Raw genomic sequence first — 139,139 nt, forward strand, 5'->3', positions numbered from 1 at the left:
AACAGCATACGCAGGAGTATGCCTACGTACACATGCTTTGGCCCACATACGCAGGCCGCTACCCAAGTACATGGTGTTAGGATTAGTTCCCTTAAATCCTATTGTATGATGTTATGTATGATATTATGTATGGCATCATGTATGACATGATGTATGACTTAATATTGTGATTGATAAATTTGTTTTATTATAATCTAAAATAATGGTAACATGCATATGGGACATTATCTTTTAGTCCATGAGATGCATAGTATGTGATTTATGTGAAAAGTCACAAAAGATATAAATCACAAGTTTTTTGTAAACTCAAAATTGTAGTTCATAGTCGATGATGACATTGGACATTTCATCTGCAAATACTATAACGTATCAACTAAGATGATTTGTCTTGATCATGGAAATGAAGATTTTTAGTTAATATGTTTTAAAAGTTAAGACATATTGAACTGGACCGCTGTGAGATTTATTATTCTCCTAACGACTTTCAATTAAATAATAAATCTCACAACTTCTATTTACATGAAACTCTTAATCCTGAGAGGATAATGGACCTGATCATGAAATGTAGGTTGCTTTGATATATCAGGAGTGAGATCTAAGGTAACGGTCAAAACCTCAGTATGTTGGGTAGCCACATTTAATGTTGATGGAACATATATTCTCAAGATGGAATTCATAGTCTGTTAACAGAGATATAAAATATTCCATTGAGATAAGTTTAATGGGTTCAGTTATTCAGAGAATTAGGCCTAACCACTTTGGTAAGAAGCTACTAAAGTATATATTTATGAAATTGGATTTCATAAATGTATGTTGAATAACTTTAAAGGATTAAACCGGGTACTCAAGGATAAGATGTAGTAATTTACAAAGTGGCAGTCTACATTCATGACTTTGTATTACTACGAATATTTTATGAAGGGTTGCATGCATAATAAATTCTTGGGGTATAATTTATAAATAAGGCCTAGAGTGCAACTATTTTTATATAGTGGTATTAAATATAGTTAATGGTAACTTTGGACTTGTCAAAAGTTGACAGAGAAACTCAAGGCCCATTGGAGCTAATGTCTTATTGGTCCCTTTTGGTCCCACTCCAAGCCACATACTAAAGCCCAATTGGAAAGGCCCAAAAGGCTAGCCCAATTAGATAATCAGTTATAAGGAGAGAAATATACAGAATTTTAAGATATGAAAAAGAGAGACATCATTGTGAAATGATGTGTATGTGAGTGTTAGACACTCTCTCATTCTCCCTTGAACAAAAACTGATTGAGAGACCACACATCTTGGGCGTAAAGTGGAATTGGAGTGAAGATTAAAAGTATTTCCAAGTGCTTCTGATCTTTGTTTTGAAATTCACCACACCAAGGTACGCTTTCATGTTCTGGAATTCTGAAACTTACATAGTGCATGTTATCGATTATGAATGAAGTAGATCCATTAAATTTTTCCGCTGCGTACATTCATATTTCCATCAAATGGTATCAGAGCGGTCTTCAATTTCCAATTTGCATAACATTTTTTGTGAGTTTTGGAATCAAGAATGATAGTTTCATGATTTTAGAAAGTTGTTTGATTGATTTTGTACATGGTGATTGAAATTATGTTTTGATGAAAACTGAAATTGATGTTATGATGTTGTTTAAGTTTGATATTAAGTATGTTAATTTGAACTTTAAGGCTTTAATATCAATGGAAATCAATTTAGATATCAATCTATGTCTATTATGTTCACATGATGGTTGTTTGTTCATGAAAAACCGTTGAAAACGCTTCAGAAAAAATTTTGGAAAAAATTCGAAGTTCACGAGTTTCGATCAATCAAAAATTGCTTTCGATTGATCGAGTGAATTGGTGGCCATTCTAATTGATTCGATTGATACCCGATTGCTAGTTAATCGATCGAATTAATTTTTTGACCGATCGAGAAGCGATCGAGTACCGATCGAGCAAGGCAGACAGTCAGGTTCGAATTCTTTAATTTTTTTGACCAATCGAGGGGCTCATTTGATTGATCAAAAGAAGGAAATTTTGAATTTTTTCTAAGTGTTTTCAAGTTTTAAAAGTGCACGGCTATGTGTGATTAGATTACACATGATTTCCAAATAAAAACCTTTATTTTGAAGCATCTAGTGGGAGATAGATACAAGGGTTGGATCTTACGGCCTCTATTGTCGGTTTATAGTAATGTGATTAAGCACCTCGCCTTGGCGTATATGCCTTGCTCCCTTCGGAGGGTGTTTAATTCATGGTACTACAGATTAAACTTCTTAATGATGGATAATATGTGTTTTTACATTAAGAACGACCACGCTACCGTGGAGTTACTTAATGACTCACATAGAATTCAGTCAATGGTGTACACTAGACTAAGTTTAATGTTAACCTCCTTTCGGGACTATGTCATTATTACTTAGAGGCTGAAGGAAAAATGGCATATTATTAGTGTCTGATAAGAGTTATCATGATAGCACTAATAATGAGAATAGTTCTCAATCAATCATAGTGTTTATAATTTACTTGCTTCCAAGGAATTTTAAACATGTGGCAAGGCCGTTCAGCAAGGCAAGAAACCATGTGGCAAATTTATAATACCAAAATGGCTGAAGGTAGTTTAGTGAGAGAGCATTGTCTTACAATAATCTCTAATCTGAATACATTGGAAGTTTTAGGTGCTGACATTGATGGAAAATTCCAAGTGGATATGATACTCCAGTCACTACCGGAATCATTCAAGGAATTCAAACTCAATTATAATATGAACAAAAAGATTTATTCTTTGTCTAAATTAATGAATGAATTGGTAGCGGCGGAAGGCATCCTTGGTACTTCTAGTGTTGAAGCCAATGTGGGTGAAGCTTCTACTTCTCAACCTAAGTCGAAAGGTAAGGGTAAGAAAAAGAAGAAGAAGAAGGACTTCACTAAGCAAGAGGGTAAGCAAATTGCCTTAAGGGTTGCTGACAAAGGAAAGAAGACCAAAGGAAAGTGTTTCTATTGTGGTGAGAAAGGACATTGGAAGAGGAATTGTCCAAAGTTCAAAGCTGCCAAGAATAAGGGTATGAAAAGTTTCTTTCTTCTTGAAATATGTTTGGTACAAAATCCCACGGATTCCTGGTGTGTGGATTCAGGTTGTACTAATCATATCTGCAATTCTTTGCAGGGATTTCAGGAGACCAGAAAGCTGAATGAAGGGGAATTGTTTCTTACTTTGGCTGATGGGAGCACGATTCCGGTTGTAGCTGTTGGTATTGTTAATTCATACTTTGAGTCTAGGGTTTTAATATTGGAAGACTGTCTATTTGTACCTAATGTTCATAGGAATTTAATTTCTGCAACTTATTTAGGTAAACATGGATATTGTGTTATCCTAAAGGACAATGTTGTAATAAAGAAGGATAAAATGTTTATCTGTTCTAGCAATATTGTGGATGGTCTTTATATTTTAACTCCTGACAAGCATGAATTATACAATTTTGAATTAGATAGTAGCTCTCATGTGAAATCATTAAAGAGAAAGTTTCCTTCTACTAGTGATGCATATCTATGGCACTTGCGTTTGGGTTATATTAATTCAAATAGGATTCAAAGACTAATCAAAGATGGACTTTTACAGCCCATGGACTTTGATGGATTTCCAGTTTGCGAATCTTGTTTGGAAGGTAAGATGACCAAACGACCTTTTAATGTAAAAGGTAGAAGAGCCCAAGAGTTGCTTGAATTAATTCATACAGATGTATGTGGTCCTATGTCAACCCAAACAAAAGGAGGTTATGAGTACTTCATCATTTTTACGGATGATTACTCAAAATATTGTTATGTGTACCTAATGAGACGGAAGTCCAAAACCTTTGGAAAGTTCAAAGAGTTTAGGGCTGAAGTTGAAAATCAATTGGGTAAATGCATAAAGGCCATTCGATCTTATCTAGGTGGCGAATACCTTCTTGGGGATTTCAAGGATTACCTAATTTAATATGAGATTGTCTCCCAATTGATTCCACCTAGAACTCCCTAACAAAATGGTGTAGCGGAGAGAAGGAATAGGACTCTTTTGGAAATGGTTAGGTTCATGATGAGTTATTCAACTTTACCAATTTCCTTTTGGGGATATGCACTAAAAGCTGCTATGCACATTTTGAATTTAGTTCCATCAAAATCTGTTCCCAACACACCTAAGGAATTGTGGAGTGGGCGCAAGCCTAGTATGAAATATCTTCACATTTGGGGATGTCCGGCACATGTGTTGAAAGGGAAGTCTGATAATTTGGAAGCTAAAACGGAAGTATGCATGTTTTTAGGGTATTTAAAGGAAACCAAGAGTTATTTATTCTATAATCATAAGGATAACAAAGTGTTTGTTAGCACCCATGCCAAATTTTTGGAAGATGATTATATGAATAATTTTAATCCTAGAAGTAAAGTTGTCTTAGCTTAAATGAATGAACCTGTAATTGAACTACCAATGGATGAAATTAGGGATGATGTGGCTGTATTAGATACACCACAAGATACTACCCATGAAATGTCTAGTACTCAGGTGTCTCGTCGTAGTGGGAGAATTGTTCGGCCTCTTATAAGATTTATAGGTTTGGGAGAAACTTATGAAGTTATCTCAGAAAAGGCTGAATCAGATCCTTACACTTATGATGAAACAATAAATGATATAGATGCACATCATTGGGTCCAAGCTATGAAATCTGAATTGGATTCTATGTATTCCAATCATGTATGAGATCTTGTAAAGGCGCCCAACGGCATTAAACCTATTGGTTGCAAATGGGTTTACAAGAGAAAGAAAGGGATAGATGGAAAGGTTGAAACCTTTAAAGCAAGACTAGTGGCGAAAGGGTATACACAAAAAGAAGGTATTGATTATGATGAAACTTTTTCGCCAGTAGCTAGGCTTAAGTCTATCAAAATTCTCTTATCCATTACTGCTCATTATGATTATGAGATTTTTCAAATGGATGTTAAGACTACATTTCTTAATGGCAATCTTGAAGAAGAAATATACATGTTGCAACTGGAAGGTTTCATAGCAAAGAACCAAGAGCATATGATATGCAAGTTGAAAAGGTTCATTTATGAACTTAAACAAGTATCTAGGTCATGGAACATCAAATTTGATCAAGCAATCAAGTCATTTGATTTTGAACAAAATCTTGATGAACCATGTGTGTACAAAAGACATCGAGACAAAGTAGTAATGTTTCTAGTGCTTTATATTGATGATATTCTACTCATTGGGAATGATGTAAGGGTAATGTCATCGGTTAAAGTTTGCCTATCAAGCCAATTTGATATGAAGGACTTGGGTGAAGCTAACTTTATTCTAGGGATCAAGCTTTGGCAAGATCGCAAGAACAAGATGTTAGGCTTATCACAAGCTGGATATATAGATAAGGTTCTAGAACGGTTTAGCATGTGAAACTTCAAGAAAGGATTGCTTCCTTTAAGACATAGAGTTCCTCTATCTGATGACCAAAAGCCTAAGACTTAAGAGGAAGAAAATATGATGAGACAAGTTCCTTATGCTTCTGCAGTAAGAAGTCTCATGTATGCCATGCTTTATACTAGACCAAATATCTGTTATTCAGTTGGCATGGTCAGTCGATATCAATCAAATCTAGGACCAAAACATTGGCAAGCTGTAAAAAATATTCTCAAGTATCTTAAGAGAACGAGAGATTATATGCTTATTTACCGGTGTGAGGATTTAATTCCCATTGGCTATACAGATTCAGATTTTCAATCAGATCTAGATTTCAGAAAATCCACTTCAGGATGCGTTTTCACCTTAGGAGGCAAAGCCATAAGTTGGAGGAGTGTTAAGCAATCTTGTATTGCGGACTCCACCATGGAAGTTGAGTACATTGCTGCTTGTAAGCAGCAAAGGAAGCTGTTTTACTCAAGAAATTCCTTTCTGATATTGGTGTTATGAGAATGGAGCAAGTTCCCATCACATTATTTTGCGACAATAGTGGAGCGGTTGCACAATCCAAAGATCCAAGGAATCACAAGAAAGGAAAACACATTGAGAAGAAGTACCACATCATTCGAGACATTGTTGCTCGTGGAGATGTTATGGTAGCAAAGATTGAAAAGTGCAAATAATCTAGTAGATCCTTTTACCAAAACCTTGTCTCAAAGGACTTTTGAGTCACATTTGGAGGGAATAGGAGTTAGATTAGTGCACAATAGTCTTTAGGGCAAGTGAGAGATTGTTAGGATTAGTGCCTTTAAATCCTATTGTATGATGCTATGTATGATATTATGTATGACATTATGTATGACATTGTGTATAACTTAATATTGTGATTAATAAAGTTGTTTTATTATTATCTAAAATAATGGTAACATGAATATTTGGACATTATCATAAAGTCCATGAGATGCATAGTATGTGATTTATGTGATTTAGTCACAGAAGATATAAGTCACAAGTTCTTTGTAAACTCAAAATTGTAGTTCGTAGTCGGTGATTAAATTGGGCATTTCATCTGTGAAGACTATAACATATCAATTAAGATGATTTGTCTTGATCATGGAAGTGGAGACTTCTAGTTGATGTGTTGATATGTTTTAAGAGTTAAGACATATTGAACTGGATCGCTGTGAGATTTATTATTCTCCTAATAACTGTCAATTGAATAATAAACTCACGACTTCTATTTGCATGAACTCTTAATCCTAAGAGAATAATGGACTTGATCATGAGGTGTAGGTTGCTTTGATATATCAAGAGTGAGATCTAAAATAACGGTCAAAACCTCAGTATGTTGGGCAGCCACATTTAGTATTGATGGAACATATATTCTCAAGATGGAATTCATAGTCTCTTAACAGAGATATAAAATATTCCCTTGAAATAAGTTTAATGGGTTCAGTTATTCAGAGAGTTAGGCCTAACCACTTTGGTAAGAAGTTACTAAAGTATATATTTATGAAATTGGATTTCATAAATATATGATGAATAATTTTAAAGGATTAAACCGGGTACTCAAGGATAAGATGTAGTAATTTACAAAGTGGCAGTCTACATTCATAACTTTGTGTTACTACGAATATTTTATGAAGGGGTTGCATGTATAATAAAGTCTTGAGATATAATTTATTAATAAGGCCTAGAGTGCAATTATATTTATATAGTGGTATTAAATATAATTAATGGCAACTTTGGACTTATCAAGAGTTGACGGAAAAGTCCAAGGCCCATTGGAGCTAGAGTCTTATTGGTCCATTTTGGTCCCACTCCAAGCCACACACTAAAGCCCAATTGGAAAGGCCTAATAGGCCAGCCCAATTAGATAATTAGTTAGTTTTAAAGGGAGAAATATACATAATTTTTTTTTAGATATAAGAAATGGTGTGTATGTGAGAAAGAAAAAAAAAAAACTTTCATTCTCCTTTTGAAAACTGATTGAGAAACCACACATCTTGGGCAAAAAGTGGAATTGGAGTGAAGATTAAAAGTATTCTCGAGTACTTCAATCTTTGGTTTTGAATTTCACCACACCAAGGTACCCTATCTTGTTCATAAATTTTGAAATTTACATAATGCATGTTATCAATCATGAATGAAATAGATCCTTGTTTGTTGCTTCCGCTGTGTGTTTTGTATGAGATACAAAACTAGATTTTCCAACAACTATAACACAAATAAAACTCTAAAAACTATAAATAAATAAGAAAAACTCTAAATTACATTCGACGGCAGCTCCCCCCTGAATTTTGCTACAAAGAGCCTTTAAATAGATCAAGGAATCCTATTACAAGTTGAATTCCTATTTGGAAAAAATATTAGGTTTATAGGCTTCATTTAACCGACATATTCGGCCAATTTAACTTTAGAATTGGGACTTTTGGTAAACTACAAAGTTGTAGCCCTTTAAGTTAACTCTCTAGATCAACTTGAATCATCTCAATTGGACATCTGAGCTGAAAGTTATTTTCTAAATACTAACTGGTGCACAGGCTGGAATCTTAATCTGAATTGGACTTGAAATCGATGCAAATTTCCTTTTAGTCCTTGCTCCAATTGGACCTAAATTTAATTGGGTTGGTCTTTTTTGACTTCATCATGGCCCTTGTAAAAGTAAAGTCCATTAGTTTTCTTCTTTGCACAAATCCACTAGTTTAATTTTATTATCCTACATAAGACAAATTTACGCATTAAAATTCAATTAAGCACAAAATTGATTATTCAGTATTATTCAAAAACCAACTATAAAATGCATGAATTAACTCAAAATAAGTATGATAATGCTTTCTAATAATGATATAAATATGCAAAATTAAGCTATTATCAAAGGCCAATGATAGGCTTGAAGTCCGCTTCTCAAATATAGGCTTTGGTTTCTAGAACGAGAAGGTTGTACCACTTCACCACCTTGTTGGTACTTCCCCTACCAGCATAAGAGGATGAGGACTATAAAAGAAGAAGATAATGTTAGATCCTTGATTCAAGCAAAAATGATGAGAAGTGATGTTTTTTGTTGCAATAATAAAGATAAAAAGAAGGATGCAGTGATGTTCAGATGCAAAATTGAAAAAAAAAAAAAAAAAGGTGTTAGGATTGCATATGGAAGTGAAATAGTTGAAGAATGAGTGAAAATGGGTAGAGTAGGGCCTCTGCCAGGCATCTCACATATGTGGGTCAAAGCCCATGTATGGAGATAAGACCCCGCGTACGTAGGCCCATCCCCACGTACGTATAGTCTCAAGAACAAACCTACGACCGCAAGAATAGAGATATGTATGCATGAATACAAGTTGCGTATGTAGGCCAAGTCCACGCATGCAGAAGCATAGACGGAAGCAGTTCTTCGACATTTTCAAGCATTCGTCATCCAAAATCAATTCTAAACATGTTTCTACCCCTCCTAATGCATAAGGTTTTCATCTAAACCCATCCTATAGCAAAAACCAAGCATTTACATGGCAAAAAAACACATCAAAATGACAGATCAGAGAGGAACTTGAAAATGAGAAAAAGTTTGAAAAATTTTCAGATTTGGCCATAGGAATATGATTCTCTAGCCGGTATGTCAACGGTGAAGGTCCCATTAATCTCACTGCCTTACTCCAACAAGTGAGGTGGAATGCATCAGAGGAGAGGACGTAGGAGGTCTTCTTGACCTTGGATGCCATTAGAAGAGATGAAGAGAGTTGAGAGAGAAAATGAGAGAATGGCGAAGTTTAAGAGAATGAAAGGGCAGAAGGTGAGAGGAAAAGAGAGGAGATGGAGTTTTTTGCAGAGAGAAAAAAAGAGGAGTTATGAAGAATATGAAGAGATGAGGAAGATGAAGAGAATGAAGAAGAAAAGAAACGGTTGGTAATCATTGGAGAAAAAATGAAAAGGTGGGAACACACCTGATGGCTAAATTGTGTGTAGTTTAGGCCTCACCACTAAACTACACGGAGTTTAGTCATGAACAGTAAAAACAAAAACAAAAAAACAAAAAATTTCCCTTCCTTCCTTCAAAGGGAAAATGTCTCAAGATTCCCCAATTAGGCACAAAATCATCAAGGATTCCCTAATGAGTAGTAAAGGAAGCAGAAGACTCTTCTAGTTAAGCATGTACATCCCAAAACCATTTCCACATAAAATCAAGAACATTATCCCAGTAAGGAAGCATAAGACTTTTCCCCAATGGTTCAAACATATCTAGAACATCATCCCTATGGAGGAAGCAGAAGATTCCTCCCTGATGGACCCAAGCATATTAAACAATTCCAAGTGAGGAAGCAGAAGATTCTTCCCCAAAGTATCTCCGATGGATCAAATACACCTAAAAATCCCTAACGAGGAGGTAGAAGACTCTTCCTCAAAGTCCTCAGCATACCATGAAGAAAGCAAAAGATTCTTCCCCATTAAATCAAATACACCTAAAGTATCCCTAGTGAGGAAGCAGAAGATTCTTCCACAAAGTCTTTAGCATACCATGAAGGAAGCAGAAGATTCTTCTCTAGTGGATCACACCTTTACACGACTCCTCAGCGGGTCTATTTCTACTACTCCTTAGCAAGTTTCTCATCCCTAAGTAAGTTATGAAAGAGGCAGAAGATTCCTCGCCATGCATACCTACTTCTCATCGAGTTTTCACCACCTGCAGTGGATCCATCAATCAAGACTATTCGTGCATATATCCTCTAGGAATTGAACATGTAGGCACGATAGAAAAGGTAAAGAAAGAGACCAAGGTCAACCTGAGGCAAGAGTCTTACCAGAAAAGGTAGAGAAAGAAGTGAAGAAGACAAGAGGTGCAAGTCACATGGAGAAGTTTGAGGCAAAAGCCCTAGATGGACACCACAAAGATTATATCCTTTTGTTGTTTTTTGTGTTAGCTTGAAGGGTGTCCTTGTTTGTTTTTCTTCTTCTTAAGTGACATTAGAATAGTGAGTCACTCACCATTTTCTTACAAGTGGCAAAATAGATCTGGGATAGTGAACTTGTCACTCCTCATTTCCCAAGCAACAAAGGTAGGACTTCAGACATATGAATCCGATGCAGCTCTTCAGAGTTGCAACTCGCCCCATGTATGCATCATGTGTGTCGTGTGCATAGGATGGGCCCGAGTTGTATGTCGAAACAAAATGTTATGTCTCTTATCCTTTTGATTCCGTTAGCGAAGCTCACGAATGAAAATAGGGGCATCTGTAGGCACCACATTTTGTACCACTTACGACTCGAGCGCCCATTCCCTAATGATGCGCAAACTCAAAGGCCCAAGACCAATTTAGAGCCCAATCAAATACTAAATGGACTTGAGAAATGTTAAAATGGAAAATATAACCTTTTAAATAAGCAAATATCTATTTTTGGAAAGAAATGACCAAAGTGGTCCACGACCCATGTGATGGAAATATGCATGTACGCAGCGGAAAAATTTAACGGATCTACTTCATTCTCAATCGATAACATGCACTATGTAAGTTTCAGAATTCAAGAACAAGAGAGCGTACCTTAGTGTGGTGAATTTCAAAACAAAGATCGGAAGGACTTAGAAATACTTTTAATCTTCACTCCAATTCCACTTTACGCCCAAGATGTGTGGTCTCTCAATCAGTTTTTGTTTCAAGGCAAATGAGAGAGTGTCCAACACTCACATACACACTATTTCACAATGATGTCTCTCTTTTTCATATCTTAAAATTCTGTATGTTTCTCTCATTATAACTGATTATCTAATTGAGCTAGCCTTTTGGGCCTTTTCAATTGGGCTTTAGTATGTGGCTTGGAGTGGGACCAAAAGGGACCAATAAGACATTAGCTCCAATGGGCCTTGGGCTCTTCTGTCAACTCTTGACAAGTCCAAAGTTACCATTAACTATATTTAATACCACTATATAAATATAGTTGCTGTCTAGGCCTTATTTATAAATTATATCCCAAGACTTTATTATGCATGCAACCCCTTCATAAAATATATGTAGTAATACAAAGTCATGAATATAGACTGCCACTTTATAAATTACTACATCTTATCCTTGAGTACCCGGTTTAATCTTTTAAAGTTATTCAACATATATTTATGAAATCCAATTTCATAAATATATACTTTAGTAACTTCTTACCAAAGTAGTTAGGCCTAACTCTCAAAATAACTGAACCTATTAAACTTATCTCAAGGGAATATTTCATATCTCCGTTAACAAATTATGAATTCCATCTTGAGAATATGTGTTCCATCAACATTAAATGTGGCTACCCAACATACTGAGGTTTTGACCATTACCTTAGATCTCACTCATGATATATTAAAGCAACCTACATTTCATGATCAGGTCCATTATCCTCTCAGGATTAAGAGTTCATGTAAATAGAAGTCGTGAGATTTATTATTTAATTGACAGTCATTAGTGAAGGAAAAATTCTGGTTTTGTATCTCATACAAAACACATAGCGGAAGCAACAAACAAGGATCTATTTCATTCATGATTGATAACGTGCACTATGTAAATTTCAGAATTTAAGAACAAGATGGCGTACCTTAGTGTGGAGAAATTCAAAATAAAGATTAGAAGCACTTGGGAACACTTTTAATCTTCACTCCAATTCCACTTTACGCCCAAGATGTGTGGTCTCTCAATCAGTTTTTCAAGGGAGAATGAAAGTGTGTCTCACACTCTCTCACACACCGTTTCTTATTTGTTTTCTTTCTCTCTAATAAAAATTCTGTATGTTTCTCCCTTTATAACTAACTGATTATCTAATTGGATTGGCCTATTAGGCCTTTCCAATTGGGCTTTAGTATGTGGCTTGGAGTGGGACCAAAAGGGACCGATAAGACACTAGCTTCAATGGGCCTTGGGCTTTTCCGTCAACTCTTGACAAGTCCAAAGTTACCATTAATTATATTTAATACCACTATATAAATATAATTGCACTCTAGGCCTTATTAATAAATTATATCCCAAGACTTTATTATACATACAACGCCTTTATAAAATATTCGTAGTAACACAAAGTCATAAATGTAGGCTGCCACTTTGTAAATTACTACATTTTATCCTTGAGTACCCGGTTTAATCCTTTAACGTTATTCATTATATATTTATGAAATTCAATTTCATAAATATATACTTTAGTAATTTCTTACTAAAGTGGTTAGGCCTAACTCTCTGAATAACTGAAACCATTAAACTTATCTCAAGGGAATATTTTATATCTCCATCAAGAGACTATGAATTCCATCTTGAGAATATATGTTCCATCAACACTAAATGTGGCTGCCCAACATACTGAGGTTTTGACCGTCACTTCAGATCTCACTCTTGATATATCAAAGTAACCTACACTTCATGATCAGGTCCATTATTCTTTCAAGATTAAGAGTTCATGCAAATAGAAGTCGTGAGATTTATTATTCAATTGACAGTCGTTAAAAGAATAATAAATCTCACAGCGGTCCTGTTCAATATGTCTTAACTCTTAAAACATATCAACATATCAACTAGAAGTCTCCACTTCCATGATCAAGACAAATCATCTTAGTTGATACGTTATAGTCTTCGCAGATGAAATGCCCAATTTCATCACCGACTACGAACTATAAATTCTGAGTTTACAAAGAACTTGTGATTTACATCTTCTGTGACTTTCACATAAATCACATACAATGCATCTCATGGACTATATGATAATGTCCCATATTCATGTTACCATTATTTTAGATAATAATAAAATAACTTTATCAATCACAATATTAAGTCATACATCATGTCATACATAATATCATACATAACATCATACAATAGGATTTAAGGGCACTAATCCTAATAATTAGGAGAATAATAAATCTCACAGAAGTCCAGTTCAATATGTCTTAACTCTGAAGACATATCAACATATTAACTAGAAATCTCCATTTCCATGATCAAGACAAATCATCTTAGTTGATACGTTATAATCTTCGCAGATGAAATGCCCAATTTCATCACCAATTATGAACTACAATTCTTAGTTTACAAAGAACTTGTGATTTATATCTTCTGTGACTTTTCACATAAAGCACATACTATGCATCTCATGGACTAAAAGATAATGTCTCATATGCATGTTACTATTATTTTAGATTACAATAAAAGAAATTTATCAATCACAATATTAAGTCATACATCATGTCATTCATAATATCATACATAACATCATACAATAGGATTTAAGGGCACTAATCCTAACAATCTCTTACTTTCCCTAAAGACTATTGTGTACTAATCTAACTCTCATTCCCTCCAAATGTGACTCGAAAGTCCTTTGAGGTAAGGTTTGGTAAATGGATCTGCTAGATTATTTGCACTTTCAATTTTTGCTACCGCTACATCTTCACGAGCAACAATGTCTCAAATGATGTGGTACTTCCTCTCAATGTGCTTTCCTTTCTTATAATTCTTTGGATCTTTGGAATATGCAACCGCTCTACTATTATCACAAAACAATGTTATGGGAACTTGCTCTATTCTTATAACACCAAGATCAGAAAGGAATTTCTTGAGCCAAGCAGCTTCCTTTACTGCTTCACAAGCAGCAATATACTCATCTTTCACGGTGGAGTCCGCAATACAAGATTGCTTAAAACTCCTCCAACTTATGGCTCCACCTCCCAAGGTGAAAACACATCCTAAAGTGGATTTTTTGAAATCTGGATCCTATTGAAAATCTGAATCTGTATAACCAATAGGAATCCAATCCTCACACTGGTAAACAAGCATATAATCTCTCGATCTCCTAAGATGCTTGAAAATATACTTTACATCTTGCCAATGTTTTAGTCTTGAATTTGAAAATAACGGCTGGCCATGCCAACTAAAAAACAAATATCAAGTCTAGTACAAAGTATGGCATACATGAGACTCCTGAAGGAAAAACTAGTTTTGTATCTCATACAAAACACATAGCGGAAGTAACAAACAAGGATCTATTTCATTCATGATTGATAATGTGTACTATGTAAATTTCAGAATTTAAGAACAAGATAGCGTACCTTGGTGTGGTGAAATTCAAAACCAAAGATTGAAGTACTCAGGAATACTTTTAATCTTCACTCCAATTCCACTTTACGCCCAAGATGTGTGGTCTCTCAATTAGTTTTCAAAGGGAGAATGAAAGTGTGTCTCACTCTCACATACACACCGTTTCTTATTTTTTTTCTTTAATAAAAATTCTGTATGTTTCTCCCTTTATAACTAACTGATTATCTAATTGAGCTGGCTTATTGGGTCTTTCCAATTAGGTTTTAGTGTGTGGCTTGGAGTGGGACCAAAAGGGACCAATAAGACACAAGCTCCAATGGGCCTTGGGCTTTTCCGTCAACTCTTGACAAGGTTAAAGTTACCATTAATTATATTTAATACCACTATATAAATATAATTGCACTCTAGGCCTTATTAATAAATTATATCCCAAAACTTTATTATACATGCAACCCCTTCATAAAATATTCGTAGTAACACAAAGTCATGAATGTAGACTGCCACTTTGTAAATTACTAAATCTTATCATTAAGTATCCAGTTTAATCTTTCAAAGTTATTCATTATATATTTATGAAATCCAATTTCATAAATATATACTTTAGTAATTTCTTACTAAAGTGGTTAGGCCTAACTCTCTGAATAACTGAACCCATTAAACTTATCTCAAGGGAATATTTTATATCTCCATCAAGAGACTATGAATTCCATCTTGAGAATATATGTTCCATCAACACTAAATGTGGCTGCCCAACATACTGAGGTTTTGACCATCACTTTAGATCTCACTTCTGATATATCAAAGCAACCTACACCTCATGATCATGTCCATTATTCTCTCAGGATTAAGAGTTCATGCAAATAGAAGTCGTGAGATTTATTATTCATTTGACAGTCGTTAGGAGAATAATAAATCTCACAGCGGTCCAGTTCAATATGTCTTAACTCTTAAAACATATCAACATATCAACTAGAAGTCTCCACTTCCATGATCAAGACAAATCATCTTAGTTGATACATTATAGTCTTCACAGATGAAATGCCCAATTTCATCACCGACTACGAACTATAAATTCTAAGTTTACAAAGAACTTGTGATTTATATCTTCTGTAACTAAATCACATACTATGCATCTCATGGACTATATGATAATGTTCAAATATTCATGTTACCATTATTTTAGATAATAATAAAATAACTTTATCAATCACAATATTAAGTCATACATCATGTCATACATAATGTTATACATAATATCATACATAGCATCATACAATAGGATTTAAGGGCACAAGTCCTAACAATCTCCCACTTGCCCTAAAGACTATTATGCACTAATCTAACTCCCATTCCCTCTAGATGTGACTTGAAAATCCTTTGAGGCAAGGCTTTGGTAAAAGGATTTGCTAGATTATTTTCACTTTCAATCTTTGCTACCACAATATCTCCACGAGCAACAATGTCTCAAATTATGTGGTACTTCCTCTCAATGTGCTTTCATTTCTTATGATTCCTTGGATCTTTGGATTGTGCAACCGCTCCACTATTGTCGCAAAACAATGTGATGGGAACTTGCTCCATTCTCATAACACCAAGATTAAAAAGGAATTTCTTGAGCCAAACAGCTTCCTTTGCTGCTTCACAAACAGCAACGTACTCAGCTTCCATGGTGGAGTCTGCAATACAAGATTGCTTAACACTCCTCTAACTTATGGCTCCACCTCCCAAGGTGAAAACACATCCTGAAGTGGATTTTCTAAAATCTAGATCTGACTGAAAGTCTGAATCTGTATAGCCAATGGGAATCAAATCCTCACAACGGTAAACAAGCATATAATCTCTCGTTCTCCTAAGATACATGAGAATATGCTTTACAGCTTGCCAATGTTTTGGTCCTGGATTTGATTGATATCGGCTGACCATGCCAACTAAATAACAAATATCTGGTCTAGTACAAAGCATGGCATACATGAGACTTCCCACTGCAGAAGCATAAGGAACTTGTCTCATCATATTTTCTTCCTCTTGAGTCTTAGGTCTTTGGTCATCAGACAGAGGAACTCCATGTCTAAAAGGAAGCAATCCTTTCTTGGAGTTTTGCATGCTAAACTGTTCTAGGATCTTATCTATATATCCAGCTTATGATAAGCCTAACATCTTATTCTTGCGATCTCGCCAAAGCTTGATCCCTAGAATAAAGTTAGCCTCACCCAAGTCCTTCATATCAAATTGGCTTGACAACCAAACTTTAATCGATGACATTACCCCTACATCATTCCCAATGAGTAGAATATTATCAATATAAAGCACTAGGAACATTACTACTTTGTCTCGATGTCTTTTGTACACACATGGTTCATCAAGATTTTGTTCAAAACCAAATGACTTGATTGCTTGATCAAATCTAATGTTCCATGACCTAGATGCTTGCTTAAGTCCATAAATGGACCTATTCAACTTGCATACCATATGCTCTTAGTTCTCTGCTATAAAACCTTCTGGTTGCATCATGTATATTTCTTCTTCAAGATTGCCATTAAGAAATGCAGTCTTGACATCCATTTGTCAAATCTCATAATCATAATGAGCAGCAATGGATAAGAGAAATTTGATAGATTTAAGCATGGCTACTGGCGAAAAAGTTTCATCATAATCAATACCTTCTTTTTGTGTATACCCTTTCGCCACTAGCCTTGCTTTAAAAGTTTCAACATTTCCATCTATCCCTCTCTTCCTCTTGTAAACCCATTTGCAACCAACAGGTTTAATACCGTTAGGCGCCTTTACAAGATCCCATACATGATTAGAATCCATAAAAACCAATTCAGATTTCATAGCTTGGACCCAATGATGTGCATCTATATCATTCATTGCTTCATCATAAGTGTAAGGATCTGATTCAGTCTCTTCTGAGATAGCCTTATAAGTTTCTCCCAAACCTATGAATCTTATAGGAGGCCGAACAATTCTCCCACTACGACGAGGTAGCTGTGTACTAGACATCTCATGAGTAGTATCTTGTGGTGTATCTAATACAGTCACATCATCCCTAGTTTCATCCATTGGTTGTTCAATTACAGGTTCATTCATTTCAGCCAAGACAACTCTACTTCTAGGAGTAAAATTATTCGTATAGTCCTTTTCCAAGAATTTGACATTTGTGCTAACAAACACTTTATTATCCTTATGACCATAGAATAAACCTCTAACTGTTCCTTTTGGATAACCTAAAAAAAATATCACTTCTATTTTAGACTGTAACTTGTCAGACTTTCCTTTCAACACATGTGCTGGATAACTCCAAATGTGGAGATGTCACATACTAGGCTTACGCCCATTCCACAACTCTACAGGTGTTTTAGGAATAGACTTCGAAGGTACTAAATTCAGAAGATACATTGCAGTATTTAAGGCACATCCCCAAAAAGAAATTGGTAGAGTCGAATAACTCAACATGGACCTAACCATATCTAAAAGAGTCCTATTCCTTCTTTCTACTACACCATTTTGTTGTGGAGTTCTAGGTGCAGTCAACTGGGATATAATCCCATTTTCAGTCAAGTAATCCTTGAAGTCACCAAAAAGGTATTCGCCACCTCAATCAGATCGAATGGCCTTTATGTGTTTACCCAATTGATTATCAACTTTAGCCTTAAACTCTTTGAACTTTTCAAAAGTTTTGGACCTCTGTTTCATTAGGTACTCATAACCAAATCTAGAGTAATCATCAGTGAAAGTAATGAAATACTCATAGCCACCTCTTGCTTGGATTGACATAGGACCACATACATCTGAATGTACTAGTTCTAGCGAATCTTGGGTTCTTCTACCCTTTGCATTAAAAGGCCGTTTGGTTATTTTACCTTCCAAACAAGATTCGCAAACTGAAAAACCATCAAAGTCCATGGGCTGTAAAAGTCCATCTTTGATTAGTTTTTGAATCCTACTTGAGTTAATATGACCTAAACGCAAGTGCCATAGATATGCATCACTAGTAGAAGGAAACTTTTTCTTTAATGATTTCACATGAAAGCTACTATCTAATTTAGAATTGTATAATTTATGCTTGTCAGGAGTTAAAATATAAAGACCATCCACAACATTGCTAGAACAGATAAACATTTTATCCTTCTTTATTACAACATTGTCTTTCAGGATAACACAATATCCATGTTTACTTAAGTAAGTTGCAGAAATTAAATTCCTACGAATATTAGGTACATACAAACAGTCTTCCAATATTAAAATTCTAGACTTAAAACATAAATTAAACACTCCAACAGCTTCAACTGGAATCTTGCTCCCATCAGCCAAAGTAAGAAATAGTTCTCCCTCATTCAACTTTCTGGTCTCCTGGAACCCCTGCAAAGAATTGTAGATACAATTAGTACAACCTGAATCCACACACCAAGAATCTGTTGGATTCTATACCAAACATATTTCAAGAAGAAATGAACTTTTCATACCCTTATTCTTAGCAGCCTTGAATATTGGACAATTCCTCTTCCAATATCCTTTCTCACCACAATGGAAACACTTTCCTTTGGTTTTCTTTCCTTTGTTGGCAACTCCTAAGGCAATTTGTTTACCATCTTTCTTAGTGAAGTCCTTCTTCTTCTTCTTACCCTTGCCTTTCGACTTAGGTTGAGAAGTAGAAGCTTCACCCACATTGGCTTCAACACTAGAAGTACCAAGGATGCCTTCCGCCGCCACTAACTCATTCATTAATTCAGACAAAGAATAAATCTTTTTGTTCATATTATAATTGAGTCTGAATTCCTTCAATGATTCTGGTAGTGACTGGAGTATCATAACCACTTGGGATTCTCCATCAATGTCGGCACCTAAAACTTCTAATGTGTTCAGATTAGCAATCATCCTAAGACAATGCTCCCTCACTGAACTTCCTGCAGCTATTTTGGTATTATAAATTTTCCTCATGGTTTCTTACCTTGCAGAATGGCCTTGCTAACCAAACATCTCCTTCAGACTATGTATTATGTCCGAAGCAAGTTCTACATCCTGCATTTGATGCTGTAGAACATTTGAAATAGATGCTAAGATGTAGCACTTTGCCATTTCATTAGATTTCTGCCAATGATCATATGGCTGTTTTTCCTCAAGAGGAGCATCTAATGAAGGAAAACTAGGACATGGTTGAGTAAGCACATATTTGTGCTCTTCAGCAGTAAGAACAATGTCCAAATTTCTTTTCCAGTCAACATAGTTGGATCCAGTCAGTTTGTTTTGGTTAAGAATAGAAACAAGTGGGCTAAATGATGCCATGATAAAATCTGAAAATAATAAACATGAATATAAGAAGTAAACTGGACATTATCAATTTAGCATATAAGCATATAATATGGAACCTTAATAAAACCATAAAATAATATATGCAACGACAACCCAATCCATGTCTATAATTCCTTGGTAGCAAGTTTATTATAAACACATTAATTGGTTGAGAACTATTCTCATTATTAGTTCTATCATGATAACTCTTATCAAATACTAACAATATACCGTATTACCTTTAGCCTCTAAGTAATAATGACATAGTTCCTTTGGGAGGTTAACATTACACTTAGTCTAGTATACACCATTATCTAGATTCATGTGTAGCCGCATTTCATCTCCCTTTTATAGTGTTTAAACTTGTAGTACCATGAAACAAAACACCCTCCTTTGGGATCGCGAGATATATACGCCAAGACGAGGTGTTTGTTCACACTACTTTAAATGGGTAAATTCAATCTTGTAGTACTTATGAAATAAACACCCTCCTTTGGGATCGCGAGGCATATACGTCAAGACGAGGTGTTTACCCACACCACTATGAACGGATAATAGAGGCCGTGAGATCCAACTCTTGTATCTCTCTCCCACTAGATATTTTAAATTAAAGGTTTTTAAGATAAAAAACCATAATAATGCTAGACACTTTGAAAACATAATCCTAATCTCATTAGGAATAAATTCCATAATCCTAGTAATAATATATACAAATATATATATATATAACGTAATATAAACTCATATTACATTATAAAACTATATTATATTATATATAATATAAACTCATATTATATATATTATATTATATCATAATATAATATACGGTTTCATATATGTAATATAAGATTATTACATTAAAATATATATATAACATATAGATTGCATGCCATCAAGGATTTGTACTCAAGCCAATCCTAATATCACTTCCTTCGTATGGGTTCATATATATATATATATATATATATATATATATATATATACTGATTGAAGGAAATACATGACTTACATGGAATCCTTATAAAGATAACCAACGTATACATGATGGCTAAGCCATGCAACAAGATTCAAGCTATGCATTAATATTCAATTCATGAAATGAATGCTAAGCGGTATATATATAACTGAATCACGCATTCAATACAATCCCACTTGCAATATATATACGGATTCAATATCCTTGGCAATGATAAAACACGGCACAATTGAATCCCACTTGCAATATATATATATATATATATATATATATATATATATATATATATATATATATATATATATACGGATTCAATATGGCATAAAGTGCTGAAACTTTAATGCATACGAACTCCATGAATATGAAAATCATGACACAGCACCATAACTTGATGCAGAAAATTGAAACACAAAAATAACGGTTTTCTTAAATTCTAAAATTCAATTACACGTTATACAATCATGATATGAAAACCTGGCTTTGATACCAATTGTTGGAATATCTGGTTTTGTATCTCATACAAAACACACAGCGGAAGTAACAAACAAGGATCTATTTTATTCATGATTGATAACATGCATTATGTAAATTTCAGAATTTAAGAACAAGATAGCGTACCTTGGTGTGGTGAAATTCAAAACCAAAGATTGAAGTACTCGGGAATACTTTTAATCTTCACTCCAATTCCACTTTTTGCCCAAGATGTGTGGTCTCTCAATCAGTTTTCAAAGGGAGAATGAAAGTTTTTTTTTCTTTCTCACATACACACCATTTCTTATATCTAAAAAAAAATTATGTATGTTTCTCCTTTTATAACTAACTAATTATCTAATTGGGCTGGCCTATTAGGCTTTTCCAATTGGGTTTTAGTGTGTGGCTTGGAGTGGGACCAAAAGGGACCAATAAGACACTAGCTCCAATGGGCCTTGGGCTTTTCCGTCAATTCTTGACAAGTCCAAAGTTTCCATTAATTATATTTAATATCATTATATAAATATAATTGTACTCTAGGCCTTATTAATAAATTATATCTCAAACTTTTATTATACATGCAACCCCTTCATAAAATATTCGTAGTAACACAAAGTCATGAATGTAGACTGCTACTTTGTAAATTACTACATCTTATCCTTGAGTACCTAGTTTAATCCTTTAAAGTTATTCATCATATATTTATGAAATCCAATTTCATAAGTATATACTTTAGTAACTTCTTACCAAAGTGGTTAGGCTTAACTCTCTAAATAACTGAACTCATTAAACTTATCTCAAGGGAATATTTTATATCTCCGTTAAGAGACTATGAATTCCATCTTGAGAATATATGTTCCATCAACACTAAATGTGGCTGCCCAACATACTGAGGTTTTGACCGTTACTTTAGATCTCACTCCTGATATATCAAAGTAACCTACACCTCATGATCAAGTCCATTATTCTCTCAAGATTAAGAGTTCATGCAAATAGAAGTCATGGGTTTATTATTCAATTGACAGTCGTTAGGAGAATAATAAATCTCACAGCAATCCAGTTCAATATGTCTTAACTCTTAAAACATATCAACACATCAACTAGAAGTCTCCACTTCCATGATCAAGATAAATCATCTTAGTTGATATGTTATAGTCTTCGCAGATGAAATGCTCAATTTCATTACCGACTACGAACTACAATTTTGAGTTTACAAAGAACTTGTGACTTATATCTTCTGTAACTAAATCACATAAATCACATACTATGCATCTCATGGACTATATGATAATGTCTAAATATTCATATTACCATTATTTTAGATGATAATAAAACAACTTTATTAATCACAATATTAAGTCATACACAATGTCATACATAATATCATTCATAGCATTATACAATAGGATTTAAGGGCACTAATCCTAACAATAGCTTTCTAGAATCTTGCTAAGGTAAGGGGTGAAACCCAACCATTTATTGGTATGTTCTTAACAATTATTTTATGATTTTAATGCTTATGTTATTATGTTTTTGTTTGATTTACTCATTTAGAAAAGTGTTCAATTTTGTATAATCATTTGATTTATCGTAGACTCTAGGCACGTTAAATGCTTAGAATTCCTTGCAAAAAAATTTATTAGATTTGTTTTTCCTAAAATCAATCAATTTCATGAAACTACCTTAGACAATTAATTTTTTGAGTTTTTATTGTTAAATTATCCGACTAAGATCATCCTTAATATGAAGTTTAGTTGAGTTATAAAATAAATATTGTTAAGACTACCAATAGATGTGTTGTGTGTGAATCCCCAAACCTTAGCACCTAAATATATTGTTATTTTCTCTCAATTTAAATTAACTTTACTAAACCATAAAAAATCTCTTCAATTAAACTTTATTATTTTACTTTTATTCCCTTGTGGTTTGCTAATCAATTCAATTTTCCTTGTGGATTCGACCTCGGACTTACCGAGTTTTACTTCACGACAATCCTACACTTGGGAGCATTATTTAAGTCGCAGCAAGTTTTTGGCGCCGTTGCTGGGGATTAGGCGATTAGAGAAGCATTTCACTTCGTTTGGAGATGTTTTTGGCATTAAATTTTTTTTCACATATTTGGTAATATTATTAGGATATGTGCCCTTAAATCCTATTGTATGATGCAATGTATGACATTATGAATGACTTCATGTTGTGATTAATAAAGTTGTTTTATTGTTATCTAAAATAATGGTAACATGAATATCGGGACATTATCATATAGTCCATGAGATTCATAGTATGTGATTTAGTCACAGAAGATATAAATCACAAGTTCTTTGTAAACTCAGAATTTTAGTTCGTAATCGGTGATGAAATTGAGCATTTCATCTGTGAAGACTATAACATATCAACTAAGATGATTTGTCTTGATCATAGAAATAGAGATTTCTGGTTGGTATGTTGATATGTTTTAAGCGTTAAAACATATTGAACTGGACCGCTGTGAGGTTTATTATTCTCCTAACGAATTTCAAATGAATAATAAATCTCACGACTTCTATTTACATGAACTCTTAATCCTGAGAGGATAATGGACCTGATCATGAAGTGTAGGTTGCTTTGATATATCAGAAGTGAGATCTATCCTAACGGTCAAAACCTCAGTATGTTAGGCAGCCACATTTAGTGTTGATAAAACATATATTCTCAAGATGGAATTCATAGTCTCTTAACGGAGATATAAAATATTCCCTTGAGATAAGTTTAATGGGTTCAGTTATTCAAAGTGTTAGGCCTAACCTCTGTCTGATGACCAAAGGCCTAAGACTCAAGAGGAAGAAAATACGATGAGACAAGTTCCCTATACTTCTGCTGTGGGAAGTCTCATGTATGCCATGCTTTGTACTAGACCGGATATTTGTTATTCAATTAGCATGATCATCCGATATCAATCAAATCCAAGACTTAAACATTGGCAAGCTGTAAAGCATATTCTCAAGTATCTGCAGAGAACGAGAGATTATATACTTGTTTACCGGTGTGAGGATTTGATTCCCATTGGCTATACAAATTCAGATTTTTAGTCGGATCTAGATTTCAGAAAATCTATGTCGGGATGTGTTTTCATATTGGGAGGTGGAGCCATAAGTTGGAGGAGTGTTAAGCAATCTTGTATTGATGACTCCACCATGGAAGCGGAGTATGTTGCTGCTTGTGAAGTAGTAAAGGAGGCTATTTGGCTCAAGAAATTCCATTCTGATATTGGTGTTGTGAGAATTGAGCAAGTTTCTATCACATTGTTTTGCGACAATAGTGGAGCAGTTGCACAATCCAAAGATCCAAGGAATCACAATAAAGGAAAGCACATAGAGAGAAAGTATCACATCATTCGAGACATTGTTGCTCATGGAAATGTGGTAGTAGCAAAGATTGATGGTGCAAAGAATCTAGCGGATCCCTTTACCAAAGCCTTACCTCAAAGGACTTTCGAGTCATATTTGAAGGAGATGTGAGTTAGATTAGTGCACAATAGTCTTTAGGGCAAGTGGGAGATTGTTAAGATGTGTGCCCTTAAATCCTATAGTATGATGCTATGTATGCTATTATGTATGACATGATGTATGACTTAATATTGTGTTTAATAAATTTTTATTATTATTATCTAAAAATAATGGTAACATGAATATTGGGACATTATCATATAGTCCATGAGATGCATTGTATGTGATTTATGTAATTTAGTCACAGAAGATGTAAATCACAAGTTCCTTGTAAACTCAAAATGTAGTTCGTAGTTGGTGATGAAATTGGGCATTTCATCTACGAAAACTATAACATATCAACTAAGATGATTTGTCTTGATCATGGAAATAGAGATTTCTAGTTGGTATATTGATATGTTTTAAGAGTTAAAACATATTGAACTGGACCGGTGTGAGATTTATTATTCTCCTAATGACTGTCAAATGAATAATAAACTCACGACTTATATTTGCATGAACTCTTAATCCTGAGAGAATAATGGACTTGATCATGAGATGTAGGTTGCTTTGATATATCAGGAGTGAGATCTAGAGTAACGGTCAAAACCTCAGTATGTTGGGCAACCACATTTAGTGTTGATGGAACATATATTCTCAAAATGAAATTCATAATCTCTTAACGGAGATACAAAATATTCCCTTAAGATAAGTTTAATGGGTTTGTTATTCAGAAATTTAAGCCTAACCACTTTAGTAAGGAGTTACTAAAGTATATATTTATAAAATTGGATTTCATAAATATATGATGAATAACTTAAAGGATTAAACCGGGTACTCAAGGATAAGATGTAGTAATTTACAAAGTGATAGTCTACATTCATGACTTTGTGTTACTACGAATATTTTATGAAGGGGTTACATGTACAATAAAATCTTGAGATATAATTTATAAATAAGGCCTAGAGTGCAACTATATTTATATAGTAGTATTGAATATAGTTAGTGATAACTTTGGACTTGTCAAGAACTGACAGAAAAGCCCAAGGTCCATTGGAGCTAGTGTTTTATTGGTCCATTTTGGTCCCACTCAAAGCCACACACTTAAGCCTAATTGAAAAGGCCTAAAAGGCCAGCCTAATTAAATAATTAGTTAGATACAAAGGAAAAAACATACAAAATTTTCTATAGAGAATTATAAGAACACTATTGCGAAATGGTGTAAGAAGTGTTAGACACTTTTTGACATTTTCCCTTCGGAACTGATTAAGAAACCACACATCTTGGGCGTTTAATGGAATCAGAGTAAAGATTGAAAGTGTTCCCAGTGCTTCTGATCTTCGGTTTTGAAATTCACCGCTCCAAGGTACACTCTCTTGTTCTCAAATTCGGAAACTTATATAGTACATGTTAACTTTTATGAATGAAGTAGATCCGTTATTTTTTCGTTGCGTATGTTTTTTATGCACTACAAACATGTATATTTCCATCACTTCTTGCGCGTAAAGTGGAATTGGAGTGAAGATTTAAAGTGTTCCCAAGTACTTCTAATCTTTTGTTTTGAATTTCACCATACCAATATACGCTCTCTTGTTCTTAAATTCTGAAATTTACATTGTTCATGTTATCAATCATGAATGAAATAGATCTGTGTTTGTTGCTTCCGCTGTGTGTTTTGTATGAGATACAGAACCAAATTTTCCAACAGCACTCTCACTAAATTGACCACATCCATGAGCACAATAGAAAAGAGTAAGTTTCCATCTCAACCACAACTAAACCCCTAAGGTCAATTTTGTGTTGATGATTATAGTTCTTCTGAAAATAAAGTGAGTCAGGTTAAATCTTTAACTACTCTTTGTAGTGAGAAAATTATTGAAAAAGATATTTCTAAAAGCAAAACACATTATGAATCTTCCAAAACAAAGAGTTGTGATGAAGTCCTTGAACCTAAATCTAAAGAAATTGAAAGGTGTCCTATCCTTGCTCCTTTTCCCTAAAGGTTGATTTCCCCTCAAAAAGTGAATCAAAATTTTAAAATCCTTGAAGTGCTTAAGCAACTTAAAGTGAAAATTCCTCTTTTGGATGACATAAAGCAAATTCCGTCATATGCTAAATTTTTTAAAGATTTGTGTACTGTTAAACGTAAGCTTAATGTATATAAGATGACATTTTTGATTAAATAAGTTAGTGCAATCATTCAAAACAATAGACCTCCTAAGTTCAAAGATCTAGGTTGTCCCATTATTTCATGTGTGATTGGTAATTCAAAAATAGAGAAAACTTTGCTTGATCTTGGGGTAAGTGTGAATATTTTGCCGTATTAAGTGTATGAACAATTAGGTCTAGGTGAGTTAAAACTCACTTCCATAATTTTACAACTTGCTGATCGATCTATGATTGTTCCAAAGGGTGTTGTTGAGGATGTTTTGGTTCAAGTGGACAAAATTTATTTTCCTGTTGACTTTATTATTTTGGACATGCATCCTAATTCTAATGTTAATTCTCAAATATCTATAATTTAAGGACGCCCATTTCTTACAACTTTTAATGCATTGATAAATTTTAAAAGTGGGGTTTTAAAATTATCTTTTGGCAATATTACCCTTGAGCATAATATTTTCAATACTTGTATGCAAACTAGGGATGAAGAGGATGTGCATGAAGTAACTTGATTAAAGCAATTTTTCAAGACCAAACATTAGAAACTTTTTCAGTCAATTCATGTGATTTTAACTTTGATGAGAATTTTGAAATTGCATACATTCATCGTCACTTGGAATCTGTATAGGAATTAGAAGCGAGCAATTAGAAATTGAAATACAAGGAGTTGCCACCTTGTGAGATAAAGTTGTTGCCATCTAGTGAGCAAGTACCTAAATGGAGTTGAAGCCCTGGCCAAATGATCTCAAGTATGCTTTTCTAGGAATTGATGAGACTATGGTAATATCTTTTGAACTTGACTACTAGCAAGAATGTAAGTTACTAAATGTTTTGAGTAAAAATAAGGGTGTCATAGGAAGGAACATGGCTAACATAAAAGGACTTAGTCCATTGGTTTGCACTCATAGGATTTATTTAAAGAACAATGACAAACCATCTAGGGAGACTAAACAAAATTTGTAAAAGATGATTAACCCAAATCGTAAGGATTGGTCTTTGAGGTGAATGATGCATTTTGGGCATACCGCACTGCCTATCAAAATATTCTAGGTATGTCTACCTATAAACTTTTTTATGGTAAAGCTTGTCACTTGCTTGTGGAATTCAAACATAAATCATATTAGGCAATAAAGATGTTTAACTTTAACTTAGACAAGGCTAGTTCATTAAGAAAATTGCAATTGAATGAGTTTGAAGAAATTTAGCATGATGCATGTGAGAACTCTAGGATTTCTAAATAAATAATGAAAGTTTTTCATGACAAACAAATTTAAAGGAAATCTTTTAAACTATCTCAAAAAGTTCTTTTGTATAATTCTAGGTTACATTGTTTCCCAAAAAATTGAGATCTAGATGGACTGGACTTTTCATTGTTAAAAGTGTTTTCCCCCATGGTGCCATAGAAATTGAAAATCATAAGAATGTTAACATATTTAAGGTGAATGGACAATGTCTTTAAGCCATTTCTTGAGAATTTTTCACAAGAGGAGGAATCCATTAATTTGGAGGATCCTATTTATCAAAACTTGCTGAGCAACTAGCATTAGTGTTTGTATCTTATTTTAGACTTTTTTTCTTTTTGTTATTTTGATTTCTAACCCTTTTTGCAAGTGTTAAATTTTTTTTTTGTTCATTTATGTTCATCTCTTTAAGGTACTCTCTGTAATCTTTACCCTTTATTGTTTTTCCTTGTTATCATTGAGGACAATGTAAGTTTTAGGTTGGGGGGTGGAAATTGAGATGATTTGCATTTGGCTTTATTTTATGTTAAAAAAAATTGGGTTGTTTTTAGTGATTTTTGTTTTTGTTTTTGTTCAATTTAAAAATAAATAAATAAATAAAGTGTTGCTTTAGCAAGATTTTTAAGTGAAAGTTCCTTATGCTACTATTGTTGGGGTTTATGCCCTAAAACCCAATTTATTGGCATGTATTTAATAATTAAATTGTTTAATTATATGAGACTATCTATAAATGAACTATAACATTATCATAGTCCATAAAATGCATTGTATGTGATTTATGTGAAAAGTCACAGAAGATATAAATTACAAGTTCTTTGTAAACTCAGAAGTTTAGTTCGTAGTCGGTGATGAAATTGGGCGTTTCATCTGCAAAGACTATAACATATCAACTAAGATGATTTGTCTTGATCATGGAAGTGGAGACTTCTAGTTGGTATGTTGATATGTTTTAAGAGTTAAGACATATTGAACTGGACCGCTGTGAGATTTATTATTCTCCTAACGACTGTCAAATGAATAATAAATCTCACGACTTCTATTTACATCAACTCTAAATCCTGAGAGAATAATGGACCTGATCATGAGATGTATGTCGCTTTGATATATCAGGAGTGAGATCTATTAGTTACGGTCAAAACCTCAGTATGTTAGGCATCCGCATTTAGTGTTGATGGAACATATATTCTCAAGATGGAATTCATAGTCTCTTAATGGAGATACAAAATATTTCCTTGAAATAAGTTTAATGGATTTAGTTATTCAGAGTGTTAGGCCCAACCACTTTAGTAAGGAGTTACTAAAGTATATATTTATGAAATTGAATTTCATAAATATATGACGAATAACATAAAGGATTAAACCGGGTACTCAAGGATTAAGATGTAGTAATCTTCAAAGTGGCAGTCTATATTCATGACTTTGGATTACTACGAATATTTTAATGAAGGGGTTGCATGCATAATAAAGTCTTGGGATATAATTTATTAATAAGGCCTAGAGTGCAATTATATTTATATAGTGGTATTAAATATAATTAATGGTAACTTTGGGCTTGTCAAGAGTTGACGGAAAAGCCCAAGGCCCATTGGAGCTAGTGTCTTATTGGTCCCTTTTGGTCCCACTCCAAGCCACACACTAAAACCCAATTGGAAAGGCCTAATAGGCCAGCCCAATTAGATAATCAGTTACTTATAAAGGGAAAAACATACAGAATTTTTTATTAATGAAATAAGAAACGGTGTGTGAAAGAGTGTGAGACACACTTTCATTCTCCCTTTGAAAAACTGATTGAGAGACCACACATCTTAGGCGTAAAGTGGAATTGGAGTGAAGATTAAAAGTGTTCCCAAGTGCTTCTAATCTTTGTTTTGAATTTCTCCACACCAAGGTACGCTATCTTGTTCTTAAATTCTGAAATTTACATAATGCACGTTATCAATCATGAAGGAAATAGATCATTGTTTGTTTCTTCCGCTATGTGTTTTGTATGAGATACAAAACCAGAATTTTTCCTTCAATTGGTATCAGAGCCAGGTTTTCATATCATGATTGTATAATGTATGATTGAATTTTAGAATTTAAGAAAAACCGTTATTTTTGTCTTTCAATTTTCTGTATCATTTGGATATAATGAAGAGAATTGCATCACTTGTATATATATATCCGTGTCTGCACAAGGATATAATGCTATTGAAGAGGAACCGTGTGTGATAATGGCGCAGAGGATACAGTTTTTTGAAATTCAAAACTGTCATGTGCGCGAACCATCATGGCACTAGTTCATATTCATTGCATGTTTTGGCTTATTCTCCTTTGTTTTTGTTCATACGGATTGCATGGCTTGGAATTTATCTCAAGGCTTAGACTTTGTTTCATGGCTTGGAATTCATTTCATGGCTTGGACTTATGTTGCATGGCTTGGCTTTTCAAGTACTCTTTTGTCTTGTATAAATAATGGCCATGGAAAAGTTGAATCCATGAATAAAGGATTCCTACCATCCGAAGGTTATGTGTGTTTATATATATATATATATATATATATAAAGTGTAATAAATATATATTACATATATTAATTTGTATATTATATTATATATAATATAATATGGATTTTTATATGTAATAAGGGTTTTTATTACGTTATATATATTTATATTTGTTAATGCTAGTTTAATGAAATTTATTCCTAATGAGATTAGGATTATATTTTTTCACGTGTCTAGCATTATTATGGTTCTTGATCTGCAAATCTTTGTTGATAAAATCAAAAAGTGTTTTTGATGGCAGAACAATAAAGATGTCAAAAACGGTTACTTGAAAATTCTGAAAAAATCAGTTTTGCGAGTCTCGATCGATCGAGAATTCCTTTCGACCGATCAAAGGCACTGAATTTTGAATTTTCACTTGTTTTTGACTAAGTGTTAAAACTTTAATAAAAGCAAGGCTATATGATTAATTTTATAGTCCTTAAAAGTTAAGGATATTTATTAATCATTATCTAACTAAAAGACCTACCAAGATCAAAGATGTTAGTTAAATAGAACTCTTAGTCCTAAATTGTTTTATGATTAAAAGTCCTTAATTTATTTTAATTAGAGGGTTTTAATGAGATTAAAATTCTAATTAAAAAGTTATATAGTTTCTAATAAGATTAGAATCTTTTATTTAGTAAATTAAGGAAAGAGTTCTATATAACTATTTTTTGATTCATTAGTATTTAAGAAATCCTAAATAGTTTAGGACTTCCATTTTAGTTAGTGATTCTAATGAGATTAGAGTCTTGAACAAGTGGAAGGTTATTAGTTGTGATGGGATCACAATAATTTAAGAAAAACCCAAATAACGAGTGGGAGTGCTTAAATAACCCTTTTATTAAGTTTATTGTAATGTGAATAAATACCTTGTCTTGACTTCGAGTCTTGCATTCCATGCGAAGGGTATTTACTTCACGGATTACAAGGTTAAACTTCTTTGTGATTAAGCAAATGTTCGTTACACTAAAGTGACGTGACTTAGTAACATCACATCGAATTTAAACAATTAAACACATTTGATGTGTAGGGTTAAATTTGTGATTAGATCACAATGTTTTTAGGACAATCCACTTGTTTTAAAATTTTTAGTGGGAGAGAGATACAAGGGTTGGATCTCACGGCCTCCATTGTTGGTTCATAGTAGTGTGAAATATATACTTTGTCTTTGCTTCGAGCTTAGCATTCCATGCGGAGAGTATTTATTTCATGGTACTACAGGATTGAATTTCTTGGTTTATAGTAGTTTGATCAAACATCTTGTCTTAGCCTCGAGCTTTGCATTCCATGCGGAGGGTGTTTTGTATCATGACACTACATAATAAACCTATTTAAGGGGGTGAAATATGGCTACACATGATTCTAGGCAATGGTGTACACTAGACTAAGTTTGATAGTATCCTCTATGCTGAGTTCTTGCTATTATCACTTAGAGGCTAAAGAAATAGCGGTAAATTATTTTGTTTGGTAAGAGTTACCATGATAGCATTAATAATGAGAGTAATTCTCGCCTGATCGTAGTGGTTGGTATTCACTCTATGCTGAGGAATATTAATTGCGGGATTAGGTTGTCGTTGCACCTAGTATAGTATGTTTTTCGGGTTTTATACTATATGGTTATGGATGCAAAATATAATGTCCCTGTAATTATGTTCATAGTCTCGAATTGAAGTTGCCATAAATTTTTGTTCTCTAACTATTTTTTTATTGAATCACATTAACTAAGATATAATTTTGGACATGGTACTTAAGGAGCTGAAGTACATTTATATGTTTCAATTTAGCATTATCATAATTTCCTATGCATGATGCATTGATGGAAGATGGCTTATGATATGATCATAATCTCCATTGAAATGCTAATATGTTACATTGGCTTTTATCTCAAATGTGCTACAGCATGAGATGCAAGACTTAGTACTAGACTTAGACTTTGTATTAAGTCTAAATGAGATGTTTGGTATGAAATATCGTGCTACTAGACGATATTTAATATAAGCCATATTGAGTGCCAAGAAAAGCTTAAGTAGTTCCAATTCTATATCATTTTATGAAAATATTTTCATTTTAAAATGAATTGGAATTCTTGGATGTAGAGATTAAATGTTAATCTCATATTTATATGATCCATAAGTCCATGTTAGAATCATTTGACCAATTTAGATTGTTTTGAAAATAAATTTCTTTTATATTATCTGAATTGATGAGTGAGTTCTACACAACGGAAGACATCCTAAAAGCTAAGGCTAGGATCAATATGATTTAATTCAAATTCTTAGCCTAGACCGAAAGGAAAAGGTGGTAAGAAGAGGAATTAAAATACCAAACAGTTGGGCAAGCTATTTGCCCTAGTAGTTGCCAAAAGGAAATTAGACTCAAAAGTATGACCAAAATGAAAGTGTTTCCATTTTGGTAAAGCTAAGTTTTGTCCATGATTGTTTTCTAGATGGAGATTTACATGTTTTACTTTTTAAAGAGAAAGTTTTCATCCTTTGGTATTGTATGTTTTTGGCACTTATGTCTAGATCTTATTAATCTAAATGATATTCAAGATTGGTGAAAGATGGGCTTTTAGAACCATTATTTGTTAAATTTTTAATCTATGAATTCTATTTAGAGGATAATATGATCTAGGGTTCCTTTATTGTAAATATAATATCAATGACTTCTTTAAGTCAGTGCATACATAAAGAAGGAATAAGACTATTTTAGAAATAGTAAAGTACATGATAAGTATTTCCATTTCCTTATTTCTTTTGGAGATATACTCTATGTATTACTATACATTTTCTAAAATTGATTTCAAAAGTTTGTTCCTAAGACATTTGTTAAATTGTGGATTAGGTAAAAACCTAGTATATGATACTTCCACTTTTGGGGATGTCCAGCACTTGTGCTAGAAAGGAAGTCTAACAAAATGAAATCAAAAGGTAGAAAAATGTGTGTTTATGTTGGGTATCCAAAAGGAATTTCAAAAGATTGTTTTGGTAGTCATAAAGAAGATAAGATGTTTGTAAAGTACAAATACAAAGTTCTTGATGATGACTATGTGAATAATCTTAAAGCTATACATAGAATCGTTCTAGAAGAAAAATGTCAGAATTTGTTGTAAGACAACTATGAAATACATTTAGAAATGAGATGGTTGTATTAGATACATCACAAGGAATTATTCTAGATATATAGCTAATACAACAATACAATATCGTAGTGGGAGGATTATCAATTATCAAATAAATTCATACTTTTGGAATAAACTTTTGAAGTCATTCCGCAAGGATATGAATTTGATCCTCGGTCCTACGTTGAGGCAATAGATGATATAAATATGGATTACTAGATCAAGGTTATGTAAATAGAATTAGATTCTATTTAAAGTCTAGAACTTGTAGAGGAGCTTAATGGCATTAAGCCTATTGTTCTCAAATAGGTCTACAAGAAAAATTGAGATTGATAGATTTGAAGGTGCAAACCTTCAAAGTCAAGATTAATGGTGAAAATATTTATTCAGAACGAAATGGTTCGACTATGAAAAGATTTTTTCACCAATAGTCAAGTTTGACTTTATCTAGATTCTCTTATCCATTATATTTCATTTGGATGAAATATGGCAATGGATATCAAGAAAGCTTCTTTTAGTAGCAATCTTGAGGAAGACATCTATATGATGTAACTAGACTTGTACATAGCAAAGAAACGGTAGTATTTAGATTGCAAGTTCCTTAAATTCCATTTAAGGATTAAAGCAAGCATCTAAATCATAAAATATTATCTTTGATCAAGAAATCAAATTGTTTGATTTTGATCAAATATTAAAAGGCCTTATGTGTGTATAGCTATATAGAATAATAAATTTCTTAATGTATGTTGATGACATTCTAATCATTTAGAATGATGTTGATTTATTGTCATCAATGTGTTTTTGGTTGTCTAGTCCTGTTTGATATAAAGTACTTGGGAAAGACTGGTCACATCCTAAGAATTAAACTTTGTTATAATTCAGAAATTAGGATGTTGGGTCTATCTTAAACTGCTTAAATAGATTAGATTCTAGCCAAGTATAGCATATAATACTTCAAGAAAGGATTCTTTCCTTTTAAGTTTGAAGTTCCTTTATATAGGATTGTGGTCCTAAGACATATAAAAGGAAGAGCATATTAAGACGGTTCCTTATATCAAATAGATAGGAAGTCTTTATGCTATATTACATGCTAGGCTAAATATCTATTTTACGGTGGGCATAGTAAGCAAATATCAATTGAATCAAAGATCACTTAATTTAGTGGGAGTAAAGCATATACTCAAATATCTTATGGGAATAAGGTGTTATATGCTTGTCCACAGAAGTGAAGTTTTGATCATTATTGGATGTGCAAATACTGATTTGTAGTTTGATTGTAATTCATGAAGTTGGACTTCAAGATATGTGTTCATCCTTGGTAGTGAAGATACACATTATGAAGTTGAACTTCAAGATATGTGTTCACTCTAGGTGGTGAAGATACACATTAAGTGTAAATTATATCTTCTCATTAGAGAGATATGAGTACATGAGAAATAGTAGTAGTAGAAAAGATAATTTATGCAATAAATTTGACTGTAACTTATTTCCAAGCCTTGCCTTAGAGTGATTATGAATTAATCTAAAGGGAAATAAGTGTCAGATATATGATAAATTGTCTTTGAGGGCAAGTGGGAGATTGTTGGGGTTTATGCCCTAAAATCCAATTTATTATCATGTATTTAATAATTAAATTGTTTAATTATATGAGACTATCTATAAATGAACTATGACATTATCATAGTCCATGAAATGCATTGTATGTGATTTATGTGAAAAGTCACAGAAGATATAAATCACAAGTTCTTTGTAAACTCAGAAGTTTAATTCGTAGTCAGTGATGAAATTGGGCATTTCATCTGCAAAGACTATAACATATCAACTAAGATGATTTGTCTTGATCATGGAAGTGGAGACTTTTAGTTGGTATGTTGATATGTTTTAAGAGTTAAGACATATTGAACTGGACCGCTGTGAGATTTATTATTCTCCTAACGACTGTCAAATGAATAATAAATCTCACGACTTCTATTTACATCAACTCTAAATCCTGAGAGAATAATGGACCTGATCATGAGATGTATGTTGCTTTGATATATCAGGAGTGAGATCTATTAGTTACGGTCAAAACCTTAGTATGTTGGGCATCCGCATTTAGTGTTGATGGAACATATATTCTCAAGATGGAATTCATAGTCTCTTAATGGAGATACAAAATATTCCCTTGAAATAAGTTTAATAGATTTAGTTATTCAGAGTGTTGGGCCCAACCACTTTAGTAAGGAGTTACTAAAGTATATATTTATGAAATTGGATTTCATAAATATATGACGAATAACATAAAGGATTAAACCGGGTACTCAAGGATTAAGATGTAGTAATCTTCAAAGTGGCAGTCTATATTCATGACTTTGGATTACTACGAATATTTTAATGAAGGGGTTGCATGCATAATAAAGTCTTGGGATATAATTTATTAATAAGGCCTAGAGTGCAATTATATTTATATAGTGGTATTAAATATAATTAATGGTAACTTTGGGCTTGTCAAGAGTTGACGGAAAAGCCCAAGGCCCATTGGAGCTAGTGTCTTATTGGTCCCTTTTGGTCCCACTCCAAGCCACACACTAAAGCCCAATTGGAAAGGCCTAATAGGCCAACCCAATTAGATAATGAGTTACTTATAAAGGGAAAAATATACAGAATTTTTTATTAGTGAAATAAGAAACGGTGTGTGAGAAAGTGTGAGACACACTTTCATTCTCCCTTTGAAAAAATGATTGAGAGACCACACATCTTGGGCATAAAGTGGAATTGGAGTGAAAATTAAAAGTGTTCCCAAGTGCTTCTAATCTTTGTTTTGAATTTCTCCACGCCAAGGTACGCTATCTTGTTCTTAAATTCTGAAATTTACATAGTGCACGTTATCAATCATGAATGAAATAGATCATTGTTTGTTGCTTCCGCTATGTGTTTTGTATGAGATACAAAACCAGAATTTTTCCTTCAACTTCTATCTAAAGAATTCCATTGTTTTTCATGCTCAACTATTATGCACATGCACTTTAGCCGCATGAACATGTTTCTTGTTTAAGAGATAAAGATGACTTTGAAAGTTTTGAAAATAAAATGTAGAGACTATAACCTAAGTGAGTTCTTGAACCATTCATTTGTTTAGAGGGTTATTTTCTTTTGATCTTATTTTTCATTTGAAAGCACATAATTTTGTTGTTGCTTAGTCTCATTATTCTTTTATTTGAACAAATGTTAAGAATTCATCAATTTTATGCCACACTTGAATATGTTAAAGTTATGGATTTTGAAGAACTATCACAATACTTGGAGATGATTTTAGGCCATCTTTATTAATTTTGAGCCTTTATTATTTTCTTTCTTGATACATGAATGAATGCAATCAAATTTTCTTATTGCGGTAAATTTGTGGTGAAATAATTGGAAGAAAAGGAGGACTCATTCAAAAAAAAAAAAGTCATAAATAGAAAATGAAAAATGTTGAAAAAAAAAAGAATGTGAAAGAGGGAGAAATAGAGAATGAATTTGTTGATAAAATTTTGAAGAAAAAGAGAGAAAGTGAAAGTACAATATTCAAGAAACTTGAGAGGATAAATTAGTTGTCATATACTCAAAAGAAGTTATATCTCTAATTATTCTTGGGAACACTTTTTATTTTTTTACCTATACCCTTTGTTCTAAATTCCTTCTCTTTACCTTACATTATGTCCCAATGAAAGTCCAACTTGATCTTAAGGAAGTTATGGTTTGAATCTTGACATGACTAATCAATGTGTGTGGTGTAATATTCTTAGTGTTTGGCATCCTTTCATGAGACTATAAATGTCTTTTATTCTACTTCACCGTTCTTTATCTTATTTATATGTGAGATATTAGTCTTTGTTCTACATTATTTTGCTCACATATGTTTGAAAGTGTTACACCCTTTTCGAAGTAATTTTATTTGTTGAGTGTTAACAATTGTGAGATTTGAGTTGAAGCATAACTTTGGATAGAAATTTAGCCTTCTTCTAGAAAGGTCCGCGAGTGCTACCTTGGTGGAATGCCTCATTGAGAGGTCGTCGGATACTACTCACACCTTTCATATTGCTAAGTGGGAGATGATGGTGACTCCTTACGACTTCTACCTCATAAATGGCCTTAGCTTCGAAGGGGGCCATCATCAACTTGGACGGCGTGTCGGGCATCTAACTGAGTCTTGACATGTTAGAGAGGAAGTACTCCACTGAGACCATTCGCTACTTCGACTTGGTGTTGGATTACATGCTTCTCTCATAAAGGACTATGGAGGAGTGTGTTCATATGGCTAGGGCTTTCCTACTACACTTGTCGGGAGCTTACCTTTTCGCCAATGGACGACATACGGTGTCCTTAAGGTGGTTGACCCTCTTTCAGAACTTTGGAGATGCATAGAAGGCTAACTGGGGGCAGGCATTTCTTGTGGCAGCTTGTGGGGCTTTGGAAGCTTCTTAAAGTTAGTTCTCTTTCCATTCCTTACATTTTCATTTGTAGCTTGTAGTCTTGCGAATTGCATTATCTTGCAAACTATCATCTTACGAACTGTCATCTTGCATACTATCATCTACATCTAACCTGTGGCTTGTGTTTCTTTTTTCAGCAATGGGTGGTTAGGTATGGCCTCATAAACCCACGCACCGATCTTAGTCTGAGGGAGTTCCTTCGATTGAAGGCCTACCTTGCTAGGTTGACTACGAATGAGGTAAGTTGAAGAGTTCCAGTTTTTCATGTTTCTCCTTGCATTTCTGTTAAGATACCCTTCTTCTAACCTTGAGATCACCCGACCTTTTAAAGGAGCGGGCTTGAGAGCCTTATACGTGAAGAAGAGGGTGCGATGCTAGTTGGTGGGTAGGGATGACTTATAGATTCCAATGGACCCTCCTGAGTTCATGCTTGCCCCACACTATGACTGATGCTGAGTACAACTCATAGGGGAGTGGTGTTCCCTGCGCCGAGCAGCTTCTTGAAGGACTAGACTACAAGGAATTCAACATCACCCACGTCATGCCTTCCCTTACTACTTACCTGTATGCTCAATCATTTTTTCTTCTCTTCTTTTTCCTTTACCTTGTTTGTCATGAATTCTAATGGTGGAAAACAGTAACAGGAGGAGCCTACTGCTGGTGAGCTCATTGACCCTCCACATCTCCCTTGGAAGGTCTATGCTTATAGCCCCAATGGCTTTGCCCGGAAGCGCGTTGTGCCCTATAATCCTAATGTCATGGGCCATCATTTTCCTCCCAACACCCGAGCGTTGAGTTCTTCCTTCCTTTTATTCTTTCTCTTTTTGCCATTTCTCTCTTTTTGGTTTGGTCATGAACCATTCTTTCTTTGAATTGCAGCCCATTATCCAAGAGCATGAGGAGTTGGTATGGTTGGCTGGGAATCTCAAGCTGGAGGTGACCAACTATTCAAGGAGTTTGTACGGTCCTAGAGGGGCGGCTCACTCGGGCGATGGTGATGATGATGATGATGATGACAGTGGTGAGGATGAGGATTCAGATATGACTCCTAGTTACCAACCGAGGAAGAAGTGACACCATTAATTACCTGCAGTTCAAGACATATAGGAATACAACTCACAACTTTCTATTCTTCTTCTTTTTTTCTTTTTTTTTTTTGCTTTCATTGTTTTTTATTTCCTTTAGCAAACATTTGGATTTAGTTTAAGACAAAGAATTGTATTTAAGAACATCTTTTTACATTTATGCTTTTAATTAGGACTAGCACTTAATTTACAAGATATATGGTTAATTGTATGCTTCTATACAACATCTTCTTTGATGCTTCAAATCTTATGCTTAGAATATGCTTTGGATGATCCTTTAGGTTGTAGGAACCCTAGGATTTCTTTGGAGTGCAAAATCATACTTAAAATAGGGGAGAATAGGCTTCTACCATGTTAGGATTAGTACCCTTAAATCCTATTGTACGATGCTATGTATAATATTATGTATGACATTATGTATGACATGATGTATGACTTAATATTGTGATTGATAAATTTGTTTTATTGTTATCTAAAATAATGGTAATATGAATATTGACATTATCATATAGTCCATGAGATGCATAGTATGTGATTTAGTCACAGAAGATATAAATCACAAGTTCTTTGTAAACTTAGAATTGTAGTTCGTAGTCGATGATGAAATTGGGCATTTCATCTCCGAAGACTATAACATATCAACTAAGATGATTTGTCTTAATCATGGAAATGGAGATTTCTAGTTGTTATGTTGATATGTTTTAAGAGTTAATACATATTGAACTGGACCGCTGTGAGTTTTATTATTTTCCTAACGACTGTCAAATGAAGAATAAACTCACAACTTATATTTACATGAACTCTTAATTCTGAGAGGATAATGAACCTAATCATGAAGTGTAGGTTGCTTTGATATATCAGGAGTGAGATCTAAAGTTACAGTCAAAACTTTAGTATGTTGGGCAACCACATTTAGTGTTGATGGAACATATATCCTCAAGATGGAATTCATAGTCTCTTAACGGAGATATAAAATATTCCCTTGAGATAAGTTTAATGAGTTCAATTATTCAGAGAATTAGGCCTAACCACTTTAGTAAGGAGTTACTAAAGTATATATTTATGGAATTGGATTTCATAAATATATGATAAATAAATTTAAAGGATTAAACCGGATACTCAAGGATAAGATGTAGTAATCTACAAAATGGCAGTCTACTTTCATGACTTTGTATTATTACAAATATTTAATGAAGGGGTTGCATGTACAACAAAAACTTGGGATATAATTTATGAATAAGGCCTAAAGTGCAATTATATTTATATAGTGGTATTAAATATAATTAATGGTAATTTTAGACTTGTCAAGAGTTGACAAAAAAGCTCAAGGCCCATTGGAGCTAGTGTCTTATTGGTCATTTTTGGTCCCACTCCAAGCCACACACTTAAGCCCAATTGGAAAGGCCCAAAAGGCCAGCCCAATTAGATAATCAGTTAGATACAAAGGGAGAAACATACAGAATTTTCTAAAGTGAACATCAAGAACACTATTGTAAATTGGTTTATGTGAGTGTTAGACACTTTGACATTCTCCCTTTGTAAAATGATTGAGAGACCATACATCTTGTATGTTAGTGGAATTAGAGTGAAGATTGAAAGTGTTCCCAAGTGCTTCTGATCTTTGATTTTGAAATTCACAGCTCTAAGGTACACTCACTTATTCTCAAACTCTGAAATTTATATAGTACATGTTAACTTTTATGAATGAAGTAGATCCGTTATTTTTCCCGCTGCATATATTTTGTATGCGATACAAACATGTTATTTTCCATCAAATGGTATCAGAGTGGTCTTCATTTCACATCTGTTTAACATTTTTAGAGTTTTGGAATTATAGACAATAGTTTCATGTTGTTAGAAATTAGTTTTCTGCATGGTTGTTGAAATTATTGTTTGATAAAAACTGATTTTGATGTTATGAAGTTGTTTAATTCTTTAGTTTAAGTATGTTAAACTGAACTTTAAGGCTATAGCATCAATGTACTTCAATTTTAATATCAATTTATGTTCATTATGATCATATGATTGTTGTTTTGTTCATGAAAACATTTAAAAACCATCTTAGAAAAATTCTGGAAAATTTGAAATTCACGATGCTCGATCAATCGAGCATCAATCAAGTTGGCAGAATTTTTCTCGATCGATCAAGGATCTGTCGAGCATCGATCGAGCTTCGTGGAACTATTTCGTGATCGATCGAGAATCTATCGAGGATTGATCGAGCATCTAGAACTTTTCTCGATCGATCGAGCATCTATCGAGGATCGATCGAGAACTGTGGATCCAGAATTTTCTGTAAGTGTTTTTAACATATATTAAAGAGCAAGGCTGTGTGTAATTAGATTATGCATGTTTTATATTTAAAAACATTTATTTTAAAACATCTAGCAGGAGAGAGATACAAGGGTTGGATCTCACGGCTTCCATTGTTGGTTCATAGTAGTGTGAAATATGTACTTTGTCTTTGCCTCGAGCTTAGCATTCCATGCGAAGAGTATTTATTTCATGGTCCTACAAGATTGAATTTCTTGGTTTATAGTGGTTTGATCAAACACCTTGTCTTAGCTCCGAGTTTTGCATTCCATGCGGAGGGTGTTTCTATCATAGTACTACAAAATAAACCTGTTAAAGGGATGAAATGTGACTACACATGATTCTAGACAATGGTATATACTAGACTAAGTATTATTGTATCCTCTATGTTGAGTTATTACTTTTATTACTTAGAGGCTAAAGGTAATACAACATATTATTAGTGTTTGATAAGGGTTATCATGATAGCACTAATAATGAGAATAGTTCTTAATTAACCATAGTATTTAATGTTCACTCTATGCTGAGAGATATTGGATATGGGATTGGGTTGTCGTTGCATATATTTTATTATGGTTTTATTAAGGTTACATACTATATGTTCATATGCTAAATTGATAATGTCCAGTTTACTTATCATATTCATGTTTATTATTTTCATATTTGAACATGGCATCATTTAGCCCACTTGTTTCTATTCTTAATCAAAACAAACTGACTGGATCCAACTATGTTGACTGGAAAAGAAATTTGGACATTGTTTTAACTGCTGAAGAGTACAAATATATGCTTACTCAACCATGTCCTAGCTTTCCTTCATTAGATGCTCCTCTTGAGGAAAAAAAATGATATGATCGTTGGTAGAAATCTAATGAGATAGCCAAGTGCTACATCCTAGCATCTATTTCAAATATTCTACAGCATCGAATGCAGGATGTAGAACTAGCGTCGGACATTATGTAAAATCTGAAGGAGATGTTTGGTGAGTAAGGCCGTTCGGCAAGGCAAGAAACCATGAGACAAATTTATAATACCGAAATGGCTGAAGGTACTTCAATTAGGGAGCATTGTCTTACAATAATCTCTAATCTGAATACTTTGGATGTTTTAGGTTCCGACATTGATGGAGAATCACAAGTGAATATGATACTCCAGTCACTACCAGAATTATTCAAGGAATTCAGACTGAATTATAATATGAACAAAAAGATTTTTTCTTTGTCTGAATTAATGAATGAGTAGTGGTGGCGGAAGGCATTCTTGGTACTTCTAGTGTTGAAGCCAATGTGGGTGAAGCTTCTACTTCTCAACCTAAGTCAAAAGGCAAGGGTAAGAAGAAGAAGAAGAAGAAGAAAGACTTCACTAAGCAAGAGGGTAAGCAAATTGCCTTAGGGGTTACCAACAAAGGAAAGAAGATCAAAGAAAAGTGTTTCCATTATGGTGAGAAAGGACATTGGAAGAGGAATTGTCCAAAGTTCAAGGCTGCCAATAATAAGGGGATGAAAAGTTCATTCCTCATTGAAATATGTTTAGTAAAAAATCCCATAGATTCCTGGTGTGTGGATTTATGTTGTACTAATCATATCTACAATTATTTGCAAGGGTTCCAAGAGACCCAAAAGCTTCATGAAGGGGAATTGTTTCTTACTTTGACTGATGGGAGTAGGATTCCGGTTGTAGCTGTTGGTGTTGTTAATTTGTGTTTTAAGTCTAGGGTTTTAATATTGAAAGACTGTCTTTATGTACCTAATGTTCGTAGGAATTTAATTTCTACAACTTATTTAGGTAAAGATAGATATTGTGTTATCCTTAAAGATAATGTTGTAATAAAGAAGGGTAAAGTATTTATCTGTTCTGGCAATATTGTGGATAGTCTTTATATTTTAACTCCTGATAAGCATTAATTATATAATCCTGAATTAGATAATAACTCTCATGTAAAATCATTAAAGAGAAAGTTTCCTTCTACTAGTGAAGAATATCTTCGGTACTTGTGTTTGGGTCATATTAATTCAAACAGAATTCAAAGACTTATCAAAGATGGACTCTTAGGGCCATGGACTTTGATGGTTTTCCAATTTGCGAATCTTGTTTGGAAGGTGAAATGACCAAACGACCTTTTAATGCAAAAGGTAGAAGGGCCCAAGATTTGCTAGAACTAGTACATTCAGATGTATGTGGTCCTATGTCAATCCAAGCAAGAGGTGGCTATGAGTATTTTATTACTTTCATTGATGATTACTCTAGATTTGGTTATGTGTACCTAATGAAACGGAAGTTCGAAGCCTTTGAAAAGTTCAAAGAGTTTAGGGCTGAAGTTGAGAATCAGTTAGGTAAACACATAAAGGTCATTCGATCTAATCGATGTGGCGAATACCTTCTTGGGAATTTCAAGGATTACTTGACTGAAAATGAGATTATATCCCAGTTAATTGCACCTGGAACTCCACAACAAAATGGTGTAGCAGAAAGAATGAATAAGACTCTTTTAGATGTGGTTAGATCCATGATGAGTTATTTGACTCTACCAATTTCCTTTTGGGGATATGCCATAAATACTGCAATGTATCTTCTGAATTTGATATCTTCGAAGTCTATTCCTAAAACACCTGTAAAGTTGTGGAATGGGTGTAAGCCTAGTATGAGACATCTCTATATTTGGGGTTGTCCAACACATATGTTGAAAGGAAAGTCTGACAAGTTACAGTCTAAAACAAAAGTGGTTTTCTTTGTAGGGTATCCAAAAGAAACTATTGGAGGTCTATTCTATAGTCATAAAGATAATAAAGTGTTTGTTAGCACAAATGTAAAATTCTTGGAAAATGACTATATGAATAATTTTACTCCTAGAATAAAAGTTGTCTTTGCTGAAATGAATGAATATGTAATTAAATAACCAATGTTTGAAGCTAGGGATGATGTGGTTGTATTAGATACATCACAAGATACTACTCATGAAATATCTAGTACACAGGTGCCTCGTCGTAGTGGGAGAATTGTTCGGCCTCCTATAAGATTTATAGGTTTGGGAGAAACTTACGAAGCTATCTCAGAAAAGACTAAATTGGATCCTTATACTTATGAAGAGGCAATGAATGATATAGATACACATCATTGGATCCAAGTTATGAAATCAGAATCAGATTCTATGTATTCCAATCAAGTTTGGGATCTTGTAGAGGCGCCTAACGGCATTAAACCTGTTGGTTGCAAATGAGTTTACAAGAGGAAGAGAGGGATAAATGGAAAAGTTGAAATCATTAAAGCAAGACTAGTGGCGAAAGGGGATACACAAAAAGAAGGCATTGAATATGATAAAACTTTTTCGCTAGTAACCATGCTTAAATTTATCAGAATTTTCTTATCCATTACTGTTCATTACGATTATGAGATTTGACAGATGGATGTCAAGATTGCATTTCTTAATGGCAATCTTGAAGAAGAAATCTACATGTTGCAACCGGAAGGTTTCATAACAAAGAACCAAGAGCATATGGTATACAAGTTAAAAATGTCCATTTATGGACTTAAGTAAGTATCTAGATCATGGAACATCAGATTTGATCAAGCAATTAAGTCATTTGGTTTTGAACAAAATCTTGATGAACCATGTTTGTACAAAAGACATCAAAATAAAGTAGTAATGTTCCTAGTGCTTTATGTTGATGATATTCTACTCATTGGAAATGATATAGGAGTAATATCATCGGTTAAAGTTTGGTTGTCAAGCCAATTTGATATGAAAGACTTGGGCGAAGCTAACTATATTCTAAGGATCAAGCTTTGGCGAGATCGAAAGAATAGGATGTTAGGTTTGTCACAAGCTGGATATATAAATAAGGTTCTAGAACGGTTTAGCATGCAAAACTCTAAGAAATGATTACTTCCTTTTAGACATGGAGTTCTTCTGTCTGATGACCAAAGGCCTAAGACTCAAAAGGAAGAAAATATGATGAGACAAGTTCCCTATGCTTCTGCTGTGGGAAGTCTCATGTATGCCATGCTTTGTACTAGACCGGTAAGTCTTATTCAGTTGGCATGATCAACCGATATCAATCAAATCCAGGATCTAAACATTGGCAAGCTGTAAAGCATATTCTCAAGTATCTTAGGAGAACAAGAAATTATATGCTTGTTTACCGATGTGAGAATTTGATTCTCATTGGCTATACAGATTCAGATTTTTAATCGAATCTAGATTTCAGAAAATCCACATCGAGATGTGTTTTCACCTTGGGAGGTGGAGCCATAAGTTGGAGGAATGTTAAGCAATCTTGTATTGCTGACTCCACCATGGAAGCCGAATATGTTGCTGCTTGTGAGGCGGCAAAGGAGGCTGTTTGGCTCAAGAAATTCTTTTCTGATCTTGGTGTTATGAGAATTGAATAAGTTCCTATTACATTGTTCTGTGACAATAGTGGAGTGGTTGCACAATCCAAGGATCCAAAAAATCACAAGAAAGGAAAGCACATAGAAAGAAAGTACCACATCATTCGAGACATTGTTGCTCGAGGAGATGTGGTTGTAGCAAAGATTGATGGTACAAAGAATCTAGCGGATCCCTTTACCAAAGCCTTACCCCAAAGGACTTTCGAGCCACATTTGGAGGAGATGGCAGTTAGATTAATGCACAATAGTCTTTAGGGCAAGTGGGAGATTATTAGGATTAGTGTCCTTAAATCCTATTGTACGATACTATATATGATATTATGTATGACATTATGTATGACATGATATATGACATGATGTATGACATAATGTATGACTTAATATTGTGATTGATAAATTTGTTTTATTATTATCTAAAATAATAGTAACATGAATATTGAGACATTATCATATAGTCCATGAGATGCACAGTATGTGATTTATGTGAAAAGTCACAGAAAATATAAATCACAAGTTCTTTGTAAACTCAGAATTGTAGTTCGTAGTCGGTGATGAAATTGGGCATTTCATCTGCGAAGACTATAACATATCAACTAAGATGATTTATCTTGATTATGGAAATGGAGATTTCTAGTTGGTATGTTGATATGTTTTAAGAGTTAATACATATTGAACTAGACCGCTGTGAATTTTATTACTCTCCTAACGACTGTCAAATGAATAATAAACTCACAACTTATATTTACATGAACTCTTAATTCTGAGAGGATAATGGACTTGATCATGAAGTGTAGGTTGCTTTGATATATCAAGAGTGAGATCTAAAGTTACGGTCAAAACCTCAGTATGTTGGGCAACCACATTTAGTGTTGATGGAACATATATTCTCAAGATGGAATTCATAGTCTCTTAACGAAGATACAAAATATTCCTTTGAGATAAGTTTAATGGGTTCAGTTATTCAGAGAGTTAAGCCTAACCAATTTAGTAAGAAGTTACTAAAGTATATATTTATGGAATTGGATTTCATGAGTATATGATAAATAATTTTAAAGTATTAAACCGGGTACTCAAGGATAAGATGTAGTAATCTACAAAGTGGCAGTCTATTTTTATGACTTTGTATTACTACGAATATTTTATGAAGGAGTTGCATGTACAATAAAGTCTTGGAATATAATTTATAAATAAGGTCTAGAGTGCAATTATATTTATATAATGGTATTAAATATAATTAATGGTAACTTTGGACTTGTCAAGAGTTGACAGAAAAGTCCAAGACCCATTGGAGCTAGTGTCGTATCGGTCTCTTTTGGTCCCACTCCAAGCTACACACTTAAGCCCAATTGGAAAGGCCCAAAAGGCTAGCCCAATTAGATAATCAATTAGATACAAAGGGAGAAACATACAGAATTTTCTAAAGTGAATATCAAGAACACTATTATGAAGTGGTGTATGTGAGTGTTAGACACTTTGACATTCTCCCTTTGTAAATTGATTGAGAGACCACACATCTTGGGAATTAGTGGAATTAGAGTGAAGATTGAAAGTGTTTTCAAGTGCTTCTGATCTTTGATTTTGAAATTTACCGCTCCAAGGTACACTCTCTTGTTCTCAAACTCTGAAACTTATATAGTACATGTTAACTTTTATGAATGAAGTAGATCCGTTATTTTTTCCGCTGTGTATGTTTTGTATGCGATACAAACATGTTATTTTCCATCATACCAAGAGTCATGCATATGTGGAGATGGGCTTGCGTACGCAGCTTTGACTTTGCATATGTAGGGTTGACCTTGCGTACGTGGGCTACGAATCAAAGGAAACCCTAACCACCCTACTTAAGTATAAAAGTAGTTGTTTGAGTCCAAAACCCTCACCAACGTATTTTCAACCTAGAAGGTCCTAATTTTGAGGTCCTCTAATGGCAGAAAGCCCTCCACTCGATGTCTCAAATTCGATTAGGAGGCTTGGTTTGGATTTTAAGAATTCCATCGCCCCCTATGGTCATTCTTGTGTCTTTTCATTCCCTCAAATAAGGGTGGACGAAACCCTTCTTCGTGCTACTGCCAACTATTGGGTCCCTTCTTGGCATATTTTCTACTTCAACGAAATAGAATTATACCCCATTATTGAAGAATTTGGTGCTATCATGGGTGAATCGGAGATTGACGATCTCATCTTCCCTACTATGGGTGGGGATCTCCCCTCCTTACTACAATTTGTGTTGGGCATCCTTTCTGCCACAGCAAACAGGTGGTGCTTCTTTGGAAAGCTCAACCTTTGGTTGGTTTTTGGGTGCTTTTCTGGTTCGGCCCTTCCTTGGAGTGCTTTTCAAGACAATTCGGAGAACGTCAAAGAGTTCCTGATGATGAAGGTTCCTTCCACACTGAGGTGTTTACCAATAGGATCTTGGGCAGGATTAGTTAGGCTTGGCCACATTGTAGAGTGACGAAAGGCATTATTCCTCCTCGATACATTGATCCCATTGCAAGGTACAAGCAATGGTTGGAGGATGACATGAAGTGGATTTTGAGGGATGAGAAAGCTTACATGAAAACTAGCAAGAAAGCAAGGAGGACTAAGTGACCACCTTGATATGCCCCATATTTTACTTATTTGCACTTCTATAATTATCGTGTTTTTGTTTTTGAATTTAATAAAGGATTGGAATGTTCCAGATCCCCTATGAAAACAATCTTATTATCTTATAATTTAAGCAACGAGAGAATCAATTTTTCATTATCTTTGCTTATTGTCATCTCTTTTCTTTTTTTTCTTTTTTCTATTCTTTTTCCCTTGCCATGCCATGATGTCCCTTCGGGAAAATTCGCCATGCCCATAGTCTTTTCCCCTAATTTTTGCCTAGACCGCCCTTTCAAGTTTTCAACCTAGCAGGCTTTTTCCTTTTCTTTTCTTTTCATTAAGTGTGGTATTTCTAGAGTTTATCCATGTTAATTGGGCGAAGCATCTCTTCCCCAACCAAATCTATGATCCTTGTAACACCTCCAGACATGATCTTTTTGATGATGTAAGGCCCAGACTACCTTAGCTTCAACTTCCACTTGGATCAAAAGTTTCATCTTTAAGCACATTTAGGACCAAGTCTCCTTCTCTAAGGTTTCTCGATTTCACTTTCTTGTTAAATGCTCTAGCAATCCTTTTTTGGTACCCTTGTCCATGATATTGTGCCCTGACCCTCTTCTCATCTATCAAAGCCAATTGTTCATATCTTGCCTTAGCCCAATCATCTTCTAGGACCTTGGTTTCCACCAACACTCTCAAAGATTGTATCTCCACCTCATAGGAAGCACCGCCTCACTACCACAAATTAAAGAGTAAGGTGTTGCCCTAATCGATGCACATATAGAAGTTCTATAACCCCATAAAGCAAATGGTTGCTTTTCAGCCAAATCTTTGTATGTCACTGCCATCTAGGTTAGGATATTCTTCACAGTTTTATTAGCTACTTCTACGGCCCCATTAGCTTGTTGTCGATATGGTGAAAACTTGTGATGCTCAATGCTATATTCTTTCATGACCCTTCAAACTTCACCCTCAAAGTGGGAACCATTATTAGAGATGATCTTTTAGGGTACCCCAAACTGGAATATGATGTTGTTTTCTAAGAACCGAGCCACATGCTAGGCCTTCAATACAAAGTAGGAGGCTGCCTCCACCTAGTGGGTGAAATAATCAATTGCCACCAAAATGTATTCATGCCCATTTGAAGCCTTAAGAGCAATCCTCCCAATCACATCTTTGTCCCAAACCAAGAATGGCCATGAAGAAGTCATGCTATACAAATCACTAGGTGGTGGTTTAAGTTGATATGTGTTTGACAATCATGGAAACTCTCCACATAGTCCACACAATTGTTCTCCATCATATCTAATAGTATCCTATCCTTAGGATTTTCTTAGCTAATATTCTTCCATTCATATGAGGGCCGCAGATCCCTTGATGAACTTCTTCCATTACCCTCTCATCTTCTTCCTTTTTTAAGCAACGAAGGTGTTTACCATCATAAGACCTTTTATAGAGTTGTCCTCCACAGAGGATGTATTGTGTTGTCATCATCCTAATGGAACAACGTTCTCTCTTGTCAACACCATTTGGACATGCCCCTAATTCCAAGAACTTCATGATGTCATAGTACCATGGAACTTGCTCCTCTTCTATGGTCATTACCGAAGCTTCAGTCTTCCCTTTGTGCACTTTCTCATAACTTTGCTCAATCTCCAAGGGTCGTGTCCATACTCCCTCGGGTATTTCAACCATGGAGGCCAAGGTAGTTAAGGTATTGGGAAATTGATTTTGAGCTCTAGAGATGATTGTATACTCAATCTTGTCAAAGGTCTTACTTAAGTCTTTCAAGTATTGTTGATAAGGTTTCAAGTATTCCTCCTTCACCTTCCACAACTTTTGTGCTTGGGCTATAATCAAAGTTAAGTCTCCAAGAATTTGGCCTCTTTTACCCTCAATTCTAGAAGAGCTCTCATTATGGCAATACAAGCCTCATATTCAACCATATTATTCATTGCTTCAAAGTTCAACTTGATTGCCAAAGGCATGTGAGATCCTTCGAGATGATCAAGAGTATTCCTATCCCATTCCCATATTGGTTTATGGCTCCATCAAAGTACATCTTCCATGTCACTAATTCAACATCCAAATGTCCTCATCTGAAAAGTCCTCTTTACTGTCTTCCCCCTCTATAGGATTCTAGACACAAAAATCCGACACGACGCTCCCGTTGATAGTTTTTCTAACCACATACTTCAAATCAAATTCTACCAACAAGATCAACCATCTTGACAATCTTCCACTCAAAGCAGGCTTCTTAAAGTGATACTTCAATGGGTCCATTCTTGCTACCACCCATATTTGGAAAGGTAAGATGATATGTCTCAATTTCTGTATGGCCTAAATAAGTACAAAGCATGACTTTTCTATGGGAGTGTATCTAGTCTCATAATCATGGAACCTCTTGCTCAAGTAGTTCATGGCCCTTTCATTCTTATCATCGCCTTCTTGTGCAAGCATACTTCCAACCGCATCTCCTATGATAGAGAGATATAAGAGTAAGAGTTTTTCATGTTGTGGAGGCACTAGGATTGGTGGGTGGAGGAGATATTCCTTGATAAGTTCATGTTGGGTTTATGCCTTAAAATATAATTTATTGGCATGTTATAAATAATTAAACTGTTTAATTATATGAGACCATTTATAAATGAACTAATGGGACATTATTATAGTCCATGAAATGCATAATATGTGATTTAGTCATAGAAGATATAAATCACAAGTTTTTTGTAAATTTAGAATTTTAGTTTGTAGTCGGTGATGAAATTGGGCATTTCATTTGCGAAGATTATAACATGTCAACTAAGATAATTTGTCTTGATCATGGAAGTGGAAACTTCTAGTTAATATGTTGATATGTTTTAAGAGTTAAGACATATTGAACTAGACCACTGTGAGATTTATTATTCTCCTAACGACTGTCAAATGAATAATAAATCTTACAACTTCTATTTACATGAATTCTTAATCTTGAGAGAATAATGGATCTAATCATGAAGTGTAGGTTACTTTGACATATCAAGGGTGAGATCTAAAGTCACAATCAAAACTTCAGTATATTGGGAAGCCGTATTTAATGTTGATGGAACATATATTCTCAAGATGGAATTCATAATCTCTTAACGGAGATATAAAATATTCCCTTGAGATAAGTTTAATGAGTTTGGTTATTCAAAATGTTAGACCTAACTATGTTAGTAAGAAGTTACTAAAATATATATTTATGAAATTGGATTTCATAAATATATAATGAATAACTTAAAGGGTTAAACTAGGTACTTAAGGATTAAGATATAATAATCTTTAAAGTGGCAGTTGACATTCATAACTTTGTATTATTACAAATATTTTAATAAAGGAGTTGCATGTATAATAAAGTCTTGGGATATAATTTATTAATAAAGCCTAAAGTGCAATTATATTTATATAATGATATTAAATATAATTAATGGTAACTTTGGACTAGGGCGGCGTTACATGCTGGCCAGGGAGTTCAAATGAACCCCCTGACCTAGCAATTTATATATATATATATATATATATATATATAATTTTAAAAAAAATTTGACTCCTCTAAAATAAATATTTGAACACCCTTACCTTAAATTTAATTTAAATTCAGCTAAAATAAACTTGAATATGATCATTTTAATACTACTTTCAATATTTTCACAATAATTAATTTTATAATGGAGGTTAAGTGACAAGTTATAACTAGTTTTTACTTTGACATACAACTTGTGGGGAGTAAAAAGACCCTGATGGAAATATGGGTCGTTGGGCCATGCTAAGGAAGGCCGACCTGCTCTTGGGTCTAGGACTTGTCAGTACTACGGGTCGGCCCATACGCCGAGGATCCGAGGATCCAGCCGAGGGTGATTTTCTCTTCGGACGGACACCGGAGAACCCGGGACTTCATGATAAAGGTTAGGGAATGACACGGTCAAGACCGATGGTTAAAGGGGGGAAGCCCTTGAATGTCCTAGAAGCACCGATGTTAGAGAGATACCAAAGATAAAGGCTGTCACCTCCACATTAAAGACCCTGCACCTACCACCCTGGCCGCATTAATGGGGAAGTGACACCTGAACAGTGGAAGGGAAACTTCTGGTTACTATTCAAAGGCACTGAGAAAAGAAATATCTAGGCTAAGGGGGAGTTTGGGGCAACACGTGTACAAAGTATCAAAAAGAAGAGTATTTAAGGAGCAACCTAAAACAGAAATGGGGGATCCCTTCTTTGTAATCTAAAAGAAAGAGAAAAAAGAGAGAGAAATAATATAAGAACAGTTCTCGGCTTACGTCCGAGCAGGTTGATTTACAGTATTCCTTGTTATTTTCAAGTGTTTACAATCTTTGGCTTGTCATTTAATCCTCAAACACTTCTAACCTGGGTTTCAAGCCCACACTCTACAAATCATATTGTTTAAGGCTCATTGGGCCTGAGCCCGTAACTGTTCTTGGGGTCAGGTGCAATTGTGCACTTACACAACTGATATCACTTTCTTACCTTTCTTTTTTTGCTAATATATCACCTTTTTTTTTTACCTACCTTTAACAACTTGTCACCTATATTTTTTTGTGAAATTTTTGTGTAAGTGTTGTGTCAACAACACTACTCTTAAAATATTTAATTTTATAATAAAAAAAATGTTTCAAATTTTCGTTAAAAAATAAATAAATAAACCTTCTATCTGGGACTTTGGCTTACTTTTCCGTTAACAACAAAATGAAGCTGTTTTTCCCTGCACTTTTCTTCAGCAAAAAATTACACTATTGTTCCAACCAACATATCTATATTTATATTGTGATTATTTCCTCATTTTCTCTATCTCTCTTTCTCTCTTCTATGTTTTCTTAGCTTTTATCTTTGTTTGATCAAGTAGTTTTCTTAGGTTTTATCTCTGTTTGTTCCAATTCTAAGAGAGTGACCACGTGTATGATTAAAAAGTCATACACTTTAAAAGCTTCAAAAAAAAATCTTCTATATCATACATTTTTATTTAATTAGTATTACATATAAATATAATAAGTCATTATGCATTTAATGGTTGTTGTCTTACTAATCTTTAAACTATTAATAATTTTTTTAGACTATTATACAATATAGCTGTATTGTATACTAAATTGTATTTATTTTGGATTATTGTATATAATATGAAAATTGTATATATAGATAAAAAAAAATAATCATTTTATTTTTTAATCGCCCCATGACAAATTTCTAACTCCACCACTACTGACCCCCGTAGAAAAAAATCCTAGAGCCGCCACTGCTTTGGACTTGTCAAGAGTTGACAGAAAAGTCCAAGGTCTATTGGAGCTATAGTCTTATTTGTTCCCTTTTGGTCCCACTCCAAGCTACATACTAAAGCCCAATTGGAATGGCCGAAAAGGCTAACCCAATTACATAATCAATTATATATAAGGAGAGAAACATATAGAATTTCATTAAGGTTTTATGAGAAATGAAATAGGATGTATGTGAGTATAAGCCACTCTTTGATTCTCCCTTGGACACATACATGTAAACTGATTGAGAGACCACACTTTTTGGGTGGAAGTGGAATTGGAGTGAAAATTAAAAGTGTTCCCAAATACTTCTAATCTTTGGTTTTGAATTTCATTGCACCAAGGAACGCTCTCTTGTTCTTAAATTTTGAAATTTACATAGTACATGTTATCAAATGCGAATAAAGTGGATCCGTTAATTTTCCGTTACATATGTTTTGTATGCAATACAAACATGTGTTTTTCCAACAATTGGTATCAGAGCAGTCTTCAATTTCGAATTTGTATAACATGTTTTGTGAGTTTTGGAATCAAAGACAGTAATTTCATGATGTTAGAAGATTATATAATCAATTTTCTGCATGGTTATTGAAATTATTGTTTGATGAAAACTGATATTGATGTTGTTTAAGTTTGATATTTAGTATGTTAGATTGAACTTTAAGGCTATAGCATCAATGGAATTCAGTTTTGATCTTAATCTCTTTCTGATGTGATCTAGAAATGTTTTGTTCAAGTGAAATGTCAAAAACGGTTACCAGAAAAATTTGAAAAAAATCAGTTTCACGAGTTTCGATTGATCGAGAATCACTTTCGATCGATCGAATGTTCTCTTTAATCCCTTATCTCTTTCTCACTTTTGGGTTGAGGCATCTCCAATATGGCTTTGTTCTTGGATGGGTTAACTTCTATCCCTCTATCACTCACTAGGAAGCCTAGCAATTTTCCGGCGGTTACTCTCCGAAGGTACACTTTTGTAGGTTCAATCTTAACACATACTCTTCAATCCTCTCAAAGAACTTCCTCAAGTTTTATGGGTTCAATCTTAACCTATTCTTGGATTTCACTATCATATCATCAACATACACCTCTACTTCATTATACATCATATCATGTAATAATGTTGTAGCCATCCTTTGGTAGGTTGCCTTAGCGTTCTTGAGGCCAAACGGCAACACCTTGTAACAGTAGATTCCCCATTTAGTAGTTAAAGTAGTTTTATTCATATTTTTGGGAGCCATCTTGATTTGGTTATACCCCAAAAACCATCCATGAAAGACATCAAGGCATTTCCCGCCATGTTATCCACCTAGATATCAATGTGAGGGAAAGGAAAATCATCCTTAAGGCATGCCTTATTCAAGTCCCTAAAATCCACATACATCCTCACCTTCCCATCCTCACCATCCTCCTTGATCTTTAGGAGACATTTGGTCCTTATTCTTCTCAACTTTTGCTTGACAGGCACCATATGATCATGAGTATCAATATGGTGTTTAGCTATCCCGGGGTCAATTCCAAGCATATCTTCATAGGACCATGCAAACACCTCTTGGAATTCCGTGAGGAGTTCTTGAAGATCTCTTCTTTCATTTTCATTTAGAGTTGAGCTAATTTTAATTAAGCATGGATTCTCATCATTGCCCAAATAAATAGTTTCAAGAGTTAGTTCCATAGGTTCAATTTTCTTTTCCAATTGTTTATTAATTTCATTTTCAAATTCATTTGAATCATTTAAGTGCATAATTTTAATGTTATGGGACACATTAAAGTAAGGCAAATTAGAATTCATCTTATTGAAAATAATGAAAAGTACATTGGAACTTGCATTACAAAACTTTTTCCCCATGTTTTCAGAAAACCTAACCCAAGTCCAATTATTAATAGGCCCTACAATAGGCATGATGAATTTGGAATGATCATTTGGCTCTTCGTCGGTGATGGCAAACACGTCCCCACTCATCTTCATCATGGTCTTCATTGCTTCAACATCCATGTAGTTCACCCAATTGACCTCTTCTTGTATCTCCTTGATCACCATGGTAGGCTTCTCCTTGAAGGTAAGCTTTTCATTAAAGAAAATTTCTCAACCCGGAAATACCTTTCCATCCTTACCTACCCATGGTTCAGGGAAGCTACAATAAGGGAAGTTTCCTCTTTCTTTCATAAAGTTCCCATTGAGAGTGCCAATATTTTTCTTGATTCCATCGCAACCTTCAAAGAATCTGAGACCTTTCCTAGCCACTTGATTCTTGACATTGGGGAACTTAACTACCCTTTTTCCTCCTTTCCCAAGGCCCATTCCAGGCATGTATCCCATGTTCTTCATCATTGCAATCACCTCGTGGCTACAATATTGGAACAAGTTAGTAGTATACCTTTCATCTTTCAACCCATAGTCAGCCATATTCACGAACTCAAAGCCATTCATTTGAAGCTCACTTCCTCCTTCCTCAAGTCCACAAACCGGTGCTAGAATTTCACCATCTCCAAGCATTATGACAATCCCTCCTTTCTGTGGGATCTTCAACTTTTGGTGTAGTAAGGAGAGGATTGCCCCATTGAGATGAAGCCAAGCTCTTCCCAAGATAAGGTTGTAATTTGGGGTGATATCCATGACATGAAACTCCGCAATAGTTTCTGTTGGCCCAATCTTGCAAGGAGCTTTAAAAGTACCCATGACCTTCCTTGAAGTGTTGTTATATGCCCTTACAGTCAAGGGAGACGGGATAATAGTCTCCATGTCTAGGCCAATAATGAGGGTGGTCCTAAAAGGACAAACATTCAAGGTAGACCCATTGTTAATAAGTACCACTGGAATCTTAGCACCCTTGCATTCAGTGGTGATTTGCAAGGGCCTAATGTGAGTAGCTTCTTTGGGAGGGAGATTTCATTGGAAAAGGTAAGAAGGGGGTGTGAGGAGCCCTCGACTCCTATGAGAGACAAGACTTTTTGTGGTGTAGTATCTATAAGTACTTCTTTTCCATTCAAAGCATCCAAGAAAGCCTTACGATACTTTTGAGGGGCCATGAGTAAGCCCCCTATAGACACATGAGCTTGGGTCTTCTTCAATTGCATTAAGACCCTATCTTTTTCTTCTTTAGGTTCCATGGGTTTGGACCCTTCATTAAATCTCTACCAAGATGATCCTTTTCCAAAAAGGATGGCTTGTAGTGCTTCCCACTCCTAGTGATATTTGCTACATTGTCCTCTAAGACCCTTTTCTTTAATTCTGTCACCTGTTTGGGAAGTATTCCCCTCAACGCTACCGCCTCCTTCAAGGCTTCATCTTCTTCATCCATATTCCTTAGACTTCCACAGCATTGATATTGACATTTGTAGTCTCTATCAACTTTGAGCAATCCCATTCGATCTCATCTAGTTACACCCAATTTTGACACAAGAGAGGAGCCCTGTGGTAATCAGGCAAAGGGTTCTTTCTTATGTTAGGTTTGGTGATGATGTTGGGATTTAGGAGGGTTCCATTGTCTATGAGGCCTTGTAACTCGTGTTTGAAGTGGAAGTAATTGTCAGTTTTATGGCCGAATTTTTTGTGGTAATGGCAATATTCATCGAGGTTCCAAGTGGGAGGTATGGGATTAGGCATAGGTGTAGGGTCTAAAGGTTTGATGCATCCTTTAGAGGATAGGTTTTCATATGCTTGAGTTAGGGTCATGCCTAGGTTGGAGAATTCTTGACGAACTTTCTTTGAGTAGACCAGTGTTTGTTAGGGCATGATGGCGCTTATATTTATGGGATTGGGTGCTTTAGTGATGGTTGCTCCCCCTCCATATGTTTTCTTGGTTGGAGGCTTACTTTTCCCTTTCTCCAATTATCCATTGTTGGGGGCATCCTCGATTCTTGTCCTACAATAACTTAGTTCTCCAAAAGAGCTAATAGGTAATGACAAAAGCCTACTATTATAAGCCGAAAGTAAGTTCTTGATGATCATGTTGATTTGGTCCTTCTCATTTGGCCTATTGACCATCCTAGACGCTCGGGTCTACCATCTAGTTATGTATTCTAAAAATGTCTTCCCTACACCTTGTTTGGTAGTCTCCAAATCCCTTAGAGTCACATCAATCATGGTGTTGAAGATGAATCAATCCATAAACAACTCTAATAGTGTTAGGATTAGTGCCCTTAAATCCTATTGTATGATGCTATGTATGATATTATGTATGACATTATGTAAGACATGATGTATGACTTAATATTATGATTGATAAAGTTATTTTATTATTATCTAAAATAATGATAACATGAATATGGGACATTATCATATAGTCCATGAGATGCATTGTATGTGATTTATGTGAAAAGTCACAGAAGATGTAAATCACAAGTTCTTTGTAAACTCAGAATTTATAGTTCGTAGTCGGTGATGAAATTGGGCATTTCATCTGCGAAGACTATAACGTGTCAACTAAGATGATTTGTCTTGATCATGGAAGTAGAAACTTCTAGTTGATATGTTGATATGTTTTAAGAGTTAAAACATATTGAACAGGATCGCTGTGAGATTTATTATTCTTCTAACGACTGTTAAATGAATAATAAATCTCACGACTTCTATTTGCATGAACTCTTAATCCTGAGAGAATAATGGACCTGATCATGAAGTGTAGGTTGCTTTGATATATTAGGAGTGAGATCTGAAGTGACGGTCAAAACCTCAGTATGTTGGGCAGCCACATTTAGTGTTGATGGAACATATATTCTCAAGATAAAATTCATAGTCTCTTGATAGAGATATAAAATATTCCCTTGAGATAAGTTTAATGGGTTCAGTTATTCAGAGAGTTAGGCCTAACCACTTTAGTAAGAAATTGCTAAAGTATATATTTATGAAATTGGATTTCATAAATATATAATGAATAACTTTAAAGAATTAAACCGGGTACTCAATGATAAGATGTAGTAATTTACAAAGTGGCAGTCTACATTTATAACTTTGTGTTACTACAAATATTTTATGAAGGGGTTATGTGTATAATAAAGTCTAGGGATATAATTTATTAATAAGGCCTAGAGTGCAATTATATTTATATAGTGGTATTAAATATAATTAATGATAACTTTGGACTTGTCAAGAGTTGACGGAAAAGCCCAAGGCCCATTGGAGCTAGTGTCTTATTGGTCCCTTTTGGTCCCACTCCAAGCCACACACTAAAGCCCAATTGGAAAGGCCCAATAGGCTAGCCCAATTAGATAATCAGTTAGTTATAAAGGGAGAAACATACAGAATTTTTATTTAAAGAGATTAGAGAAGAAAAGAAATGGTGTCTGAGAAAGTGTGAGACACACTTTCATTCTTCCTTTGAAAAACTGATTGAGAGACCACACATCTTGGACGTAAAGTGAAATTGGAGTGAAGATTAAGAGTGTTCCCAAGTGCTTCTAATCTTTGTTTTGAATTTCTCCACACCAAGGTACGCTATCTTGTTCTTAAATTCTGAAATTTACATAGTGCACGTTATCAATCATGAATAAAATAGATCCTAGTTCGTCGCTTCCGCTGTGGGTTTTGGATGAGATACAAAACCAGACTTTTTTCCTTCAAATAGTCCATTCCATACCTTAGTTTCGATTGGATCAAGGCTATAGTACCACCTTGATGCACCTCCCATGAGTAAAAGGGGAAATGCATGCAAAGTTTACTTCTCATCTAGCCCTTTCATTTTAGCAATGTTTAGGTATCACCTTATGTGTTGCTTCAGATCTTCAGTCCCATCAAACTTTTCCGCAACGAAGATCTTGAACTTGGGAGGCAATGTAATAGGAGCCTTTGAACTTACTCCCCCCATGTTATAAAGGTAATCATCCATCCCTTGCGCCTTGTGGAAGGCAAGTTGCATTTTCTACATCTATTGTGAGCTTCTCAAATTGCTTATTCCTTTCATATTCCGCTTAGTCATTTTCGTCCCATTCTTCTACTTCCTCTTCATCATCATACATTTCCATATGTGTAGATTTCTTGAGCTTAGATTCCTTCAACCTAGTGACACACCCTCCCATTTTCTTAAGGGCCTCTCCATGTTCATCCAAATCCTTAAGGATCTTTTGTGCCATTGAGTCTTCCATGGAGGTAGTCATTGTTTCTCCTTCTTGGTGTGTGTCCTCAATCTTAATCAAGCATTTTCCTTTCTCTCAAATCCAAATGAGAGTGGGGACGTGTTTTCTTGAAGTTGGCGGTGCTATGATGCTTAAAAAGAAGCCCAATTTTCATTAAGTTCATGTCTCAATTAAAGTTTTTTTAACTTTATAGATATCCTTAGAAACTTTTTATGTTCATTTTAATGAAGGCCCAATTACAATATCACTCCCTTCCCTCTCATGGATTTTTGCTCCTTGTTTCATTGGGCTTTGGTCCATTTATAGTAAAGCTCTCATCTTACTCTTATGGGCTTTCATTAGAATGCACTTAGAAATTTTCAACCCTTTGTCTTAAACATGGACTTACAATGTATTCATCACCTTTGGGCTATTCATTATTATTTGTCATTCCAATTTTTTCTTTTATTTTTTCTGTAATAGCCCTTTAGCTAGAATGTATTGTAGCCTTCCTCTCAAACTCCATGAAATTCTCATCATTTTGGGTCTAGGAATACAACAAGGAGGCCTAAGATTAAGGAAGTTGATATTGGCTTTGTAGGATTTTGGATGCTAAGTCCATAGCATATTTGTTACCTTAGGCCCAAAGTCCTTTTTTTCAAAATGGGTTTTTCCACTTGGGCCTATGATAGCAATTGGGCTATGATCTTATGAACCTTTCAAGTTAAGATATACTTTTGGATTTAGAGACAAGCCTCTTATATGTGAGAACTTTTCTTTTATCCCATAACATCTTAGGGTATACCATAATTTTAGGACAATCCCTTCCATTTTTTACATCTTTTATTTGTTCTTTAGAATTAGGTGAATACATGATATATGGTTAAACAAAAAAAAGACACAAAAGGTATCCTTTGTGATAAGGTCTAGGATCTCTCTAGTGTGGGTAGGCTCTCTAAGGCTAAATGGATAGATAAGTAGGTCACTCATAACTAGGTGGCTATGATTCCAACTGAGGGCCTAAGTGGACCCCATAGTGGATTGGTAGCAAACATTTAATGTACTCAAAACCTATTATAGGTGATGGCACCGAATATGAGTTGGTGGGATGAACTCCAGAAGATTTGGGCCTGAGTGGAGCCTTCGATCTTCCCACTCATCACCAACCGAGGTTAAAGGACAAAAGAGAACAAGTTATGTGTGTGTAAACAAGTATTGAAATAATTTTTATTAGGGTTATGAAATAAGACACATAAGAATTAAACTCACTATCCTGAGCGAAGTCACCACTGTGGACACATGAAGTTTGCCCTAGTGTAGGGCCTCATGCCCAATTTGAAACGAGGGCAAATCCCCATCCACCAACAGGTTCTAGAGGAACTGGCATGTACTCGGTCTTGTGTCTCCAAATGGGAGGATCCTTACCTGTAATATAAGGCATCGGGAGCACGTGCATCCATGTTCCCTCATCTCGCCGATTAGGATTCCAATATACCCTTGGAGCATGCCTATCTCAGCAATAAGCTAGCTCATCTCCCTCTCCATGGCAACAATCTGGCTCTCCCGCTCTCTTTACCATCACTCCCTCTCACGAGCTAATACTCTTGCAATCTCCTTCTATGTGTACCCCTCTCTGGTAGTAGTATCACTCTCAAGATCTCTCACCTAAGCTTGAAGGGTCTTCACATGCGATCTCAAACTAGCCTCTGCCCTCACTTATAGGGCAATCATCAATGATGGGTCCAGCTGATGACCCTAAAAACTAGGCAGCATAATTGTGTCCACTGTAAGGAAACCTTCAAAGGATCCTATCGTATAGGTGGGGTCGTCCAAGACCATCTCAAGGCAAGATATCTCAAGGGGTGGGTCTTTAGGTACTCTAAAAATCAGCATGACCTGATGGAAGGTCCTCTCAACCAAAAAGAACTCCTAGCTCGTCAAATCTCAAAATTAGCATAGTTCGCGCGATTGAGCCATAGCAGGAGTGACCTCGAGCCTAGCCAACAACCCTCCATCTTATGTGTTATTACATATCTCACTCCAAGTAATGCAATCAAGCGCAGCACTAATAGTAGTCTGTTATGTCAAAACAACTTTAAGAATAGTATAGAGAGACCAAGCTTATGCCCTAGGATGTATCGTCATGGAAAGGCCAGTATATTGTGGTCACATGGTCGGGATGTACTCATATGCCCACCATGTCAAAATCTACCAGCAACCCTCGAGGTTCCTAATGCCCTAGCGTGACACCTGCCTCAAGTAGGCAAAGAAGAATCCATAAGAAAGGGACTGTAAGCCCGTATAACGAAAACCACTCTCATGGCCGCCAGCAGCCTACAAGTCAACACCGACCTATTGTTGCCGAACAAGTAACTACCAATGAAATAAAAGAAGAACAACCTAAGAGCGACTTTGTCTAGCTCTATCGCCCAAGGTATGTTCTCCTCCAGCCACCGCATGCTGCAGATCTGAGGCTCCTTAGTAGGCCTAAAATACCTCCTAGTCACCCTGGTAAGGGGGTAAGCTATACCCAAGAGCACACACTAGCGAAGCTCACAAACTCAGTTGGGATCGACTCCCCTCCAAATCTAAGAACAAGATGGTCGTCCAATTAAGGGGGAGGACAACATACTCCTTGTAGCTCAAGTGAAAGGTGCCTGTCTTAGTATGAAACCACTGCACCAAAGCCTTAGCTAGCCCATGCCTTATGGAACAAGGCGGAATACTAAGAAAGGCCTCGAACCCTTGCTCCATCAAAAAGGTGCAATAGCACACATTAGTAGATGCACAAAACAAGTGGAGGGAAAATGAAGACCATGGCTCTTGGCCACAGACCCTATTAGCACCCTGTGTTCAAGATTGAAGAAAAACTGTCTATCAGCACATAATATATATATATATTGTTAGGATTAGTGCCCTTAAATCCTATTGTATGATGCTATGTATGATATTATGTATGACTTAATGTTTTTTTTAATAAATTTGTTTTATTATTATCTAAAAATAATAGCAACATGAATATTGGGACATTATCATATAGTCCATGAGATGCATAGTATGTGATTTAGTCACAGAAAATATAAATCACAAGTTCTTTGTAAACTCAGAATTTTAGTTCATAGTTGGTGATGAAGGGCATTTCATTTGCAAAGACTATAACATATCAACTAAGATGATTTGTCTTGATCATGGAAATTGAGATTTCTAGTTGCTATGTTGATATGTTTTAAGAGTTAAAACATATTGAACTGGACCACTGTGAGATTTATTATTCTCCTAATGACTGTCAATTGAATAATAAATCTCATGACTTCTATTTACACGAACTCTTAATCTTGAGAGGATAGTGGACCTGATCATAAAGTGTAGATTGCTTTGATATATCAAGAGTGAGATCTAAAGTAACGGTCAAAACTTTAGTATGTTGGGCAGCCACATTTAGTGTTGATGGAACATATATTCTCAAGATGGAATTTATAATCTCTTAACAGATATATAAAATATTCCCTTAAGATAAGTTCAATGGGTTTAGTTATTCAGAGAGTTAGGCCTAACCACTTTAGTAAGGAGTTACTAAAGTATATATTTATGGAATTGGATTTCATAAATATATGATGAATAATTTAAAGGATTAAACCGAATACTCAAGGAATTAAGATATAGTAATCTACAAAGTGACAGTCTTCTTTCATGACTTTGTATTACTACGAATATTTTATGAAGGGGTTGCATGTACAATAAAGTATTGGAATATAATTTATAATTAAGGCCTAGAGTGCAACTATATTTATATAGTGGTATTAAATATAGTTAATGGTAATTTTGGACTTGTCAAGAGTTGACAAAAAAGCTCAAGGCCCATTGAAGCTAGTGTCTTATTAGTCTCTTTTGGTCCCACTCCAAGCCACACACTTAAGCTCAATTGGAAAAACCCAAAAGGTTAGCCCAATTAGATGATTAGTTAGATATAAAGGGAGAAACATACAGAATTTTCTGAAAGATGAAAAGGAATAACACTATTGTGAAATGGTGTGTATATGAGTGTTAGACACTTTGACATTCTCCTTTTGAAAACTGATTGAGAGACCACACATCTTGGGCGTTAGTGGAATTGGAGTGAAGATTGAAAGTATTCCCAAGTACTTCTGATCTTCGGTTTTGAAATTCATCACTCCAAGGTACACTCTCTTGTTCTTATACTCTGAAACTTATATAGTGCATGTTAACATTTATGAATGAAGTAAATCTGTTGTTTTTCCGCTACGTATGTTTTGTAAGTGATACAAACATGTATTTATCCTTCATATATATATATATATATATATATATATATATATATATATATATATATATATATATATATATATATATCGTACTGACAGATGGAAGGGAAAAAGGAGCATGCTTGATCCTTCCACGCCTGAGTGGAAGGATGTCTCTTCAAATCATGTTGTAGATAAGTGTCCTTGATACTATCATTTGTCCCTCCAATATAGGCCTTTAAGCCGGTCTGATAAGGTGGAAACCTTGGTCTACGGCTACTACACATAAGAGCGCAAGGGCCTGGCCCGGCCACATCATCAGCCTCCAAATCAGCATCCAAGTCAAATATGAGCTGATCCTCAAGCTTGTTGCCCCTGGGTCTCTTCCCTCATCATCTTAGGAAATTATGAAGAACCTTCGCTCGAACCAGTACGGGACTGAGGGCGCAATATCATCACCTCTTCAATCAAAATGCCTCTAGAGGGTCTACGCCACCTGCTCACTAGCCAAAATGGTATTGTCATCACTACCAAACAAATCCCTTTGAGATGAAGTAATAACGTGAGCCTTCCCGCACTCCCCACTAGACCTTTATCATCTAGACATAATCTGCAAGGCAAATTCAAATTTAATCAATAAGCCAAAATCAGATGGCAATTAAAGCAAACAGCTAAGTATGTCTAACCCTACTACCTAACACATATCATGCATAATCATACCAAAATGTCATTTTTTTTCCTCAAAATATCAAGGTTTTCAAGATACATCTCTCAAGATTTAGATTCGGCAGCGATTGTTTAATCCTACCTCTTTTATCTCAAAATATTAAGGTTTTCAAAAATACCTCTTCTCTGGATTTAGATTTGGTGATGACCGTTTAATCCTATCCAACTTTTCGAGATTTGGATTCAGTGGCAGTTGTTTAATCTCATTAGGATTCAAAATCGGTAACAACTGTTTAATTTTATCCCTCTTTTCAGGATTTAGATTTGGCAGTGATCATTTAAACCTATCCATCTTTTTGATATTCAGATTTAGTGGCGGTCATTTAATCTCATCAAGATTCAAATTTGGTAGTGGCTGTTTTATCCTATCCATCTTTTCAGGATTCAAATTCGGTGGTAACCGTTTAATCCTATCCAGATTTTCGAGATTCAGATTTGGTGACAGTCGTTTAATCTCAACAGGGTTCAGATTTGGCAGCAACCATTTAATCCTATCCATCTCATCGGGATTCAGGTTCGGCAGTGACCATTTGGCAGCAACCATTTAATCCTATTCAGCTTCATGCATGTGCACACATACTCGTGATATGCATACGCATACAACTGAGCTGTGTACGCATGCTTTATGTATGCGCACACATATCCCTGCCCAGAACACCCTAATCCTTTATGTCTGCTTTCCTTTTGTTTTATTCACATTTCCTAACCTCTGTTTAACTAGTTTTATCTGTCATTGAGTCTCCGTTTCTTTGTTTTGTCTTGTTTTGTATGTTTTATCTCTTTTATGTCCATTAGGATTTTGATTTGTTTGAATACCATGAACATGCACATGAATATGAACATGCATTAACACATAGGTGTTGTGATGTAGTAAGGTAAGTCATGCACTCATATGAATTTGCATTAGTTGGAATATGAGCTTGATATTTCTAAATAACATGAACATCTTTGGTTGAATGCTATGCCCTTGATGTCTAGATATTTTAACATGTTTGTTTGATTCTACCTTGTGATGTTTCTGCCCTTGGAGATTTGTGTTTAAATGCCATGATAGATGAATGGTTAGGTTTAAGATGATTGTGCTATGTTGTCTGTCTTAGATGCATGCTAGCATGTGTATGGGTTAGAATAACATATTGATCTTGCCTTTAATAAGATTAAGATTTGGAACACAATGAGTAGAAACTGGCCTAAGGGTCAGGTGGGGTCGGGTGCCTAACACCTTCCCATCCCCATACTTAAACTTCAGACATGTGCTGTGGTAAAAGATTAGTCATTCCACGAAGGACGTTCTATTTATGATTCCTAGACCTAATAGGTGGCGGCTCCATTTACACCCTTCGCCATAGTCCATCCTAGGCCAAGGCATACTTTCCAATCGCGAGGATGACACCACGTTGCAAGTGCTTACACCCACACTAAATCTTGTTTTCCTTTATTAGTTTTAATGGAGTTTATTTAGCCCTGCACTATGGGGCGAGGCGAGGATAAATTTAGACTTTTTAGACCCAAACCATCCCGCCCCGCCCCGCCCCGCATTGATAAATGGTTAAATTGTAAAATTTTCATACCTTAAAACCTTACTATTTAAACAAACATATCATCAGCTTATTTTATTATAACCAATAAAGATTTCTACCTCTTTTTTTCTTTAGCAAGGTTGGAAATAAGATACCAATTTTAACATTTGCTTTTATCTTTATTATAAACAAATTTATATACTATCGAATCATTAATTTTGTATTATGATATTTTTGTTTTTGTTGCGATATTGTCTTGTTAAACATTTTAATAATATTATTTAATTTTTGCTAAAAATTATTTTGATTTGATAGGATAAATTTATTTGTAGTTTTAAGTTTATTTTTATTAACGAAATAAATTTTACTAAAAACAGTTGTAATAATTGTGGGCAAATCAATAAGAAGAAGCGTTTTATGGGGTAAGGAAGGGCTTCATAAGGCCACAAAGGGCGGGGATAGGGCAAGGAAATTTCCTCCGTCATGCGGAGCGGGGTCGGACGAAAATGGGATAAGACAAAACCATGTGGAGCAAGGGTAAAAACCTTATTTCTTTGGACCCGCTCGGCCCCATTGCCATCCTTATCCCATCCAGTGAGGAGCAGCTCACCTCCTGTTTTTATTTCTCCCGTTTCCTCCTTTTTAGATAGATGAATGACATCTGGCACACCAACCATCCAAAGGTAAAGAAAAGCCCATGTCCCTCTCTCAATTTGTGAGTTGCTTTCTCTTTTCTTTTTCTATCTTTTTCTACAGCTACCCATCCTTCTATGGAGCTTTCTGGGCTACCGCCCACCTCAATCTCCCTTCTCCCATTTTCCCTTGCTCTTTCTCTTGTTTCGCCCCTCCCTTTCTCTCTCTCTCTCTCTCTCTCTCTCTCTCTCTTAAAAATCTTTATTTAGATTTTTATTTATGCTCCTACAGGGTTGAAGATTTAAAGATTGAAGGGGTTTTCAAAATTCACAAATCTCTCAATTCCTCAATTTGAACATCATTTTAAAACTATAGAAATAAACACAACAAGAAGAGTAAAAATCATTCGATTTTCACTATCTGAAAAGCAAAAAAAAAAAAGAACAAAAAAAACACATGCAAATCTAAAAAACTTCAACGATGATAGATTTCAACAGAGAGGGAGATGCGAAATTTGAAAAATTTTGTGGGTAAACTTTTAATGAAAAGCATTTGAGATTTGAAACCTCAACGACGAAAAAGCTCACTGATTTCAAACTTGATTTGAAAATCGAAAATAAAAAACAATTGATTTTCTTGCAAGCACATGATAGGGTCGTCAATGGTGAGATTTAACTTTTCACAGATGGTTTGGGATTTTAGTTTGACTAATATGGTCGGTTATTGGCTTTCCATTTATGCTCTACATTTTCAGTTTGGCGTGTTGATGCTGCACAATTGCATAGTGAAAGAAAAGGAAGAGGCAGTTAGGTCACTGTTGTATTTTTCCAAGTTGGTTTTTATTTTTATTTTTAATCGTTGAATCAGTTTGCTTCCAAGTGTCATTCATCTGTCTAAAAACGGAGGAAACAGGAGAAGGTGAGCCGCTCCCCATGGAATGGTTCTACTTAAAAAGTTAGAGCACGTGCATAGCGCGTGACCATGCCGCTGGCATAATAACAGTCGAAAGCGAAACAAATAAATTAACAACCATTTTGTTTGGTTTTGGGTATAAAATATAAAAGAAACGCAAGCAAAACCGAATGATCGATCATTTTTAATTTTTTATAGTCCTCTCCTTTAGTCTCTCTACAGATACAAATAATATCTCTCTCTCTCTCTCTCTCTCTCTCTATCGGTGTGTCGCTAAGCCTGGTAAGTTAAGTGTGTATCTCAAAGACTCAAACCCTAACTTTTTTTTTTCTCATTTTTTTATCGGATCATTTTGCTTATTCATCATCCGCAATCCACACTAGTTTTTTTTTTTCTTTTCTTTTCAATTGTTTATTGTTGGTTATACTGTCAGTTTGTTTGCCGAGAAAGCGTGGAAAATTGAACACGAGTCATGACTTTTTCAGAATTTTTTAAACTCAATCACTTCACTCCACTTGCTGAGATTTGGATTCCTTTTCTTTTCTGTTGTGATGTGAATTAGAATTACTCATGTCAATTTGTATATGTAATATTCATATATATATATATATATATATATATATATAAAATATCCATTTATGTATGTATGTATGTATGTATGTATTTTAATACTTAATATTGATGGGAATTGGTATTGTCGAAGGTAGAAATGGGGATATATCTGAGTGCTCCAAAAACTGAGAAGGTATCAGAAGATGGTGAGAATGACCGACTTAGGTATGGGTTGTCATCAATGCAAGGGTGGCGTGCTACCATGGAAGATGCTGTGAGTAGTAGTCTTTCTCTTCTTTTTGTTTGTTTTTAATTTTTTATCACTTTTTTGCCTTCTGCTTTGGTTTATAACATTAGCTGATAGATATGTATGCTTGATCAGATTGGATGACTTAAGTATGGAACTGAAATGAAATGCGTTCGTTCATGTACCAAAATTGCTTGAGGTTTTTATTATGATTAAAAGCTTCCCTAAATCACTGAACAAAGTATTAGTGCCTTTGTACAATAAAATCTAATTTCTAAGGAGCATTATCCTAGGGGTACTTTCAAATTAAGATAGACATGGAGTTATTCTATTTTGGACTCACATAAATTTGCTCGTCATCTATGTTGTGGTTTGAACCTCTCTTCTCAACTATCTACCTATCAAAAAATCATTATCATTTTAAGAGTATGCATCTCAACCTTTGCTCAAGAGGCTCGACTACCTCAAATTAGCCAGATATTTAGTTCTTTCTTCTTTTCGATTTATCTATTATGGGTGGTTCTCATAGTTTTTTTTATTGAATCCAAATTTTTTCAATTTGTGGTAGAGGAAGGGGGATGGTATCTTTATTTAAGGACTTTTGAGCAGCAAAAATACTTCATGAAATCAGTTTTTATGGGGAAGAATGCGGCACAATGGCTGATGAAGAATATAAAACACATTGTTGTTGGGATTAGTCCCAAGCAATTTTTTACTTTCAGGGAGGGTAGTATAGCTTATACTCTCCAACGGAGCTCCAAATCGTTTGGCCAGTTCTTACTATTGACTGAATTCAAAGTTGGTGGGTCTAGAAGGTCCATTATTATTCCAGAGGGCAAAGCAAAGAATGGGTGGAGGGTTTTTGGGTTAGAATTAAGGAAGATGCTAGAACCTGAACACTATGTGGATGGTGGCTCTGGTCACTCGAAATTTGTTGCTCACCCTCATAAGGATAACTTAGGGATTCAAACATCTAAAACTTCTGCTAAGAGTGCGTGGCTATCAGGTGTAGGTCAGGGGCAAAAATCAGCCACATCTATTAAGCATCCACAATAAGGGGAAATCTCAATTAGGGTAGGATAGGGTGGTGAAGCAGAACCTAGAAGTTGAGCAAATGGTGTTGAGAGAAATTCCGGCGGGTAAACCATGTCCGACAGCTCTTGGAGGAGATGTGGGTTCTTGGTGCATTAATGTGGACTTTAATTTGGGAGAGATAAATCCGGGAGGAAATAAAAAGAGATTTCCGTTAAGATTCATTCCAAATTCAAATGAATCGGTTTATGGAAAAGAATGTGATTTAAGGAATTCTTGTTGGACACGAAAGGGCTTAACCGTGGAGGTGAATGGGGAAGGAAAGAGGTGTGTTACATGGGATTGCAATAAAGGTGGATTAAAAAGCTTTAAGTGGGTCACACAGGGTGAGAAGCTCGTGGTGGGCTTAGGCTCTATTTGTGATACATGGGGTCCAAAAAAGCCAGTGTGGGGCTTAGGCCAAATTGTGGCACATGTGTGGGCTCTCCAAATTTACTCATTCCAGAGTTTACAGGCCCAATTAGGTTTGAAGAGGGTGAAAGCTCTTCTTTGGCTGACCCGAGACCACAAACACACAAAGCCCATGATTTGGTGATGGTGGTGAGCTCCAAAACACAGCACAATGATTTTGCTGCTTAGAACGAGATGTTGGGTTGACCTACGAAGCCTAAGAGGGAGGTCGATAGCATAGTTTCCAGTGAGTTTCACGCCGAGGTGTCATCGATGACACCTGGTAAGGTCGATATAGTGATAATCCATTCTTTGGTGACGGTGATGAGCTCTAATTGTGCTCATGAGAACTCTGTTCCTCAGAACAATGCGATGGGTTGATCCGAGAAGGCTTCGATGGAGGTCGAGTGTCCTTTTTTCGATGGGTTTCGCGCCGAAGAGCCTTCAATGGCACTAGGTAATGCATAAACTGAGAGTGACAAGGCATCAATTGGTCTTTTTCTGTCCAACTTTTTTTCTGAGTCTATCGAGAGTTGGGATTGTGGATTTGGGTGTCCAAGACGGGGGGATGAAGGTGGTCGGGTCGGTTGTGCAAGTGCTGCTCATTGGAAAGGCATTTCCCATCAGGTTAACCAGTTAGCAGTGACATCTACATTGGCAGACCATGTTTTTCTTGAGGTGAGTGTATCAACGGAGGGAGAAGTGGTTAGTGTAGACTTGGGTTTGGGTGATGTGGACAGTTTCTTCCCTTTGATGACTATTACTCCTTTGGGTTGGTTTTGTTGGTTGAGCTGAACAATGGTACTGAGGTTTTGGGGCTTGAAAATACATTGGATATTTCTAATTGGGTGAAACATGAAATTCTTGGTTTTAGTAAACTAGTGGGGCTTCCTTTGGGTTGGCTTGAGAGGATGTGTATTATGCTTTTACAAAGGCTTGAGAAGGTGATTGAGGCGGCCAATCTGTTGCACTGAAAGGATACAACTCATCGAAAAGCTATCTCAAAAGATAAAGGGAAGAGGGAGCTGAGGAATTTGATTTCCTCGGTTAATTATGATGGTAGTTAGTTTTCTTTGGCTGCTATACAGAGATTGTAGTAGGGAGTTAATAGTTTTTATGAAGTTAAAGATGTTTTCATGGAATGTTCAAGGATTGAATGATTCGTGGAAACGTTTGGTGGTTAAAAATTTACTACGAGAGTGGAATTGTGATGTAGTTTGCCTTCAAGAAACTAAGCTTGTTGGCATGGATAGACAGTTGGTTTGCAGCCTGTAAAGTTGTTCTTATGTGGATTGGGTGGCTTTGGATGTGGATCAGATAGCTGGTGGGGTTTTGATGATGTGGGAAAGAGGGTTTTAGAAAAGTTGGAGGTTATGGTGGGTTTCTTTTTTGTGTCGGTTCGGTGGCAGGGTGTGGGGGATGGTTTTATTTGGGCATGTTTTGGGGTTTATGGCCCAAATGATAATAATTTGAGGGGGCAGATGTGGGATGAGCTGATTGGAATTCAGCAATATTGTGATGTTCCATGGTGTTTCACAGGGGATTTCAATATCGTTCTTTTCCCAAGTGAATGGTTGGGTGGATCGTGTCTTACCCCGGCTATGGAGAATTTTTTTTGTGTTTATTGAGGAGCTTAATTTGATAGATTTACCTTTGGAGGGAGGGAGTTATACTTGGCCTAGTGGTTCAGATCAGCCTTCAATATCTAGGATAGACAGAGCTTTGGTTTCTCATGATTGGGAAGACCATTACCCGGATGTGATCTAGCTGGTTTTACCTCGCCCCATTTCCGACCACTTCCCTATTCTAGTGGAGGCAGGGGGATAATGAAGGGGAAGAGTCATTTTCAGTTTGAGAATATGTGGTTAAAGATGGATGGGTTTACAGATAGGGTTCATTCTTGGTGGGATTGATATTTTTTCTCAGGTGCTCCTAGTTATGTGCTTGCCAAGAAGCTAAAGGCTCTGAAAGGAGACATTATTCAGTGGAACTGTAGTGAGTTTGGAAATGTAGGTCGTCAAAAGAAAGAATTATTGGAGGCCTTGAAATTATTAGATGCTAAGGAGGGGAGTTTGGCCTCTTTGAAGGGGAGATAAGTGAGAGGGTCGCGGTAAGATTTCAATTAGAGAACCTTCTTTCTTTGGAAGAAATTCATGGAGATAGAAATCAAGGATGCTTTGCATTAAGGAGGAGACAACAATAATAAATTTTTCCACAAGGTGGCTAATTCCTGGAGAAGGTATAATCATCTCAGTATGTTGGAGTGGATGGGGTTATTTATGAGGAAGAATTAGAGGTGGTGGACCAAGTAGTACAATTTTATAAAAATTTATATAAGGAGACAGAGGTGTGGAGGCCTTTTGTGGAGGGTTTGGAGTTTGATAAGATTGAGGGGTTGGAGAGGGTCTGGATTGAACGGAGGTTTGAAAAGGAGGAGTTTTTTCGAGTTGTCAAAGAATTAGAAGGAGATAAAGCTCCAGGTCCTGATGGTTTCTCTATAGCCTTTTACCACCACTGTTGGAGAGTTGTGGAAGAAGATGTTTTGGCTGTGTTTGAATAGTTTTATCCTTATTAATGGTACTCCTCATGGGTATTTTGGAAGCTCAAGGGGGTTGCGGCAAGGTGATCCTTTGTATCCCTTGTTATTTGTTTTGGTTATGGAAGCCATTAGTAGAATGTTGGATAAGGCTGCCCTTGAAGGCCGTTTATCTGGCTTTAGAGTTGGTGTTTCTGATGGTAGACCTTTGATGGTTTCCCATCTCCTTTTCGCTGATGATACTCTTATTTTTTGTGATGCTAACATTGATCAGCTGCTGACTCTCCGTATGGTGCTCATTTGGTTTGAAGCTGTGTCGGGTCTGAAGGTTAATTTGGGTAAGTCTGAGCTGGTGGCAGTGGGGTCAGTGCAAGATATGGATCTTTTAGTGGCTGTCTTAGGTTGCAATCATGGGTCCCTCCCTATGAAATACTTGGGTCTTCCTTTGGGGGCAAAATTTAAGGACAAGTCAATTTGGATTCCTATTCTTGAAAGGATGGAAAGAAAATTAGCAGGTTGGAAAAAATTATATTTATCCAAGGGAGGTAGAGTCACTTTAATTAAAAGCACTCTCTCCAATCTTCCTACTTATTTCCTTTCCTTATTCCCTATTCCTGCTTCTGTGGCCAACCGAATTGCTAGACTTCAACGTGACTTTCTTTGGGGTGGTCTAGGAGATGAGCCCAAATTTCATCTGGTTGATTGGTCTTCGGTGTGTTCTCTCTCTTCAGGTGGGTTGGGGATTAGGAATTTGAGAACCTTCAATATTGCCTTATTAGGGAAGTGGTTATGGAGATTTGGGCAAGAAAGGGATGCTCTTTGGCGTCAAGTGATTGCGGTGAAGTATGGTTGTGATTGGGGTGGCTGGTGTTCTACCTCTTTCTCTGGTCCTTATGGTGTCAGTTTGTGGAAAAACATTAGACGGGGGTGGCACTTTTTATCTCGTTTTATTATGTTTGATATTGGAGATGGATCAAAGGTGCTGTTCTGGCTAGATCATTGGTGTGGTTCTTCTTCTCTTGCCGTTCGCTATTCGGAATTATTTAGGATTTGTCGTAGAAAAGAGGCTACTGTGGCGGATCTTTTGAGGTACACCAATGGAGTCCTCCATTGGGAGTTTCAGTTTTGTAGGGATGTGCATAATCGTGAATTGGAAGCTTTCAGGAGCTTCATCAATTCCATTTATAGCACTCCCGTAAGGGGGATTGGGGAGGACAAGTCCTGTTGGTTGCCCTGTAAGAGTAAGGGGTTCACAGTTAGTTCTTACTACCATCTTCTTGTTGGTCATAAGGAGCAAATTTTCCCTTGGAAAAGCATTTGGAAGCAGAAGATCCCCTCTAGAGTAGCTTTCCTTGTTTGGACCGCGGCTTTGGGGAAATGTCTGACTGTAGACAATTTAAGAAAAAGAAAGATTTGCATCCTGGATTGGTGTTATATGTGCAAGTGCAATTGTGAAAGTGTTGACCATCTCTTTCTTCACTGCCCGGTTGCCATGGAATTGTGGGACATGGTCTTCGGTTTATTTGGAGTTTTCTGGGTTATGCCAAGGTCTGTTGTGGGGCTTTTGGCTTGCTGGCAAGGTCGTTTTGGTCGCCATCGTAATGGAGATATTTGGAAGGCCGTTCCTCATTGCTTGTTGTGGTGTATTTGGAAGGAGAGAAATAGTAGATGTTTTGAAGACATCGAGAGTTCCATGCCTGTTCTTAAGTCTCTTTTTTTCCGAACCTTACTTGATTGGTTCTCTGTGTGGAGAAGCCTTTCTTTTCTTTCTATTTTGGATTTCCTTGATTTTTGTAATGTTCGTCTTTGATTTGTTCTCCCTTGTATACTTCCTGTGTACTTGGGTGACTCTCTTTTTTCAATAAATTTCTTTATTACTTATCAAAAAAAAAAAAAAATTTTATCAACGTAGTAAGTTTGAAAAATCTCTTAATTTAACTTTCATAGCCTTAATCCCTAAGAAGAATGATGCCTCCAATATCCGAGACTTTAGACTTGTTAGCTTGATGGGGAGTGTGTATAAGATTTTGGCTAATCGCATGAAAGAGGTCTTGGATTCCAGAAAAGGATTCCAATTCCCAATCTTCACTATATCTTCTAAAATTTAGATCTTAGAAAAGAAGACCCTTTGGGAACTTCATCAAATCAGCCACATAGGCCTCTTTATTTTGACTTAAAGAGAGAAGTCTCGGATAGAGCACACACAAAGAAGTGTCCCCACACCAAATGTCCTGCCAAAATCTAACAATAAACTTGGCCCCAGCCTCAAATTGGATGTGACGAACAAAAGATGGCCAACCACGACTAATAGACTTCCATAAACTCACTCCATGAGGGCCAGTATTGGGAAGAGAGCACCAACCTCCCCTTTCACAACCATATTTTGCCCCTATCACTCTCCTCCACAATGCCTGTAGCTCATTCCCAAATCTCCATGACCATTTTTCAAACAAAGTTATATTAAAACTTCTCAAACTTCTGATAGCTAAACCTACAAAATGAAGAGGAGAGCAAATTGTAGCCCATTTCACTAGATGAGTTTTTTAACATCACCCAAACCACTCCAAAGAAAATTTCATTGAAGTTGCTCACTACGGTTTGCAACCTCCATCGGGATAGGAAAAAGAAAGAAAATAAGTTGGAAGATTGGAAAAAAGTACTGTTAATAAGAGTAACTTTACCTCCTTTTGAGAGATACAGTCGTTTCTAACTTGCTAACCTCCTTTCCATCTTCTCAATAATTGGATTCCAAGTAGAACTATCTCTGACATTAGCACCTAACGGAAGACCTAATATTTCATCGGGAAGGAGCCTTGCTTCCACCCTAGCACATCCACCATATCTGCTATATTTGGAACCACACCCACAAGGACCAATTCTTTTTTTCTTTTTTCTTTTTATGAGTAATAAAGAAGTATATTCAAAAACACTACCTTATGCAGAAAAACATAAGGCAGAGAGAAAATTACATAGAGATAAGAAACACAAGAGAGGAAATGAGAAGGAAAAAAAACTAATTACAAAGGAGAGAGCTAAGGAACATGGGGAGAGAATCACTAGAGGTGATTCCTCTGGCCCTAGACCAGTCAAACAGAGAGCCACTGAAAGAAGCCAATATTAAGCACAATGGAGCTAAATTCCAAATGCTAGACGAATGCTTTCCAAGCCAATTCCGCCAGCCAAAGAGCGTATTTGCAATCGATCTTGGCAAGACCCAAGAAATCCTAAACGATCTAAAGACTAAACTCCACAACCGATAAGCCTTACCACCATGAAGTAGCAAATGATCCACCGTCTCCCCATTGCAACGGCACATAATGCACCAGTTAACAAAATCCATCCTTTTACCCGTCAAATTGTTACTAGTAAGGATCTTATCCCATACAGCAGTCCACACAAAGATGGAGACACACCGAGAAGCCTTAACCTTTCAGACACCTTTCCAGGAAAATATTATGGGTAAGGGACTTTGTAACTTATTATAGAACGATCGGACATCAAAATCCCCATTCTTTGTCAACTTCCATCGCAAACAATCACCATTCTCATTGGGAGGTAAATTTGAACCCAATGTACGGAGAAATTCCTCCACCCCACCCATTTCCCAATCATTTGGTCTCTGAATAAACCGAACGCCCCAGCTTCTCCATTCCTCTATCCCTAACCAATCAAGAGAAGAGGCCACCGATGCCTCTCTATTGGAGGCAATCCTATACACTCGGAAAAATCAATTGAAGTGGAGAATCCCCATACCATTTATCTGTCCAAAGCTTAACTCTATCTCCCGCCCCTACCTTAAACTGAATATTTTTGCTAAATTCCTCCTAACCCATACGTATACTTTTCCACAAACTACACCCATGAACCCCTCTATCTAGCTTGGAGGTCCATTCCCCCCCATTTTACCCCAAACTTTAGAGCTACAACCCTTTTCCAAAACCTTGTCTCCTCAATCCCAAACCGCCATAACCACTTCCCTAGTAAGGCTTTATTAAAAGTAGTTAATTTCCTTACTCCTAACCCAACTTCCAAAGGTGCACACACCTTGTTCCATCTCACCAAATGTGTCTTGGAATCCCCCCACAAAAAGTCCCTTTGCAGCCTCTCAATTTTATTGGCCACATGCGTAGAGATGGTAAAAAGAGATAGAAAATAAGTAGGAAAACTCACTAATGTACTTTTAAGCAACGTCAGTCTTCCACCTTTTGACAAATACATCTTCTTCCATCCGGCCAACTTATGTTCAATTTTCTCCAAGATAGGATTTCAAATAGTAGGAGACTTGTAGGACGCCCCTAATGGCATACCAAGATAGGTCATAGGCAAAGACCTTATCCGTCAGCCCAAGATTTCTGCCAAGACATGGACCAATTTAGACTTACCCATATTAATTTTTAGCCCAGAAACTACTTCAAACCAAAATAGCACTAGCTAGAGAAACAGAATCTAACCAAGATCAGCATCATATAAGACCAAGGTATCATCAGCAAAGAGAAGATGGGTCACCTACAAAGAGTTACCTTTGGGACCCACCCTAATACTAGACATGAGCCCATCCCTCACTGCCTTATCCAACATTTTACTAAAAACATTCATAGCAATGACAAACAATAAAGGAGATAATGAATTACCTTGTCATATACCTCTAGAGCTTTAAAAGAAACCACACAAAATTCCATTAATGAGAATGAAGAATTTAATAGTAGAGATGCTAATACTAGACATGAGCCCATCCCTCACTGCCTTATCCAACATTTTACTAAAAACATTCATAGCAATGACAAACAATAAAGGAGATAATGAATTACCTTGTCATATACCTCTAGAGCTTTAAAAGAAACCACACAAAATTCCATTAATGAGAATGAAGAATTTAATAGTAGAGATGCAGAAGAAAACCCATCTTCTCCATTTTTCATGAAAACCACAACGATCCAACATATAAATGAGGAAGTCCCAAGTCACATGATCATATGCCTTTTCTACATCCAGCTTACACAACACCCCAGGAACTCTTGATTTTAGCCTACTATCCAAGCATTCTTTGGCAATAAGAACAAAATCTAAAATCTGTCTTTCTTTGAAAAAAGCATTTTGAGATTCATAAACAATATCCCCAAGCACCGTTTTCAACCTATTAACTAAAACTTTAGCAATAATTTTGTACACCCCCCCCCCCCCCCAAAAAAAAAAAAAAAACTAATAGGCTGAAAATCCCTTACCTCCATGACATCGAATTTTTTAGGAAATAAGGAGATGAAAGTAGCATTCAAACTTTTCTCAATCTGAGCATTATCAAAAAAATACTGAAAAACCTCCAAAAGATTGGTTTTGATAATGACCCAACAAGTCTGAAAAAATGTCATAGGGAATCCATTCGGTCTAGGAGCTTTATTACCATCAAAATCCATGACCACTCCAAAAATCTCAGCTTCCTCAAAAGGTCTTTCCAACCAGCTAGCCTTATCCTCAAAAATCCTAGAAAAATTCAGCACATTCAGAAGAGGACGAATGAGCTTATCTTCCGAGTAAAGACTTTTATAGAACCAAACAACACCCTCTTCAATAACTTCCTGATCTGATATCAACAATCCATCAATATTTAAACTGCCAATATTGTTACTCTTCCTATTAGAATTAGCCATTTGGTGAAAGAATTTTGTATTGCTGTCCCCCTCCCTTAACCATAGCACCTTCAATTTTTGTCTCCAGCTAATCTCCCCCAACAAAGCACTCCTCTCAATCTCCAAGCAAATTCTCTCTTTATCACGCTTCTCATCAACAGAAAGAGACCCTCTCCTCTTTAGAATCCAAGGCATTCAAATCATTCCATGGCTTAATTCTCTTAATGGTTACATTTCCAAACTCGGTTTCCACCTTTTTATGTCTCCCTTTAAAGCTTTCAATTTCATGGCTAACCTGTAACTTGGAGTTCCATAGAAATGATTAGAGTCCCACCAATTTTTCACGTTCTTCAAAAAATCATCCACTTGAAGCCACATGTTCTCAAAAACGAAAAGGCCTACGTCCCTTATGAATATCCCCGGCCGCCAAAGAAATGGGGAAGTGGTCTAATAGAACTCTAACCAACCTTTTTTTATGAATGTTTGGATAATGTTCCTCCCATTTTGAAGAAAAGAGGAAACGATCTATCCTGGAGCCAGACAGAGAGTTTGACTAAGTGTAAGTACTACCCTCCAAAGGGATATCCATTAACCCATTAATAAAGATGAAATCAAAAAAATTATAAATACCTTGAGTGATGTTCTCTGCCCCCAAACGTTCGGAAGGAAAACAAATTGCATTAAAATCATCACCCACACCATGGCAAATTCCACTAACTATAAAGACTTCCCAACTCCTCCCACATCAGCCTCTTCTCCCTATCCACATTAGAACCATACACACCAATGAATGCTCATTCAAAATTGTCTACCACATTCCTAAATCTACAAGACACCGAAAAATCACCCAGAGCTTCTTCCAACTTCTCCACCACCCTCCTATCCCACGTTACCAAAATCCCACCTAATGTGCCTATTGAACTCAAGTATCCCCAATCAACATGTTGACAACCCCAAATACTTCTAATAAATCCCCCAGTGATAAGCTCCATCTTAGTCTCTTGCAAGCAAATGACATTAGCTCTCCAAATTCTAATAAGGTTCCTAATTTGGAGTCTTTTATCCTACTCATTCAGCCCCCTCACATTCCAAGAGATTATCTTCAATTCATTGGGACACAATCACAGCCCTCTCCCTATTGGAACCTCTTGCTTTACCAAATGCGGGATCATAATTAATAGAGCTCACCAAGCTCCTCAACTCCCTTAAAACCAATGAAGCACCGACACGGCATTTCGGCCGTCAAACCCGCGTCTGATGTGGGGTGTGGTGGGCGACGCCGCTGCCTGCGCGTCGGTGCCGTGTCCCTTTTTTTTTTCTAGGCTTGATACGCACCGACTTGGCACCAAGTTGGGCTGACGCGCGTGGAATTGGGTTGATTCGCATGGAATCGGTTCGTATCGGTCGCAACCACCCATATTGGCGCCGAATCGGCCAATTTAGGCCAAAATTCAAAAAAAAAAAAGAAAAAAAAAAAGAAAAGGTGTGAAAACGCTTTGTTTGGCCAAAATAAAAAAAAAGGTGCAAAACGCACTATTTGGACAAAAACCCTATATTTTAGTCAGCAATTATCTCTATCTCAGTTCTAATCTTCAGCTCTCTGTCACTCTCTGGTCTCTGTGCTCACTCTCTGGTCTCTGTGCTCTACGCAAGGTAGTCAAATGCGAAAGGCGACCTTGAGGCGCCAAGGCCTTGTATCGCCCGAGGCGTGAGGCGACAAAAAGGCGCTAGCCCAAGTAAAGCGAGGCGCCAAATTCTTAATATATTTATTTTACATATAGAACTTCAATCATATGTACCTAGTGTATCATGATATTATAATGAAGTGTTTTTCAATGTGTAGCATGAAAAAATTAGGTCTATTAAATTATTTCAAAATAGGATTAACATAGTTTAGGCTCTATTAGTTAGTTCTAACAATACATTTTACAATAAGCTTCTATATAACAATAAGTCTTACAAAACAAATTTGTAAATTAATTTAACTAACAATAGGTTTTATAACATGCCTTTTGAAATTAATAGTCTAAAAATAGGTTTCACAACAAACTTCTATAAAAAAAAAATTAAAATAAAAAAAAAAAAAAAAAACTTGAGGCTCTCGCCTTAGTGCCTTTTTCATGGCTTAAGGCGGTCGCCTTACTCGCCTAGGCTCTAAAGGCGAGCGCCTCACTAAAGGCGCCTCGCCTTAGAGCCTTTGAGGCGCCTTAGTGGCGCCTTGCCTCACCCGGGCACCTAGGCGAGCTCCCGGCTCGCCTTTGACTACACTGGCTCTATGCCACTACTCTCCGGCCTCTGCTCTCCATCTCCCCTCTCTCACACAATCTCACTCTCACACTCACACAATCTCACTCTCAAGAGTCTCAACTCTCAACTTACTCACACTGCTCTCCGTCTCCCCTTAGGTATCAATCTCAAGCTTTCAATCTTAGTTTTTCATAGCTCTCACATGCTCTGACTATTACTCAATGTGTTTGTGATCTGATTTTTTTTTACTTTTTAATTTTATAAATTTTTTATATAAGTTGTAATGTAATAATGTTGTCTTGGGTTTGATTTTTTATTTAGTTAATAGTTATTATTTATTGTGATTTGTGATTGTGAATCTGTGAACACTGAATTGTGATCTAATTTTTTTAATTTTTTTTTAAAATTTTTTTATATAAGCTGTCTGTAATGTTGGGAGTCTTGTGACACTGGGGTTTGATTTTTATTTAATTAATAGTTATTATATATTTAGTCTTGTGACACTGTGGGTTGTATTTAATTTATGAACATCATGTTTTAGTTATTATCTACTACAACTCTTAAATTTGGTATATCTTATAATGTAAAAAAGTATGCTTAGCCATATATTAAAAATATAAATATAAATATTTTTAATAATTTTTTAATCACCGCATCTTGCCGCACCCGCACCCGCACCTTACTTTTTAAAAAATTGCCAAGTCCCGCACCCCACCCGCACCCGAATCCGGAAATGCACCCATGCTTCATAGCTTAAAACCTTACCTCCACCCTTTGTTTTTTTTTTTTTTTTCCTCAAAGCATTCTCTGAAGCCCTTTGTCTAATTTTCTCCTTAATAGCCAATAAGAAAATAGATGCAAGTTCTTCCAAACCTTCAACTGGAGTCTCCAAAAACAATCCTAAATCCTGAAACTTGCTCTTAAACCATGGTGACATACTAGAACGATTTCTAGACTGACCATCTTCCAAAAAGGCAAATAGGTTATTGACTTCTTGGGTCTCAATAGACTTCGATATAGCTAACGGAGTCGCATTTAAGGGTTCTGAAATATCTGAACCTCGTGGATCAAATTCAACCATCTTGCCACCTTCTTTGGACCAACTCTCAGAATCTACTTCCTCCACCACCACCCTATCCCACTTGGATTGTACTTCTAAAGGCCTCGAAGAATTTCCTGAATAATCCATGGCATTAAGCTCGATCGAAGTAGAGCCCCTACAAAAGCCTGAAGGCTGTCTCTTGATCTCCATCGGCACCACCACTCTCTTCCCATCACCGAGTTTTAAAACCCACTTGTCTGAGAAGCCCCTCAATTTATTCTAGTCCACAGCATTATCAAATAAAAGTTTCTTGATCTGTTGCTGTACCAGCACACAATCGACATCGGAATTAGACTCTGAAACCACCATATCGGTGCAAGTGGGAGCCAATATTTGTGGAGTGGAGACTTAATCAGCATGTGGGTTCTCAAGTTTCTCGTAGTTACATGCCTCATTGACCAGAACTGGTTCTGAAAGAGGGGTGGGAGCTGGATTTAGAACTTGTGGTTCTAGAAATCAAAACTAACCTTTGGGTTTTGGATTGCAGACTCAGATTTGCCAATATCGGAGCATGCAACATCAGTGGCAACAGAGGAAATCACCATGTTCACCAGCACCACCTCAGCAGGGATATGAGACTTGGGTTCAGCTTGGGAAAGAGATGAGACACTTGGCACATTTGGGAGCACTACTGAAGGACTTCTCACATGATTGTGTTGTAAAGAAGAGGCTGACTGCTGGGCTTTGGGCTTTTGAATAGACCCAATATGGCCCATGAAGCTGCCACGAGGCTTCCAAGCAGATTTTAATATGGGCCTGTTCTCTCTAGTAGGAGCTGGCACTTTAGTGGGAGCTGGCTGGCCATTGGGCTTTAAGTCCACTCCCTTGACCTCTGAAAAAATAACATCCCACTTCTTCTCAGACCCACATTCTAAACGGAAACAAATATCCAAGGTCAACTTACCTTTAATACCGTTAGTAACGATTCCAATTATAACCGATGTAACTTCCACCCCAAAACCAGCAGTTTCTTTTCCAAGAAAATCATTGCTGAAATCACATTAATTTCCACTAGAATTTGGGATTTTGAAATTTTGAAATTCTGAAATTTTCTCCTTCCCTTTATTCACAAAACCATAGTTTCTCTGCGGCCCCTCCGGCACCACCACAGCAAGATGCTTGTGTTCACCGTTTTTTTTTTTTTTGATAAGTAAGATGTTTATTAATATCAAAAATGTAACACCCTAGTACACAGGGAGTGTACAAGGGTTAAACAGTCAAGAACAAAAATTACAAGAATCTAAGAAATCAAGAAATGATAAAAATGTTTGGTTCTGGAAAGCAGTCAACCAATCTCTAAGGGTTCTAAAGAAAAATAGCTTCAAGTCTGAAATTGATCTCTCCTTATCTTCAAAGCACCTGCTATTTCTCTCTCTCCAAAGACACCACAATAAGCAATGTGGAACAATCATCCATATATGCCCATTTCGATGACTACCAAACCTGCCTTGCCAACACGCTAATAGCCCCACTACAGATTGTGGCATCACCCAGCTAACTCCAAACAATCCAAACACCATTGCCCACATATCCATTGCAACCGGACAATGGAGAAAAAGATGATCAACTGATTCACCATTGCACTTGCACATGTAACACCAATCCAAAATCCAAATCTTCCTTTTTCGTAAATTGTCAATCGTTAAGCACTTCCCCAAAGCCGCAGTCCAAACAAAGAAAGCAACACGAGAAGGAATTTTCTGTTTCCATATACTCTTCCAAGGAAAGCAACAATCATTGGAGCCCACTAAGAGACAATAATAATTTTTAACCATAAAACCCTTCTTTCTATCAAATTTCCAGCACATCTTATCCTCACCAAATCCTTTCACCGAATTTTCTGTGTTCACCGTTTTTTATTCCAACAATTCCATAGTTTTTCTGTTGTCCCTCTTGTACCACCACAGCAGGATGCTTGGGTTCACCGTTTCAAATCTCGGAATGTCCCTGTTGGAGAAGAGAATCTTTTAATGTCTTCCTTAGGTGAAGACCAAATCCGCCCCATCCTCTCCCCAATTTTCCTTCCGGTATCACTATGGACCCTTTACGTCGTCCATGAATGAGTTCAGAAATAAGCAAAAAATTTCCACCAGCATTGGACCCCAACTGAATAATAAGAATCTTATCTCCTTCCCTAAACGTTCTAGAAAACTGCACAGGTGATTATTTAGACGCCAACTCTTCCACGTTACAACAGCCTCTTGGCACTCTCCTTCCCCAAAGTGACAAAGCGTGAAGAATCTCAACCTTTTTCAAGAATACGTAGTAGATAAAAAGTACCACCTTCTTCGATAGAAAAGTCCAAAGTTTTGAACTCGACAAAGAAAAACGTGGACCCTCCCATAATAATATAATCTAAAACAACAACAATTGGACAGAGAGCAAAAATCTGTGACTAATCCGAGGTAGCCAGGCCTCGTCCCCACTATTCTAACATACCATAAGCTTTAGTTTTTTGGAGATCCTTTTCTTGATTTATAAGCTATTTTGTACCAGTCACATTGTAATCAATCATGACCAGTTCACATACTTATCTGATCCAATGTGTGAATTGAACCCAGCAATAAAAAAAATATGAAAGGATTGAACCCAAAAAAAGAGAGAGACTGGAACGAAACTGAACCTGAACTGATTCACTAGCCTGGGGACTCACCTGTAGTGATTCTCTCCCTATGTTCATCAATTCTCTCCTTTGTAATTAGTATTTTCTTTGTTTTTTTCTATTCTCTTTCTGTACTGATGTACTCTTTAATCTGCTTTATGCCCTTTTGCATGAGGTAGTTTTTTTTTATTTTTTTTATGAATGTACATCTTTATTACTTATCAAAAAAATAAATAAATGTAAGCATCTCAATAGACAAACAAATTAGATGTAATTATTGAAGAAACTAATAAACAGAATTGGAATCAGAATTGTATCATATCAGGCCAGGAAAGAATAAAACAATAAAATAAGAGCTGTGTTTTGAATGACATTATATCATTTTGAATTGGCCTAGTTAAATCGCATTGAGTTACTTTTGCCAAAGCATCGTTATTTTATTTGGATTCTTTGGAACTTAGTAAACATACCAAAACAAACTGTATAATTGGCCGAAACAGAGAAAAAAAAAGGTTAATTTTGGAAATTCTATTCGATTTGAAATAACAAAAATTGGTTCCTGTTTGCTAACATGTCCAAATGTAATGGAAACAGGCTAGTGTTTGACCCAGATGTTGGTTTCTCTTCAAAAGGTTTCCATGCCACATTGATTAGAGATGATATGGTACGCTAACTTTACCGTATTTTTGTTGTAGCATGCAGCTTATCCAGATTTGGACAGGTCCACCTCTTTCTTTGGTGTATATGATGGTCATGGAGGTTAGCATTGAGTTATATATAACTTTTATGATTTTCCATATTTTCTTCCTAGCTCATTACAAACGTCTTCCAATTCAAGTTGGTTTTCAAATTGAAGTTTCTGTTCCTTTTTGGATGCTGTCGGCATCGTTTTAAAATTAAATCTCATTACTACTTGGTTTTAAAGACTGCATCAGTTAGTTGATCCTTTCACACTGTTTCACATGACATGCACATCCCCACCTATACGTTACATCAAAATAGTACATTACACATCAATGTGAAGGTCATCTTAAGAGTGTAGAATTGTTCATTACAAGCAATGGATGCAATTTTGTTGAGTTACCTTGGTGTTCTACTCATCTCCAAGAAATCCACATGTCAGAATTGGGTGGGTTTTATTACATTGTTTACCCCTTATGTGCCTCCTCTTCTGCCGTCATTACAATAAAATTCCATAGAAGTCATGAGAGATATCATGATATAATATGTGTGGTATGGAGAGATGGTGTTGAAGGATTTATTTTCTGATATATATATATATATATATAGGGAGAAGAGGGAGCAAAAATTTAAGTCATAGTTTTGTGAGAGATATACAAGATTGGAGTCAAGAGTCACTGGATTCCTTGTTTGAGTCGTTATGCCCTAATAATCCTTGTTTAATAGTGGCATGATTCTTGTGGCATGCTTCTGTTTTTTTGTAAAAAGCATTTTCTTAGTGCTGGAGGTCATGTTCAATTGAGTTTTTAAGAGATGCACCAGTGTTTGCTGAGGAACATCTTAGTATTTTTTCTTAATAACTTAGTGCTTCAAAGCATTAATGCAGCCATGGAACACTAATTTGTTGGTCCTTTAATATTTTGTCCATTAAAGATTTATTTTATTGGGTCAATGTGTGAAGTCCACCTAAAGCCAATGGTCGTATGGTTTTAAATGTTTAGTTATAGGTATTCTAGGGTTAAAATTTTTTTAATGTGGTGTCTATTTCACAAGTTGTGGTATTGTAACTCCTACGAATTAAGGTTATTTTGGTAATTTCACTAAACTAGGTATTTTGGTAATTTAGTATATTCTAGAATTATCTAGGAGATTCTGATTCTTATGTATCTTAGTTATGACTTAAATTTCCTCTATTCTTCTTAAATATCTGTCACTCACTGACAAAGTGGGGAGGGATGGTTGCAAACTAGTTCTGGTCTTGTGTTGTTCTCAATGTAGTCTATTTTTTTTTTCAGGTAAAGTAGTTGCTAAGTTCTGTGCCAAGTATCTTCACCAACAGGTGCTTAAGCATGAAGCATATTTAGCTGGAGATTTAGGTACTTCTGTACAGAATTCTTTTCTCAGGTAAATTCATTTCTAAATTAAATTTCAATTGTTAATTATTGGCAGATGCCTCTATTGTAATTGTAGACCACAAGTAGTAGGGAGGTTTCTTATACCTGTAAGATGTTAAGAACAGCTCAGGAATCTAAATGCAGGCTGTCAATCTGCCAACAGCCTTTATTCCCAAATCTTTTCAATGACTTAAATGCCCATAAATATGATCATTAGCCATTGTTCTATGATATACTAACTTTATTGGTATATTTAGTGCGGTGGCATTTTTCTATATATATTCTGTTAATCTATTTTTGAGATCAGAAAGTATTTAAGTATCATCCTTAATATTAGATAATTAGAAATAATAGAATTAAATAGGGGGAAGGAAAGTACATAGATTTCTGGCACCATGATAATGTTCCATGCATTGATAATCTTCATGGTTAAGAGGGGGGGGGGGGGGGGGTTAGCCTGGTGGGTTTCTCTGTCTAATATTTGTTCACTTTTAGTTTTCTTTATTTTAACTTCCTTGCTTTGGATTGAATTAGAATGGATGAGATGATGCGTGGACAAAGAGGATGGAGAGAATTAGCGATATTGGGAGATAAAATGGACAAGTTCTCTGGTATGATAGAGGGGTTGATATGGTCTCCTAAGGGCAGTGAAGTTAACGACCATATTGATGATTGGCTTTCTGAGGAGGTAAATTTGTTTATGAATTGAAGTTACTATGTTTTTTTCCCTAATTCATTTTATCCTTGTTGGAAACTTCTTTAATATTTACGTCTACCTTGTGAAATTTTGAAATATTGAACATGTATCCTTGCATAACAAGTCACATGTGACATGGTTTTTGCATTAAACAAACTGTATTTTGTTCATTTTGTTAACTTTTATGCAATTATATTTCTGATTTTGACAATAAGTAGATTTTTAGTAACTGAAGTTTTTGACTTAATATATTTTTCTGGTGCTTGACCCAATATTTTTTTTGAAAAGTGTCTTAAGCTTTTTGGTTTAGCCATATGGCTGAATTTTTTGTCAGTATGCACACATTTATGATAAATCCAAGGTTTAAAGTCAGTGCCATGGGAGCTGTAACAGTCTATATAGTGAATATAAACTTGAAATCTGATTGAAGATTGCAGAATACTAGGTTGGAATTTGGAAGCTTAATTCAACAAGAAATATATGGAAGATTTTTACTGCTATTATCTAAAATATTTGTGTTGTGAAGTTTTTGGTTGAACAGTTGAAGTTCTAAATGATTTTCTCTTTCACCAACATTGAAGATAACACTGATAGATTCTTTTACGCTCTGCTTTGTTTGTTTTGTGAAAAATGTATTTCACATTTTACGGCGGAAAATGTTCTGGAACATTATATAAACAACAAACCACCAAAAATAAACTCCTCACTATAAATGTTTTTCCAAACTTCTCTCTCTATAGACTGACCATTCACCAACCCTAAATGACCTATTTCTACTCAAATCAGTTATTTTGCCACTTAAATTTTTGGGTGAATTTGAAGTTGGGGTCTATTTTCCCATTTGAGTTTCCCAAAGGGCCCATGATAGAAAAATATTTTCACATTTGGGGTTGGTTGTCTTGAGTGAAAGTTTTTGGTCATATGATTATTTGGAATTATTAAGAAACTTTAATGATTTTCCATGTGAACAAAAATAGAAAATGTTTTCGACCACATTTTCAAGATCACAACCAAATACAAGAAAACAAGTCAGTTTTCTAGGAAATGAATCATATTCCAAAATACACTGGAACAAATGGAGTGTCAGATTCACATTTCTATAATGGAAAATTCTTTCTTTTTTTTCTTTTTTTTTCTCTTTCCCTTTGGTGTTTGATATTTCAATTCTCTTTGGTGTTTGAATATCTGTCTCAACTGTAAGCATCTTCCAATTTTTCTTGTATAACTTTGTTGATGGTTTTGACATAGTGGTTAAGATTAAAAACTAGGTTATTGGTTGTCTGGATGATCCCATAGTGATCAGTTTAGGTTTGTTTTTGCTTAGTTTTTCAGTTCCATGCACAAGCTTTTGAAGCCTGGCACATTTGGGTTAAGTATGAGTCTTTTAGGGTTAAAAGAGTTTTTAATTTGGGTTTTTATTTTATTAGTTATGGTCAGTTTTATTTTGAGGGGCAAATCTGTAATTTCTGCAATTCCTGCAAATTACGGGTATTTTGGTAATTTAGTTGAGTCTAGAATCTTCTAAGGTATTCTAAGTATCTTAGGTTTATTTACTTTGGGTCCAAGTTAGTATTTATTAGGTTTTATTAGTAGTCCTAATACTAGTATGAATCCTATTATTACTAGTACAAGTAAGAGTTTATATATATATATATATATATATTGTGCTCAATGTATTCATAGAAAATAGATGGAATTGATTAATAAAATTGAGTGTTTTGGGCAATTTGCACGTTGGTCTTTGTTGTTTCTTTCTCCTTCTCACACAGCCCCTAAACATCCCTAACTTCTCTCTAATTCTTCTTCTTTCCTAACCCTAAACCCACCACAACTAAACGTTGACAAATCCCTAATTTGTCCTACATCACCTCTCTTGTTGCATTGTAATTTTTATAACAATGCTATAAAAGCTCATTGTTTCTGCAAATATTGTAGTATCTTGAAATATAAAATTCCTCGAAATATAGCAAATTCATTTTTTATAAAATAATTTAATTATGCAACTGCAATTTGAATAAATATGAAGAAATTTTATGTTGCAAACTAGGGGCCTCACTCTGACTATCATGGACCAAATTCGGGAAGCACAGCTTGTGTAGCAATCATCCAAAACAACCAAGTTGTTGTTGCAAATGCCGGTGATTCTCGTTGTGTAATGTGCAAAAAGGGTCAGGTATCCATTTATCTTTTGAGGAATTTCACAATATTTTTCTGCAAGTTTTCTATATGAGATCTTTACAAGGCTGCATCATGCTCTTCTGTTAGACACCTGTATTAGCTAGTATACATATGCATAGTAGATTAGTATTGCTCATAATAGGGTCACTCTATTGTAATTGACAGGTGGCAGTTTAGTTAGAGTGGTTAGCCTAACTAAAGTAACTGATCATTTGGTTAGAATCAGTTAGTTTGGGTCTGCAACTTGCATGTATTGGAAAGAACAGATTGTATTACACATTGATGAATGAATTGTTGTTTGGTTATTCTCTCTCTCTCTCTCTCTACACTCTCTCTAAGTTCTGCTATGGAGGCCAAAGTTCCCTCAAAGTAACCTACCAAAATTCCCAAAATCATTCCAGTTCTTAACATCTTCTCCAATCGGTGAACTGAAATAACCGGGAGAGCGAAATAACCTGGGTAGTCAATCTGTATATATACTTTTTATTGGTCTTTTAGTTCTGTAATGTAATTGCTAAGACATTTTAGTGGCAGTTGTTATTAATATTGACTATTAAACCTTTTGCATTCTCTTGAGATATGTATTTGATTTATTATCAAACGGGTGCTAAGGTCTAATTGATTGGAATCTCTAAAGTGCATGGAGGACAACACATATGACATGGAGCTGGTTGTAAGATTTGTATCCTACATGCCTATTGTTGGACAAGTATCCACCAAAGATTTTGGACAGAGGACCATATTGTTAATTTATACTAGTATCTTAAATTTTTCCTTAAAAACATGTGATAAATTACTGAATGTCCCTAAAGCTTAAGTGATTAGGAAATCATGAATTTAATCATTTAATCTAAAACTACTCATACATGTGCATAAACTACTGTTATTAAGTGGGTCCTAACATGTGGGAAGTTTTTAACTGAGAGGTAAGGTGGAGATGGGGTTTGAACCGAAGACCTCTTGCTTTGATATCACAAAAAATTACCAATTGTCTGAAAAGCTTAAGCTATTATGCAATGGTGAATTTAATCATTTAGTCTAACAACATGCATGTGCAGACTGCACACGCGCACACACACACAGAATCCATTCTTACAAACAAAGAAACATGACCTCTACACTTAGGCTGGGTGCATTCCTTCCTGCATATCCATGCAAGACAAAGTTAGGTGTGCCGAGGTCTTATGAGGCTGTTTTCTTAAATGCAACACATTTCATTTGCCCTAGGGTATTGGAGGAAATTTTGACAAAAAATGATTGCCCTTGCATCCTAAAATCATAAGGAGAATCTCACATTTAGATACTTTCTTGCCCCTGCCCCTATGTGCTCAGTTTTTGCATGAGAGTCCATGTAATGCTTTATGAAATGCTCATGCAGGCATATAATTTGTCTGAAGATCACAAACCCGATCTTGAGCTTGAGAAAGAAAGGATTCTGAACGCTGGTGGTTTTATACAATTTGGTCGAGTCAATGGAAGCTTGAACTTGGCAAGAGCTATTGGTACCTAAAGTTTTCCTAAACTTGATCTTAATATTAAGTGGAAGAAATAAGATTTTTTTTGTTTGTTTTGTTTTTAATAAATTTTTATGCCAATATCTTGTGTTTACCATTCTGATTGTTGCAGGAGATGTGGAATTCAAGCAGAACAAATCTTTGCCAGCTGACAAGCAGATTGTTACGGCCAACCCAGACATAAAAACTGTATGTAGCATATGGACATCTGTAGTTTTTGTGCGGATTGGGGTGAAGATTTGTGAAATTATATTTTGATAAATAAAAATGCGTTTAGTTCTTAGGTGTACTTTCTTGTTTCTTGTTTCTTTTTCCTTTACTTCTCATATGGTAAAGGTATGTCCTTTTCATTTTGTCTCGAATGAATTTACTACTTTTTGATAAGTAATAATTTTATTAGAAAAAAAATCAAGTTCACAGGTGGTATACTAGATGTAAATACAACTAAGAATTAAAAGAATAGGTTTCATGGTTATTTGGTTTCGATATGGGTTTGGAAGGGTTGAAATCAATGAGGGCTGACTAGAGAAGGTGAGATCAGATCGTATAAGACATTTTTTTCAACCATTTCTAGGATGCGTATTGGGTTATTGAAATGGTTTGTAGAAAGAAAAGCAGTGAAAGATTCATAGTGATTTTAGAGTTTCATATTAGGGTGAGGAAGGGGGTTATTTGCATACTAGAATGGAGATATTTAGATGGGCTCAGATTGTTATTTTTATATCATTGAACTGGCTGACAATATGAATAGCTTTTCTGTTTCGCAATTTGTCCATTTTTTATGTTTTTGTTAGGTTAGGAATTAAGATTTATGATGATGTCTACCTCTCCGCACCCCCCCCCCCTCCCTACCACACAGCCAACACCTTTCCCTCCTCTGCTCCCCTCTCTACCACTGCCATTCAACCAGCCACCTCCTCCATTCCCTGGATTCTTTCCATCACCCTTCCCATCTTCTTTTGGTTTTTTTTTTTTCCATTTCACTCTCTGTCCACTACCTTCTTCTTCTCTGAACACCCCACCTCCTTCTGACTTGCCTTTACAACCACCGTTATGGCCTAGACCAACCACTACAGTATCACCCTCACCTCGTCCTAACAGTTTGCGTCCCCCTAAAACAGCTCCTAAACCTTCTCCTCAGGGCAGAGGGGGCAGTAATGGTTCTTTTCACATAGATTCCAAAACTTTTTCTTTCTCGTTTGACGGTGGGTGGGCTAATTCTTATGCTATACAAGAAAGTTGTCAGAATTTTAAAAATTCCGTTTGGTTGAGTCGTAAGGGATTGGAATGGATTTTCTCATGTTTTGCCGATATTCGCGATTGGGTTCCAGGAAAGGATTATCTCTGCAAACGTTTTAGAGAAAATAATAAGTTTTTTGAATTCCGAGGAAGATCGAATAAGGCTGGTATCTTTGTGGAGATAGCTGTGCTTTACAGTGGAGCTCGACGTGGTTGGGTTATGGTACCTACAAGCTCAAATCGGTCTTGGTGGTGCTTGTTTACAAAAGAATTAGACAATTTCCTTTAAAGTTCAAACTCTATTTGGGTGGAAGGGAGGACTTCTGTTGTAGATGTGGGTGGTGGTCAGACGGACGGTGGTGGACAAGATGGGAAGAAATCTTTCAAAATCAGGAACCAATGGAAATTAAGGAATTTTGAAATTTCTAGAGCTATTTCGGGACATAATGTGTTGAAGGGTGGTTTTGGCGTTACTGTCTCTTCCATTAATGGCAAACCCACGCGTGAGTTTACGTTTGAGCTGACTCCTGCTAATTTGGCGCTGAGAGTGTCTATGTCAGATGGTGGTAAACGTGTGGTTACTTGGTTGAACCCATATAATCCTCATATGTCCATTATTAATGGGCATGATATGTTTTTTGGGCATGACAATGACCATTTAGTGGACCCGTGTGGTAAGGCCCAAGGGGAGGTCTTTTTATTGTGGGTTGGACGTGAGTTGGATTCATAATCAAAGTGTGAGGGTGGTGGGCGAGAGTTCTAAGCCACCGATGAAGTCAACGGTATTACCGGCGATGTCTGAGGCTACGACGGCGGGTATATCGTCGATATCTTGCTCCGATCAAGCTTCGGAGCTTCTCGCCTCCAACCCGATGAGTGTGTTAGGAGCTCCAGAGATCGATAAAGTCTCGGCGTCAAGGAGTAGCTCCGCCGCGGTTGCTCTCGACTCTGGTAAGGCGTTTTCTTCTTGGTGCACAGTTTCCAATGTCGAGGTAACTCTTGAACTTGGCAACCAGGGCTCTGGGCTCACTGGTGAAATAAGGTGTTTTTGCCTGTTAAATTGGGTGGTTGGGGATAAGAAGTGTGGTGTCGTTCAATCAAGCTTTATTAGGGAAATGGTTGTGGCGTTATGGGCTTGAAGTTACCCATCTTTGGCAGAGAGTTTTCTCCACAAAATATGGTGAGGGTCAAGGGGGTTGGTATACAAAAGTGTGCAAGAGGACTCATGGATGTGGCCTTTGGAGAAGCATTCATGAAGGGTGGGAGAGCTTTTCTAAGAATTTGTCTTTTGTAGTGGGTGAAGACACCTGTATCCGCTTCTGGCATGATAGGTGGATTGGAGATAATACCCTAAAAGATCGCTATCTTGAGCTCTATGCGTGTTCAGATGCCAAGGATGCTTGCATCTCTGAGGTTTTGTGGCTTCCAGAAGGTGGTACTGTTAGAGTGTGGGATTTAAGGTTTTTTAGGGCTTTTGAAGATTGGGAGCTTGCCGCCTCTTATTCTCTACTTCAGTTTATTCAACCTCGTATTCCTCGGGGTGATAGGAGGGATACTCTTTGTTGGCGGCTCAAAGGTGATGGTAAGTTTGACACCCGATCTTATTACCAAGTAATTCAGGGTAGTCCAAATTTTTGTTTCCTTGAAAGGGTGTCTGGAAACCAAAGATTCCTAAGCGAGTGGCTTTCTTCTTGTGGACAGCTGCTCACGATTGGATCCTCACGTTGGATAATCTCATGCTTAGGGGTCGCCCTTTGGTTAATCGGTGTTGTATGTGTTGCTGTGATGGAGAGTCGGTAGACCATCTTTTTCTCCACTGTCCTGTTTCACATACTTTATGGACTTTCATGCTTCAGGCTTTTGGTATTCATTGGGTTATGCCAGGATCGGTGGTGAGATTGTTATCTTGTTTGTATCAGTGGCTTGGGAAGCATAACTCGAATATTTGGAATTTGATTCTAGGGTGCTTAATGTGGATTGTTTGGTTAGAATGAAATCGTCGCTCCTTTGAGAACATGGAGAAGACGTTGAATGAGTTAAAGGTTTTATGCCAGCGTAATCTTTTTGAGTGGTCTCGCTGTTGGGGTTTTACTGATTCTCTCTCTTTCCGAGTTTATGTTTTCCCTTAGATTATCTTTCTAATTTCCCTCTCCTTGTTTTGTTGGTTGTTTCTTTTGTTTCCTATTGTTCATCATCATGAACATCTTGTACTATTCATTTCTTTTCTCATTAATATTAGTTCTCTGATTACCTATCAAAAAAAATAAAAAAAAGAATTAAAAGAACTATAGTCAATAAACTCCAATTTCGAGAAAGAAAACTTCCCAAGGCCAATAGCCAGTAGAACAAAGTCCTCATAAAATGCGATCTCAGATCTAAAGCTAACATCTCACACCAGTCAAAATTTCTGGCATTTCTTGCCCTCCAAATTCAACCGCATCAAGCAATGAGGAATGGCCTTCCAAATCTCCCCATCATGATGCTGCCCAAAATGGCGTTGTGAACTCGCTAGTAGATCAACAATTCTCCCAGGCATCACTCACTAAGCCCCAGAAAGTGCAGACACCGTATCTTACTACTCCCTGGCAATAGGACAGTGCAATATCAAATGATCCATTGTCTCTCTGTTCCCCATACACATACAAAACCAACTCATAAGAATAATATTACTCTTTCTCAAATTCTTTGCTGTTAGAATTTTCCCTAATGAAGCAGCCCATATGAAGGTCACTTTTGTTGGGGCTATAGGAAAAATGCTTTGCCAAGGGAATATCTAATCCACCTAAGAGGCTAATGCTCTATAATAAGTTCGGACTTCAAAACCCTTGGAAAACAATAAATAGATGGCCTCTAGCATAATTTATCATCTCCACAATCTTGCACTTCTATTGAACACAATAAATCCAAAAACAGCGAAAGTGACTCCTATTCCCATTCCTAACCTGCCCAAGTAAAATTGAGCTCCCAATGAATGGAGCCATTATGTAATCTCATGTGCTCTGCCACTAAGGCTTCCTTATCCCGAGCACTTGAATGAATTTACCACTTATTAGAAAAAAAGGGGGGCAAGTGTTGATCGTTTTGCTGCATATACCATTGACCTATATGTTCCAGTACTATGAAGAAAGTGTGGAATTTTGTGGCTTTGAGAACAATATCATATCGCTTATTTCTTGCCATCTTGTTTTTCTGACATCATGATTTCTTCCCATGCTCTATTTTGATATCTTTGGTTCTCCTTGAAATAGGTTGAGCTTTGTGATGATGATGAGTTTCTTGTTCTAGCTTGTGATGGGATTTGGTAAGTTGGTTTCCATATTTGATTATAATTGAATTTCCTATTGAGAAATCAGGTTCACTTGTTAATGTTTTTTTTTCTTTCCAAATATTCTGTCCTTTGTGAAATCTTTTCTAAATGCTTTAGGGATAATATTAGAAACTATATTTGATAATTTGAATTCAAAGTGGGACTCCGAATCTGGATGAAACTGTATGAATTTGGTGAAATGTAGATGGTCTTATGTGTATTATGATAAGCTAGTGTTTAGGTGTTTGGTACTGCTTTACTGGTTTTGTTGGCATCCAGTGCAAAAGAGCATTTGATGATTTTGAAGTTCATTAATGAGGTAGAAATCTACTTCTTGGATTGCATTGGCAGGAATCAGTTGTGATAACTTCTGTTCATTATGAATGACTTTTATGTTATGGTTCATAATATTGTGGGCATCATTTTAGCTTCTAAGTTCATTTGGGCCATCTATTGTTTTTATTTTCAAATTTTCAATTATATAAAAAAATTGGTATTGGCAATTTGACACCTAATTTAAATTAGAATGTTCACCTGTGGACTTTATAGTGGTGGAATGATTCTGCAGGTGAATGTCATAATTGGACATTAATGTAAAGGAGAACATTTTTTTGTGCATACTCTAACAGAATTATCGATACTCCATCTTCTGTTTAAAAGCCTAAACAGGACTTCAAGGAATATCTATTTGAATGTGAAAATGCTGGCTTCCTCAAATTGATACTGTTAGAATTTTCTTTGCTTTGTGGCAGTATTTTAGAGATTTGTTCCGATACTTGAATCAAATTTGAATTTAAGGGCTCATAAACCTTTTACTTGAGTATATATTTGTACTGTTAGCTCAACTCGTAAAATCTCTGATGGTTGAATGAGAAATCTGGAATTCAATCCCCGCCTACACCAAAAAAGCTGATTGGTGTCTTGGTCTGATGATAAAAAGAACAATCATCAAAATTGGACGCCATAGATTGAAACTCTTTAAAAAAAAAGTTCACCTCTTAGAAAATTTTAAATATTTTGTCTAATTGTAACTACCCATCCAATTCTTGTATGAGAGGGATAGAGAAAGGTAACTATAGGGGCTGGGATCTTTGGTCATGGGAGGAGGTTTTGATAAATGGAAGAGAGAGGAAAGGTGGGGTAAGGACATTTGTGGCCTGTTTCAATCTTCTTGCTGAGTGCTTGTGATGTACAGTCATTAAGAAAAGAAGTCTATAAGCTTTAGATCACGTAAAACAACCTTTTAAAACACACATTGTGAAAGTGTTAGGAGCACCATTGGACAAGGATTTGCTTTGATTTTCCATTGAAGCCTAAGTATTTTAGAGGGAAAAAAGGGGAGAATCTCTTCTTCGTTGTTTATTCAAGCTCACCCTAAGTTCTTTAGACAACTTTTAACCAAAGGCTAAATTGTTATTGATGATAAAATTCAAGTTATTATGTTAATCTCATAATCTTCTACTCATAAGAAGATAACTTGATGCAGCAAAATAATACCCTATTATGAAGACCAAGGTGGCTGCAACTCTTAAGGCAAGTAACAGCAGCGGCTTGCCGCGTTGGTGCAGTTTATTGTGGCAGGCTGGTAGCAGCCTGTTAGTTAGCAGCTGGAGTAGTGTCTTGTCATTTGTAGGTGTAGTTGAACTTCTTGTATTGTAACTCAATTATTAGCAGTTAGTTTTTGGTAACAGCTAGAATTAGCTAGGGCTTTTGTAACAGAAACTGTAAGTTTTCAGTCTCAGCATACTTGTTTGTATTTTTTCCTCCAGCATGTCACCTTTTGCCATTCACTTCTGTCCTTTATGTCTTCTTTACAATTTTTAGTTTAGGATCGTTACGTGTTTTGTGATATAGTTAGCAGTTTGTAGTTTTACACTGAAAATACATATTCTTACAATTTTAATCGGTTTACTAATCGGTTTATAGTTAAAAGATGAGTTTCATACCTTCTGCATTTAGTGGATCTTTTCTTCTTTAACTTGAATCACTATGGAATTGATGTATGCCTCATCTTGATGAATAAACTGTTAATTTTTTCTTTGGTTTTCTTTTCTTTCCTTTTTATTTTTCAATAAAAAAAATTAGAGTAAATTGCAAATTACATCTCTAAAGTTTGGGGGTGTTTGGATTTTATACCTTGAAGTTTCAAAATTTGGATTTTAGTTCCAAAAGTTTAGAAGTGTTTGGATTTTACACCCGGACGTTTTAATATTTGGATTTTATCTCCTAAAGTTTGGAAGTGTTTGGATTTTACACCATTAAATTTTGAAGCTTTAGGGTATAAAATATAAATACTCCCAAATTTTAGGCAGAAAAATCCAAACACACCTAAATTTTAGGAGGTAAAATCCAAATTTTGAAACATTAGGTCGTAAAATCCAAGCACTCTCAAATTTTAGAGGGTAAAATTCAAATTCTGAAACTTCTAAGTGTAAAATCCAAACATTTCTAAACTTTAGAATTGTAATTTGCAATTTACCCAAAAATTTAAATTTGACATGGGAACATAGTTGGAAAATTTGATGTTAAGACTTTTTGGATAACATGTGAAGAAAGCAGTATCATCATTTTCTTGTAGTATGCAATGAGGATGTTAAATTCATAATCTGATCAAAGGCAATCCTTTTTTTTTTTTTTTAATTTTAGAAGAATAATATTACTACTTGAACAATACAACAACCAAGAACAAAGCCTTAGCCCCAAAACTTTTGAGGTTGGCTATGGATTCTCTAACAAGCTAATTGGATTGATCACATTTTTCTTCTTTACCAGTCTATATGATATTCTATCATTATACAAAATCACATACTCTGTGACCTTTTTAATAACATCTTTTATTTTTCCTTTTTTTTTACTACTACTACTACTTCTAGTGTCATTTTACCTTGATGTGTGATCCCCACTGTCTAATACTCGTGAATTTTAGTATGCATTTTGAATTTCTGTTAGTTTTCTGTTCTGCTAGTCATGATGAAAACCCTGACTCTCTTGCACTAGGGATTGCATGACAAGCCAACAACTAGTGGACTATGTACGGGAACAGTTGAAGACTGTAAGTATTTTTTTATTCTGTTCTCAGATTACTGAAAATAATATGCATAGAAGTAACATAGATTTCCATCAAATTATGCAGGAAAGTAAACTTTCAGCCGTATGTGAGAGAGTGTTTGACAGGTGTTTGGCACCTTCTGCTGGTGGTGAGGGATGTGACAATATGACCATGATTTTGGTTCAGTTCAAAAAGCCTGTTGATTTAGATGCTTCTGTTGGCGAGAAGATTCAAAAGGAGCAGCCTTTGTCATCTGATCAACGGTCTGAAAGGGAGACTGATAGAAGTTCAGTGGAGACTGAATCGAAGTAGCTGGATCTCTTTTAAATGCTTACCAATATTGCTACACATTATCTTGCAAGTTGGAAGTTGAGAAGTGCACTGGAATTACTGGATTCGGATTCATTTAGAAAGTGACTTCTGATCACGTGGCTGTAAATGTTCAAAGATATATCAAATAGTGGCTTAGCTACTTGAGTTCTGTACGTGTCTGGGTCTCTAGATTTTAAGAGACTTCCCATAATATGTCCAAGATCAATGGTCAGTTATTGTATGACAAGAACGGCATAAACTTTACAGGTTTTTTTAAGAGTACCATTGTAAATAGGAAAAATGAGATGATCAAGCATTCTGGAACACGCTATCTGCTTCGAGGAAAGACCATTGAAGTTTTTTATAATCTAGTGCTTCTTCTCACACTCTAGTTGATACTTACCAGAGATAGATGATTAATTATTAGTTAAATAATTCAGGCCATGAGGTATTCTGAATCTATGATGCTCAGCAACAATTGTAGAGCATCTTAATTGGTGGGGAAGGTGTTGGGTGTACACGTGTGAGTAAAATCTTACATGGAATAATGATGAGAAGAATGATTGGTTAATGTAACATAGTTGAGTCTATATTCGTTGGGCTTTGGCCTTTTGGGTTGAGTGTATCTTTATATGTTATACTAATACTTAAGGAGTAGGTTCTTATCTTTCAAACAAGTAGTATTAGAGCCCACTGTAGTGTGAGGCAGTGGGGATGGTATAAAAGGCCCAACAGAGGAGTATTGTCAATGGTGCTAGACAAAAATGAGGTGCGAGGTTTTAATGAATAAAAAAGGTGCGGGGTGAAGGCCCTGGATGATGCATTAGTGAAGGGAAAAACCCATAAAGCAAAGGAGAGTGAATAGGATTTTTTCATGGCCACGGAAAGTTCTTGAAACCTACAAGGAGACTGAGACTCACATACGTGTGAATAAAGTTTCATATTAATAATGAAGAGAAGAATGAGTGGTTAATATAATATAATTTAGTTTATACCTATTACGCTTGGCCTTTTGGGTTAAGGTTTTTTTTTATGTATGTTATATTAATACTTAAGGAGTCTACCTCTCCAACGAAAGGGTTTAAAACTTGTCTTGTGCTTGTTCTCTTTATTTTTGAACGGGAGTGAAATTGTGGTTCTTGACACTTCAATTTACTAACCTTTTTAAATTGTGCTCTTTTAATTCAACACTTTTGAATAAAGTTCTATATATATATATGGTGTCAATGTTAGTCGATTATTGCTTTGTTAGATTAGATGTTACTTATAAGATAATTGAAGACAAACTATGAATTTTTCATGTTTAGAAGTCCAGAAAATTGGCTTTTTTTTTTTTCTTTTCTTTTTTTTTTCTGTTGAAACTAACAGAATTTGTATTGCTCTATTTATTTATTTGGCTGAGAAATTTTGATGATGGGTTTTGTTGGTGAAAATTTATGGGCTGAATCGAAAAATTTATGCCCTATTTTTTTTTTTTTTTTTCATGTAATTGAATTCAAATTGTGTGGAAAAGTCAACTAGATGGTTTCTAGTGATTGTTCAAAATTCCTGCCTTTTTTAATTCTTTAAAAAATAGATGTAAACAGAGTAATGATTTGGAGGCTAGATAAGAGAAGGAAGAGTGTTTAGTAGTCTAAGGAAGATTATTTGTGGAAACTCCAAGCAAGATTTAGTACTTTACATTGTGTGGGTGGGATAGTTATTACATTTGAAAACAAAACATTCTTGCCCAGTTCATGAATTACAAAGTTAGCATCCCTTTAGATCCAACAAAAACAATAACTCACAAAAGAATAAGTCAAGCCTAATGCATCATTCCACAGTGACTGAATCTCCTAAATTGTTTCATCACTTTCTGGTATCCCACTTTCATAAACAACACAATCCATCAAAGTTCCATGCTAACAGACATCGTTGTTGCTATTTGATTTGTCTGTGCAGACTTTCTTACCATGCTACCAGACATCGCTGTTGCTTTTACTATATGTTTAAATATACTACATTATTTAGGTTTGAATGCATACGGTGGAGGTATGTGAACTAAGTTAATGTTAAATGCAATGTCTCATGTTATGCCACTTAGGAAAAATACCCATTTAAATTTCTGCCATGTCAAGATTAAACCAATCAGTTCGGCCCAATTCCTTACCGTTTGGAAGAACCAACGTATCAGTCTAAAGAACCCTCTTCAATCCCAATCAAACTACTAAAATAAAAAAAAACAAAACTATGAAGAAGACATGTAGAGAATGTCTATCAATTCCTCAAAAAAAAAAAAAAAAACTCTTTGTCTTAGTTTCACTGAAACTAAGATCAGAGTTCACTTATTTCTTGTTATTTCCAGGTGGAAGATGAAGCCAACTTCAGCGTCAAGAACGAAAAAGATTGTTTCCGGATTTAAATTGAAGTGGAATCTTTCTATATTTTAGAGTTTCTAATTTCATTAAAGCAAAGGTACTAATTTCTTTTCCTAATATTCTCTTCAATCATGGTTTGCTGTCAATTTAAGAATTTTGATACATAATCCTACAAGATGAAATCCTACCTAAATTTTAATGGCTAGTGATCTTTTAAAGTTAATAACTTCACTTTAATTTTTGGGTTTTTGTTTTCCCTCTTAATTGCTCTGTTATTTGTAAGGGGGAGTAAAATTGTGAGATTTTGAATATTTGCTCAAGGTTTTTTTTTTTTTGCCCTAAAGAGTTTGCGAATGAGTATATGAATGAGATAGGTTCTTTGAGTGACGTATGGTTTATGTGAGGGAAGCATTTTCCTGCAATTGCATTGTTTGTGTCTTTTGGGTTCTTTAAACTGCTTCTACAATTGTTTTAATTTATTTAATAAGGGATTCCAATAGTAGTGTGCTTTTGACAGTTGTTTTATTGTTATAAACTTTAGTATGTGTGAAACTAGTTTGATACTATTTTTTGGTTCCTAAGTTATTTGTTCTCATTTTTCTTTTCTTTTTAAAAATTTAAATATGCAGTGTAGTACCCCTCTCCAACTTCTTTATATTTCTTTTGCTCTCACTATCCATTTCAAAATTCTGTAATCAAATATTTTCTTTTAAATTTTATTGATTCTCAAATATTCTATGTTCTCATTCTTTTATTCATTGTGGTTCATAGGAATGGTAGATGAGAGTATCATATTTGTCAAGTAAGTTTAAGATCCGGTGTGATTCAAGTTTATAGTTGTTTTGTTGAGGTTTTTAATTTTTGTTTTTTTAGAAAAAAAAAATATTACATTAGTTTTTCCCTGTGTAGCAATTTAGCATATGGAACCCTCTATGATAGTGGGTTTTGTATGCATTAATAATGATTGCAAATTAGCAATTGTTAAAACTTGATTTTCACAAATTAAATTTTTATTGTTGGGTGATTCTTTGAGTATGAAAGTCGATATATCATGATCATTGTGTGTGCATTATGTTGTTGTAATCATTATCATATATTTGTTTTAAGTCATCATAAGATCCTAGATTCGTTTGCAATTAGCCAATATAAGAAGTATCTATACATTTTGAAAGTTCAAAATATGTATAAAACACCTATGAGCGTTTAACTCTCAAATTACAAATTACCAATTCAAGCTTAATATCAAACAAAGTATGTGCGGAAAATTAACATAAACTTATAACAGAATTGATAAATAATCTAAACCAAATAAAATCACATCCATAGCAGAAATTAAATGGCAAAGATTAAGGAAAGAGAGATGCAAACACAAGGACAACACAACGATGTGTTATTGAAGAGGAAACTGAAGCCCTTGGCATAAAATCTCTCCGCCGCCCTCCAAGCAGTCAATAATCCACTAAAGAATGTAGTTGTGATACATGAACAACAAAAGACCCTCCAAGTCTAATCTATCCTGTGTACCTAAGCCCTCCAAACTCCTACTCCAACGAGGTTGCGTCGAACCTATTTCTTCTTTAGCTTACCGGATTCCGCTATAGCCCATAGCATCAACCAATATGAAATTGGTCCCTTCCTAACTGCTTCTCAAAGCACCAAACAGCCTTCTCACAGATATGGGTATGGTGAACAAAGATTTTGGTAATGTACCTCTCAAGAATGTAACAATGGAGAGAATTTGAAGAGTCTCTATGTGAAGATTGTGGATGAGTCAATCTTGTTTTTCTCTAGGGTTTCTCTCTCAAAATTCTCTCTAAAAGCCCTCTACATTTCGTGGGTATAAGGGGTATTTATACTGGAGAGAGAAAGGAATGCGAAGAGTCAGTTTTTCCAAAACAGAGCTGTCTGGCGACTTGGCCTCGCGAATTGACTAAGTCGTGAGTTCAAGCCGCGAGTAAACAGAATGGCCAAACTGGACTTTTTGTCCTATAGTGCTCCAGCTGCCGTGATTAACATCTTCTCTGCATGTTTCACTCGTGTGCATCATCTGACGGCTTGCAAGCCGCGAGCCACCTGCGAGATCCAACCGCGAGTCCCTGCTTCACTGCACAATCTTGAGCATTTCTTCACACTCTCTCACACACTGCCCTTACATGAATCCCACCTAAATACAAGGTTTCTAAGTGCTGAATTACAAGCAAATTGGCACGGAATAAAGCCAACAAAATGGCTCATAAATTTCAACCTTACAATCTCCCCCTTTGGCTATTCCGTGACAAAACCCTAAAACAAACTCTAGACTTAAAATGTGAGTTGTGAACGGTTGAACAAAACTCACTCACACCTAACTCTAGAATCTGTGTAGCTCTTGAATCATAAGCACAAGTGTCTCCTAAAACACAACAACATAATATGATCATTGTATGTAGAAAAAGCTTGTAATGCATATGAGGCAAGCACAATGCGATCAAGCAAAATGGAGTAAAGTAATAAACCAAGGCTTGACCATACAAGCAATCACTATAAAATAGTGACCACAATGCTCATTCACACTTGGAATGAACATCCGGACATGCAAGATAATAAGCTTAAATGCAAAATATCATTTGCATGTCCAACTCTCAATCAATGCACAATACATGAGGTATATGCATCTAGGAACAAGATCCTACTAGGGCACAAGAGAAATGTACTTAAAGTAGTGCATGGCATAAAATCAAGTACATAAGCTACAAAGCATAGGTACAAAACATAAAGGCTGCATAAGCATGGTAAAAACCATAAAAGCCTACAAAACATAGAAAACAAACCCTAAAAGCTTACAAAAGCAACATGGGTACAAACAGAACATAAAGAAAAGCATAAAGCAGAAAGTTAAGATACACAAAATAAGTCCTGATGTATGATAAAATAAAGCAACATGTCAAACATCAATGCTCCCCCTTTGATCAAGCTCTTTCTCCCTTTATCAGCATCATCTCCCCCTTTTTGTCATGGAATATCTAGTCCTCATCTTCCTCTAGCTTCCTTTGAATTTGATCTAATTGGGTTTGGAGAGAAGTGAACTTCGTGTCACAACGAATAGTGTGATGGTGCAGAAAAGAGACTAGTCTTGACATCTTAGTGCTTATGTCATGGACGGATGGCATAATGTTGTCTAACTTCTCATCATAGGAGGAGGAGCTGGTTCAAGAACTATTATGAGATGTTGAAGCCTCTATCTTGATTCCCTTCCGACTATGTCCAATTCTAGCATTAAGTGTACGAATGTTGATTGGACTTGGCTTTGTGTAAGGAGACTCATCATCTGATGGATGAATGCCTTTGATTTTTAATATCCTTGAAACAAGGCAGCAAAAAGGAATGCAGGTCCTTGAGTTAGTTCTTGCAACAATTTTGCGCAGAATATGAAAGATATGAGCGCAAATGTCGATCTCTTCATTAGTAATCACATCATGTAAGAACAAGGCCCTCCCTAGATTCATGTATTCGGTGCTGGATAGAGGATACAAATTGTTGAACATAATTATTATAAGCACCCTTAGTTCTGGGGATAGGGAGGAAACACTGATTGAGTTCCCAGATTGTGAGAATTCCAAGTTTCTTCCAAGAGCATCCCGAAGTAAATCCTCCTCTGGATTCAACTCATCATGCACTGGTGGCTTGGTTAATATTGGCCGGTTGATGTGTAGGATTTCTACCATATAAGTGGGAGTTACTGAGAAAATCTTTCCTCTAACCTAGCATTTGAGTTCCTCTCCCTCAATAATGGCATTAGCATAGAACTCTTTCACCAAATTCTCGTATGCATCATCAAGGTAGGAGAGAAGGAAATTCCAATCCTTGGTGGCAAACCATTCAGGGATTTTGGTGTCTTGAAGAGATGGTTGGTCAACAGCCCTTTTAATCAACGGAGTGACATCTTTAAAGTAGTTCTCATAAGTCTGAAAAGCAGCATAAGATCTGAATTTGTGTGGATCATACACTCCTATAGGGAATCGGGTCCTCTTTGGCTTTGGAGAAAGATCATCAACATCGATCACAGGCTTTTTCCCTTTGCTACTGCCTCCTTTCACAGCTGCTCTTTTGAATGGAGACATTTTCACGCTGCATCATGTTACAGCAAAGAGCAACATAGACCACACAAGACAACAAACTCTATTAGCTCAGAGTTAGTTCCAAAAATAGGAATATTGTGGAAAACCCTAAATACATGAGATTAGGGTCACAATCATGTCACAGAATGTGTGAGAGCTACAAAAAAATATGGTACAACCAAAGACAGAGTGAAACAACGCATATCTAACACAACCCATACGACAATATATTTAAATCAACAAATACCCATATTCACGCATTAAAGTCACAGAGATTAACAAGGATACCCAATCCAAGAAAAGTGAAATACAATGAGAGAGAAACGGAACCTATACCTTTTCTTGAAGATTGGTGAACAAGCGAGGAAGAATATGGAGAGTTTGTGTGAGAACACAGTGTTTTTGAAAGAGGGGAAGATGAAATGTCACGAGATGTGAGGGAAAAATGAAAAATTTTGAAACCATTTCTAGAAAAAAAAAAAAAAAAAACCTTCATTCTGAAAAGTCACACGTTTTTCGCGACTGAGTTAATTCGCGTGCAAGTCGCCATAGCAAGTTACCAAACACCTTAGAACAAAAGTTTGAAAAATTTTCTAAGTGTTTGTCGCTACAGGAAGTTCCACCCACAAGGGAGTCGCGAAGGTAGCCACGAAAACTTCTGTATAACCCTCGCGACTGGAGCCTCCACTCGCAAACAAGTCGCCACATCAAGTCACGGGAAACCTAAAAACCCAGATTTTGAAAAAATTTCTAAGTATTTTTCGTGGCTGGGACATTGACCCACCAGTGAGTCGCGAAGACCTTTTGAGTAAAGTTCGCGACTAGAACATGCGACTTGCTTTACCCCCGACCAAGTCGCCAGAACAGGGCAACACTGTTTCTGAAATTTTTTGACAATTATGCAAACACAAAATACTTTCCAAAAACAACTAAAACACTCAAAAAAAAATTTGTGTTTGATCAACAAAAATTGAGCATGTGGAAACACATTTAATCAAGTACAATCATATAAATGAATATGGCATTCATTGAACATAGACATGTTTGATGTGTGTGGGTACTAAAGATGAGATAGTCCTTAGTCCAATGTGAAGCTTCAATGATCAATTCAACCAAAGCATACACAATTAGCACTAGATAATGTGACCCATGTCAATTATAGAAATATGCATATATGACCTCCCACAAAACTTGATTTCATGAATTTCGAAGTTTTTCATTTGGCTTCATACAATACATTATGTCATTTGATCTTTTTGAATCAATACATCTCATTGTGTGGTCGATGCCTGAAATTTTTGATATTTCAATTGATGATAGCCTTCGGCTTTTTGGGCATCATACAATTTTTATAAAGGTCGTTTTCCCTTTTTCCTAGTTAAATACTAGTATGTGCGACAGACTTTTGCAGCTCAATATCTCTTTTCATTTGGAGATTTACATTTGGTGAGCTCTTTTAAGCAAAAACAAAAAATAAAAGTGTGAGAAGATATATAGGTACAAGTCTATGCATGTCTCAAGATCAACAAAACCATTGACTAATCATTCATGACAAGTTTGAAGATCTCTTTACAACAGTCACATGGATTTCAAGAGTTTTTCCACAATGATATGAGTGCATAAAGAACAAGCTACGCTCGTGAATGCACAAAGCCATTTGTACAAAGGTACAAGGAGAAACATGTTTGTGACAAAACACAATAATGTCGATCAAACTTTTTGAATTTTCTATTTTTTATGTGTTTTTGGATTTTTGACATAAAAGCAAGAAAAGATTGATAAAAAACAATGTAAAACATTTAAAGAAAACAGTAAATAAACAGAACATGCTATACAAATAGCCAACAAAGTAGTGTGTTCTATAAAGGATAAATTAGAGAGGAAGAACACACAACACACAAGAGTTTCAAGGAATTGTACCAACACCAATGGTCTTACGGAGTGATTCAAATTGTGGACCATTGAGAGGTTTGGTGAAGATGTTCGCCGTTTGATTGTCAGTGTGTTTGAACTTAAGACACACAACTTTATCTTCCACCAAATCTCGGATGAAGTGGTAGCGTATCTCTATGTGTTTTGACTTTGAATGCTGAACTGGGTTCTTAGAGAGATTTATGGCACTGGTGTTATCACAGAAAACACACATTGTATCTTAAGGAATCCCATAGTCATGAAGTAGCTTCTTCATCCAAAGGAGTTGTGTGTAGCAACTTCCAACAACTATGTATTCAGCTTCAGCCGTAGAGAGAGACACGGAGTTTTATTTCTTGCTCATCTAAGAGACAAGGTTGTTACCATGGTAGAAGCAGCCTCCTGAAGTACTCTTTCGATCATCCACACTTCCAGCCCAGTCTGCATCTGAATAACCGGCAAGACAAGCATTCAAGTCCTTTGAATACCACAACCCATAATCTGGAGTTCCATTGATATATCGTATGATTCGCTTCACTACAGTCAGGTGGGATTCCTTTGGAGCAACTTGATATCTAGCACAAACACCAATGCTAAATGCAATATCCGGTCTACTAGCTATAAGATAGAGTAAACTCCCAATGATACTCCTATACAAGGTTGGACTCAATTCTACTTCAGAAGAATCAACATTCAGGTTCGTGGACGAACTCATGGGAGTGGAGGCATGTTTTTTGGAGTCTAGTCCAAACTTCTTGACAATATTTCTAGCATACTTTTCTTGTGAAATGAATATGCCTTCCTTCTTTTGTTTGACTTGAAGGCCCAAGAAAAATGTAAGCTCCCCCACCATACTCATCTCAAATTCTTTCTTCATCTTCTCAGAGAATTCTATAGCCCGATCATCAATGGTAGCTCCAAATACTATGTCATCAACATATACTTGAGCCACTAGAAGATAATCTTCATCATTTTTGACAAATAAAGGCTGGTCGACATACCCCCTTTTGAATCCTCTGTCTAGGAGGTAATGGGTAAGTCAATCATACCAAGCTCTAGGAGCTTGTTTCAAGCCATACAGAGCTTTCTTCAATCTCAACACATGATCAGGGAAGTAAGGATCCTCAAAGCCTTTGGGTTGTTCAACAAATACTTCTTCATTCAAGTATCTATTTAGAAATGCACATTTTACATCCATTTGATAGAGTTTGAAGTTCATAATACATGCAATTGACATAAGAATACGAATAGACTCAAGTCTTGCCACAGGAGCGAAGGATTCATCAAAGTCTACTCCTTCTACTTGAGTGTATCCTTGAGCCACTAACCGAGATTTATTCCGGATAATCTCTCCATCTTCATCTGTCTTGTTTTTGAAGATCCATTTGGTGCCGATGACATGAACATTTTCAAGCCTCAAAGCAAGTTCCCATACATCATTTCTCACAAATTGATTCAGCTCTTCATGCATTGACTTAACCTAATTTTCATCTTGGAGAGCTTCTTCTACCCTTTTCGGCTCAAATTGGGCAAGATAGCAATGGTATGTTACATGATTGGCCAGAAGTATGTTTCCCTTTCTAAGGCGAAGACCTTCATCTAAAGACCCAATGATGTTGCTATCCGGATGGTTCTTAATCACTCTTGATGATGGCTTCTTTGATGTGGAGACTTCATCATTCCGGGAGATGGGAGGATGAACTTCCGGAGGAGTGAGAGGACTTGATGTTCTTGACATTAATCTTGTTTCCATTCTTGAATTCATGGGAGTTGATTCCTTTTCCGGTGTAGGTCCTTCAACTTCTATATCAAGAGTTTCAACTTCAACAATGGGTTTTTTGGTGCTTGGTCCTTCTCCATCATCAACCATCTCTACCTTTGTTATGGCATCATCAATTTCTACATTGATGGACTCCATTACCGTCTTGGTTCTCTTGTTGAAAACTCTATATGCCTGGCTAGTAGTAGAATACCCAAGGAAAATGCCTTCATCACTTTTTGCATCAAATTTTCCAAGATTCTCCAGATCATTTAGAATGTAGCACTTGCTTCCAAACACTCGGAAGTACTTCACTCTCGGCTTCTTTCTATTCCAAATTTCATAAGCGGTCTTCTTTGTTCCCACTCGGAAGAATATTCTATTACCAATGTGACATGAGGTGTTCACATTTTCTCCCCAAAACTTTTGAGGAATTTGCTTGTTTAGTAGCATAACTCTTGACATTTCTTGAATCACCCGATTCTTTCTCTCAACCACCCCATTTTGTTGAGGAGTTTTGGGGGCTGAAAATTCCTTTTTGATTCCATTTTTCTCACAAAACGACTCAAATTTTGCATTCTTAAACTCCTTGCCATGATCACTCCTTATCTTGACAATAGGAACCCCTTTCTCGTTTTGTAGTCTCTTGCAAAGAATTTCCAATTTTTCACATGCTTCTGATTTTTCTCTAAGAAATTCAACCCAAGTGTATCTTGAGAAATCATCAACAATGACCATAATGTACCTCTTTCCTCCTAGACTCTCAGTTCTTGTAGGCCCCATTAGGTCAACGTGAAGAAGCTCTAAACAACGTGAGGTAGCGATCACATTCACCTTGTGATGACTTGCCTTTGTTTGCTTTCCCATTTTGGCATGCACCACAAATAGCCTTCTCCACCTTTCCAAACTTTGGAAGTCCCTCAACCGCTTCTAGTTTAGATACTTTAGCTACTTGTTTAAAATTTGCATGCCCAAATCTGTGATGCCAAAGTTCCAATATGTCAACACGTGCACTTCTACACGAAATGGGTGCCGTAGGAACTACCCCATAGAAATTATCGATAGTCCTATTTCCCTCCAAGACTTGAATCCCTTTTTCATCAATGATTATGCACCCCTTCTTTGAGAATTGAACAAGGAAGTCCTCATCACATATTTGAGTGATGCTTAAGAGATTCGCCTTTAGCCCTTTGATGTATAAGACATCTTTCAACAAAGGTAATCCCAATATCTCAACAGTCCCTTTGCCAAGAACTTGAGCATGACTCCCATCGCCAAATGTCACATAGTCACCAACCTTCTCTTTGAGTGACTTAAACAGTGATTTATCTCCTGTCATATGACGAGAATAGCCGCTATCAAGATACCATAAACATGAATTAAATACCTTCAATGAGGTGTGCACAAATAAGCAAGCATGGGATAAGCATTTTTGACCCTCAAACAGAAATTCATCTTCATTTTCCATGGTTTTGTTAGATTGAATTTTCTTTTTCAGATTATCAACCTTCTCACAAAATATTCTATTTATTCTTTTATACTTCTTAATCAAAGAGTTAGACTCACATAGACTATTGTGTAAGATGTGATTCTTATTTTCAAAATATTTCAGCATGTGAACAAACATCCTAGCATGTTTCTTTGTTTTTAATAACTCTAAGAGTTCATTGTTAAGACACCCTTCAATCATACTCATAGAGTCATTATCACAAACATTTAAACCACAATTCAGCATAGCCTTTGCCATAACACCTTTTCCACACGTAACCAAACTTCCGGACTCAAGAATCAATATTTTTTGCCATCCACATTAGATTAGGAAAAATGCATTTTTTCTTAGTCTAGGATTGGTAATAAAATCAACTAGAAACAGGTGACTAATCACACCTTAGAAAAACCTAATGATTGGCGGCGAGTTCACTTACCTTTGATAATCACCTAAAATTTGGCCAAGATTCTTGCCATACCTCTAAAGGTAGACAAATACCTTCCTCCATCGCGAGAGAGAGAGCACTCGAAGTTTCGCACAAACCGCACCAATCATTGAGAGGGGCCTCTAACGGGCCCCACGCGCGCGCGAGCGTCGCCACTGCGGGTGGTCAAACGAAGGCCTAACAGTTCTCCGTTTCAGGCCCGATGTCGAAAGCATTAATATAAGCAAACAAGCGTTAATAGCAGGTTTTATATGCCACATGGGTCCCATGATGTTCATATGAAAAAGAATTTATCGTAATGAAAGATACACTCATATACGTTAATAGCATCAACAATATTTATTGAATGAAATTCAACGACTATGCCCAATTGCCAACTACATCCAAGTGGTGCAAAACAAAAAGTTCACCCTTGACTTATATTCCAGTTTTATTTAAAACTGTAAAACTGATGCCATGAATCTTTAAACATATCCACATCATAAACCATGATAAATAACATAAATATGCAGAAACTTTACTGCAAAAAATAAAAAACACCAAGAAAACTATTTTCTTTGACTCTAGAACTCAATCGTCATGTTATACAAGTATGATATTGAAGTTTGCTCTGATATCAATTGTTGGAAAAACTGGTTTTGCATCTCATACAAAACCCACAATATAAGCAATACAAGTATCTACTTCATTCATGAGAGATAACATATAACATTTGATAGCTCGGATTTGTGTAAATACACAAGAGCTTGTTTAAACCCCCAATTAAAATATTATGGTTCGGTTGATTTTACTCTAATTTATTTAAGTGTAGAACAAGAGTAAATGAAACGCAGTAAACCGATAACTACTCTAGTGCATAAACATCAAACACTAAAAGTAAAGCACAAGAGTAAGGGAAGAAAGATGAAAACACAAGATAACATGCCGATGTGTTATCAAAGAGGAAACCGAAGAACTTGACGAAAAACCTCTCCACCGCCCTCCAAGCGATAAATCAATCCACTGGACAATAAGTTGGAATACATGAATAGTAAGATATCCTCCAAGCCTAATCTACCCAATGCACCTAAGCCCTCCAAGCTCCTACTCTAACAAGGCTTCTCGAAACTGTGTCTTGTCTAGCTTTCTGGATCAAGTAATACACCTGATTGCATCTGCCAAGCCTCACCGACTTCTTTTGGTAAATCCTCTAAGCTTTCCAAGCTCCAAAACACTCTTTACACTCTGAAAAGGCGTGAGTTGTGTTTGGGTACAAATCTTCTTTCAAGGTATGACAATGGGAGATGGAAGGAGAAGAGGTTAAAATGATTTCTCACTAAGGATGAGTAGCTCTCTCTCTCTAAAAGATGGGTGTGTGTGTTGTAGAAAACCTATCTAGGGGTTTTCTCTCTGAATGACCTCTCATACTTTTGTGAATAATGAGAGTATATATAGTATGGGCGAAGGGTAAGAAAATCACACTTAAAAATCCTCTAGGCAGAACGTTTCACGAGTAACTAGGGGAAGGCCTTACCTACAAGATACTCGCGAAAACAACAACTCGGCATGACTCTTCAGCTTTTGGCATGTGCTCCTCATGTGACTTTTAGCTGTCTTGATCAAATCTCCACCACTCAATACTAAACCCATTACAAATAAATCCCACAAAAATACAAGGATACAAATTTATGCAATTACAACACTTTTTATCATGGAATAAAGCCAACAAAAACATAGTTGTAAATCACAACTTTACAACATTGAATTCTAGGACAAAGAACAAAAAGTGTACCTTGATGCAATGAAATTAAAAAACAAGACTTGAGAATACCTTCAATCTTCATCCCAATTCCACATGGTGACCAAGATGAACGGTCTCTCAATCAATTCTTAAGTACGTTCATTATCCTTTGGAAAAGTGTATTCCAAATATTCTGAAGAGAAAAACTGTTTTCTCTTCTTTTAATTATACATACATCTTAACTACGTTAGCAATTTCTTTATTTAATAACTCTTATTAAATAAATAACTAATTACCTAATTGGGTTAGCCTTTTGGGCCAACCCAATTGGGCTTAAGTGTATGGCTTGGGATGAGACCAAAGAGACTAATAAGGTTCTAGCTCCAACGGGCTGCAGACTTATCTGTCAACTCTTGACAAGCTCAAAGTTACCATTAATTATATAACAGGTACCACTATGGAAATATGATTTCACTCTAGGCCTTATTAATAAATTATATCCCAAGACTTTAATATGATATTATTTGACCCCTCCATGATATATCTATAGTGAACAAAGTCATAATAAAGTTTCACTTTGTAAACAACTATTTTATTCCTTGAGTACCCAGTTTAATCTTTTAGTTATTCATATTTATGAAATCTAATTTCATAAAATATGAACTTTAGTAACTCTTTAATAAAGTGGCCGGCCTTGAATAACCAGTTCTCATTAAAGAGATTATGGATTCCATCTTAAGAATATGTTCCCTCAACACTATGTGTGATTACCCAACATACTGAGGTTTTGACCGTTAACCATGTGTAGAGTGCTATTATGGACTGGATTGAGATTCCGTGCAATACCCAGGGTATTGCACGGTGTCTAATAGTACAAATCTCAGCTTTCCATTTAATCCAATGACTCATTATGTTGACACCTCACCAATCCAGGCTAGCAATTTGTGTGCTCACTTCTGTTTTCATTTTAGCTTCCCAAATTTGAATTTCACTAACTCTCTCTCCTCTCTCTCACTTCAATTGAGTTCTCTCCCCCACTTTCCCTAACACTCCACTCTCTCAACCCTGACTACGCCTCCACCATTCTCTCAACCTCCACACTTGTACTCTACCTCTCCCTCAACCCTGTCGTCACTGCTTCTCCCATACCAAACTCAAACCCATAAGCGAAAACAAAGAAAAAACAGTAAACAGTAACTCACCATCTGAGATCCCGACCCCGAAACACTCTCACCCTTTTTAGACTCAGATTAGAGAGAGAGTAAGGGTTGGGGTTTGGAGAGAGTCGGGTGTTTAAGTGAGAATTTGATGCTTTTCTAACCCAGATTAGAGAAACTAAGGGTTAGGATTTGGAGAGAATCGGGTAAGAGAGAAGTTGATGCTTAATCTCCATGGCTACAACTAGCAGCCACCATGTTCCTTTGTCTCTCTCTTTGATTTTTCGTTCTTTTAATTTTCTCAACAAAAAAAAAAAATTTGTTCTTTAAAGCTCACACTTGGCCGAGCTTCTTCTTGCACTCACACTACCGCCGGTGGCGGTGCATATAGATGGTGTTTACACCATTGGTGGTCGTTGGTACCCCTCTTTTTCTCTTTATTGTCTCTTCACTTTTTATTTGCTTTTTAGAAATGACCAAAACCCCCCATTTTGTTTCAATTTTTATTAGTGACTAGGTTTCGTTGTGCATAGAGCTTGATGAATTGCTTGGGTTTGAAAAATGGAGGTTTTTAGGTACAGCCAAATGTGCTATGATTGAAGGGAAAGTGGCTTGCTGGTAGTTGTTGTGTGTTGTTGTCTTTGACATTAGTAAAGTAATTCTGTTGCTTGCTCTATGCTAAAAAAAATCATTATGAAATTTCTCTTTTTATCCTAATTGCATATGGGTATTTTGCGTGTTGTAGTTGTATTGACTATGCAAATGGGTATTTTGCGTGTTGCAGTTCATTTTAAAGGTATGAATAGTGGCTCTTGATAGGCTAACTTGAGTGAAAAATTTTTGCTTGCTTGAATTGTGACCAATCATACTTAACAAGTTTAGCCCAAATTTTAAGAAGTCAATTTAGATTTTTATATGTTAAGGCCTCCCTCAAATATTCTGGGTTTTTAGTTCAAAAGAATGTTTGAAAATTTGGTGATGTGTTTTTTCTTTTAATAAATCTTCAAATATTTCTAGATGAACTTTAATTATTGGGCATTTCAATGTTATATAGATATGTTACTAATTTATGAACTCTAATTCTAATTGGGCATTTCTAAGTTATACAAATATGGTTTTGATCTATACAATAAAGCAGAAATTGCATTTAAATTTAGGCACAATTGAGCTTATGAACAAGAGTTGTTTTTTTTCCTTCAATAAAAAAAGAGGGAGAAAATAACTGATATCAAAATGTCCAAATATAATAACGTTCATATATATATATATTGGGGGTTGGCTTTAGAATAAAGGTGTGGCCAAAACACTATTGGAGACCTGGAGCACGGTCAGGGTGTAGAGGTTGCCAGAGGGAAACCAGTGATAAGCACCTCCAGGAACGACGGTGTGGGTGCAAGGAGGTTGGTCCTAGCTGGGCTTGAGAGAACCAGAAAACAAAGAGAGAAACCAAGAGAGACAGAGGAACTTCTCGGAAACCATCGCCAGAATTGGTGGAGCTGAACATGGTGGCTGCTAGCTATAGCCATGGAGTTTGAGCAATGGAGTTCATGGAGATTCAGCCATAGAGTCCTAGAGAAAGATCTGATAGAAGAGAGAAAGGAAGAGAGTTCTTTTGAAATTTGAGGTAGTTGAAGAGGATAGAGAAAAGAGTAAAGAGGAGAGAAATGGGAGAAAGTTGTTTCACGCAGATCAGTGACGTGTCTTTATGACATGTCCTATTTTTGTGCATTAAATTAAAGGAAGGGTTAAGAATAAAACTATTGCACTCGTCCAGTAGCCTAGATATTGCACGGAATCTCAATCTTTACATACTTATCCACTAGTTCAAAAGGGACAGTTTTTATTCAGATTTGAAACGCCAGATATTATACAATCTATTAATATAATATTAATACTTTCAGACAAACAGACTCAGTACTTTTCTCCTTTAAAAAAAAAAAAAACTAAAAAACATATCCCAAAATTTACGAGGCACGAGCTTCCCCGCATCTCTTTGTCTTGGATGACGTAGTGTCAAAATGCCATGTATTCAATTTTCATGTGCCCTCCATTGTTTGCATATTTTTACTATTTTTTTTGTATTTTTAATACAAATTTCTAGTTCTATCCCTCTCATCCCCAAATTTCTTATCAATTTTCTGCAACTTTAGTAAAGTTGCTCCTCCCTAGTTCCTTCACCAGATTTGATATTGATAAATTTTATTAAATAATAAAATCATTTTCAAATGAATGATTCTTTTGAAATGAGATTAATGCATAGACACATTCTCATAAACAAAACAAAAAAAGATTAATGCATACTCGTTAGGATGTTAATAACTTTATATTACAGAAACTTCATCTAAGAGCACTAGCATTGGGGGTGTAAAAACCCCCCAGTTGCTATTTTAGCCATCAAACCCATAAAATCATGCTCCATCCGGGTTGCTATTTCTAAAAAGATTTGCAACCCAGCTACAGTCAGGTTGTAAATCTACAACCTGACTGTAGCTGGGTTGTAAACTTGTTTAATATTTTTTATTTCTCACCCGGGCCCACATCTCACATTACTCTCTGAAATCTTATATCTCAACCTTAACCTCACCCTCTCCTTCTCTCCCTTTCTTTTATCTCTCATCTATTCCTCTCTCCCCACTCTCTGTTTTGTTTTCTCCTTTCTCTATCTCAGTGCATCTCTCTTAGATCAGCGTGGAGGGTGTGGGTTTGTGGGGATCAGCGTGGTGGAGGGTGTGGGTTTGTGGAGATCAGCGTCTGTGGTGGACATCAGCGTTTGTGGTCGAGGTTAAGGTGTGGGTTACGGTGGTTGCTAGGTTGTGGTATCGATGAATTGTGGTTAGGTTATGGAAATTGGTGACTATGTTGTGGGAATTGGGGGCTAGGTTGTGGGATTCGATGACTGGGTTGTGGAGTCGGTGACTGGGTTGTCGGTATCGATGGCTGGGTTGTTGAATCAGTGACTGGGTTGTGAGAAACAGTGAGTGGGTTGTGGGTTGTGTGGCTTTGGGTTTTGGTGATTTATTAGGTGGTGGAGTCCGGTCTGTTTGGTGGTGGAGTCCAGTCTGTTTGGGTTTGTGGGTATGGATTTGGTAGTGGTGGTGGTGGTGGTGTTGTTGGATTTTAGTTGGTGGTGGCTGTTGTGATGTGGGTGAGTTTTTTCTTTTCTTTTTTCTTTTGCTATTAGATTGATCTTTGGACTGATTGTGATTGTGATTGCGGTGGCAGTGGAGGTGGTTTTGGTTGTGGTGGAGGGTGGGTGTGGTGGTTGGCTATGGTTGGGGTGTGGTGTTTGTAGTTGTGGGTGAAGAGAGAGAGAGAGAGAGAGAGAGAGAGAGAGAGAGAGAGAGAGAGAGAGAGAGAGAGAGAGAGAGAGAGAGAGGATTACTTTTATTTTATTTTATTAAGTAGTTTATATTATTTTATTGGGTTGTAGGTAAAAATAGAAATTGGGATGTAGGGTGAGTTGTAAAATGAGTTGGTAAAATAGATAAAGTGATGTTTGAAGATGCAAAATAGACGCTTTTTTACATCCTTGGCTGCTAATGCTCTAATGTTCATATTCACTCTTATAATTTTTTTTTTGTTTGGATTAAGAGATATTATCGAATCCTACTCCTAGAGTCTAGACTAGTGGATATAATTAATTCTATAACTTCTTTAAGCAACTATCCAAGTTTTTTCCTTTAATAAACACTAAAAACAATAGTGAGTCAATTGTCAACATCAATTATATAATTGGGATTCCAAATTATAACCTTTTATCATAAGCATTTAGGTTAATTAAATATTTCCTGAAATTTTAAGAAAATGAATTTGATATGTGAGTTTTTCAATGGTACTTTTGGGAAGTGGAAGAGTCTCTATTCAGGCCTAAAGCTCAAGTACTAACTAGGCCCCGTAGAATGAATTGGGCCAAACATGTATACTTGTAGGAGGACTCAATGGGTTATAGGGTATGGAAGAAAGGCAATAGGGCCATCCCAAGCACCCAGAAGAAGGAGGGCAACTTTAGTAGATCGTTCTCGTGGAGAAGGCAATAAGCTAAAGAAAGTCTAGCCTTACTCAAGGCGAGGTGCATGAATAATCCATGTTTGATTTTCAGAAGGTACTTGAAATCTCAGGAGACTTCCAAAACATACAAGAAGGTAGAATATCTTCACCTCTGCATTAATGAGGGTATTTCCACCTAACTTTTGCTACAGTGAATGCATAAGAGACAACTTGAACAATACAAACACCCCCCAAAAGTCAAAATTCTAGGATAAGGGAAGGGAGAAAACCGATAAAGTAGAAGAAAATATCCCTAAAAACTTGGCTGGTGACAGGACAACTATAAAGATAAGAATAAAAAGATACCTATATAAGGTGGAGGATAGGAATAAAAAGGGTGTCTGGAAAAAGAGACAGAAAAAGAGGGAGAGAGAAATAGTAGAAGGAGAAGGAGTGAAAGACCAAAAAACTTATGTAGTGTAACACCACGAGAAATTGAATTTTTCTCTTGTAACACATTAGTCTTATTATGAATGAACATGACTTTGTGAAATCAATTGCTTGAGTTTCTCATTGTGTAGTGTTTATTCCCTTTATTCTCTGTTATAAATAAATTGTCAGTCAGTCTACTTCTCGAGAAACTATATATTATCCTTGGAGAAGGGTGGTTTTTGACACCCACAGTACTGTTTGTGGTTTTTTTATATTTTTTTTATTTTAGAATTCTAAGTATTTTAACATACACATGGAGAGAGATGAGAAGATTTTAAAAAAAACTGACAGTGGTATTTAATATGCAATAAATCATGGAATTCATATTTTGACCTTAAATAATGTGGTTGAGTAGCTTATACAAAATTTGTGTAATAAAAATCATCTCAATAGTTTCAAATTTTTGCTCCACGATACTAACTGTCGCATGCAGTTTTAGTGTTGGCATATGAGTGTATTCCCTTATCTCATCCCACTTCCCCATATATATATATATCTGTGTGTGTGTGTTTCTCAAAAAAAAAAAAAAAGTTTCAGATTTTTCTTATCCTAAAGGTAAGGCTTTAGTATAGAATTGTAAAAGAAAAAACAAGAGAGAGTACTTATACCAAAGTATTATTTACTAATATTAATATTTTAAAATTCATGAGTTACTATTTGGAATAGTTATTCTTTTGTTTGTAATTTTTTTTTTTTTTTTGCTGAATAGTTATTCTTTTTGTAATTTGATAGGTACTAAAGTCTTCATGTTGCACTTGTTTCTTTATTATATGGCATTGATTGTCCTTTACGGACTAATACTTTTATTCTATTATGAAATGTACGTACTTTATGGTATTGCTCAAACTCTTGTGGAGCAGCAAAAGAGGCTTAAGAGACTTTAGTTTGGCTTGAGGAATGTTCGTTTTTTTTCTTTTCCGTTGTATCTTGATTGAATGAATCAATTTCTATAATTTTTAGTTTTTTACTAAAAAGAAGAAGAGATAGTTTTTTTTGAAAATTACTTGATTGACATTGTTGGGCTAGAACGGAAAAGAAAAATAATCAAGTAAAGCATCAAAAATATAAAATGACAAAAAGTAGGGGCAAAACAAATAAGTAGTTTATGTTGGGTTAGAGCGGAAAAGAAATAGATAAATAAAAAATAAAGAAGGAATATTCCCAAAATATACCAAAAAAGTATGACTAGGACGACCAATAAAGCAAAAGATAAGCATCCAAATCCTTCAACAACAACAAAAAAAAAAAAAAAAAAAAAAAAAAAAAAAAAAAACGAAACCACAAATCTAAAATCTGACGCATTGGATAAGGACCTTCCAATTCCACTCCGTGCCACCTCATACGTTTTCCCTGATCTGATCAACATTCTATAATAAAGCTTCCCTGTTTGAAAAGTCGTTCTATCCATTAACTTATTCTATTCAACAATCATTGGTTTCGAAACCCACCATTTCAAACTTCAAACCTCTCTCCCTAATTTTAATTGAAATCCATTTTCCGTTTCCCATTGGATTCATTTCCAAGCGATAACCTTTCTGCTAAAATTTTCCTCTATTTAAAGCCCAAAAAATAAAAGATTTGGTGGTATTGTGCTTTGAAAATAAGTTTTTGTTTTTATTTAACGATGGCCGCTGCTGCTGGAATTATTGGTGGAAATGGGTGTTCTTCTTCTTCCTCTTCTTCTTGGTTTAAGCTGAGAGATAGGCAAAGGAAGAAGAAGATGGCGAATAGGGTTATGTTTTGTTCTGCTTCTTCTGTGATTGATCCTTACAAGACTTTGAAAATCCAACCTGGTGCCTCTGAATCTGATGTCAAGAAGGCGTTCAGACAGCTTGCTTTGCAGGTTTTTTTCCTTTTTTATTCTTGGGTTTCTTGGTTTAGTTTGGATTTTTTAAAGTTAAATCTTAGGTTCGGTTAGGACTTTTTTTTTTTTTAATATAAAAAAAAGAAGACAAAAAAAAAAAAAAAAAATCGCTTTAGCTTATATTTATATAAATGAAATTTCAAACTTTGATCTTTAAGATTGATTTTTTTTTTTTTTTTCCTTCTCTCATGTCAAGTAGATCTTTCTCTGATTGATTTAAAATTTTGTGTGTGTGTGTGTGTGTGTTTTATTTTTGGCACTAGTATCATCCGGACGTATGCAGAGGAAGCAATTGTGGAGTGCAGTTTCACAAAATCAATGAAGCTTATGATGTACGTAATCCAATCCGTTTTATTTTTCTTTGTTTGGTTTTTCCATAGTAATTTTTGGCTTAATCTCATCTTACACTTGAATATTGATATTTGATCTAAGAAATTTGTGATGTTATATTGTTATATATACATATATCTGTCTGTTTCAAAAAAAAAAAAAATTCCGAAGAAATTGTGATATTATATTCATGTCTGTTACCTTACCTTTCCGATAGTATTGAGAAATTAATAACTACAGTATCACTTTATAAGAAGAGTTATTGAAAACTTCTCTTAAAAAGCTTTGTATTGGTTCCCAGCAAAATAAAATTGGATTAAAAATGTTCGATTGGTCAGGTCATTTTTCTGATTAATGTGTCTAAACAATAAAAACATTATTATACGAAGTTTATTTATCTATAAAAAGGATCTCACCCAGACTTAAGCAGAAATGGTATAGGTCATGTGAATGCGGTGCCCGCCAAATGGTGCACGAGTCATTTTAATCACTATTATAATTATTATTACTACTATTATTATGTGTTGTGAATACTTGTGATACCCTATAAATAAAAAATAAAATAAAATAAAAAAAGAGGCATGATGGGACTGCCACCTACTCATTGCCTTTTGTCCTCACTTTCAATTCTTTGTTTACTTTTTTTTTTTTTTTTGTGGTAAATATTCTTTGTTAACTATAAATATAGAAAGAAAAAGAAAAAAGAAATTCTAAAAGTTGCTAAATGCTTATACTGTGAGTGTGATGTTTCACTAGTAGCAAATATAGCATATGGTTGTACTAGTAGAATTTTATCCTTCAACCAAGGTTGTGTGTTTTCTCGTAGAATTTGATTTAGTTTTATTGGTTGATAATGTTTTTTTTTAATAAAAATTAAAATCATACTCTAACTTAATCAGTATATTTGTGTAAAATAGGTTGTGATGAATAATTTGAGGGAGGATTCGAGTGTATCAAAGATGTATGGATCGTACTATGAGGAGGATGATATTGATGTTGATGAGCCGATGAGAGGAATGGATGATCCTGATTGGGATTTGTGGGAAGAGTGGATGGGATGGGAAGGAGCAGGAATTCGTGACTATTCCTCTCATATTAATCCCTATATTTAAACCTTCTATTCTAAGCCTTTATGCTTATTGTATTGTATATATTTAATCTTCATCCTCTGTATATATCAATGTTATCAATACCGTTTTGTTTTGTTCGGAACAATTCTGATTACTGAACCGGTGCCAATCATCCATTTATTCTACCTTGTGCTTATCTCAACTACATTCCACTAAATTCTGGCTAATATGAAACAAATCATTATTTTGTTTTTCTATCCATTACTTTACTTTCATATTGAATTGAATATTATTATTATTATTATTATTTGTTATGAATGTGTTTTTGATCTTCCGTTTATTTTGCTCATATATGACAGTTTTTTTTTTTTTTTAATTGTTTTGTAATCATTATATTTGGTTTTCAATTGGGTCTACAATTGTTATCACTTATTTGCCTACTTCAGTAAAGGAGCTTCATATAAAAGAACTAGCTGCTAAACTATGTGATGCACGAGAAAGTTATGTGAGGTTTTATTTTTTTTGATAGGTAATCAGAAAACTATTATTAATGAGAAAATAAAGAAAAGTACAAGTTGTTCAGGATGATGAACAAGAAGAAAAAATAAAACAAACAGCACAACAAAAAGAATAATCAGGAAACTAAGGTAAGGGAAAGTATAAACTCAGAGAGAGAAGAACAATCAGTAAAACACTCCAAAAGACGACGTTGGCATAAAACTTTTAACTCACCTAACGTCTTTTCATTATCCTCAAAAGAACGAGGATTTCATTCTAACTACACAATCTACATTAAGCATCCTGAATCAAATTCTAAATGTTTGAATTATGTTCTCCAAGCCATTGATGCCAACAAGATAACAACCCCCCTTCCCCCCTCTCCCCGCCTCCTCCATCCCTACCCCACAATTGTAACACAATTGTAACAGACTAAAAATTATCAATGTACTAGCACTCTGTTCAGTCTCAATGCCACAATCAACTAATATTGCAAAAGCCACTAATTCACCAACTTTGATATTTAATGATGATTTATAAATTAATCTTTTTTCATACCTGTATCTATACCCTTTTATAGTAAGTTTAGGATCTGTTTATTTTGTTAAAACTGAAATTTTTTTACTGAAAGTACTGTAAATAAAGGTAAAAGTTAGCTGAAATAGTGCAGTGAGACTCATAAATAGTACCAAAAAGTATAGTGGAATTCATGAATAGTAGCAAAAGTAAGTTGAATAGTAAAATAAGTTGGCAAAAATAATCTTTGCCAAACAAACACTTAGAATGTGTTTGGATTCAACTGAAAAGGGGGCTGCGTTTTGCGTTTTGCGTTTCAAGCTTTTTTTTTTTTTTTTTCCAGCCGCAGATGTTGACCAAGTCTTCTGTGAACAGTGCATTCGTGCACTGTTCACGGACCCACAAATTTCACTTTTCAGCCACTTTTTCATTAAAAATGGGTCCCGCGGTACTATTCACACATTTTAAAATTATTTTGCTACAGTATTTTCAGTTTTCAGTTTTCAGTTTTCAGTTTTCAGCAATAAGTTCTATCCAAACAGACCCTTAATATCATATAACAAATGTGATTTTTCTTTAACTTGAAACTTGTGCAGCAAATTTCAGATTGCAATTGTAGCAATCTTAGCCTATAACTCCAGTAAAATCTTATCCTTCACTCAATATTGTTGATATCATATTTTGTTTTCCCTTGATTTGCGTGCTAAACCTCGAAAAATTCAAAAATATTATTTTTCTATTCATGGGGCCGGGAGGACAACCAAAATGACATGGCTCAACTAGTTCGGACACTGGAACACCCAAAATGCATTTTTTAGCTAAAATAACCAAAATGCCCCTGGTTAACCATGGGTTGGCCGAAAGGTAAACAAAGTCAAAATCCCCTCAAAATATCACTTTTCATAGTTTTACATCAAGCATGAGCTTTTCAGAGACTTATGACAACTTTGACCAAGTTTGACCCCTAGCAGAACAAGAAACCCTAATTTTGATTCAGCCAGCAAAACGGGTTGAAACCAACACCATCGCGAAGAGTATTAAATCCTCAGTCCAATGACTATTCATGGGTCAAAATCGGAGTTAGAATGACCAAGATATCATGAAAACTGGGCTAATGCACCGATCGATGCACCGCTAACTTCCGGGAGCTATAACTTTTGACTCGACCGTTGAATTTTCAAGTTCTATACCTTTCTAGAAACAGGAAGTTAAGATCTTTCCAGAGGTGTCAAGATCAATCTGATCTGAGAAGGTTTGCAGACGGGCACAAGGGCCGCTGCCTCGTAATTCGCGTTGGGGCTATAAAAGGCCCCAGGCACCCCCTAAACCAAAAAAAAGAGACTCCTTGGTTGCCTACTTTCTACCTGGGCAATTTCTGAGCTTTTCTCCTCTCTTCCAAACACAAAAAACACATTAAAACTTGATTCTTCATTCTTTACCAAAAATACAAGGTATTGTTCTTATACTCAATCTTCTTCTCATTTGTTCTACACTTTGGATTTGGGGTTTAGGGGTGTGGATGTAGCTTTTTAACTACTATCCACACCCCTAACTTTTTAAATCTTTTTCTAGCATTTATCTTGCTCTTTTTTCCTTAATAACATGATTTGTTACTTTATCTTGCATGTTTCTTGCTTTATCTTGCTTTTAGCATGCTTTTTAGCTTATTTCCATACACTTCCATGTTTGTTCATGTGCTAGTTGCCTTTTCTACATGTTTTATGCTTTATGCCATGCTTTAGATGCTTAGATCTATCTTTTTCTTGTATTGTTGTTCGGGTCTACATGTTCACATGCTTGATATGATGTCTCCGGCCATGCCTTGCTTAGATCTACATGTTTACATGCATGTTTCTATGCCTATATGTCTAGATCTATGTTTTCACATGCTTGTATGCTTGGATTTGTGTTCTTCCATGCTTTAATGCTTACATCCACATGCTTAGATGTATATTTATAGGCCTTCATGCACTTTTCCATGCTTAGAGCAACCACGTCAGTCCGTTTAAAATTTTTCATCTATTTTACACTAAAAACCTACTTTTTCTATTTTACATTACTACATTTTCAAAACACCCACATCAATTCATCTACTTTACACATCTATTCTAATTAAATACTATTATTTATTGTTTTATTATTATTATTTATTAATCCTCACTCCCTCATCGTTTCTTCTCCATTTTTCCTTTTTCAGCTCTCTCAAGTCTCACCCGTTCCTCTCCTTCCCTCACTCTCTCCCTCACAGCCGCCTCACCCAGCCTGCCGTCGCCGCCGATCCAGCTCGCCGCCTCAGCCCTCCACTGATTCGGCCTCCCTCTTTCCTTCGCCCCTCCCTCTCTCCTCCACCACCGACCCTTCGCCTCCCACTCCCAACCGACGACCCTTCGCCTCCCACCCCCAACTGACGACATGAATGGAAGATCCAGCGGCAACAATGGAAGACCCGACAGCAGCAGATCGAGCGGCAGCAGTGGCAGCAGATCGGGTGGCAGATCCAACTCTGTTGGGCATTCACCGACGACCCTTCGCCTCCCACCCCCAACTGACGACATGAATGGAAGATCCAGCGGCAACAATGGAAGACCCGACAGAAGCAGATCGGGCGGCAGCAGTGGCAGCAGATCGGGTGGCAGATCCAACTCTGTTGGGCATTTCACGTGAGTTTTCCATTGAGTATGGTTTGGGCTGGGTTTTTCGATGGGTTTGGACTGTTTTTGGGTTGGGTTTACCGGTGAGTTTTGATTTATTTTGAGTTGGGTTTTCAGTGGGTTTGTCTTGATTTTGAGTTGGATTTTCTAATTGCTTTTCCATTGATTTTGGGTTAATTTTATGTTGATTTTGGGTTAATTTTCTGTTGATTTTGGGTTAATTCTCTATGCTATGGTGTTTGGTGGTGGCGTTGGGTTTGGTGGTTATTCTGGCACGCTGGGTTGTTGTAATGGTTAGGGAAGAGAAGGAGTTTGACAAAGAGAGAAAAAAAGAATAAAAAAATCGCTTAAATGTGAATAGTAGCCATGTATATTTACACGGTTACTGTTCATTTACACAGCCGAGTGTATATTTTGCACCATTTTGCACCCACTGATGTGGGTGTTTTTTTTTTTATCAAAATGTGTAAAAAGAGCTGTTTTTTGTATTTTAGAAGACTTTCCATGGACTGATGTGGATGCTCTTATATGTGTAGATCGGTGTGTTTACATGCTTAGATTGATGTTCTTTACATGCTTTATGCCATCATATATGTGCTTGCGTGCTTCACGCCATATTTATGTGCTTAGGCCTAGACCTTGTTTGTCATATCATGTGCTATTATAGCCCTTTTGTTCATTTTATTGCATTTCTTATTTTTTGGCCTAATGGTTAGGACCCGATCTAGACCCTATGGTCTTTGTCATCGTCCAGATACCAAGGCCCATATCAAAGGGTTTGGATCATCCTATTTACATGTCTATGCTTGCTTGCTTCTATGCTTTGTGCTTGTGCTAGCCTCTCTTGTTCTAGGTTTTGCCATGCTTGACGCCCTTCTCAGGCTTGATCTTGTTTGGTGACATCCAACGCCTATGAGGCCTTGTTTGGATGTAACCATTTGGGAGGCATCTCCGGGTGTTGGGTTGCTCCATGCGTACCCTTCCCTTTTCCACTCCGCACAATGCTATGCTTGCCATGCTTGTTTGTGCCACCTGTTGACTTTTTATGCATCTTTACACGCTTGCTCACATGTCCATGCATGAGTCTTGCTTGCTAGTGTGTCGTCCATGCTTCAACACAATGAAGTTATAGACATTTGATCCAAACCTACATTTGTCCCTCGCGGACACCACCTTTTGTTTGCTTCCTTGCTTGTTTGTCTTCTTGCTTGTTTGCTTGCTTTCTTGTTTCTTTGCTTGCCATGTCTATCATGCTTATCTGCTTTATGCCTCTTTAATATACTCTTTGCATTTTTTCTCTTCATTGCTTTATTTGCTGGTTTCTCGTCTTTGCCTTTGCATGTACACACATTGAGCTAGGAGGCGTAAGCAAAAAGGGCACGGATGTAAGCATGTATATATGAGCCAAGCGGCTATGTTTAGTAGGTTTAGGGGTCTAGCCTCTCCGATGTTGTTATGTACTCTTTTAAACCTCATTCTTTTCTCCCTCCTTTCTCTCTTAGATGGGTTGTATTCGGTATATCATGCCATGTACCATTTGTCCTAATCTCTAGAGTATGGTGACCCCTGTTGACTTTCCTGCACCTATATTTTGGGCTATGCTCTAGGGATGTAGGCATTTACTTTCCTACTTTATGTGCTAGCATTGTGCATGATGTATGCATATATATACCTGCTCATCCCTTCCAGTGTGATTGTCACAATCCATGTCACCTAAGGCAAAACAATGTCTAATTTTCGCCGCGAAAGTAAGGTGACATGTCACTGGATTTTCGCTGTGAAAATCTGGTACTTTGCTTAAATGCCTTAGGAAAGTATAGATTGGGACCACACCCTTTCAAAAGCCAAACCTCAAAGCCCCCATGTATTCACATTCCCGAAAGCCAATGCCAAAATCATGTTTTTTTACTACCAATCTCCGAAAATTAAGGTTTTATCAAAACAAAGGACCGTCCTTGGACAGGCGTTGTAGGGTGCCTAACACCTTCCTCACACGTAATCAAACTTCCAGACTCAAGAATCAAGATTTTTTGCCATCCATATTAGATTAGGAAAATTGCCCTTTTTCTTAGCTTAGGATTGATAATAAAATCAACTAGAAACAAGTGACTAATCATATCTTAGAAAAACCCAATGATTGGTGGCGACTTCACTTACCTTTGGTAATCACTTAAAATTTGGCCATGATTCTTGCCACACCTCCAAAGGTAGATAAATACCTTCCTCAACCAAGAGAGAGAGAGTACCCGAAACTTCGTGCGAAACCGCACTGATCATTCAAGAGATGCCTCCAACAGGCCCTGTGCGTGCAGGAGCATTGCCACGGTGGGTGGTTGGACGAAGGCTTGACAGCGGTTTTCCAGCCGTTCAAGGCGAGGCGTCGACAAGTACCCTAACCAACAACATTAAAATCTACCTATTACCTTCTCCATATCTGAAACTACAGTAGGATATTGATCCAAAGGACTTGCTGCAAAATGTCTAAAAAGTCTCAAAACTTAAGAACAAAATTACCATAATAGCATATAAAGTTACATATAGAAGTATTCAAGACGTATATATTTGGTTTATACATCCTCTTTTGAATGATTAAGGAAACCTTAAGACAATTACTGCATAGGAAAAGAGCAAAATGATCTGAAACTTATATCCATTAGATGCATTAGACATATTGCCATGTGAAAAATAAAATGAATAATATCAAATAATGAATTTTAGTGATCCAATTCATAAGACTTACAGGATAAAACAATTTTTTTGTAAGATTCATAACATGAAAATAAGTTATTAAAAAATGAAATACCTATTCTTTGTCAAGATTGAAAAATACTTTTTTTTTTCTCGATTGGGTAACACTTTTGTACATATAATGCTGTTCCTACGTAGTTAGAATTTGCAAGAGACTGCTAAATTCAAAACCACACATTAGGTAAGCCAACACAATCATATTTTAGGTAACAAAATTCCATAGTCAATGGACCCCATTCTGCATCAAACAGAAATCCACATTCCAAGTAACAATTTTCATAGATAAAAGTAATAAAACAGAAATACACAACACATGTACACCAGTTGCTCTTGGAGCTTGAGAACTTTTGTCGAACACCTAGCAAATATAGGCAAAGAAATAATGAAATAGAACTATGTTGATCTACAGGTGCTGATATAGAGGGAAGAATAAATTTGAGCACCTAAAAAATTTAAGAACGATGTAATCTAGAAATTAGAAACCTTATTGCAACTTGGGCCTTTATGTCGTTTATTTGGTCATTATAAGAGAGTTCATTAGAATAATTATACCAAAATTTTTTACATGGGTATAAACAATTTAAACATTTACCACAACACCTTTGAATAATCTTAGAAATTTCAATACAAGAAGAACTCGCCTGAGTCTTAATCTGAGTCGTAGTCACATCATCGAGTGAAGGAGAATTGCCCAGCTCAGCCTAAACCTTCTCCTCTAACTCTTCACGCCCTCCAAGAGGCTCACCTACTCCGGTGCCATCTCAGATTAGAATTTCGTGGCATAGGTTTCTCATGATTAACGGACAACGGACAGGGACTATGTCTGCATGAGCGATTGGAGTGAGCGACTTCGGACCAAGTTTGAGAGAAAGGCGTTGTACTACATTGAGGAGAAGATGAGAGAAAGAGTGACAAATGAAGAAGCCTTCGACCATGAGAGCATCCAAGAGACACAAGATGATAAAAGTATCAGCGGGAGGGGGTGGAATGGTATTGAAAAAAAGGTATTAAAAAATTATAAAATAATTAGCTGACACGGGAAATTGGGAGTGCTTCAAATTTGATGTAGCAAAAAACAGTCAAAAGCTTCGGCTATATAGTATTTATAGATTAAAGAACAAATGAGAAATTACACTTTATCCACCTGTGGTTTGCTTGAAAAAGACTTCACCTACCTGTGGTTTAAAAATTGGCACTTTACTCATCTGAGATAAGCTCTATTTGTCTCCTATTACCTACTTCTGTTAAAAACATGGGTAAATTTGTATTTTTGCTACCCTTTTAAGTATCTCTCCTCTTAAAATATATTAAAAAATAAAATCAATGGAAAAGAAAATCTAAAAGTAAGGTTTTGTAAAAATTAAAACCTAACTTTTAGGTTTTCTTTTCATCTGTCAACTTTAAGCTGTTCTTCTTCATACTAGATGAAATAGTTAATATTTGAGCATCATTGTAAAATTTCAGAAAATCCACTTTGGTGGTTGTTTGGGGCGTTTTTATTCGTTGTCCATATGATATTCGGGGAGTCAAAACCGAGACTCAACTTTAGGCTTGGAACATGGCTCAAAGGCTATTAGTGAAGTGTGAAAGTCCCATTTTCCTTAAGGTTTAGGTTGCATCCAACAAAGATTATAATAAGGCCCCAAAAATACCTCATGCAAAGATAAGCTAGCACCAAAGATGGCCCACTACAACAAGTGCTTAAATAATAGGCTAGCGGTAAGTAAGAGAAACATCCAATGGTAGATGTTTGGAAAACCAATAAATGTATTTGCATAGTAAAAATTATGCATTTCCTCCATAGTTGGCTAATATAAAAGTTGGCCTATTATAACAAGTACATAAGAGATAAAATGGTCCAGCAGTGAATATGACAGACCTCTAGCAGTGGACGTCTGATAGGTTAATAAGTGTATTTACATGGTAAAAATTATATGTTTTTCTTATTATTATTAAGTCAACATAAATGAAAACTTCCATAGTATCCAAAACATTATAACTTTCATCATAATAATAAACAAGGATTAAAGGCTTCATAATTACAAGTAAAAGAGAAAAAATATGATGGAATGAAGGGAGAGAGAGATTCAGCTTAATGCAGCAAATATCGTACTAAGATTCTTGGGGAATATATATATATATATATATATATATATGTGTGTGTGTGTGTGTGTGTGTGTGTGTGTGTGTGTAGGGCATGAATGGGGTATTGTAGGCTATTTTGAGTAAGTGGGCATTTAAGCTTGTGGTGGTGTGATGGAGTTAATGTTGAGGCTAAGGCGTTAATGGGTAAAGAGTTGTTTTTGATGGATTAGGAAGCATTTATGGGCTGTGAATTTGCTGAAAAGAAAGGGAATGTTTGAAGCTAAGTAAGTGTGGGCTAAAGGGAATGATTTATGAGCTTGGGGAGAGCTGAACCACGAGAAAAGTAACAAGAAAATCAGAAATTCAGAGGGGTTTGTGGCTTGTGGGCTAGTATGCTTAGGCTTTTTTAGGGGAGTTTAAGGGAGCATTAATTAGAAAAAGTCCAAAACGTAGGACTGATTTAGGGACAGAATAGCTGATATAATTATCCTAAAATTTGGCCTAAAATTGGAGATTTTCTTTTGGGTTGTTTTACTTCTTTGGGCAATGTCACACATGGGTAAAAGTCAACATAATCTTGCATTAAATGCTAAGAATTTTGAGATTATGTTCATCCAATGGGATTAAGGTAGGTATTAAGGAGGAATCCTAGTGCTGCAACTAATATTTGGACCCTAGGAAGTAGGATTTAACACCCCAAGCCAGGTGTCAAAGTTTAAGTCCACTTTAGAAGGTTTCGCTGAAGATCCCTTTATACCCTCCAAACCACATGTTCCCAAATTTTCCCCTTTAGGATTCATCGGCTTGGTTCATGAACTAGTTACATACATTTTTAGTAATAAAATAAACTATTTGGTTGAGGATTTCATGAGCTTGGAGGTCTTGGTTATGGCTCCCTTGAGTTGTGACCAAAATTTGGGAAAGAAGGATATTTATTACCCATTAGCCTTTAGGTGTCAGCCTCTGATACTGTTCACGTCAGAGTTGGCAGTGGGATAAGTGACCAGCTCTGAATTTGGATTGGGAGTTTGGTTGCTTCTTGAGTTGACTTCCAGCGGAAGGTAGAACTTAATGGAGTTTTCCAGCGGGGTCAGCTTGCACACACGGGCTGTTTTGGCTGAGATTTCATGTTGGACTTGGCCATGAGGGGCTGAGTATTTTGGTGGGCCTCTGACTTGGTGGTTCTCTCCACTTGGGCTTACCCTTTTGCTTTATCATTGTGAGCCCTACAAAATGGACAAAGCTACCATATATTGCCATGGCTTTTTATTCCACATGAGCTTTAGTTGTTAGCAGAAATAAAATGAATTCATGAGCTTTAGTAAATATTTATAATAGGATTTGGGTATTAATTTCCATGGGCTTTAAATAACAACTCGTATAGTTTCTTATAATTTTTTATATAGATTATTTTGTAAATGATATTTTCTTTGGGGTTTTTAAATAATGACCTCCAATATTTCTTGAGAATAATATTTACAATGGGTTTTAAATAGAGTCAATATCAATGGGTTTCAAATAAAATATGGTAACAACTACTATAGTGGAATAATGTGATATTCTCATGAGTTTTTCTATAGATAATTATAATGGGCTTGTAGGATAAATAATTATCATGAGTTTTGGATATTATGAATGTTGTGGTATAAGCTAGATAGTGAACATATGTTCTTATATAAATTCCATGAGCTTGTAGTATGTTATGAAATAAATAGATGTCATGTATAAAATAAATAATCATAATTTTCCATGAACTGTTATATTAGTAAAACAAATTCATAATTCTCTATAAGCTTGATATATGTTTGCCATGAGTTTTGGAAAAATGAATGGTGTTACGTAACATAAATAGTTACCATAGGTTTATAATATGGTATGAAATAAATAAATATTATGGGTTTAAGATAAATCATAACTTTTAATGAGTTTTTATATTAGCAACAGAAATTCATAATTCTTCATGGGCTTAATATATGTTTGCCATGAGTTTTGGAAAAATGAATGGTGTAACATAAATGGTTACCATGGATTTTAAAAGATAGATTTCATAGGTTTGTAATATTGTAGTAATAGGTTTTAGAACTTAAAACGTTGTTAATCATTGGACTTTAAGTGAAATACTTATGTTATAGTATTTTGCCAAGTATTGATAATTTTGGGCTTTTCACAAAATAGTGTCAAGTAGCTAGCTTGGGCTTTTAATATTACCAATGAGAATTGAAATTTTGATATATTGCTAATGAGGAGTGGGCTTTTGAAATATTGCCAAGCATTAGTAGCCTTTTTTTTTTTTTTTAATTTTTTAAAAAGGATGGGATGTGTGCATTGGGCTTAGCTAAATAATGATAATAAAATTAGATAAAATATGAGTTTTTTGGGCTTTTTGTAATAGTTTATATCATGACCCAATTTAGATAATGAGATATGAAATATTTGTGATTAACATAACAATAGGGCAAAAAATATTTGGGAAAGCCCAATAACATATTAGTGGTGTTTGAAAATAAATAGGTAATACTTAAATAATATTAGGTGTAAAAAAATTGTACCCTAACATTCAGCCACCCGAGTCACGTGTGATCAAATTATTAGTATTACTATATTTTTTGAAAAGAAAAATATTTAGATCACACGTGTGAGTTTTTTTTTTTTTTTTTGAAAAATAGTGGCCTAATTTAGATAATGAGATAGGAAATATTTTGTGGGCCAATGTGATGAGAAATATTCATAGGGACCCAAAATAATTTATGGGTGATATTTTGGTATTTTTTTGGTGAATAAATAAAAGAGATTAAATAGGATTGGGGCATGTGGCATGTGTGAAAAAGTTGTACCTCAACATTTAGCCCCCTGACCATGTGTGATCAGCTTGCCTTTGGTCATACATGTGAATTTGAATGAGTCCATAAGCTTGTGTTGCATGGGTTGAAAGAGAGAAAGAGAGAAAGAGAGAAAGAGAGAGAGGTTCTTCCTCTTTTCTAAGACTAAGAGAACCCTTTTATCTCATTCCAAATTCCTTTTTTGATTCAGCTTTTCTTCAATAGTAATCGAGGTGGATAACTCAATTAGTGCTCCAAAGGAGATGTTCATAAAGTTGCATGGGCTCCAGCCGCTACTGATGTTTTGTATCTAGTGGTAAGAGCTTCTATCAGCCCCCATTTGATTTATGGGTCTTTGTGGGCCCGTTAATGAATTGAATAAACTGGGACGTTAATAATAAAGTGTTTTACTAACCCTATCATAAAACCAATATCTTTGGTGATCTAATATTGTTCCCCTGTTAGATGACATACCATGATCTGACGCGTCGCTAAAATCTAGAGATGCTAAATTTAATAGTTGTTTGGTGCATGCCCACCTTGGAGGAGTATGATCGTTTTTTTTCTCTTTCTACCCCTCTGAGCACTATTTTTATTCCACTAGTGTGGCCACGCTACCGCAAGAGACTCACTGATTTGTTGGGCTTGAAGAGGTCTGTTGTGGAGGCACTAACTTGGTATGGTAGCAGGATAGAAGGGAGCATGTCCTACGTTTTTCTGTATGATCAGTTCCACCCAATAGAGTGTCCTATTGGCTATCAAGATGACTTTGTGGACTTAGAGGAGCGGTGGACATCCTACTGACGTCAGGCCTTCCTAGTGGCCTTCTTTGGTGCGGTGCCATTTCCTTCATCGTCAGAAGCTGCTAGCTTTGTCGTTCTCCCTATGGTGAGTGCCCTACCTCATGGTACCTCCTTTATTCCTGCTCTACTTTTTGAGACGATTAGGTCCTTGTCCTTATGTCGGGGGATCGGTAGGGGTAGGCTAGGTTGTTGTGTTTATTTGCTATAGTTATGGTTTTGTAGCCACCTGAGTGTTATTACTAGGGATCAGCCTGAGGGCTTTGCCATTAGGATCATAGTTTGGGCCATTGTAGTTCTTGATCTTCCCTTTTTAGGGGATATCGAGGGTTAGCTGAGGTACTTGTGCAGCTTGAGTCCCGCTGATTGGACCTAGAGAGTCAAGTGGGGTATCACTAGGTGGTAGGGGCATACCCATTGTGTCAGTTTACTTGGCGTTCCCTTGGTGGGTATCTGGGGGTGCACGGGGTACTTTTCGAGCATGGCCATGCAGCAATTTGGGGGTATCCAACATATCCCTCGACTTAGTGATCTCTTCGTTGTTACTTGCGAGTACGAACTCGTGTATATTGATGTGGCAGTGACAAGGCGTGCCTCTGATTTCTGGAAGGCGTGTAAGTCGAGCATTGACTTCCCTTTTTGTTCTAGGGATGACCAGGAGTGGTTTTCTATTGAGTTTAGAGTGTGGCGCGACACCAAAGATCCCACCTTTGTTTTGAGAGACTATACTCTAGAGTTTGAAATCAGGGTTGAGAAAGCCCTTATGGATCTAAGGGAGTGCTTGAAGGAGGTCGTCAAGGATAGAGACTGCTGCAGGGAGCTGGCTGATACCCTTATGGAGGATATTGAGGAGGTGAGCAGTGCACATGAGTGTAAACTCGCTACTCGTTAGGTGAAGCTTGATTGGAGAGGGTCGGCCCCTCTCGGTACAAAGGCGGAGTGTGTTCAGCTGAGATCCTAGGTTGTGGGTTTGGAGGATGAGCTTACGGATCTTACTCAGAGGTTTGCCGCTTTGGATCATACTTGGGTTGAGGAGAAGGCCGCACTGGTGGCCAACAGGGCCAAGACTTGTAGCAAGGCCAATGGCTTAGCATTGGAGCTAGTACAGGTGAAGGCCTACATTCATTCCACCTTGAGCATGGGGTATGGGCGAGAGGTCAATGAGCCTAGTGAGCTGTAGTTGGCCTTCCGTTGCCTTCAAATTGAGCTGGCTGAGAGGGAGTAGGCTTTGAGAGTTTCTACTACAGAGGTGGGCACCTTGCAGGCTTTGTTGGGGACCGAGAGACAAGGGCCTACTTCTGACTCCATGATGGAGAGGGAGCTTGTCCGTCTTTGACATTCATATCACAGACTCAAAAGGGTTGCTAGAGACCTGGGCTTTGATGCAACCGAGTTACTTCGCACTCATGCTCATGATGACCCAATTCTCAGTACTGGTTTTGGGAGATTGTGCCAGGCCGTGTCTGATCGCTTGGGCCATGTTTGTCTTGCTGGTGTTCTTTTCTAGTTATTTTGTTTCTGCACATAAGCTATGTAGTTAGTATCTCACCATGTATGGAAAGGTCCTTCGTAAATTGTTAGGCAATTGTGTATGGCCTTCCACTTTTCTTTGAGTTCTTAAAGCATAGTCTAGTCTATTAGGCATGTTTATGATGATATCCAAGATATATTTATGAGATGAGATTTCATGTTTTGATACTAGAATGTATGAAAGAAGTAGAATGGCACAATACAAGCATGTTAATGAATATGCAGGCAAATGCTTTGAAAATACAAGGTTATACAAATAAGTGATAGATGTAAAATCCATGCATATCAATATCTTATTTTTCCAAGGATACATCCTGTTCTAGACGGATCTTTTCCTTTTCCTATTGAGGTACATTTCTCATTGGTATAAGCCAAAACATCTCGAGCAGACCACCGGGTCATGGCAGTGTTGTAGACAGAGATCAATCTCTGAGGTGTCTTCATATCTTGTCTTGGACGCCGAATCCATCTAATTTTCTAATCTTGACCAGGAATTCAAGTAGGCACAACTGATTGATTTTTCTTTTAAGACGTGACCTAACCAAGATGGCTGCCTATGTACCTCCACTAGGAAGGATCAGGTCATCACCTAGGTCAACTGACTTTTGATTGCCTTAATTTTTGCCTAGACTGCCCTTTTGGGTTTTCAATCTAGCAAGCTCTCTCACACTTTTTTTTTTTTTTTGCTCTCATTTTTGCATAGGCCGCCATTTTGGGTTTTCAATCTACCTTTTATATTTTCTCACGCTCTCTCTCTTTTGGCTCTCCTTTTACATAGACCGCCCTTTCGGGTTTTCGATTGTTGTAAAATCTTGTTTTGCATCTCATACAAAATACATAGCAGAAGCAACAAACACGGATCTACTTCATTCATGAGAGATAACATGTAACTTTGAATTCTAAAACAAAGAATAGAAAGCGTACCATAATGTAGTGAAATTCAAAAACAAGACTTGAGAATACCTTCAATCTGCATCTCAATTCCACATGGTGCCCAAGATGAGTAGTCTCTCAATCAGTTCTTTTGCACGTTAATTTTCCTTTGGAAAAATGTATTGCAAAGACTCTGTAGAGAAAAACTATTTTCTCTTCTTTTAATCATACGTACATACTAACTACCCTTGGTAGTTACTTTATTTAATAACTCCTATTAAATAAAAACTTATAATCTAATTGGGTTAGCCTTTTGGGCTTGCCCAATTGGGCTTTAGTTTATGGCTTGAGATGGGACCAAAGGGAACAAATAAGACTCTAGCTCAAATGGGTCTTGATCTTATCTGTCAACTCTTGACAAGTCTAAAGTTACCATTAATTATATGTAATATCACTATATAAATATAATAGGCCTTATTAATAAATTATATCACAAGACTCTAATGATATCATTTGACCCCTCCAAGAAATATCCATAGTGAGCAAAGTCATAATGAATTGTCACTTTGTAAACAACTATTTTATCATTGAGTACCCGGTTTAATCTTTTAGTTATTCATATTTATTGAAATCAGATTTCAATAAATATAAACTTTAGTAACTCCTTACTAAAGTGGATGCCTTGAATAACCAGTTCCCATTAAACTTATCTTAAGGGGATATTTCATGTATAAAAAGAGATTATGGATTCTATCTTGAGAATATGTGTACCCTCAACACTACGTGTAGTTACCCAACATATTGAGGTTTTGACTGTCAATATTAGATTTCACTCCTGATATATCAAAGTAACCTACATTTCTTGATCGGGTTCACTATCCTCCCAGGATTGAGAGTCTATGAAATTAGAAGTCGTGAAATTAATTATTCAGGTGACAGTTGTTGATTGAATAATTAATCTCACAACGGTCCAGTTCAAATATGTCTTAATACTTAAGACACATCAACTAGAAGTCTCCACTTTCATGATCAAGGCAAACCATCTTAGTTGATGTGTTATAGTCTTCACAGATGAAACGTTCAATTTTATCACCGACTACGAACTACATTTTGAGTTTACAAGGAACTTGTGATTTATATCTTCTGTGACTAAATCACATACAATGCATCTCAAGGACTATGATAATATCTTATTAGTTCATTTACAAATAGTTTCATATAATGAAACAATTTAATTATTTATGACATGCCAATAAATTGGATTTTAGGGCATAAACCCAACATAGATCTACCTTTTTACATTTTTTTTTTCTTTTTTTTTTTGGTTGACTTAAAAATATAGGAATGAGGTGCACTGAGAGGCTCCTTCATGCAAAGTACCGTATGACGGCGTCAGAATTGGTAGGTATATTGAAGTCATGCCCATCCATGTCAACTAGAATTAAGGCTTCTCTGAAAAAGGCCTTCTTTACCACATATTGGCCCTCATAAGTTGGGGGCAAACTTTCCCTTGTGATCAAGCATTGCCTGGTTGCGCTTCTTCAAGACTAGATCGCCTTCTTCAAAGACCCTAGGTCTAACTTTCTTGTTGAATGCTTGCTCAACGCGGTGTTAATACAACTGTCCATGGCACATTGCGGTCATGCGCGTTTCATCTATCATGTTCAGTTGTTCAAATCGGGAACGGGCCCATCCGGCTTCTGACAACTTTGCTTGAGATAAGATCCTAAGGGACGGGATCTTTACCACTGCAGGGAGGATGGCCTCCATGCTGTATACTAATGAAGATGGGGTCAAACCCGTGGAAGTACGAACAGAAGTATGATATGCACATAAGGCAAACGGTAAGTACTCATGCCAATCTTTCTATGTGTCTGTCATCTTTACCAAGATTTTCTTTATGTTCGTGTTAGCGGCTTCACTGCACCATTCATCTGATGGGGATAGGGAATCGAATTTTTGTGCTCGACCTCAAACTGTTGGCAGAGTTGCTGGATCATTTTCCATTTAGGTTCGCCCCATTATTTGTAATGAGCTCTCCCGGCACGCAGTATCGGCAAACAATGTTATGTTTCAAGAACTGAGCTACCACTGCTTAAGTGATGCTTTTGTATGAAGCGGCTTCCACCTACTTTGTAAAATAATCAATGGCCACTAAGATGTACTTATGACCATTTAAAGCTTTCGGAATCACGAGTCCAATGACATCTATAGCCCAAGAATGCAAAGGATGAGGAAGAGTGCCCTTCCTGTCTTGACAGGCCTGGCAGTGGTGGCATGTCCTCACATGTTTAATGCAATCACTTTCCATGGTGAGCCAGTAGTAATTGGCTCTCATAATTTTGCGAGCCAACAGGGGTCTACTGGCATGAGCTCCGAGTAAACCTTCATGCATCTCTTGTATCAGATGAATAGCATCAGAGGCATCTATGCATCGAAGCAGGGTAGAATCATGATTCCTTTTGTGCAAGACTTCTCGACTCAAGAAAAATTGGCAGGCAATGTACCGAAGCAAGAGGTGTTTACAAAAAACTTGTGATTTATATCTTCTATGACTAAATCACATACTATGCATCTAATGGACTATAATAATATCCCATTAGTTCATTTATAAATAGTCTCATATAATTAAACAATTTAATTATTTATGACATGCCAATAAATTGGATTTTAGGGCATAAACCTCAACACTATGCATAAGAGCTTTCTTGCAGTCTTTAGATGAGATGGCCTAGCAAGCTATGGAAATTGGTTGGGTGAAGCCAAAGGAAGCGCCGACTGATTAGGATGAGGCCAAGATCAAAGCGGCAAACTTTAACAGCACATTGAATGCCCTATTTAGTGCGGTGACCAATGAGGAGTTCAAGAAAATATCATTAATTGAAACTACAAAGGAAGCATAGACCATCCTCCAGACAACCTATGAAGGGACTAAGGCTATCAAGGATTCAAAGCTTTAAAGGCTCACAACTAGCTTCGAGGAGATAAAGATGGAGGAGGATGAGACGTTCGATGAATTCTATGCCAAGCTGAAGGACATAGTGAACTCAATATTCAATCTTGGTGTTCATATTCTTGAGCCCAAGATTGTGAGAAAGGTGCTCAGATCTCTCCCTGAGAGATTTCATGCCAAGATAACAGCGATTAAATAATCAAAGGACCTTGACACCATTCTTTTGATGGAGCTGATTGGCAACTTACAAACCTAATTGGGCTTAACT

At 36.0% G+C, this 139,139-nt stretch overlaps 2 protein-coding genes across 3 annotated transcripts; both read left to right on the forward strand.

Moving 5' to 3' along the window:
* Nucleotides 1-68,094: 68,094 nt before the first annotated feature.
* Nucleotides 68,095-99,104, forward strand: LOC142634177 (putative protein phosphatase 2C 60). Of its 2 annotated transcripts, none has more exons than XM_075808464.1 (11): nucleotides 68,095-68,239; nucleotides 68,665-68,783; nucleotides 85,045-85,108; nucleotides 86,326-86,434; nucleotides 86,959-87,112; nucleotides 89,169-89,294; nucleotides 90,678-90,801; nucleotides 90,926-91,002; nucleotides 95,301-95,353; nucleotides 98,357-98,411; nucleotides 98,493-99,104. In XM_075808464.1, the coding sequence occupies exons 2-11, from the start codon at nucleotides 68,667-68,669 to the stop codon at nucleotides 98,718-98,720; spliced, it is 1,107 nt and encodes a 368-aa protein (XP_075664579.1). In that variant the 5' UTR covers nucleotides 68,095-68,239; nucleotides 68,665-68,666; the 3' UTR covers nucleotides 98,721-99,104. The 2 variants fall into 2 exon arrangements, with proteins under 2 accessions (XP_075664579.1, XP_075664580.1); XM_075808465.1 differs by having other exon boundaries at nucleotides 68,118-68,239; nucleotides 68,661-68,783.
* Nucleotides 99,105-119,519: 20,415 nt separating this feature from the next.
* On the forward strand, nucleotides 119,520-121,583 carry LOC142636202 (chaperone protein dnaJ 8, chloroplastic). Its single transcript, XM_075810333.1, has 3 exons — nucleotides 119,520-119,977; nucleotides 120,262-120,330; nucleotides 121,246-121,583. The coding sequence occupies exons 1-3, from the start codon at nucleotides 119,759-119,761 to the stop codon at nucleotides 121,438-121,440; spliced, it is 483 nt and encodes a 160-aa protein (XP_075666448.1). The 5' UTR covers nucleotides 119,520-119,758; the 3' UTR covers nucleotides 121,441-121,583.
* The last annotated feature ends 17,556 nt before the right edge of the window (nucleotides 121,584-139,139 follow it).

This window comes from Castanea sativa, chromosome 5 (assembly GCF_040712315.1).
Source record: "Castanea sativa cultivar Marrone di Chiusa Pesio chromosome 5, ASM4071231v1".
Taxonomy (NCBI): domain Eukaryota; kingdom Viridiplantae; phylum Streptophyta; class Magnoliopsida; order Fagales; family Fagaceae; genus Castanea; species Castanea sativa.

What these genes read in the sequence shown, in the direction of transcription:
- LOC142634177 (XM_075808464.1), top strand. Translation starts at nt 68,667, where the DNA reads ATGGGGATATATCTGAGTGCTCCAAAAACTGAGAAGGTATCAGAAGAT. An exon ending in CCAACCCAGACATAAAAACT is followed by an intron (nt 91,003 to 95,300) that starts GTATGTAGCATA and finishes TCCTTGAAATAG; the next exon opens with GTTGAGCTTTGTGATGATGA. An exon ending in TACGGGAACAGTTGAAGACT is followed by an intron (nt 98,412 to 98,492) that starts GTAAGTATTTTT and finishes CAAATTATGCAG; the next exon opens with GAAAGTAAACTTTCAGCCGT.
- LOC142636202 (XM_075810333.1), top strand. Translation starts at nt 119,759, where the DNA reads ATGGCCGCTGCTGCTGGAATTATTGGTGGAAATGGGTGTTCTTCTTCT. An exon ending in TCAGACAGCTTGCTTTGCAG is followed by an intron (nt 119,978 to 120,261) that starts GTTTTTTTCCTT and finishes TTTTGGCACTAG; the next exon opens with TATCATCCGGACGTATGCAG. An exon ending in AAATCAATGAAGCTTATGAT is followed by an intron (nt 120,331 to 121,245) that starts GTACGTAATCCA and finishes TGTGTAAAATAG; the next exon opens with GTTGTGATGAATAATTTGAG.